Below are 144,179 nucleotides of genomic sequence, written 5' to 3'. Positions count from 1 at the left end.
GTGAGGTTTTGAAGGACACCTATTATTAGGTTGCTCTCAGGATTGCTCTTACATGTAGCATTAAAGAAAGCCGTCATCTGCATGAGGTTAACTTCAGGAAACCCTGGAGGGATCCCCACCTTCTCTCCAAAGCAATCCTCCACCTTTTCATTAATGCCTTCTTTAGTGGAGTCTGCTATTGTAAAGGAAGGCATGGTCTAATGTGGTTTCTGAAAGAGGTCACAGCGTGCCTCGATTGTGTTTCCCACCAAGGTAAAAATGATTGATGGCAAATCCTTTCCTGAGCGAATTGAGGGCCCACCTGAGGGGAAGAGAACATGGAGGGAAGGAAGAAGAGGTTGGGGAGCGTGGAAAATAAGCTCCTCAGATTGATCATCCTGCCCAGCTTTCCAGTTTGAATGGTATAGATCAGGGGTCAGTGAATGTTTTCTGTAAAGGGCAAAACAGTGAATAATTTAGTCTGTGTGGACCATATGGTGTCTGTCACAGCTACTTAACAAGGCCCCTAGTGTGCGAAAGCAGCTATAGACAATACGTAAATGAATGGCCTTGGATGATTTCCAATAGAACTATTTACGAAAAGTCTGTGGGCTGAATTTGGCCTGCCTGCAGTATTTCGTTGACTCTGATCTAGGTTATTCTTGATTAAAAACAATAAAACAAACTTGTATCTCATGGGTTAACACACAAAAGTATTATTAGTATTATTTCTTGCTTGTACCAAATGTCTAGTGTAGGTCAAGGGTGGCTCTGCTCTCCTGGTCACTCAGAGACTTGGGCTGACAGAAGCTCTATCTCAACTGAGTTTACACAATCACCCTGGCAAGAAGACAGATGGCTGAATTACATGTTGCTTTTTGAAGTTGCCATCTCAAAGAGACTTTTCATGGGGCAATGCAAGTCCCGTGGTTACATCTAATTCCAAAGGGATAGGGAGGTACCATCTTATTGCATACACAGAGGGGGCAGGAGGATTCTGGGATAGGTGATTTGCACTAATGAGTACCACAGATGGGGAGACCAAAGTTCACAAGAATGCCCCTATTCTCTTTTTGCTCCAACAAAACAGGGCAATTGCTGCTTCCTGCCCTGTATTCAGCATCTTCAGGTCAGCTGGTCTCCCACAGTCCTGGCCTGAAGTGATAAGGATTTACTCTTTTTTTCCCCCTAGAACTTCTATTTAGGCCTATTCTTGAATTAATATTTGTGTATGGCACGAACAGGGATTAAGGTTAAAGTATTTTTTCCATGTGGATATCTCATTACCTAAACACTATTCATTGTAAAAGTCCAACAATTCCCCCATTAAACTGTAGTTATGTCTTTATTGTAAATCAACTGACTATATATATATATATGTGTGGTCTATTTCTGGACTTTATTTTATTTCATTGGTTCATTTGTCTATTCTTGAAATCATAGCACATTCATATAATCTCATTTAAAGAAGTCTTAAAGTTAGATAGTATAAGTCCTCTAAATTTCTTCTTCAAAATTATTTAGGTTATTTTTTAGGTTTTTTTGCATTTTTCTTCACGTAAATTTTATAATAAGCCTTGTCGATTTTCACACACACAAAAAACCTTGAGATTTTGATTAGAATTAAATCTAAAGATATATTTGAGAACAGATGTCTCAAGTTTCACTCTTACAATTCATGAGAACAGTATATTTTTAAGGAGCAAAATAGAAAAAGCCTAGATTACCTTGAAGAGACTTTTAGTAGAAATATTATGTAGTAATAGACATTGTGAACACTAAGGGCTCAGAACAAAGTGAGAAACATGTTACTGGAAATGAGAGGGAGGGAGATCCCGCTATCTAGTGGCTGAAAGCTTCCTCGAATTGTGTTCTCCAGTTATATGGAAAGCAAAATTATGCATGATGAACTTGGGCATTTAGCTGAGAAGATTTTCTAGCAAAGGGTTAAGGCGCAGTGTGGTTTCTCTTTGCTGCTTCTTAGTAAAATGTGAGCAAAGAGAGATAAATCGAGTGAAGAACTGTTCCACAAAAAGGAACAGGACTTAATAATTGGGAAATTGTCAGCATATCTAGGCAGCGAAAGATGCCATAATTTTGAAATGGCTGCTGAAAGCAGCCTAGAGAAAAGGCTGAAAGTGTAGTTATACAAACTTTTGCTGAAAGCTGGGAAAGATAAAAAGATCAGGATATTCAGCTACACACACACACACAATAATACACACACACACACACACACACACCCTCCTTCAAGAGATTAAACATTCTCAAATCAAACCTGAAGACATTTAAGACACTTAAGAGCAAAAAAGCACACACACACACACACACACACACACACACACACGCACACACACACACACACACACACGCAAGACACCCCCTTCAAGAGATTAAACATCTCCAAATCAAAACCTGAAGATTATTTAAGACACTTAAGAGCAAAAAAGATCAGATATTCAGACACACACACACACACACACACACACACACACACACACACACGCACACCCTTCAAGAGATTAAACATCTCCTAAATCAAACCTGAAGACATTTAAGTCACTTAAGAGCATTTTTCCTCAGGAAAAGCCAAACAGAAAGGAAATCATACCCGTGACTGCCAGCGTTAGCTGTGCTATAGAGTTTTATCCTACTTGTGAACCTGTGAATGTGATAAGCAAGCACTCCTGGGATGGTACAATTTACCTTAAAATGAAAAGATGACTCAGGTGAGCCTAATTTAATCACATGATCCCTTAAAAGGAGAGAAGTATCTCTGGCTGATGGTCAGAGAGTAAAGGAGAAGGAGAAGGCAGAAAGATTAGAAGCCAGGGAAGGACTTGGTGCTCTCTCTGGCTTTGAAAATGAAGTGGGGTTGGGCTCATGAGAAACGTGAGGGCAGCTTTCAGGATCTGAGTGGTTCTCACTGAACAGCCAGCAATAAAATGGGGACCTCATGGTTACATCTACAGAGAACTGGATTCTTCTAAACCTGAATGCACTTGGAGCAGGCGGATACTTCCCGCCCCTCTATCCCAGATCTACCACCCTTCATCTCTAGGTAAGAGCTCAGCCTGGCTGATTCCTTCATTTTGGTCTGGTGAGACCTAGAGACCCAGTCAAATCCACCTGGACTTCTGACGTATAGAATGATGAGATGAAAATTTTGCTGCTAATTTTGTGATATTTGTTACATAGCAAAGAAAACTAATACAATCTTTTAAATTGGAGCCATTTCTAGTGGGTATGTAGTGGTATCACTGTGGTTTTATTTTTAATTTTTCTAATGACTAATTATGTCAAGCCTTTTTTCACGTACCAATTCTCTGTCTGAATATCTTCTTCGGCAAAACGTCTGTTTAAATCTTTGCTCATTTTTTAAAAAATAATTTAAAATTTTTCTATTACATTTGGCATACAATATTATATTCTTTGGTTCATTTTTAATTAGATAGTTTTTCTTATTATCCAGTTGTAAGAGTTTTTTATACATTCTGGGTATAATTGCTCTGTCAGACATGTGGCCTGCCATTTTGCCTTCTTAATGTTGTTTTTCCATGAGCAAAACTTAAAAACTTTTGATAATTTTGTCTTTTATGGTTCATGGTTTTTATGTCTTACTAAGAAATATTTTTCTGTCCCCAAGGTTACAAATATTTTCTCCTTTGTTTTCTTTTTTCTCCCCTTTGTTTTCTTATAGTTTTATAATTTACTTTTCCTGTGCATGATGTCATGTGAGGGACAATATTCATTTTTTTCCCATTTGATATCTGGTTGTTCCAGTTCTATTTGTTAAAAGGTTTTCCTTTTCTCCATTGAATTGCCTTGGTATCTTTGATGAAAGTCAATTGACCCTATATGTTTTAGTCTATTTCTGGACTCTGTTTGCTTCTGTTTATGTATGTACACACAAACACACATACACTCACTCACATGGGTTCATATTTTATTTTGCAAATACCATACTGTCTTGATTACTGTAATTTTACAGAAAGTCTTAAAATCAGGGAATATAAGGCCTCTAACTTTGTTCTTTAAAAAAAATCAGTTTGGTTATTTTAGGACATCATCTTGCCAATTTCTACAAGGAAGCCTGTTAGAATATTGATTTGGATTGCATTGAATCTATAGATCAGTTTAGGGATAATTAATATCTTATGTATTGAGTCATTCAACCCATGAACATATTATATTCTCCATTTATTTAGATATCTATTTTCTCCCTGAATTATTTTTTTAGTTTTCAGTGTATGGGTCTTATACAATGTTTTAAAAATGTCTGTATTTTTAAATATCTATTATTTATAAATAGTTTTTCTTAATTTCATTTAATGATCATTTATTGCTACATATAGAAAGATTAAAAGATATTTTGTATATTGACACTGTATCTGTCATCTTGCTAAACTTACTAGTTCTAGTAACTTTTTTGCCAGCTTTTTAACATTTCTAAATATAATCATGCAAACTTCAAATACAGACAATTTTTCTTCTTCCTTAATTAATTAATTAATTAATTAAGTTTATTGGGGTAACATTGGTTAATACAATTATATAATTTTCAGGTGTACATTATAATTTGACATCTGTATATTCTATTGTGTGTTTACCACCCAAAGTCCAGTTTCCTTCAGCTACCACATATTTGATCCCCTTTACCCACTTCACCGTCCCCCTGCTCCCCTATATGTGACCTCTTTTACCCCATCTACCTCTTACCTCCACCGTCCCCCCCTAACCTATATGTGATCTCATATTTTTACCCCATCTACCTCTTACCATATTACTGGTAATCACTAGTCTATAGTCCATGTCTACGAGTCTCTGTTTGTTTGTCCTACTCATTTGTTGCTTTTAGGTTTATATCCCACATATAAGTGATATCATGTCTGGCTTATTTTGCTTAGCATGATTATCTTGAGGCCCATGCATATTTTTGCAAATGGCAGTATTTCGTCTCTTCTTATGGCTGAGTAATATTCCATTGTATTTACTTCTTCCTTTTATATCTATGCCTTTATAGTCTTTTGATTCACAAGCCAACGTTGAATGAAAATGTAAGAGGAGACACCCTGCCATTCCCTTGATCTTAGACAAAATAATTTAGCTTTTCCCCTTTAATTACAAGGTGTTTTTGTTTGTGATAGATATTAATTATCCGTTTGGAAAATTCCCTTTAAATCTTAGTTGACTGAAAGTTTTATCAGAAATGGTTGTTGAATTTTGTCCAATACTTTTGCTTCATTGGTTGAGACTATCTATTTTTTAATCTATTAATTTTTTAATGTTGATCGATTTTTGAATGTTAAATTAATGTTGCATTCATGAGATAAATTCTTCTTGGTCATTATTCAATTTGCTAAAATTCTGTTAAAGATTTTTGCACCTGTGTTTATGAGGGGTATTGTTCTTTAGTTTTATTTTTTCGTAATACCTTTATTTGGTTTGGTATCAAGGTTATGTTTGCCTCATAAAAGGAGGTATGTGTTCCCTCCTTTTCTATTCTAAGAAAGAATTTTTATTGAATTGATTTTATTTCTTCCTTAAATATCCGGTATAATACTCCATAATGCCAACTGGGACTAGTTTTGGAAAGTTTTAAATTACACATTCAGCTTCTTTAAAAGGTGAAGAACTAATTGTGCTTTTCTTTCTTCTTGAGTGAATTTTCTAGTCTCTGTCATCTTTCTTCCCTCCCACTCCCAATAAATTTGGCTGGATGTTTATCAATTTTATTGATATTTTATGAGAACAATTTTTGGTTTTATTAATTTTCTCTATTTTTTTTAAAATTTCAATTTATCTCTGCTCTTATTTTTATTATTTTCCTTATTCTGTTTTATCAGACTTTAATTTGTTCTACTTTTTCTAGTTTCCTAAGGAGGAAGCTTAGATTATTGACTTGGGAATTTTTTTTAAACATAAGCATTTAATGCTATAAGATTTTCTTTAAGCACTGTTTGAGTTGTATTCTATAAGTTTTGATGTGATGTGTTTTCACTTTCACTCAGTTAAAAATATTTCCTCATTTTCCTTTTGATTTCTTCTTTGACTCATAAGTTAAATAGAAGCATATTGTTAAATTTTCAGCAATTTGGGAATTTTCCAGGTATCTTTTTTTTCCAGTTTAATTTTGTTATGGTTAATCAACATAGAGAACATTTTGCATGACTCAGTTATCTTAAATGTATTAAGCTTTATTTTATGGCCCACATTATTATTGATCTTAGCAAATGTTTCTTATATATTTGGAAACAATGTGTACTCTGCTACAGCTGGGTGAAGTATTCTATGATTGTAAATTAGGTCAAGCTGGTTGATAGTGTTGTTCAAGTCTTCCTTGTACTTACTGACTTTTCTCTTATTGACCTACTAATTACTGAGAGAAGAGTGTTAAAATTTTCTAGTTATGGATTTGTGTATTTCTCCTTTTATTTTTATAAGGTTTTGCTTCATATATTTTAAAGTTCTGTTATTACATGCATACACCTCTAGGATTGTTGCATCTTCGTGATGAACTGAACCCTTTATCATATGCAATGGCCTTTATCTCTGGTATTATTCTTTGTTGTAAAAACTATTTTTCTGATATTAATAAAGCCACTCTGAATGCTTTCCACTTAGTCTAGCCCAAGGAAATTTAAGATATACATAAACTTTATTTTCGAAAATGACTTCATGTATAAATTATCACTTCTGTGTTGATGCTCAAACAAATCAAAACAAATTCAAAAGGAATTTTGGGAAGAAGGGGTATTCTTGTTTAATAACTTTAGGCATAAATATCAACCCATAATAAGCTTGTATATGTGATACATAGACAAATTTTTGGCAGTAATAAAAGCTTCTCTAGTTCTCTAATAATATAGAGATCAGCCTGATGATATGTTTCATATTAAATTTTGATTTTATTTACTGTGAGTGTCACTTTTTGTGTTTGTCAGCATTCCCTCCATGGATTATATTTTACACTGTACTCCAGTGACTTGTGATGTTGTATTTTGCCATTAAATTGGCCAAGATCCTAAATATATACATTCCCTGTGATCTTTGATCTATGAAAACTCAGTATTTCACAGTATTTCTATTGGACAGCAATAAACTAGGATGAGCTAAGCAGTGTAGCAATTTCTGTATCTCTATAGATGACTAATTATAAGCTTGAGGTAGAGGCTGCTTCGCTTGCTTCTTTTAATTCTTTCCTGCTGTGATAAAGCTGGAGCTGGTTGGAACTGATGTGGGGTGGATAGGATCAAGTTTTAGGTTAAATAGATATACTCGCTAATGTTGAGAGGATCATTGGTTGTAGTGAATGGTCCTGTAGTAGATGTCAAATAGCCTTACTATTGCTATTTCCCAAGTATCACCTCCTTAAGAAACGTATTATTATTATTAGTGATTTGCTATTGGCAGTGGGAGAGACTGTAATGGTTGGTTGGATTACCTCTTGAACTTCTCTCCTAATTCTCTTAATTCTTCAGAACTCACCTCTTTTTGCTGGCCTGCCTCTCCTCATTACCTTAGTTAGTTTCCACCAATCTCAAATATTCTCTGATATTAGGGTCATGTCATAATTTGGCACTCATTTATGGATGATGTTTTAATTATGTGCTCCCACAAATATAACAAAAGCTAATTGATTGTTGAGATCGACTCTTAGAGGTAAAAGTGTCCATAATTTTTGTCGAATGAGTGAATGAACTAATATTTGGGATGTTGGATTTGGGAAGAATTTTGTGTTATTGGTATATGTGAGACGCTATCTGCAATATTTGGTTTATACATTTCAATAGATACCAAATGAAAAATTGTATAACTTTTGGTTATTTATGGGACCACAAGGACAAAGTTTAACATAGAAATATTTCATAAAAATCAGTGCCTCAGGGTTTTCTACATTCCTCTCTTGTATTTATTATAGGACAAACTGCTTGGTAATGCTAAAATATTTTAGTTTTCTATTTTTTATTTTTTACTACATTTGATCTCTAACTAGGGGACATGGCAGCTATTAGTTCAACTACCAGCGAACCTTCTTATTGAGGATAGTATAACATCACTATATAGTATAACCAAGACATCACCAAGTCTCAGACTCTGAAATCTTAATACGATGATTTCAAAATCTGGCCAGTCACCAGAATGAAAATTTTCAGGCTTGCAAATATTCTATTCAATAAGTTTAGGTGGAAATCTGAAAAATGAATTTTGAAAGCTTCCCAGATAATTCTGTCAATCAGCCAAGCCCAGGAATCTTCATTTGCAGGCTGACCCTATGATCACAGCCTAGCCAAGGTAAGCTGGGCTGTTGCATAGTCTAGGTTTGTGCTCATTTGAAGGAGAGCAGTAGTGTGGAGATGACCCGATCTCCCTTGTTGGTGGTTGCACAGCTAAGGATGAAGGATTTGGTTAGGTTACAAATTTTACCGAGATGGTCATATGAGAGATTAGTGCTAGGCTTCATTCCTTGTTCCAAGGTTTTGTGGCTCTTAATGTAAGAGTAAAGAAAAAAAAATTCTAATAATTTCTAATGAAAAAGACAACCAAGTGAATATAAAAAAAATTTTCACGAATGTATATGAAAATATGAATAGTAATCATTTACGTATGCTATCCATTTGTGTATACTATTAAAAAAAAGTAGGCATTGGTATTTATGAAAGGACATTTTTGTTGCCCTTTGTCAATTATCTGTGTGAATTTTGACTTTAAACCTTGGAAAGGTCAGTGGCTTTCATATACTTTAGCCCTAGGCACTGGTACCTGAGCACAAGGAGAACTGGGAATTCTCACTGGATGAACTGTGCCTAAATGATCCTTCCTGCCTTATTTCAATTCTTTCAGCTTCCTCAATTGACTGAAACGTCCTTCTGAGGAGTGGCTAATGTAATGTGCTAATCTGATAAAGAGTTTCAGTATTATTGGTGTCTGACTTTTGTGAAGGCTGTAAAAAAAGGATTCTTTGATCGGGACCCAGAAAGATAGATGAACATTGCTTAGAAGGGCAAACATGCAGCGTTGTCATAAGAGATTTTTTTCCTTGCAGCATTGGCATTGTGGTCCAGACAACATCATAGAGAATGTGGCTCCACCTGAAACTGCATCAGAATGGTATTATTCAAAGAGAGTCCTGTGGAATACAAGTCCTACCTACTTTTTTCAGCTAAAATGATGATCAGGGTCTGCAAATAGATAACCCCTAGGTGATCGGCTCCCTGATTGTGTTGCGTCCAACATTCTAATTCCAGAATTTAGCAGTAGAAGCTCGATGTACCAAACTAGTGATGCTAAACTAGGGATGATCTTCCTCCCTAGAGGTCATTTGGCAATGTCTGGAGGAATTTCTGGTTGTCGCAACTGGGGAGTGGAGCAGGGGGAGGCTGCTACTGGCATCTAGTGGGGGAGAGGCAGAGATGCTGCTAAATATCTTAACAATGCCCTTGCAAACCTGGGTGTACTGCACATACCTTTCAGTGTGGTATATTTCCCTAAAATGCCTTTGGTGGATGCTGGTTTCCATGGTGCAGCCAGGGATACATCAGGGAGTCGGAGTTGCCCCAACAAGCTTCTGGCAACCTGGAAATGGCCTCATCAGGACAATATTGCAGCAGAAACCCAGAGGCAGGACACTGGGCTCCAGGAGCTTCTCAGGGATGGGGCCTCTCTGTGAAAAGGTCACACGCTATGCCAGAGTCATCTGTGCCTGGAGGGCTGCCTTTTAGAAACTTTACTCCTTGAACTCTGCTCATCTTTTCATTTCTTCTTTGGTAAAGTTCACTGACTTCTCCTAACATCTCTAATTTCTCTCTGCTCCAGTTCTTGGAAGGACAAAACTATAAAAAATTAGGAGAGAAAGAGGCACTTGACAAATTTGGACAAGTGTCAGATCTTACTTGCATTTACTTTATTAATTTATAAAAATGGCAGCTGTCCATTATAAAAGATTCAAGAAATGCAGACAAATGAAAACAGGCTACAAATCTCTCCAAATCCCACTACTCAGAAATAACCAATGAGCATCATTACAACTATAGTTTTCTGATGCTCTGTGTTCAGAGGGATGTGAGCAAGAGAGAGACAGAATAACAGAGTAACAGAAAGAAGGATAAGCGGATAGGTGGATGAGGACAGAGAAGTGAAGGAACTCCCCTTAGGTGACACATCTGTTTCTGACCCTAGTCACCATGGGATTCAATCTCATGTTAAGGGCTAATTTAAAACAAACAAACAAACAAACATAAATTTATGATGACTCTCATTCAGATATAAAATAAAGTTTATTTAACTCATCACTAATAAGGGAACTAGTAAGATGCGATCAGTAATTTGAAGAAAGACCCAAAGAACAGACACATTGATAGGTCAAGAAAATGGAGTAGGGGAGAGAAGTGGGATTTGTTCCTCCACTGGAAAAAATTCAATTGCAGGTCTATAGAGAAAATTCTTTTGCATCGCTATTAGTTATCTACAGTTTACAAGGCTATAAAATTGCTTAAAGGCAATGAAAGACTAGAATCAGATGATCCTGAGAGTTAGGAGCAAAACATTGTATACTTTTCCTTTGGAGACATCCAGTAATCTATTTTGCATAATCCAAGTTTCCTTATACCCCAATGTTCTTACTTCAAGCCCAGGGCCTTTTTCTTTACATCATGCTATGGTCTTCTGAGGTTTCTACTCCTGATTTTTGTCAGAAGGTTTTTTTGAGCACCGCAGGTATAACTTCAAGAGTGAGATAAGACTAAAAGATATCTTTGTGCTTTGCATGTTTTTCATTCTCTATTTAAAAAAATTATATGCTTTATTCTAAGAAGTGAAAAAACATCCAAAAATATATAAAGAAAATACAATAATTTCTGCCTGATTCCGCCTACTCCTCCCATGTCCCTGCTCCTGGAGATAACTAGTACAGTTTTTAAAAATATATCCATCTGCACTTTTATCATGTTTCAACAATCATACATAAACATTTAAATGCATATACAGGAATTTTGGTTGTGAGAGTTTACATAAGTGAGGACTTACTGTGTATATACCTGCATCTTGCTTTTCTCATTTAAAATAATATGCTAAGGTGATTGCAGGACATGCCATGACATGGTTGCTAGCCTCTGATTCTCAGAACTTGGTGAGAAAGAAATGTAAACAGTTGTGGAATAGCAGAGAAATTGTCCTTCTCTCAATAGGCATGGCGGAGAGTGGGGAAGGAGGGCAGTCTTTGTCATTTGAATTGGGTCATGATGGTGGCACAGTTAGACATTTTTGCTCAGCTAGAATGCATATGGGCACCCTCCACTCGCAAAGGTGGTCCACGGTCAGTCAGAGAAGGTAGCATCGCTCATTCGTTTTAAGGAAATAATTATTTCCTTAGTAATAAAAGCCAAGTAATTTTCAAAGAACATGCTCATATTTACTATTGGGAAAAGGAGTTTTGCTCCCCCACCTTCTAAGAAATATGGAAAATCTAACACAGTGGTCTTAAGACATCAAAGGAGTGCATGCTACACGTAACAAATTAAAAACCCCGAAAGTTGTTTGCGTGTCAGAAATTAGTGATCAGAAAGAAACTTCCTCGTTACTAATAGAGATTTATGTTATCTGGAGCCAAGGAAAGAATGTCTAGTGGTAAAGGAGCTAGGAAAAGTGAAAATACTATGAAATCTACTCATTTTGTAAGACTCTTTCCTAACAGGAAGGGGGCAACCCCTTAAAGCATGGTGATCTTGTTAACTTGGAGGATGTGGAGGCCAGGAAACCTGAGAGCAGAGAAACAGCCAACAAGAAGGGGCCTTATGCCGAAGGACACCTGAACTGCGTATTCCTACCCATCCCCAGGCCTCGGAGCCTGCGGTTTTAAAAAGCCAGCTCCTTTATGCTTTCAGTGATACAGTTCATCTGTACCGGCTTTTTGCTACAATCAATCAACACATGAAAAAAAAATGTAGAAAAAATTTTTTAAAAAAATCCACACATGTTTTATTGATCATTTACTATGTGCCTGGAACTATGGCATTTACAACTCCCAGATATGGTAAGCTCCTTAAAGTCAGAAACCATCTTGTTGGAGACACAGAGCATAAAAATAGAAATAATATACAAGGCAGCATATAAATAATTTTTAATAGTGAGCAAAGGCTTTCCACTTCTTGAAAACTTTGTCAGTTTTCAGCTGAAGGGAATTCTGAGAGGGAGAAACTGTTTTGCATGCAAAAAGAGCTGAATATATGTGTGAGGTTTAGAAAGAGAGATTCCTTTGAACTGGAGTCTCTTACTGGGTGTGGCAGTAAGTTGTCATAGTAATAAAAATAATAGTGATGATGGTCGTGTTGGGAATGATAAGAGGAGCTCGCATATATTAATCACATCATTTCATCAAATTCTTACAACCACCCTGGGAGTGAAATATTTTGATTATTCCCATTGTAGAGATGAGAAATACAGAGGTGTAAGCTGGTTCAGGGTACAAGTGAGAATGTGATAGAGTGACTAGAAACAAACCATAGGAGTTAACCTGTAGTTGAGAAAGTACAGTCTCACTCATTCTAACAGTGGGAGAGCACACATTGCGGGGAACCGTGGGGTGTCTCAATAGGAGGGTATTAGAAAGAACTATTATAGGGTTTGGAATTTAGACAGGTAAATTCGGGAAGTGTCTAAGTAAGTGGAAGTTTTTTACTGATTGAGCAATTCTATGATTGATTAATAAATCTTGTCTAGAAGGAAGGCAGACTAGAGAGGAGAAAGTCGTAATTGGTAAAGAAGTAGCAGTCACTTGTCTAGCTAAAAGAGGAGGGGTGTTTGGTGTTTTCTATGTGCAGTGACCTGTCTGTGACACTGTGACCAAGAGAAAACATGATTTTGCCATAAGCATCAGATCTGTCTGTGACAGCATTAACATAGCTATGAGTTCCCGGATGTTAGAGGCTGCCTTTTCCTTCTCTGACCTGTGATTGGTTTGGGCACATGACAGGTTTACTGTACTTAGTCTGTACAGTAAACCTGTCATGAGGATTTGATGTCACACAGACAAAGGACCTGGAACCCAGCCCACCGAAGGCTCTTCATCACTGCGTTATTCCTGGAGGAGGGTGACCAGAGCTGGCGAGAGGATGGAGGGGATCTCCTATCACTCAGAAGATGAGGTGGGCATCCGATTGTGAAATGACGGGAGCAAAGGCAGGAATATGGAAAAAATATCGTTTTGCCTGGGATTCCCACTAATTGCGAAGACTCACATTTCGACTTCCTTTGGGGCTTAGGAGCTATGTTCAGTATGGGTCTCCCTGGCCTGCCTCAGAAAAAGGCAGACATTCTCATGATTTTCCCAGCAATGTCCCCTTTTATTTGGTCAGAAAGGTCAGCGTTAGACCCTGGAGATGAACTGTTTTTCAAGAAAAGGTGCCTTTTCTTTTTTCTTTCTATGGCACTATTGGTGAAATCAAGCTGAGCTCATCATCTAATTTTTTCCTTTTAGATAGTTACAGACAACATTTATTCCCTGGGATTGTCGAAAGCCCTGATACAGCAAAAACCTTTGCTGTGTAATTAATTTCAATACATCAGGTGATAAGTGAAGCTCAGCTCTAGTTGCAAGAAGATAATTTTTTAAACCTGAAAATAGGAAGAAGTAGAAATAGCTGTTTAATTTTAAAGTGGATCTTATTTGTTTTTAATGAGTGAGTCCAATGAACAGCACTGTTAGAGGATTTGTTTGGACATTTCTGGTTAACGGGGAGTCCATGGTATTAAATATCCTCCAAGGGATTCTTGGGTAGGTAGGGAAGGGTTTACTTCTAGTGCTTGGAGCTGGGCACGTTTCATTAGAGCTGCTGTTAGTGTGTCAGAGAAAATAGGGCATTTGTCATTTTAGAGGCAATTGCTGTTCTTACAAATAATATTTAAAAAAATGACAGCGTTTAGCAACATCGGCAAAATGAGAACTGTAAAAAAAAATGTGGTATGCCTCTGGATGATAATTTTTTTTTTTCCAAAAGAGAGGAGATGACCTCTAAACATGAAAATACCTGCACAGCAGGAAAGAAAACCCTAGAAAAATGTCAGTATTCCCTCAGCACTGAATTTTCACACTCATAAGATGATACCTAGACCAATTCAGACGAGGAAGGAAAGGCGGGAGGGGGTCTTTTCTGGACGTTTCAAGTTCTCTTACATTGTACAACTCAGGAACTGTTTATGCTATGATTTGTGTCTTTCAGACAGACCAACTTGACAAAGAAACTTGCTCAAGGCCAGTTTTCTTATGCAACAAATGGTGATAATAGGTTTCTTACAATGTTCTTACTGTCATCAAGAGAATTTGAGATTTGGGGTCTGTTTGTCTCAAAAAAAAAAAGTTTTCTTTTGCTCATTTTTAGTTGTATCCAACACTTTAATCTTCAAGGATTCATATACATTTCATATCATATAAGCTCAATGATTTATATTACAGCTGTGGAAATTAAAATCTGAAGAGATAACCGACTTAGCCAAAATTGACTGTACAGTAACTGTGTAGGATGCCAAGATTCAACACCTCTAGCTTGCTATTTTTCACTCATATTCATTAATGTTTAATTCTGTCGTACATTTTAAATTAGTTTAACTACAATTTAGAATTAGAACCCAGATCAACCTAGTCAAGACCTACTCGAAACTTGATTTTCTTGGTTGAATTTTTAATGGGTGTCCCTGTGCTAGGTAGGTTCTTAAGAGGAAAAATAGAGTACCATTAAGTGGATTTGCAATCAGGTATGGCTGGATGAATACTTCTCAGTGGCTTTATTATATTAGTTGGTTTCTTTTTGGTTGCAAGTGACAGAAACTTAGCTCTGTCACTTACAGCCATATGTCCCCAACTCTGTGGGTAGCTTCAAGGATTACTGGAGTTCTGTTCTCAGAGCTGCTGGGGAGAGCAGTGGAAAGGCCATGAACTTTGGCGTCAGGCAGCCTGAGCTTCAGATCCTGGATCTGCACTGGGAGAGCTCAGCTTGGTTAAGAAATCTCTCATGTTCATTTCCCTCTACAAAATGGAGATCATAAGTATGTTCTTATAAGGTGGGCATTTGAGAGGAAAAAACAGAGCTCTGGAGTTAAAGAATGGAAGCCTGGGAAGGTCAGGGGAGGCAGGCAATGCCCAATCTTGTTTTCTGCAGCATGTAAACGGCAGTATTGGGGATGAAGGATACAACTCAAGGTTGCACCTTGGCTCACATGCACTTTGTTTTGTTTTCTGATCCAGCTTCTCAAGAGCCAGGTGGTTTTACTTCAATGTTGTAGGGGGAATGAGTTTTTAACCTGGAGGTTCCTGTAAATAGTTGGAGAGGTGAGAAAAGCCATTTTAGTGAAAGAGAACAAGAAACACTATTAGATAAAGCTGGCTGTGTAGGGGAAAATGCACTGACTCCACCAAAGAGCTGGAGAGCCTTGGGGTGTTGGGGCTGTTTCACCCCCGAATGAGAAAAGATATAAATGACTAAAAATACCCTAAGAGAGGTAGGAAACTAAAATACAATAGAATCTGGAGTTGAAAATTAAGAATTATTTTCTTTGCAAATAATTTCAATCTTCAGGGAACAAATTTACCTAGCCTTTTAAACAAAAAGAGGGAACAAAATATTTCTAATTATTTTTATTAAAAAAGCATTAACTCTAATACAAGTGCAAGAAGCACTCAAAAAGATCATGTACATAATAATGTCATATATATAATAGTTATTTTACTTGGGATTTGGGCATTTGTGGTCATCATAACAAAGAGAATCCAGCAATATGTTAAGAAAAAATCATGGCAAGATAAGATTCATTTTCGGACTGCATTAATTATTTAATATTAGGAAATCAATATATTTAATTTATTAACAGTAAAGGAAAAAAACCAGTAACTGATCATCTTGATAGATGCTGAAAAAGCATTTGATAAAAATTAGCAGCCATTCCTGATATAAAAACTCTCAATAAAATGTCAATAAATAGATGTGCTTGCAGCATTAAACGTGTATTTTATAATCCATGCTTAGCCTTATGCTCAGTGGCAAAATTCCCATTGAAGTCAGAATCATGAAAAGAATGTTCATTGTCATAAATATTACCTGGTAGTGTTTTTTGTTTGTTTGTTTTTTTCAGACATGCCAATTCTACCAGAAAAAGAAATAGAGAAAACAGTGTCATGATTTTGCAGACTGTGAAATACTATTACGCCATAAAAAGACAGTAGGATTCTCCATATACTGACTCATAAAGATGTCTACTTTACATAGGGAGAAAAGTAGAGATGAACAAAAGTAGAATATGATGTTGTTTTTATAAAAGCAGAGTATGTGAGTGTATGTAGGGAGTAAAATGCATAGAAAAACTTGTGAATTTAGCAGGATAGCAACTCTTTTACTTGTGGATGATGAGCTTATGGGACATTCATTTCCTTCTCTGTGCCTTTTGGGCATCGCTTGACTTTCTTTTAAAAATAAATAAGTAACTTGCCAAAGGTCAAAGGCAGTTTGACTTTAAATCCTGTGCTCTTAACCACTCCGCTATTACTTTTATTATTAGAAACAAAATACCATTGTCATTTCCAAAACACAAACATATATTTTATATATATGAAGATACATACACAAATACATCTGTTATACATAAGATATTATAGGTATAAAATATAGAGATAGAAATGATATCTATTTATATATGTAAAAAATTCATATATATGTATATGTAAGTATATATTCAGAGATTTAAAATTATAATAGTATGCCTAGTACATGGTCAATAAATTATATTTATTAACCTTTATAAACCTTCCGTGCCTGGAATATGAGCAGGGACTATGCTTATATAGCTTCGTATGCACTGGCAGCAAGCAGGTGTCCTTCACAGAGTATTAATATTAAACAGAAATATTTTATACATGCAAATAGAATAAACAATAGAAAATTGGATTATACTGCATGACCAGCAGCGAACTCCCCTGCTTGCCCCTGTGGCCTTCTCTCTGGTGAGCAGGTGCCCTGGCCTGCAGTCTTCCTGTAGATGAAGTTACGTCACTGCAGGGGCCAAAAGGGTCATGGATTCGCAGGGCCTGGCACTGAGCGGGAGAAGCCTCTAGAGATGCTGACTTTCAGATGTAGGAGGATATGTGTTTCATCTTTGCAAAACTCTGGCCCTTGCAAAAGCCTGAACAAAGATCTCATTCTTTCTGCTCAGTGCTATTCTTCATTGAGGCTGTGAGGAGGAGGATGAGCATATGGAGAGGCTGTGCGATGGGTGAATGTCACGTGTGTGATCCAGCGGGGACCCACAGGCCGGAAGGCCATAGTTGAGTTGTATGGAATATACCATGAAATGTACACTTTTGTTCAGCTAGAATATAGCCTGTGCATTTTCCCACATACTGGTTTCTGAGCTCAGGGAACATGAAGAAGGGTTCATGTTGACATGAGCACTGACCATGGAGGGAACTCGACACATCAACGAATGGCTCCTCTCATGTCGGGCACAGATGGAAGTTGCCAAACTTCCAGGCCACTGCCCTCTCCTGCTTTGGGTGGGAGAAGGCACCACGGAAATACCCACTGCAGGCATGAGTGTGTCCATGTAGCAGTCTGAGAGCTGCTACTCAGAAGCTTCTGCAGATCTGGTACCGCCAGAGTGGTTGTTAGGGGAATAGACAATTGGAAGCGTGTCTTTGCAGTGTGGTGGGCTTCCTCGAGCCTCTCCCTCCTCTTCCTGCTACACCCACCACCCATCTATTATTCCCCATCTCTTCTCAGGACTCTGTGTAGTCCTGGGATCACTATAGGAACCAGATTAATTTATGATTGCCCTTCACTTCCACTGGATCTAGGCTTTGGCCTCTTCTCCTTTCTAAATCTATTCACCTCATTTCTTCCTCTCACCTCCTTGAGGTTTTCCTGACCTCTAGCTTTATGAGGAAGAACTCAGTTACTGAGGACCAAAGATTCCTTCATTCACTCGAGCAGACTGAGAGTAATTCGGTGTGTTCCGTCCCTTCTCACCCATAGGTATTTTCACATTTATACTGAGCTCTGGCTTAACTTGAGGAACTAATTGGTAATGGAGGGATTTCTGGCAGGCTGCTGGAGCAGATGGATGGGTGGGCAGTTTTTATTAGTATTTTTCTAATCAATGAGATTAGTGGCCATGATGAGCATTCTACCACACGGAAGACACAGGCCAATCATATTTGTGCCTTCAAGAAGGCGACAACTCAGTTAGGGACACAGATCATAAACATATGGGTTAAAAATATAGTCACACAAGGATTAAAGAAAATTATAGAAGCATAAGGTATGGCATAAGGCATGCCTATCCAATCAAAGAAAAAGGATGGACTGGAAATGGTACTCTTTGAGCATCTGTTGTGTGCCAGACACTATACCAAGCACTTTGATATATTCTGTTTTCTCTAATCCTTTAAAACTCTTTGTTAGATTTTATTATTTTTATTATGACGTTGAGAAAACTGAGATTCAGAGATGTGAAGTAACTGGTACTGGAAGCTCTTGTGAGATCATGAGCTACTAAGTAGGGAGCAGAGATAAGATCGACTTGTCCATCTTTGAGAAAGAAGACTAGGGAAACAAAGCATGTTCTAAATATTTTGCTAACCATACAGATTTCTGGGCCTCACCACAGAGCTATTAAGTCAGAATTCCTGGGAGTTGGGTATTAAATTTGAATTTTTGAGAAACTTAAAAAATAGAAAAGAGGATAAAAGAGTAATAGACATAGTAGCCTTCCTGTAGCTTATTTTGTATTTTCAATTTCCAATTTTTCATTACTAGAGAATAGAAATAAAATTGATTTTTATATATCGACAAGGTGTCTTGGAATCTTACTAAACTCGTATATTATGTCAAGTAGCCTTTCCTGTAGCTTTTTTTGGATTTTCTGCATCAATAATCATGTTATCTGTGAATAAAGGGAGTTTTCTTTTTTTCTATTCTATATGCCTTTTTGCTTTCATTTTCTTGTCTTGCTTTGATGCACCAGCTAGGATAGTCAGTATAATGTCAAATAGGCATGATGAGAGTAGACCTTCTTGACTTTTTCTGATCTTAGGAGTAAATAATTATAATAATTGTGTTTTTTTACTCTTAAATATGATGTTAACTATAGTTTTTTTTTAAATACCTTTTATTGAGTTAAAGAAGTTTCCTATTATTACTAGTTTGCCCAGGGTTATTATCATGAATACATTTAAAATTTTGTTAGATGTTTCTCTCTGTATCTTTTCAGGTGATCGAATTTTTTTTCTTTTTTTTACACTGTTGGCATGTTAAAGTACATTGATTGACTTATGAATGTTGAACCAAGCTTGCGTTTTCAGGAAAAAGCTTATTTGGCTATGATGTTTTATTATTTTTATAAAGTGCTAGATTTGATTTAGTTTAAGAATTTTTACATCCATGTTCACAAGGAATGTTAATTTGTCATTTTATTTCCTTGTCATGTTTCTGATAGTTATGATAAATGCAGATGATAAAATGATGAAATTTTGTGATAATTGCTCTATTTATTTATTTATTCATTTATTTCTTTTTCAGTAAAACCAGACCTCTTAAGTATTTACAGATAGGCTTCCTTGTACTCTATATTTTGGTTGGTTTTGGCCAACAGGAAATCTTAGCAAAGATGGGAGGGCAAGAGGAAAACGAGATTGGGGGTTTATTCACCTGCCTCTCTCCCTGACAGATCTTTGTATCTCTCTACCTAAGACCACAGCTCCTGTCAGCAGGCCTTCTTATACAGCGCTGTCTCTCTATTGCAGAAACTGTTCCCTTACCTTCTCCCTTCAGGCCTGGGCTAAGAAACAGTTTCTTGCCATTGTTAACCCTGCTACTGCATCTCATGGTCTTCCCTTAACCTGGTGGACACCTTGATAAATCACTCTTTAAAAATTCAGTAGCCCTATCTGTGTGATCCGATTTTTGCTGGGCACCCAGCTGGTGTTCCCTTCACAGCTTTCAGTCTTCATATCCTATTGTTTGGACTTACAGATACCTTTTGGTTTCATAGAAAATTAAATTTCTTTGGTTTGTTTTCTTCATTTGGGGGGATTTTTTTTTAAAGAGAAGGGGTCAGAAATTATTTTACTTGAGACTCTTCAACACTGGAGTGTAAAAAGTATTGCCAATGTTTGGTTTAAAGATGGCAGAGTCACATAATTCCTGACCCATCTCTTTCTCAGGCCCCAGGGAGAATGAATCATTGCCTCTTCCGTGTTCCCAGATAACCTTGAATGTGGATCTATTGTAAGTAGTAAGTATACATGTCTTGAAGGCAAGAATCATGTCCCCTTTGACTTTGTGTCCCCAGAGAATAGGACAGAGATGAGAAATAGAGCTAATTCTCTGATTACAAAGGCCTCTCAGAGTAACTAACAATCTAAAGGGATTATTAAGGTGGTAAACGCTGTGCTTGGATGTGGGATTGTGTATGTATGCACATGTGTATGCATGCATCCCATCACTAAGCTTTTGGCACAAGCCTTGCAGACTTAGCATCAACGTCACGTAGAATTGAGGCTTTGAAACTCTTCCAAGAACTTGTGGACTCACCATGACTGGTGTCTACTGAGTGTAGATGGCCTCCTAATCCTCAAACGAAGAAACCATAGAACACAGAGAAATATCCCACGAGGGTCTTTTAGTGTGGTAGCTAGGTAAGAAATATATTATTTTTATTCTTCCATATTGTATCACATTTTTTTTTCATAAACTTAGATTGGCATGTAATAACAAAAACTCATTGCAGTCTATTTTTAAAATCTTCTCTCTTGCTTTTCTTCCCACTATTTTTCTCCCTTATTTCCACTTAGAGCATTTAAAATTTTTTGGGTCACTAAATAAAAAAAAAATAGAGAAAGCTTATCTGTGTGTGTGTGTGTGTGTGTGTGTGTGTGTGTGTGTAATAAGGTCTCAGTTGTCCCAGAAAAAAGTGGTCAACTTTAGATTACTAGAAAATGTGTTTAACACACATTTAACATGTTTTAAATGATTTGAGTTCTAAGTAATGACATTTTTGATTTTGAGAATAACTTCCTTAGCTTTTTAAAAATGAAATTGCCCATAGGTAAACTTTTGATTTAATTAGCAAGGGCTCATTAGCATTTGTTTGGGTGATAAAGTGCAGGGTCCTTCACAGGATCAGGATGCTGTAAGGAGCTCAGTTACAGTACTGTCTGATAGCGAAGTAGCGTGTATGTATGTGCATATTCTTTCTGTGTTCATGGCTTTCTTTTCTCTTCCTCTTGTTTGTTTTCTCTTGTTCCTAATCCTAATTGCCTGCTCCAATTTTTCTTTTCAAATTTGTACATTTTAATCTTTTGCAGCTGGGAAACTTGTTAACAAACTAGTTAGCACACTGTGCAACACAAGAGTAGTAAGCCTTGGAGACAGAATGAAATATTTGAATCCAAATGGTCTCTGTTCTAGTTGTAATAATTGAAGTGTTCCTAGAATTCCTGTTACTGTGGGATTTTCTAGGGAAAAATCAAGTGTCAACAGTGCTAAAAAGAGAGTGAAGTCTTAGTGACACCAGGGTTCGGGGAACCCGTTGAACAGAAGTGGACACAGCTTGGACGCTTGCAGACTGAGTGTATCTTTAAGGGATTGCCAGATTAACAGACACAGGGCCTAGTTTATTCAGAGGCAACTAAAGCATGACAGGGGGAAAAGTTCTATAAAAATATTTAGAAATACATCCTCCAAACAAGGCTGGACTCAAGCCAAATTGGGATCTAAGCAATACTTCCTTCCTTCCTTCCTTCCTTCCTTCCTTCCTTCCTTCCTTCCTTCCTTCCCTTCCTTCGCTTCCTTCAACTTCCTTCCTTCTTCTTCCTTCCTTCCCTCCTTCCTCCTTCCCTCCTTCCCTCCTTCCTCCTTATCCTTCCCTCCTTCCTCCTTCCCTCCTTCCCTCCTTCCCTCCTTCCCTCCTTCCCTCCTTCATCTGTTGAATGGTTCATTTCCCAAACATTTACTTACCACTTTCTGTGTGCTAAGCACTATGTCAACCCATGCCTCAAAGAGCTCATGGTAGAGTGTAATTGCATACCATGTAATGTGTGTCTCTATTTAAGAAAAGTAGTAGAGATGAAGCTACTTTTACTAAAATCTTAAGACCAACTCTCTCTTTTCAGTCTTTGTCCCCCATACCAATTCATCCTTCCTTCCTCTTGAACACAAGGACCATACCTAAAGAAAAATGGCATGTCCCAGTCTTGCTTGCAGCTTGGTGTCACTGTTTTCTCATTGGAATTTGAGCAAAAATGATGGATGATGGGTATGACTTCTGTGTCCCTCGCTTAAAAGGAAATTCTTTGCTATGAATTTCCATTCTTTCTTTTCATCTATCTGGAAGGCAATGCCACACATCCTTGGAAGGCATCGTTGAGGATAACAGAACTTCCCTGCTTGCCTGCTACCCCAGATGATTTCATGGAGCAGAGCGGCCACCCACCCTGGACTGACCAATGAGAAAGCAATGAACTTCCAAGTACTTTAAGCCACTGAATTTGGGGATCTCTTTACTGTAGCTCCCATTATAACAAATTAAATACTCATGACTTTTCTGAGGTTCTAAGGTAACTCGAAATAATGTGAATGTCATGTGACTAGCAAAAACTTAAAAGATTTTGTTGGCCACATGAGATTCCTGAAGTCATAGGAGTCAGACAAACTCTGGGTCCAAGCTCTACTCTGGAACGCTTCCATATGTAAGAGTTTATACACACCCAAAGTAAAATAACTTCTCAAGTCTTCAGGTACCAAAAATCAGTCTTTCTCCAGGGCCTTACCTCTTTTGTGAGTCTAAGATTTACAAAATCAATGAAGAAGCAAGTGAACAAGCATCTGTATTTTACATATGAGTGAATCAGGTTTCTCTTAGTGGTGTTACAAAGTGGAGGCACTATAATTTGGGGACAACGGTGGTAGCAAGAGGTCAGCCAGTGTATGACTATTTGAAGTCATACTTGAGAAGATAGTGCCAAAAAAGAGAGGGGGGACTCTCTTCAGGGTCATCTTCTTTGCTTAACCCTGGTATCTCAGAAGCTACCACCTTTAGACAAGCAGCCTCATCCTAGTCTCATTCAGCTGAAATCTTGTCTGCACCACAAATCCCCAGAGTCAACCTTTCTATGGCTTTAAAAGAGTCTATGGCCATTGCAATCTACACAAATGGGAGATGACTCTTCCTACTTACTCATCATTCAGTTACTCATTCATTAATCAAATAGTTACTGAGCATCCCCTGTATGCCAGGAAGATGGCAGATGTGTATGTTGGTGGGGTCTTAGCTGAGAAACTCTGCCCCAGAAAGCTAGGACTATAATGTGGAAGAGGTACAAATCAAGTGCAAGGAAAGTAAGAAATAGAGTAGGAACCAACACAGGAGTGCAGAGGCACAGCACAGAGCGGATGCCTCCTGTCACTCAGCAGCTTGTTCTACTGTAATAAAGGCGTGTGATTAATTACACATAGAGACCATATGCATGTTTCCTCACTTACACACTGTAATTAGTTGCGGGAGCACTGAACATATTGCTCTTTGTGAATGTCAAGACATTTCACTGGATTCCCCTTGGTTCTCCAAGAAGCCACAATTAACTTCACAAATTATTCCCTTCACCACATGTGCTTCACTTAATGTAGAACCAGACTAATGAATATTGATCTTTAAAAACTTTTATGTTTTTTTTTCTAAAAGCCATCTTGGCTGCCATCCAATTAACACTAACAATGGCTCCTCAAGAAAATCGAGTCCATCCAATGTTGGTGGGAGAGAGGAAGAAACTTCAGTTTCAAGAATTCTTTCATTTCTTCTTTGTACTGGCAAAATGCCATATGGCACTTTTGGTTGCATATGCTTTGAAAGATCTTGTAACTGGCCAAGCAAGCATCTCTGCAGTGACCCATCGATAGCACCTGGCAGTGGTGGGAGTTGGCAGACCAGAGATGTGTGCCAAAGACTGGGCTGGGAATGCAGACAGCTTAAAATACACCTAGAGTTGAGCCTTCCTGTCCCTTTGATTGAGGCAGCACTAATTTAAACCTCTTCCTCCTTAAACGTCTATGACTTTTCTCAAGATTTCTGAGAGTGTGTGTGTGTGTGTGTGTGTAATGGCTTACAAGCTCGTGGCTTTTTCTTGTCTCTAATCCCACATTGTGTTGATTTAGGTGTGCAACTCACTACCTCATTTGATATTTTTACTCTCTCTCTCTCCTCCATCTCTCTCTCTCTCTCTCTCTCTCTCTCTCTCTCTCTCTCTCTCTCTCTCTCTCTCTCTCTCTCTTTCTCCCGAAGCACTGATGAAAATTTGAGGACAAGATAGTAGGTAGATTCACATTATGTCACCCCAATCAAGCTCAAATGGAAAAATTGGCATCACTGTTTTAAGATGTCCTTTCCAATGGTCCCCAACCTTTTTGGCACCAGGGACCTTTTGGTGCTCCTTTGAGAATCTAATGCCTGATGATCTGAGGTAGAGCTGAGGCCATGATGCTAGTGCTGGGGAGCGGCTGCAAATACAGATGAAGCTTCACTTGCCTGCCGCTCACCTCTTGCTGTGAGGCCCAGTTCATAACAAGCCACAGACTGGTGCTGTTTTAGGCAACCCCACTCAGCAGAGTTCTTCATCCCATATAATTCTAGCTGAGCCCACCTGGTGAGGACCTGCACATTTTACTTTTGGTCTTCTGCAGTACAATTTCACAGTTCTCTAAAACCTTGATGATTCTTCTTCCTTAAGTGTACTCATCAATTGTTTTTTTTTTTTTTTCCCTCCAAAAGGCCAAGAAGATGAGGGAATTCTCTCTTCAACAGTAATCTCCCCTTCAACAGCATTCTCTTTTCAACAGGATCCTCTTCAACAGAATTCTCTCTTTAACAGGAATTCTTGTGTCAGCTGCTAGGAAAATACTTCTTTTTGCTTCATCATTACCACAGTGCATTCTCCTAACTGTCACTTAAAATACCTGGTGGTCCAGTGAACTTTTTAATACATCACCTCTGTTGAGTATCGCAATAATCTTATGATCCAGGCAGGGTAGCCATGACTCATGACCACATTTTGCAGGTAAATAAACCTGAGTCTTCAGAGGATGAATGCCCAGATGTGCATTGTTTTTGGTAAAATGCTCTTTTTGCCTTATCTTGCTCAAGATGGCTGTTTCTTGGAGGTATAGGAGAGAACAGGGAGTGGCGAATCCTCTAACTTGGGCTCTTCTTTCTCTCGTTCTGCTTCAAAATCCATCTTGCTTTGAGGCAATGCTCTGAGGTACATGAAGCAGAATGCGAGAGAAGCCAACCTGCATTGGGTTGTTTGCAATGTTTCTCAACCTCAACACTATGGAAAGTTTGTGCAAGATAATTCTTTGCTGTAGCTAGAGGGAGATGTCTTGTGCATTGTAGGATGTTTAGCAGCATCTCTGACGTCTACCCACTAGCCACCAATAGAACACTCATTCCCAACCTTGTAGTTGTGATAATCAAAGATTTCTCTGTTGCCAAATGTACCCCAGGGAGACAAAACCACACCTGGCCCAGAAACCACTGAGTTATTGTTACATACACATTGTCATGATGGATGCTTATCTTCATGGATAACTGGTCATGTTGAGCGGCTCGGAACGAAGATGCAAACCCTGCAAAGCATATGGTAAAAAAAGAGAGGTTTCAAACCTTGCATTTCCTTTTCACTGGAAGGAAGATACGTGCCTTCACTTTAGTGGGACAAGAAAAGATAAATATGCCAACCCTCTCCATGACATGAGCGCTCCTAATGGAGCATTTGCTGCTGGTAGCTCTGGCTTTGACAACAAATGGCTCAAGCACTGCCAAGAATCACGAGTCAGTCCATTTAGGGAAAAGACGGGGTATTTGAACAGCTTGACACTGCAAAGGCATAAATTGTTGGAAAAGATACATGTGAGCTGGAGAGATTTGTAAATGTGGCAGACGGTAATCCTGGTATTTCATGTTAATTGTTTTTCTCAGGCTGGAGACCTCCTGTGATTTACATTCTGGAGTGGTGGATGACAGGCTGAGCCAGACAGCTTGTCACCTCCAGAGAAGACATGTGGGGGATGTGACAACTGCCTTGGAAGCTCTCATTTGTTCCAGAGCATTGGGGGTGCTGTCACGTGCCCTTGGGGAGGCTAGGCAAGAAGAACAGAGGCCTGTGCCCAGTAGCTGAAGGGAAGAATTGAACTGAAGAATAGGCAAAATCCTACCATCCAAGGGCTCAGGAGTTTTGTGCACACAAGCAGGGGTAGGGCAGCAGACGGATGCTGAGCTTCATTTATCTAGCCCTTCCTACAAGTGGGAACCTACCAGATCTTGCAAGGGTGGGGTTGGGGGGACACTTAGAGACTTCAGAGGGAACAGAGAGTTTTCATGCAAACCAGGAAAACCTTTAATTGGTGCAGAAGTGTAGATTTCATCCTTGCTCACCTGGTGCATTCAAGGAGCTGTTCTGATGAGGAGACAGGAAAAGATCATGCTGTCTCCTCTGAGTCAGTATGTTCTTTAGCTTCAGTCTTTCTGGGGGCACTTTGCCCAGAGTGATTCCTCCTTTTTCTAAATCACAGGGGTGAGCTATGCCCCTCCTGCATTTAGTGGGGCTCAGCCAGACTGGGTTGCCTGTAGACTAGAGCCAAATTGCGGTGGGACAGGGTCACAGGGGGTCTGGAAGCCAGCCACAAGATGTAGGAAAAGATGTTTATTGGTCAATGCGTGGTCATGTCTCTGAGCAGAATATTTTTTCTTGAGCCAGAAAGATCCCAGTACTGCCCAGATCACCACTCTCTAAATTATCAAGAAGAGAAAAGACATCAGCTTTTCCTGTGTAGGTATAAACCATCCAAAGGGATGTCTCCCTCCCTGAGCTGTCCCAGAGTTGGCTTTTTGACTTTATGTTGGCTTTGGTTGCTTTCTCAGTCTGTGACAAAGAGTCTCTGGGGGAAGGAATCTGAAACTAGAGTTTTCTTGCTTCAAGGCACACAACCTAAAGTTTGAGAAGTAAAATGTCATTGTGTGTGTGTGTGTGTGTGTGTGTGTGTTTGATTCAAAAGAAATCTGGAATAGATACATCAAACACCCAGGTGCTTCTTGTTTGTCATAACTCCTATCCAAATGTCAGCAGTTTTAAAAGCTGTCCGAGTGGTGAAGTGTTTTGCTCTATATGCCAATGGTTACATTTGGATGAAGCCAGGCATTCTCAATTTTGTTTGTCTTTCCTTAAGATTTAAAAGAAATACCTGCCTGATGAGTGCTGGATCCTTGGAGAGTTTTCAAGTTGGAAGAAAGCACTCAGGCACGAGGGCAGCTTCATGTTTATTTTGATGGTCACTCAGGTAAACTTTATGACTCAGGGAGAGTGTTATTCCCTTTTGGTGAATTGAAAACATGACAGCAGAGAAGGAGTGATTAACCCGAGTTAGAGCAAGTTGGCAGTTACAGGAGAATAGAGCCTGACTTAGAAGACAAAACAGAAAAGTAGATTTTATCTTAACTATAATTCCTTATGGACATGACAGAACTTTTGCCTGACACCTAATCAATGTTAGGGGACTTCTTCTGTCTTCCTCCAAATTCTTACAGCCAGCTTGATGCCACTGATGCACAGAGACCTCTCCTTGCTACCTAAAAAAATGTAGTCCCTACTCACTGTCCTTTCCTAGCTCCTTGAATCCTGCCCTCTGAACAGTATTGGTCACAGTGGTAGAACCCAATTTGACTTGTTTAACTCAGCAGTTCAGGGATGATTGGATTGAGGATACTAAGTCCAACTACGTTTTAGGATACTTGGATGATATGCACACTCAGAGTAGAACCAATCACTGTGGCCAGATGAGGCTGTATTCTCACTAGCAAAGCTTGGGTTCCCTGTCTACTCTTAGAATGTGAGAGGGGGAGCTCTCCAAATGACAGTGACTTTGAAAGTGGTAAGAGGTGCAGTTATCAGAAGGGAAAATGGATGCCAGGCAGATGAAACCAGTAAGTGTTTACTATGATATTATTTTTCATAATTTGTCATTTTATATTATAAAAATAGACACAAATGTCTGTGACCCCCAACAAGTCTGTCAGCTCCATGAAGGCAAGGGTGTATGTCTACTTTGTTCACCAACACATCGCTGGTGTCTATCATTGTGTGTGGCATGTGGAAGACATTCAACAAATATTAGCTGAATAAGTAGAAGAATGGATGAATGAGTAAATGATTGGGCATTTCGTATCTCTCGTCTGGTCTTAGATGAGCACTGTGATGAACTGAGGACAAAGAAGAAGACAAGAATCAACTGAATTTGTCATTTCTTTCAGTGTTCCTTTGTAATTTTTTTATCCAAATTGACTTTTTGGTTTGCAACCGTAACTGTTTAGAGGACTGGAGTGTTCTTAAAAGCCTCTTTGATACAAGACTGCCTGAAAAGAAGACAACTGCCTGTCTTTATTTCCATCTCTGAGTATCTCTGAATAAGAAGATTACTGGGGTTTCTTACACACAGTGTTCAACCTGCTTTCTCACTTCTTGATAAGTACCTCTACGGATTCTGTCCTTTCAGGCACAAAGACCTGTAGAAGAGTGTAGTTAACATATGAATCTCCTGTGGGCCCTAGAAGGAAGCCCGGAGGCCATTTTCTGACCAATGTAGGGAACAACTGAGGTGTAGCAAAATAATGAACTCGAGACATTCCAGACTCTCTACAATGTTCTCAGGGATGTGGTCTCTAATCTGTATTTTTCAGTTTCTGAGAATATAAGTAGACATTAGTGTGCTCTGAACTCCGGAGTGTCTTCTTCAGGAATGCAAGTAAACTCTTCTTCTCCTTCTAACTCTTCCTCTAAGAGGCTCCTCTTGAAACCTTAATAGAGATGATTCATTGGATGCTTCCTTGCATGACGGGGACATATGCACATCTGAGATCTTTCCATTTGGCTGATATTTTTCCAACTGAGTCTCTTCTCACATCAGAAAAAAGGTTCTGGTTTGAGAGTTACTTCGCAGAAACTCCACATCCTCTCTCATTGCAATTGTCAAAGCCTGTCAATCATCATGGACCTCGAGACCTTCCTGAGGTCCTGCCTAAGCCTTTCCTGCTCTCTGTTGACCTTTTATCCTCCATTCCCACTGGAAATGGAGAGTAACAGATGTTATTACTCCATCAGCTGATACTCAGATTTTAAAACCTTCCCTTGCATCTAGAGCTTCAGGTCAAATAAGTTGGATTCTATAAACCATTTCATAGAACTATAGTTTTTAACAGAGTAGTAAGGGAAACCTTACTCATGAGCAAGTCACATTTTTGCAAGGATTTTAAGAAGGTCTATTAGACAGGAAACAGTTGGCCGGCTCCAAGGAGTATCTTAAGAAAGCTTAATGAAGAGACAGTTTACAAAGATGAGGATACAGGTAAGGGAACCTAAAAAGGATGATGAAGCTCTCATAGATTACGGCCAGCAGGAAATAATTGTGCTCCAAGTCTTGAAGGTGCCTGATGACAGTTATAGCCATGGAAGAGGATTTGCTTGGCATGGGCTATGGCCTCTGATGAGACAACACAGCCACTACCAAACTGTGTCTGGCAAGAAGGGAACTGATGGATGAAATACCCCAACCTTCTTTCTCCCCAAACTCTAATTCTTGCCAGTGCTTCCCACTGATCAACCCAACCAGAAACCAGAGGCGAGGGAGCCTAGGCGATGTCCATGGAGATTAGCCTTCTGAGGCTGAGTGGTGGACAGTAGAGAGTGGATCTGGAAAGACAGAGAACAAACAGTATCCAACACAGGACTTGAACAAGCCAGCTCTATCCAGGTGGAGAAAGCATGCTCACTAGTTTTGATATCTGAGTGTGCCTGGAGAGTTTGAGGAACTGCAAGAAGGCTGATGCAGCTGGAGGGGAGTGAGTGGGAGAGAGATTATTTTTGAAGATTCACAAGATATTCTTGGCTTTAACAGTGCCTTAAATAAAAACTAATGTAGAGCATGATGACTCCAATCATTGCTATGTGGAATGTTACAATGAATAGAGGTCTTGACTTGTTGGAATGGTATATCAACACAATTTTACCACATTACCCTTCATTTTTAAATTGCCTATGGGTGTGTGTGTGTGTGTGTGTGTGTGTGTAGGGTTGGGATGCTCATAACTCTCACTAGGATTATCTCTCTCTGCTCAGTTCTAGCTGATCAGGAGGGCAAAGGACCAGGGAGTGACCTGTGGCCATATAAGCTCACTATAAGTTATTTCCAAACAAGTAGGCTAAGACTCTCATGAAATAAAGAGTGGGAAGAAAACGATGCAGGGAGGCAGGACATGGGAACTAAACTTAATTTATTCCTGGACTCTTAACAGCTCTGTGTCCTGATAAGGCTTGCTTGTTTGCTTCTGGTTCAGGCATGCCAAAAGCAGTCGTTTCTATAAGAGGAAATTGATTCCTTTCCTTTATTCTAACCAGGTATTTCTCCTTCCGCCAAAACATAGAAACTTGGCACAATTCTGTATCAGTGGCTATTTAAGCTTCTTTTCTTCTGTATACACACCAATATCTTCAGCACACCCGTGTTTCTTACCTCCTGGTAGACAGTGAGCATCTCAAGAAAGATGCAATGCCTACTACAGACTAGAATCTAACCACCGTTTTCAGTGCCAGGTTTAGAAGCCATTGGCTTCTTAACAAGAAGTGACATGTTTTGGATGCATTTCCCGGGAAGCCAGTATCAGTAGGCTGAACATGGAGTAATTGGGAAATGATTTGTGATGGAGGTCAGGATTGTACTACACTGTGGAGGCTAAATAGGATTTTGATAGATAAAGGGGAGGAAAAGGGGTGTTTTGTATGGTGCGATAGGATGAGCAAAGACTTGGAATTGGGAAAGATTGTAATTTACTGAAATAAAAGTGCGTGCCTAGAGCATAGGCCATATGCTAATGAGAAGGAGGAGGTAAGGTTGGAGGGGAGTGTTGAGGGTTTTTTATTTCCCTTCCTGGTAAGTGGAGAACTCAGGGTCAAGATCGGAGTCAGTGCTTGCCTAGGGCTAGACCGAGCACCATATAGAAGGGGGAAACCCAGGGTGGGGTCCTGAGCTGAAGTGATCAAATGAGCTTTGCTAATACAGCCTCCATCCACAGGGATAGTACAAAGAGGCCTCTGATCGTAAGGGGGAAGAAGAAAGCTGGTCCCGAAACGAAGAAGAGAAGAATGCGATGAAATGGATAAAGTGGGGAAGTGGAGAATCAGACTGAGCGAGTCAGTCCATTTGGAAGGGCAAACAGGAGGCAGAACCAGGGCATCTGAGGCTTTGGTGTCAGCCCTTGGACTTTCTTACATTGGGGTGGGGGAGCTGTGACTTTTCCTGTGGGGTCGCGAAGGGCTTTTGGCCCCTTATGAGACCTGAATGTCAGGCTAAAGGGTTGGGCTTTGTCTCAGTGACAGGTGTGCCGCGTGTGTAATCCAGATGCAGCTGATCTCCGATCTCCGTGGGCCATTTCTCTTCTCATTCCATTCCTGAATTGAAGCCTAGTCGTGCTATCTCCACATGATGCATGAGAAACGGGGATTTTACTAAGAAGTTTTGGGGGACTCTGGAAGAAGAATCATGTGTCCACCACAGAAAAGAATATTAATTAAAATTCCCTTTAGGCATTCTCTAGCTCCTCCCCACCATAGTTTGTTGCTACCAACCACTACCCGCCCCGCTTTTCTTCCTCCTGCCAGCCTCTACAAATCCCTTCTTTGGCCCCTAACAGACCTTGTTCTCTGTAATCATGATCCACCCAGCTTAACAGAAGTGAAAAAGAATTGACAATTTTTGCCTCAAATACGTTCTTTTGAGGACCTCATTGCCCAAGTCCAAGCTGCTTATAAGGATATTCATTCCTTAAGACAAAGCTGTCCACAAGGAGGAATTCTGTCCTTCACTATTATCACACTGGGTCTCCTGGATGAGGCCACCAGGGGTTGAGCACAGAATGGCATGTGACAGGATGAGTCTGGCAGCCCCAGTGCGGGATGGAGGGTAAAGCCTTTTCAGATAATTGTGGATATTTTTCCATGACATAAATCAAAATCCAATGAATCATAATTTCTTTTTCTTTGTGGTCTATGAAGCTCTAACAATGGATTTTTTTTTCATATTCTTTATGCTAATATCCGTTGAACTGTCTCGCACTTTGAATAGATATTTTAGCCAGGCATGATTTTGTAGCACAATGAAGTGTCATTCAGTGAAAAAACACTGGTTCACTGAGTAGCACAGATCTTGCAGTGTCCGGGAGTGATCAAGTGACAAGGCAAAAGAAGGTTGCTGCCACGGCCCAAGCAGGAAGTGGGGAGGGAAGGTCTGCACAGGACAGTGTCAGAATGGATATGTGAGAACAGAGACAATAACTGCTCATCGAGTTCACTGGGTGCCTGCCACGGGGAGGGCCGTGAGGCTGCAGCAGTGAGTCGAACTGGGCCCTTCCCCCCCAGAAGCTCAGAGAAGAGGAGATGGAGCTGCAGCCAGGGCTGGTCCTCCTCTCACCTGTGCTCAGACATCCTTTAAGGAGGAGGATAGAGCCAGGGGTGGACAGTGTCCCTGCGGTAAACCGATGCATTTCAAGCTATCCGAGAGTGAAACACTGCGTAAGGCCTCCGAGCTTGGAGAGCAGGAGTCCTACAGCAACGCTGCAAAAAAGGGAGAAATACGTAATTTCTGGTGCTAGGATAAAACTGAATAATACCCTGTAGACGTTCTGGAGGCAAAGTCTAAATATGACTAATGGCTTTAAGCAAGATGCGAATTTCTGCCAAGCAGCTCTTCTTTGTGATTTTTGTTTTTTAAACATTTAAAGAGCGCTTTGTCATTCCAGATTGTCATTTCCAAATTGGCAGTGGCAGTGATTATGATAATAGTATTTTGATCAGAGGTGATTTGCAAAGGGCTTCAAAAGTCCTCATTAGTCTCGTTTCTGTCTCCTTTCCGGTGTGTCCTAATGCCAATGAACAAGAGAACCCAGCTGACCTTTTAATCGTGACGGTCTTTGTGGATGTTTATTTCATTGCTTTCAATGAACTCGTTCTTAGGGTTAACACTACTGACGGAGGCCGGTCCTATCAACCCAGTTCTTTTGAACAGAAAACAGGCGAGGGCCTCATGTGGCTCAATCTCTAGAAAGTTTGGCATAAATTTCCACATTGTAATGTCCTGTTGATGGGATGGAACATATGTCTTTGGTGACACTGTGTAAGTGGTCACTATTTCTGATGTCTGACATCCTCAGTATGCACTGTATGTCCACAGTGAATGAATCTAAGTCACTCAGTTATTTTAAGATTATCTGTCAATTCCTGTCCCAATACCATAGAGCTTTGCTTATTACAGCAGTTGACTTTTTTGACATTTCAGACAGAAGCAGAGATGTCCTTCTTCCTTGTCTCTTGTACTCTCCATGCTTCCGAGGATAAGACCTATAACTCAGATGTCAGCTGAAGCCTCGCTCCTTTGAGATCTGGTGAAATCTCACCGCCTGTGAGCATCTGGCACCATCCTGCTTTCTCACGCTTCTCTCTGTCTCCACTTATGGGCTCTTCCGATTTCATCCTCTGTTGCCAGAACCTAGAACTCAACTCCTTCTCTAAGGAATCTGCTCTGATCTAGGGTCTTACCTATCTATATCTTTATTTTACCTTTTGGTAAAACAGGGAAGGGGACTCCTCACAAAGCACCTGGCCATCTATACTTTACAGGCTCTTTCTCTCTCATTCTTCCTCCCTCTTTCTTCTTTCGTGCCAAAGCCTCCTCATTTTCCTGAACCTGAAGTTCTGCACTCACTAAGTTCCTTGGAATCTTACTTCAACAACATGTAGTTTGCCAAGGAATTTCTTCTGGACAAAGGCATTGCCACCCTTCTAAGGAATCCTGGCAAATTTGATTTTCTCAATTTTTCTTTTTTTTACTACTTTTTAGGGTAAAATGATTGAGCATGCAGTAGAAGACTTATCAGAACTCTGATGGAGAGAGGTTAATGCTTACTTATTGATTATTAAACACCCATCACAGTTGATCCCATTTGACTCCCAACCACATCCCTTCCCAAGCGTACCCTGCAACCAAAATAAACTTTTTCACTCTGTCCTTTCATCCCTCCCTGCCTCTCTACATGCTGTTTATGTTCATTCTTCCTCTTCTGGAAAATTCCTATGATTCTTTAAAACTCAATTTAATAGGTCTTATGATCTCTTTTTCTGTGAAACCTTCCCTGGCTTCTCTCATCAGAGTAGGTTATATTTTTCCGACTCTTCTTTTAACCTGTGGTGCACATTCTACCGTAGCATTTACCTTATTAAATTTGTTTTGCTGTTTGCCATATGCTTCTCACAAAACATGAGCTCCTGGAGAAAAGAGATTGTCAATATATATCTTCGTGTCATTATTGCCTAGATCAGGATTAGGCAAACATAGGGGTTTAATAGATGTTTGTTGAATGAATTGAAGCTTGTGTCATGTCTACTGTGGGACAGAGGTATATAATCCATCTGTTTTAACTAGCTCGAGGGACCAAATCTCTTTGAGCTACAATAATTCAAAAAACTTTAAACAGGAAATTGAAAAAAACATGTCATAGTTTTGTGTAATACGCTTGAAAAAAGTATCTCTCTTCTTCCTCACTTCCTCAGATCATTCTCAGCTTTGCAGGTAATTTTCTAGAAGTTCAGCTGGAAGAAAAGATTGCCTGGTGTGAAATTCCTAAAGAACTTGCTAAAAACCTGGAGATGTGGAGACTGGTTGAAGGCATGAGGCCAAGAAATTAAGAAGTAGGGTAGTGTATGGCAGAAGAGTTGCCCTCGTGAATAGATAAGGAGGGAATTGTCTTTCTCAGCATTCTTAAAGGTATCTCAAGGTCTTTTAAGGAACATAATATAGTTAAGATTCCTGCAGGTGACAAATGTATGATATGCTTGGTTCTATCCTCTCCTTCGCTGGCCTGCCTTCCATTGCAGATGTCAATAAATGATCACAAAACTCTTCTCTACTGAGCCATTCAGAGGCTCCAGGATCCTCACGACAGGATTTCAGGCAACCATTGCTAAGTAATCTGATCTGACACATAATCCATGTGCCTAGACTCTGTGTTGGCCACAAAGATGGATGACTCATCTCTCATTTGGTCTCTGGCTGGGGGCTTTGCAGAACCTTTTGCTTTCACTACCTATGACTTGGATACGTGCAGTTTGGAAAAATGTTCACTTGTGCCTTTCCTATTCTTGTGTGGGCATCCACCTTCCAGTGGTTAAAAGAAGGGTGTAGATATGAATTCTGGCCGTTTTCTCTTTCATACCCTTCGGTAAGTTACTTTAACCTTACCACAACCTTGTGAACTAGGTATTATGATTGCGTTGAACACAGTCGGAAAAGGAAAATGTTGAGAGTTAATATAAGCACATGCCTGACACAGGGCCTAAAATATTGATGCTCAATCTATGTTAGGAGAAAGGCAGGTGGGAGGGTAACTAATTGAAGTAGACACTATACTTACATATAAGCAAAAACAAAAGGGGAAAACCCAGCTCTGTCAATCTAAACCAAATTAAGCCAAACCCAAACAAACAACAACAACAAAGCCTCTTCTTGCAGCTGAGTAACTCTGAAGCCATCTATTATGCAGTGAGACTGAAGGGGATTTTCCTTGCTAATATCCTCCTCTGCCTTCTGCCACTCAGAAGACCTTCTGTTCTCTGTAGCTAATCATTAATCAGCACGTACCTACAAGTTTCTTTTCTCTAATTCTCTGTTTCCCAATTATCCAAAGAAATATTTTGGCCAAGCAATGAAGGCGGTAGGCATGTTTGCTAACAAAGGGATACTTCTGCCTCTGTGGAATAGAAATGAATAGGCTGTGAACTATCGTGTAAACAATTACTGTGGCAATTCGCGACCTGGAACCTTCTGGTTCTCAGTGAGTCTTTGGTGTTTAATTACGCGGAGGGTTTCCAAAATCAGCCTCTAGCAGTTTCCTCTGAAAACGCCTTTAACCACTTTATGGAATCAGGGTAATAGCAGCTCAAAGAGCTGATTGGAGCCTGGGATGATGAGCCAACACTGGGTCCAGGACTCAGGGCTCAGTTTAAGTACCGAGAGCCACATAGATTAAATTTCCATTAGCACCATGGAGCATCGGTTGTACTAGAGAGGTCAGCCATCTCAGACCAGAAAATGTGCCCCAGAGCAGTGTTTCAACGCCTCCCGACGCCGGAGCTAGTCGAAGACTGTTCTCTGAAAGGAGAAAGTGAGCCACTCCTAACTGGCCTGAATTGTGTATTGGGTGAGTGGGCACCCGAGTTACCTCTGAAGAGTCCAGTTGTCACTGTCCTTTTTGTGACTCTAAGAAATATCTTTTAGCTCATTAATAATATTAATGATAAAGATGGTGATAATTGCTAACCGTCAGTGGACATGTTTCAGAGCGCATGGCATGACTAAGAACTTTATAAGCATTTTTACCCTAAACCCGTAAGAACACACCATAAGGAGGTACCATTTTTATTCATATGTTACAGATATTTGAGACTTGGACCTACTTGAGCCTGAACCAGGGGTCAGGTAGGATGATAACGTGCCCAGGGCCTTACAGCTGAGAAGGTTAGTTAAAAACCCATGTTTTTAACCACTAGGTTACACATTTTTCTTTTAGACAAAGGGGGATTAGTCATCCACTGACCGTGAGGCCACAGGGAGCAGTGTAACTGGGATCTATGTGGCTAAAAACTTCTTTCCTTGTTAATGAATAATGGAAAACATTCAGATTTACCACGTTGACCTGGTGGGAAAGTTCTGGGGCTTCAAAATGTGTTTTGCATCTTACTGTTCTGTGGCCTGCTTTCATGTCCTTCAGAAATAGGAGAAATTATGATCTGTTTTGATGCCCAATGTGGCTCTCTGTTTTACAACTCCTATAGTCAGAAGTGGCAAATATCTGAGAAACCATTTGCTCAAGTGCTCATTTTCCACAGTTGAGGAAAACGTGGCTCATGCCTTGTCCGGGGTCATGCAACTTAATGCTGGAGATGTTAGAACCAGACCCGGCCTCATCTATCTACATTAGTCCAATACCCTGTTTACAATGTCAGGACACTGCTCTGCTGAAGTGGGACAATAACTCACCATATTATTATTTTACTGTGGCAGCCTTGGAAAAATCATTTAGCATTTAGGAGAACCAGAGGTGTACAGGGAAGGCAATACGATGGTGGAAGGAAACTTGGAATAAGATACTTGCTCATTTTTTCATTTACTCTTTAATTGATTTATTTAACTAACGAGTACTAAGTGGATGTACTGATTCTAAAACCAATTCTAGTGCTAGTTGTGTCATTGATGTTTAGCCTCTGTTTCTTCACCTAATAAATGAGAGTACTGAAATCATCTAATCATTTAAATGTGGAAAAACTTTTGATCTCATTACCGGTCATGGAAATGTAATTGGACACACCGCTGAGTTGCGAGTTTTGTTTTGACCTGTTAAAACAGCAAAAACACATTAAAAGACAATTCCTAATGCTAATGAGGATGTGATGAAGAAAGCAGCCTCAGATAGATATTGATATAAATTTTTGGAAAAGAATGTAATGGGTTAGTAAAGGGCTATTAAAAGATCCATGCTCTTTGACCCAGTAATTCCATTTCTGGGAATCAATTCTAAGTATATTCTAAGAAAGAATCTATGTACACAAAGATGGTTAATAATATTTTTAATATTAGATGAAACATGGAAACAACCTAACTGCTAGATCAAATGAATAATAGTTAAACAAATTATGGTTTATCCTCACAGTGAAATGTTTATGCAGCCAATGAAGAAAAAGACTATCATGAAGTTTCTATAGTAACATGGAAAATATTTGATATAATGCTAATTGAGAAAAAACAATTCATTATTATAGTACAGATGAGGAAAAAGCTTCATAGAAGAAAATAATCAAATTCTCAAAAGTGTGGTGGTTGGATTAATGGGTTGTTTTTATTTCCTATTTTCTGAATATTTGGAAATATGTTTATGTTTATGTTACGGTTTCCTCCTGGAGGCAGAATAGTGTTAAGAGCCAGGCCATGGTGCTAGGGAGACTAGATTTGAATCTCATCGTTGACACATGCAGTGTGATTGCCTGAGTTTCCTGCTCTCTAGAATGGGAGTGATAACTGGATATATTTTACAAGGTAGATGTGAATATTAGATGAGATAGTGGGTGGTAAATGCTCACATAGTGCTTATTGGTTGAAATCTGTTCATACATAGTATTATTATTTTATGAAGAATTGTAATGTTTTGCTGAGCACCAATGACAAAAAAAGAACAAAGAAAAAAGAAAGGTAAATTGAATGATCTCTAAAGGTCTTTTTTGTTCTAAGTTTTAATATTTCTCATTTGAAATGTGTTGTTTAAATAGGTTTTTCATGACAGAGATATATTTGTAGATTAATATGGGGCCCAAATGTCGTGCCAAAATTATAGAGTTTTGAAAATATGGTTCCCTTGGGGAATAAAACGAGATTATTTCTGTCTATTTATAATCTGAACTAGCCTTTTCTTGGAGATGTGAGGGAACATGTAGAGTTTTATATTAAAGGATTTTGGAAGCTGGTTGGTTGAGAATTGGTCAGTTCCCTCACTTTCTTCTAATAGATGCCTTTGGTTCTATATAAGAATAACATGATGGAGTCACTATTTACGCACGGGAATAATGGGAGAATCTGTGATGTTATATGTGTAGAAGAGTCCTGAATCTTGCATTTTTTGAAGGTTTCGAAGTGTGGGGAATTTGAACGGTCATTCCTTTGGTACAAGAAAATTTACAATAGCTCTTAAATATTTCTACTAACAAACGTATAAACATTTTCTGGGAGTGAAATGTTTCTTTCAAAATGACTTTTGGATGATACATGTATAAGTGAATCAGACAGATATCGATTAAATGTCCTTCCAACGGAAAACAAATTGACCAGACGTGCGAAGGGTTTTACCAGCCCCCAGCACTTGATATCCCCCAGTGACATTTGGTTGCTGATTTCCAGCTAAGGCTCGAAAGGTGGAAATTTTGCTTAGAAATGTCTTAGTGGAGCAAGGAGAAGGCAGAAAGGCAAGGAGTCAGCTCTGAGACTAGGAGAAAATTTCAGCCCTTCTATGCATATTGTGTAGATATTAAGCAAAAAAGGAAAACAAAAAGGTGAACTTGGAAAAATTTTGATTCACATGTGCTGATTTCCCTTCATTCTGGTGAGATAGCATGAAGGAGACCCAACTGCTTTAAGATCAAAGGCAGAAGGAGACCAAATCCAATTCTGTTTGGAGGAACTTGAAAGTGAACCCTGAGCCTCTGAAAATGGAGTAAATCCAACAAGGAATTTTATAGTATTTTATAGAATGGGAATCTCTTTCTGTCTGAATCATTACATCATTCTTGTCTGGTTGTACTTACTGTGGGTCTGCCCTTGAACTGATGCTTTGATTCATCCGATGGTGATATTTTTCAAACTCACGTCCTTGTAGCAAGTTGAAGAATTACCAAACAGCGGTGGCAGCTCCCTTGTATTACATCTCTGGAGTTCCGATCCTCTGTATGATATATTTGAGCATCCCATCCAGGCACTCAAAGCCCTCGGTGACCAAGTCTCAGGCTTGATCCAAGAAGGATTGGAGAGAGGCCAAGGGAAGTGTTTCTTGAAAGTGGTGGTGGAGATGACTGGGCAAGCCTCTTTAAAACTGGTCTTAAATGGAGCTGGGATAACACTTGATCCTGGAATGAGTATTTATGAGTGTCTTTGAAGCTTGTGTAATTTTGGGGAGAACATGTTGGAAATGTGAGGCTCAACATAACCTGCTTGGATAAATATTAATCATCACCTTGAGGTTGTATCCATTTCCAGCCACATATTTAAAGCCTATCTTGGCCAGCAGTACCCAGATTGGTAATAGAGGTCTGAGGACTTCAGGGGTGATTCCTGAGATTTCTGCTTTAATCTGCTTTAGCTTGATCAAGGAGTGCTATTTATGCCAATGGTAGGACTTAAAGTGTTGGGAACCCAAATATACAAGGTATTTGTTTTTTCTTCTACTGCCAGACATGGACCATGTCAAAATCTTCTGGAGATAAAACCAGCATTTCTACTGTACCTGACAAAGAGTTGCCAACCTGTCCCTTGACATTGTTAATTCTGATAGACTCCTCTTGAAACATCTGCTCGATATCTTTGGTATTGAGTTGATTTAGGATTCCTTGATTTCTGTCTCTAATACTGGACCAAACATCCTTGATACCTATTAATTTGGTGAATATGAACACCTTGTTATCATGAATTGGCTGCTGTATAATTGACAGCTTCTATTCTACTTTTTCTAGTTCCTGGTAAACATATTTATTGGTTGACCCAATCTGAGCATGGTTGGGAAATAGGTGGCTTTTCCTTTAATGCCTCCAACCAGGAAAACTATTCTCTTCTTAAATTAGTCTATTGATCTCAGATGAAATAGAGAAAAACCCATTGCCTCAGTAGGGATTAGTAGATCTGAGCAGTGGCAGGCCACTCAAACTACTATGCTGTCCTAAATTCTCTCCAGCCCAATCTCACCAGATCACATGGTCACAGGAGAAGGAGAGCACACAGTGGGACAGCGGGAGCACATTGCATATAAGAGATTCTTCTCTCATTCCAAAGATACAACTTTCTTGGGCAAGGTCAATGCCTTACTGTCTACCTTGGCAGAGCTTGTGCTATTCTTTGATGAGGGACCCAAAAGCTAGAACGAGAACCTGTGAAACTTCCTCTCATCTCCGCTGTTATTTTTGAGGGTGACTTTAATCTGTTCGCAATAGAATAATAGGATGGTGCTGAGTTCTGATGCAGGAAGCAGACTGCACTAAGGATTTATAGATAGATCAAAGGGTAGGAGATGAAGTCATGTTGCCCAGGGAACACATTTTCAAAAGGAAGATCCTTCAGTATTTTTCCTTGTTGTCTTCGTTTTAATGATGAGGAAGGTGACCAGGGAAAGCTGATATAGAGCTTTTATTCCTCCAAAAAATAAAGCAGGGCATAGTTTGGTGGTTGAAGGATGGGGGTATTGTAGCAATTCTATTTACTAAACCTCTATAATCAATCTTAATTCTTGTTTCACCCTGTCCTTCTCCAATTGATCTATTTTTTCAGTTTGTAAACTGAACAGCAAACAATCCAAAAGGGCAGAATGACATGAGAGGCACAAGCCCTCATGTGACACATAAATAACAGATCAGAAATGACATTTCAACAACAATGTAATCCTTTATAAAGCTGGTTTCAAAGATCAAAGCTAAAATACATTGTACACAGGCCATGTTACATAGGGCCATCATATCTCATGATTGAAGACAATTTACAAGCAATCTTCCCCAAATATTCAATGTCGGGAATGTCTGATTTTATCAAACTCTAAAATACAATGTGGTATGGAGAATGATGTCCTGGAACCAGAGAGGCTTGGTTTAGAGTGCCGTCTTCACTGCTTACCAGCTCTGATGTGGGCCAACTTACCTCACTTTGCTCTCTGTAAAATGAAGACAATCTTTACAACCATGCAAGGACTAGACATTGTTGATGAGTAAGATAGGGTGGGCAAGCACTTAGTGCTAAGTACTTAGATATCGTGCTTAGCACAGAGTCAGTGTCAATTATTACCAATAACTAGTGAAAGCCTACTGTATATAAGACCTTGCATCAGGCACAAAATTAAACTCTTCAAGGTATCTTGAAAAAATAAGGCTTTCGGTGCTGCTGTTGACCTGCTCAGCTAGTGAAGCAGAAAACCGGATAAAAGCCCTTTAATATTTATAATAAATTCAAGCTAAATTCATGAACAAAAAAAGTTCTGTGTGAACAATTTCTCCAACATCTGCGAAAGTTTTGAGTTCATGAATATTCTTTGGATGCCCTTTTAAATGGCTAATTTTGGTGTCAAAATTACTGTTTATTTCTGGTGGTGTGAAGCTCCACACCTAACTCCCATCCAAAGGTACATCTGTCTCTCTCTTCTTTGTGTCCGTCTGTTCCCTTCTTAGTGATGCTTGCATTAAGATGATGCTTTTTGCAAAATTGGACTTGTAATAGATGATGGAGTGAAAGACTGGGCATGAAACAAAATTAGGCTCATTTTTGGTGCATTCAAGTGCTAGCTACTGCCCCAAATGGTAAATTACAAAAATGATCGTGGTGCCCTGAAGAGTTGATGGATTTCCTTCCTCAAACTGCTAGACAGTTACATGACTGAGGGTGATTTTCCTAGTGTTAAAACTGTTCCCTGGGGGTAATTTTAGGCAGCTTGGGAGACTGCATTAACTACTTTTGGCCACTAGGCAGCCATTGCTAAGTGGGCACTTAAGTGTTCACATGACTATAAAGTGGTGCCACAGTAAGAATAATTAGTAAAGATCTTTGGATTGATGAAGGCCTGGAAGTTTTACTGGAAGAAATGTTCTGACTATATAATTCTCTTGAAAATGAGCCTTTCCAAAGATAAAACTTGTAGGTCAGGAGTAACATGTTGCTTCTGCTGATCTTTATAACCCCTCCTGGAAAATTAGGCTTTATGGATTTCAAAGGTGTTTCATGAGCATTAGCACATTGGTTATTCACAACAATACTGTCAGCTGCAGAGGGGTGGGGGGTGGTAGGATGTTGCTTTACAAGCAGAAGGCTGTAGGACTTCATAGGAAGAATGGTGAATTTAGAATCGAGAAAACCTGAGCTCTGATTGGGCTTAGCTACTTCCTACTCATGTGGCCTTAAGCAGTTCATTTTCTCTCTTTTGGACTCAGTTCTATTGTTTGTAGAAGAATAATGGGAATGAATTCGTTCAGGGATGACACATTCTCAGCACGTATGCTACCTTCACTTCAACCTGTACCCTTAATAGACATTGCTAATTTGTCAGGGCATATTTTCAGGCTGAGCATCAGAGGCTTCAGATCAAGTTCACCTCTCTCCAAAGGTCAACCATAATATCAACCTACCATGTAGGTCACATGTAACGGGATCAAAGAAGGTTATGTGAGACACTGAAATGAGACACAGAATACAGTTGGTTGTGCTCAAGTAATTATGAGTTGAATTTTTCCACCTTGACAACTGAATTCCAATATGCATTATGCCACCAAAGGCATAATGAGTAGTGGTCAAAGGGCGGATCCTGTGTTCAAATCTCTTTACACTTTATTAGCGGGCCACTTAACCTCTCTGTGCTTCTGTTTCTTTCTCATAGGATGGTTGTGAGGTTAGGCTAAGGTAAAGTATGTAAAACATTTAAGACAATGACTGAAATATCTCTAAGAGCCACGTAAATGCTTGCAATTAATATTCAACCCTTGTTTTCTGGTGGAATAGTTAAGAGTTAATGAAGAAAACTTTAGTTCAGATAATTGCAACCCCTTGCAAAGTGCCTGGCACTGCTCATAACCTTGCATCCCAGAAGCCCCATTCTAAAAGTGGCTCTCACAGCACTCTGAGATTTCATTAGTGGCTATGAATTGACAGGATTCTTGGAAATGCTTTTGTTTTATTTTTGGAAAGCAAACTTTGGGTGTAGCCTTATTTGTATAACCCCTTCCTCCATCCTGCACCTTAGTCACATTCAAGGCTGGTATTTGTAGATTTTCATCCTACTCTGAAACATAAAATGGTAAAAGTTTAAAACTACAAGGAGAGTGACTTGCATTTTGGTGGCCTTTGTCTGCTGATACTTCATCGTTCTGAAGTAGTTCTTTCTACTTTTTCTCAGCTTGAGATGGAGCTCAAGAGTGGAACCTCTTTGCTGTGGTTCTAAAAATTCTTATCCTAATTTCTTGCCTGTGAACAAGAGTCTATATCTATGTATCTGACCAAATAGGGCTCCTCGTGAGCTGTTACCATGGACTTTATTGAGTAGATGGATACCCTGAGCACCTCCTAGTGAGTTTGAACATTTTCATTTCAGAGGCAGACACTTCACTTCTTACATAGAAAGACAAAGACCCTGACATGAAGCCAATCGTTAAGACCTGGACATCCCTTTCTGCTCACAGCCAGCTAAACCTTAGGACCTCCAGAGGTTCCCTACTGCCTAGCACAAGCAGATCAGACATACATTTGAAATTACAGAGATGCCACTTGACATCTAGGGGAAGCTAAACTTTTCCAAGACAAAGAGTTTATACTGGGGCTCTATTCATAGATGAGGAAATGCAAGGGAACACGGGGAAGGATGTGTTGCAGAATCCTGGAGCCCACCAACGAAGGATCTTCTCTAGAAAAGCTTGACTGTAGACTGCTGGTGCTTCAGTGGGGACCCCCCAAAGAGCCCCCCAATTTTGACAGAAATTATTTCCAATCAGCAAAGTTCTTGCTCACTGACTCAGCCTTGGTCGCCCTACCCTGCCCAAGCCTCTTGAGTTCCAGTCCTGTTTTATGAAGCATCACTAAGCCGACCCTGAAGAAAACATCCTACGCATAGGGCAATGAGAACGGCTACAGAGCAGCAGGGTGTTTTGCTCTTTGTTTTTATTTTTGTATTTTTTCAAGCAAGAGCCACACTGTGCTCACCGAAATGTGGAGTATTTCCATAGAGACCTACTTGCCTGCTGTTTCACATAATGAGAAGTAAAATTCCTGACATCTTCACCCCAGAACTTGTGCAATTTTTATTCTTTTACCAGATGGCTCTTTTTTTTTTTTTTTATAACTCTAAATAGATTTATTTTATTGTGGATGTAGTTCCACTATAGTTGACACCTCCTATGATACATGCTTAATTTGGAGGTCTTTATTTTTTTGTATTAGAGACATACTGATTTCTACCAACATCCTCCCATCTATCCTTCTACCAATTCAAATTATTTATTTTCTACACTTGCACTTCCCAAATAGTTCTCCATTTATTCAACACATATTTATTGAATAACTATTATGTGCAAGGCATTGTTGTAGATGTTGAGGATGGAACAGAAAACAAAACAGAAAAAATAAAAGCAAAATCACTATCTTTCTGCTGTGGTTAATTGCAGAAGGAGGATGGACTCCCAATTCAAAATTTAATTTGGATGTCAAGACTGATAATGCCATATACACACCAAGAGGTTATGTAAAGGTTGATTATTCATGTAAAGAGACTTTCTGGGAATAGCAGGAAAACTCTCAAGCATGGACAAAAATGGCTAAGAGTGCCAAGAATGGATGCTGGCTTGGGTTTCTTACGGTGGTTAGGGGCTGGAGTCGGGGTAAGGATTCCTATACTTGGTTGGGGACTTGAGTGATTTAAACCTCCCATCAGTACCAGGTAGGGGGCATTCAAGCTTTCTAATCATTTTCCCAGATGTGGGGCGGAAGGGGAAAAAGAATGAAGCTTAAAAGCTGTCAGCAGTCAAATATCAAAAAAATGGAGTCAGTCTCTGGCTTGCAGTCTTTAAATTTTTTTTATTTTAGTACAACACACAGTAAATGCACAAAAGTCAAACATACAGTTTACGAGTTTTTAAACACATCTAGATTCATGTAACCATAATCCACGTGCCCCTTTCTAGTCATCCTTCTCCCCCAAGAAGTAAGCACTATTCTGACTTCTGTCATCAAAGATTAGTTTTTCCTGTTCTTGTAGTTTTAATAAATAGAATTATAGGATGTATATTTATAGTGGTGCCTTGGTCTTAAGTTAGGTGATGATACATGTACAGGTCTGTTTCTGGACTTTATATTCAAGTTCTATCCTTACACCAATATGACACCATCTTAATTGCCACAGCTTTATAGTAGTCTCAATATTTGGTAATGGAACTCCTTCAACTTTTTTCTTCAAGATTGTTTTCTATATCCTTTGCATTTTTATATAAATGTTTTAGCATCAGCTCACTCCATTTACACACATACACACACATATACACACACACACAAAATCTATATTGATGGAGATTGCATTGAATCTACACATCAATATGAAAAATGGCATCCTTCAATCCATATTGACAATTTAAATCCATTAACATGGAATATTTTTCTATGCATTTAGGTTTAAGTTTCAACACTATTTGTTAATTTTTAGTCTAGAGATCTTTCGCTACTATAATTAGGCCTGTTCCTATGTATCTGTTTTTTTTTTTTAATACTATTGCAAAGATACTTTTAAATTTTATTTTCTGATTATTTGAAGCATATATAATATATGTGTGTGATATATAAATATATATCATTAATTTTGTGTATATAACAAAATATATTTATATCATATAAATATAATATTTATATTACATATAAATCCAGAAACCTTGTTAAATCCCCTTATTAATGATAGTAGTTTGCATATCATTTTGAATTTTTGATGTGCAGAATCATAGCATATGGGAGTATGACAGTATTTCTTGTGACTTTCTAATCTTTTATCTTTATTTTTCTTGTTTCATAGTGTTCCTGGGGACCTCTTGTACAGTGTCAAAAGATTTGGTAATAGAGGACATCCTTTTCTTGTTTCTAATTTCAGAGAGAGATACTTTCATATTTCACCATAAAATATAATGTTGGCTATAATTTGTTTGTAGATATCTTTTAACAGATTAAAGAATTTTCTTTGTATTCTTAATTTGCTATAAGCTTTTTTTTCTTAACCCTGAACAGGTGTTGAATTTTATCAAATGCCTTTCTGCCTCTATTGAGATCATATAGTTTTTCTCCTTTATTATGCTAAAATGATGATTGACATTGATTGATTTTCAAATAGTAAAGTAACCTTGCATTCTCTCGATAAACCCACTTTATCATGATGTATTTGTAGGGGATTAGAACATGCCGCCCCAAAATGTGCCATTCTGCATGAGGATCATTTTGAGTTGAAGACAACTAAGTAAAAGCAGACATGGGATGAGCTCTCTGCCCTCCTCCATCTGCCTGAAAATTGGGGTGTAAATTTTCCTTGCGAAGGTCCTCCCCCACCCTTTTCTGTATCAGAACGGGAAAGACAGACTTATCACCTGAGATGAGATGAAATCAAGAAGAGTCTACATAAACATGCCTTACTAAATAACCCTTACCTACCATTAGTGTCCCCCATATATTTGCCTTCCCACAATATACCACCCTAAAAAGTCCAGAAGCCCCTTTCCCTTGTCTTGTCACTTTTCTACAAATTCGTTGTCCTTTGTCAGAATGGTATAGAAGACTCTGAGCCTAATGGCTTCTTTGTGGATTTTCTCTTCTTTCTATGAAGCCCTACTCCCATCTTGTTGTCACATAAAAATTTAACATTACATACAATTTTATGCTTTTCTCTTGTTACTGTGTTTTTTTTGTCAGAAAAAATCTTCCCTTCTACATATTACACTTCTGTAAATTGCTGGATTCAATTTGCTCATATTTCGTTTAGGATTTTTATGCCTGTTTTTATGAGAGATACTTGCCCGTCATTTTTCTTTCTTGTAATGTCATTGCCAGATTCTGTTAGTAGGGTTTTTCTGGGCTTAGAAAACAACTTGGGAAGTTTCTCAATTTTTTTAAAGTTTGTATTTAATTGTTATGTTTTTTTTTTTTAATGTTTAGATTTATATTCTTTATCACCACAAAACTCTAAGTTTCCATGCATTAAGAGATGCCTCTGTTTATCTTATCTCCAGAACATCACTCAGGAGTTGCTTTCTCCTTGCTAATGAGATGCTTAAATATACTGGCTTTGGAACAGGTTCACAAATCTTACTGCTGACCTTTATTGGGAAAGTGTTTACATTTTAATAAGCACCATCATGAATAATGAAAGGATGATCTGCAAATATTTTATTTTGTGTCTACTATAAACTTATGATGCTACAGCCTGAAACCCAAATCCGGGAGATGTGGAGTCATTTGTAAGTTCACATTGTAAGAAAATGTCAATGTTATGAGCATTAAAAAAAGGTCGCTAAGCCAGTATATTAGGATAAAGTTCTGTGGTGGAAGTGGAATAAAAACATTACTTTGAGGAAATAAATCAATGATATAAAATTTCTGTCTATTAAAAAAAGAGACTTAAATGATGCTTATCAGGTCCAGTCCATGTCTCAGTGTAGGGATGGCCTTGAACATAATCATTACTTTCCTCGCCCTTTAGTTATCTCCTTTGTAAGATAATTACTGCAACATCTACCTCATAGGGTTGTTGAGAAGATTAAATAAGATAGTGCGAGCAAAAGGCTAACTTAGCACAATGATTTAGTACGTAGTAAATGCACAGTTAGTCAGTGAATTTCCCCTATAAATGAGTTCTACCAGTCAGATTTTTTATTTGGAAATTTTAGAAATTGAGTTTGGATTGATTTAAGTAGAAAGGCATATATTGAAAGGATACAGGTACCACACAGAATTTCCAGAAGTGGGGAGAAATCAGGCTCGTATGCCGAACAACCATGAACTATGTCCTAGATCACACTTCAGAATGGTTCTTGGGATGGCTGATTCACCACTACTGCCAGCCTTTGCTACTACAGCACGTGATTCAGGATGGTAGCCTTAGAACTCTGCTGAATCTGCATCTAGAAACCACAAGCAGTGGCCGCCACAGCCACTACCTGTCTCCAGGTTGGATTCTGAGAGGTCCCAGATGCATCATGCCACTGGCCTCCACTTCAAAGTTGAAGGTAGCATAATTCAAAGTTGAAGTCATGTATTCATGCCGAAGATGCAAAGGAATCTGGGAAAGTGAATAGTTGACATTTTCAAGTTCACTGTGGGAGGTGTTTCTTTACCCAGGCCTAGACCTCTGTCTTCTTACTAGTCTCTGCCTCTGAGGCCCCAGTCTGCATCTAACCTATGGCTTTGTAGCAGTGACCCTATTGCAGTAGTAGTAGTAAGCACTTAAGAGCAGGCACTGTGCCAAGTATTTTACATGCATTAACCTACTCACCTTATCCTCGCTTTATAGAGGAGAAGACCAAGAGGTTCAGAGAAATTAGGTGAAATTCTGGTTTAAAGATGGCAGCATAAAGTCAGTTTCTTCCCTCCTTTTTTTCTTTGAAAGGATCCAAAAGCAGCAAGGAAAGTGAAAACATAACTTTATTTTTGGTGAAGTTAGAAGGTAGCAAAAATTTTGCATTCCGAGAAATTTCACAGTTGCCTTTCTCTGCTAGTTGTGGAGAAGTTATACCTGCAAATATTTACATATGAACTTAGACACAAAAAAGATGATGCTTAGCCAGGAGCATGGCCCCAGCTCTGCCCTCAGACAACCTTCCAGCCACTAACTGTTTCAGGAAAATCTCCCCTTCTACGGAGACAGGTAATAAAAAAGAAACAATCACACAATCTATGCAAGATAGTATAAGGGAAAAAAGAGGACATATTGGTACAAACTATGATAGAAATGGAAAAATGTTACCATCCACAGAGCTGATAAAAATTGTGACCAAAACTTGAACCATGATTTTAAGAGGTGAGGAGGGCCAGAGACAGAGTCATGTGTTGTCAGTACTCAAGAAAGAAGTATGCATGTGTATGTGAGGGAGAGGAGACATACATCATCATAGAAATAAAGAAGAAATTAGAAAAAAATACAAGGGCCAATAGACTCTGCTGAAAACATGATAAAGGACAGATAGTAGAAATAAGGAAAGTAAACAACATTAAGTTGAAATAGAGAAAGAATTAAAGCAAGTTAGAGAGAAAATGATAGATAGCAGGCAGGCAAATTAAATCCAAAATCTGTACAGTTGTTGTCCCCCACCTCTGAGCCCCGCCCCCACCCAAGGAACAAAAAGAAAATAATTGACAGAACAAATATTTTAAAATGAAATTCAGGAAAACTTCCCAGAAATAAAATTTGAATTTACATAATGATAGGACAGACAGACCCTGAAGGAATATAACTTTGGCAAAATTATAGAAGCAAAAAAAATCATGGCTCAGAGGAAAATACTCGTGTATGTCAGTGTGTGTGTGTGTGTGTGTGTGTGTGTGTGTGAGTGATATGGTGAAAAATTATAAAGTTGAGTGTTGGACAATCTTTAAAGCTTGTCATAATTAATTCTTGGAACTGGTGCTAGATTGGTGACATTTCCAGAGAGCATAATTTGAAATCGATTGGGCATCTCACATCCTTTGAAGGTAGGCTCTTCTCTTAAAATGTTAAAAAATAAAACACAGAGGAATTTACCCGGCAAGAGCAGCAGAACAGTCTGGCTGCTGACACGTCCATCTAGCATCACTCAGGATGAGCAATGTGTCTGTTTGAATTGGTTTTGAGACGCAGACAGTGAGATGGTCAAATTGTCAGCTGGCAAATTGGATAAGTGTGTGATTCTGCCTCCTGGGAGGAATGACATACATTTCAGTACATCTAAGACTTGTGTTTTAAAATCCTCGCTGCATTTAAAATATCAAGCTGGCTGGGTTGCTCAGATTGCTTAAACAGAAAAGATTCATTGAGCAGCCAGCTCACCTCTCTGCCCATCACCCTGTAGGCTATAAGACCCTGTGCTGTGACCCACCAGGCAGGCCCAGACCTTGGCTGCCTAGTTGTCATGGGAGATGATGACACATGCAATCCATGGCTGTTCCAGGTCATGGTCTTCTCTCTTTACTAAAGGGTGACCTGAGAGATGGCCAGGACCATTACAAGGGAAGATGCAGTTTTTATTGTTCTTGGGGCTGGTGGACGAGAACCACTCAATGACCATCTCCTATTCAGAATAATATTCTCAATGCCACAGGCTAGAATCAAATCTCAGCATTCATTTGTCCACTTGAGCAGTTTCATGATGACAACCTTCTGTCACTCTCTGAAGGCTCTTAACCAATTTAATGAGAGGATGAAACTTTATAATGAAACAATATAAAATAAATGATATAAAATAAACTTTTATTTTGGAATAATTTTAGATTTCCAGAAAAGTTGCAAAGAGATCAGAGACTTTCTAAATATCTACCAACCTGATTTTCCTAATATAATCTCTGTATAACTGTGAGCCATTTGCCAAGTCTCAGAGATAATTATTGGTATATTACTATTAACTCTAGACTTTATTTGGACTGCTACTGTTTTTCTACTAATATCTTTTCTTTCTGTTTCAGAATCTCACCCAAGATTCCACATGGCATTTATGTTGGATCTCTTTGTAATCTCTTCTGGTTCTTACCAATTTTTCAGTCTTTCTTTGTTTCTATGAACTTGACATTTTTGAAGAGTAATGGTCAGGTATTTTATAGGATGTACCTCCATTTGGGTTTCTCTGATGTTTTCAGCATGTATATACAAGGATTATGAATTCTGGAGACGAGTACCTCAGAAGTGAAGTGCCCTTCTCATTACATCATGTCAAAGGGCACATGCTAACAATGTGATTTGTTGCAGATAATGGCAACTTTGATTATTGGATAGGATGGTGTTTTCCAAGACTCTTTTGGAAAGTTACTGTTTTTTCCTTTCCTTAGTCTTTTCTCTGGAATCGAGTCACTAAGTCCAGCCAATATTCAAGGTTGGGGAGGAAATTAACCTTTACTTTCTGGATAGGGGAGTATCTACATATATTATTTGGAATTCTGTAAAGAAGATATGTCTCCCCCATTTATTTAGTTAAGTGTTTATTTATATTAGCATGGCCTTATGTATATTTATGTTATACTATAAATTATAATCCAATACTATGTTATTTTGTTGCTTAAATTTTTCCAGCTTCAGCTCTTGTAAGTTTTTCTGAAACTTACATGGTTCCTGTGTCCCTTTGACAAACCCCCATCCTTTTGTATTTTTTCGAACACTTTCTTGCCTCTGGCATTAGAAGATGCTCCAGGCTCATGTTGTATTTTTTCTGTCCCAACTGTAGAATCAGCCATCCTCCAAGGAGACGTCCTTCCTTTTTTCTTTTTTGAAGGAACCAAGGAAACTTATGTATGTATACTGACCAGTGTACACATATATATTGATAATTATTTCTGTATATGTCTATCTCTAAATATTAAACTACACATGAGTGCACACTGATGTCTGACTAATCAAGTACCAGAAGGTTCATGCTCTCCTTTTCCCCTTGCTTATTTATAATGTCTTTTTCTGACAGTTGGAAACTTGACTACACGGATGAAAGGTTTTGATAGTTCTCATATTTTAAATTATTTCTGTATAGAAGAATTTTGATCCTCCTGCCTATATCTAAGTATTAACAAGGAAATTCAAGACAAAGTCATCACTGTTTATCTCAAACTGCTGACCATATAAGAAATGATCATCCATATCCATATTGATCACTGGAGACACTAATGGAACCCAATGTACCCTCTGAAACATCACAGAAAAGTTTATATTTTGCTCAGTGGAATCTTCAGCATATTTTGTTGTTTTCAAATTCTCTGCAAATTAGTAAACTCACAGGTGATGTGTGAAAATCTCAGTCTAGCATGGTAGAAAGCGAGTGAATATATTAAGTAAGACTCCAATTTTCTTTAACAGCTTTATTTACCTACGATAAACTACATATTTCAAGTGTAGAATTGATAAATTTTTACATGTGTATACATCTGTGAAACTATCACCACAATCAAGATAATGAACATATCTTTTATCTCTAAAGTTTCCTCATGACCCTTGGTAAATTTTAGTATGTAGGTGAATTTGCAGATATAAAATCTGTGAAAAATAAGGATTGACAGTATTTGTCCATCTTTACACTAATACCACATTGTCTTTGATTATTATATTTTTATATTAGGTCTGAAAAACAAGGAATGTTGGTTCTCCTATTTTAGTCTTCTTTTTCTAAGTTTTTGGTGACTTTAGGTCCTTTGAATTTACATATGAAGTTTAAAAAAATTAGCTCATAGATCTTTAGAAAAAGTCTGTTGGGACTCTGATTAGGGCGACATTGAATCTATAGATCAATTTGTCTGTTACTTCTATTTTAATTGTTTTCTGTTCTGATCATTAGTATTACCTTTCTTCTATTTACTTTCATTTTAATTCTCTCTCCTTTTTAATAATTTATAAAGAAGAAAGCTGAGATCTTTAATTTGAGAACTTCTAATCTACCCATATAATGCTATGAATTTCCTCCTAAGGATAGTTTTAACAATATCCCATGGATTTTTATATGTTGTGTTTTATTTTCCTCCATTTTAAAATATTTTTTAATTTCCCTTTTGATCCTTTCTTTGGCCTATGGTTTTTTAAAATTTTTTTTAGAAGTGCTATTTAGTTTCTGAATATTTGGAGATTTTTCAGAGATCATTCTGTTATTTATCTCTAACTTAATTTCACTGCATTCAGAGGATATGCTTAATATGACTTAAGTCCTCTACATTTATTGGGGCTTTTTTGGTGGCCCAGAATGTGATCTATATTGGTAAATGTTCCATTTATACTTCACAAGAATATGTATTGTGCTGTTGTTGGTTGGAAGACTCTGTAAGTGTCAATTAAGTGAGGTTAACTGATAGTGTTGTTCAAATGTTCTATATCTTTACTGATTTTATTTGCTTATTCTATCCATTATTAAGAAAAAGATTTTGAACTATATTTCTATATTGAATTATATCAACTAAAATTGTGGATTTGTCCAATTCATTTTACAGTTAGTCTATTAGTTTTTGCTTATGTGTTTTAAATCTCTGTTATTAGGTACATTAATGTTTAGAATGGTTATGTACTCTTGATTAGCTGATGCATTTATCATTATGAAATGACCTTATTTCTCCCTGGTATAGTCTGTGTTCTAAAATCTTTGTCTGATATTAATACAGATATACTGGCTTTCTTTTGATTAGTGCTAACATGGTATACTATGTCATACAAACTATTGTGGATTCAAATTTGAAGTGCACTTCCTATAGGCAGAGTATAGTTGGGTGTTGATTTTTTTTTTTACTTGAATCTGATAATCTCTACCTTTTAAGTGTATAAATTATTAAGTTTAGAATATTTTCATTTAATGTGATTGTTGTTATGGCTAGGTTTAAATCTATCATCTTGTTTTCTATTTATCCACATGTTCTTCATTCCCTTTTTTCTCTTTTTTTCTGACTTCTTTATGAGTAATTAAATATTTTAATATTTTTATAGTTTTTTAAACTTTATTAGCTATAATGTTTTGCTATTGTCATTTCAGTGGTTGCTTTAGGTTTATAGTACATCTCTTTAACTGACCATAGTCTACCTTCGATTGATATTTTACCACTTCATGTTAATAGAGTCGTGGATACCTTACAAATATAATCTAATTGCCCACAAACTCCATGTCTCCATTTTAACAATGAAGAAATTAAAGCATAGTTTTCTCAAGAGCAATCAACTGTTTTGACATACAGCTAGAACTTAAATTTAGGGGATGGGAAATGAGACAGAGTCACTATTTTTCATGTTGATATGTTTGTAGGCTAAAAAGAAGAAAATGGCTATGTGTAGCATCTTAGCTAAGGAGACATTGCTTTGAAGCTCTCTATCTGTTTCATAAATTCCAAATGTTCAAGGACCATCTAGATTAATTAGTGAAATGTGTTTTTATCCATTTTAAAAATTAGAAATAAGGTCTCTTAGCTATCAAGATTCAGCTAGATATGAATGTTTTCAAAAAACAAAAGGATGGACTCCATGCTTCCTATAATATACTTCCCCTCCCAGAAGCTACAATTTTTAATTTGTTATTAATTTTTTATGTTTGATGCTTCTTCATCCAGGAGTTTTCTCCTGTGTTCTGTTCCAATTTGACTGTGATGTGAAACATATTACCTGCAGAGGACATCAGGAAGCTTCCATGGTGTCTAGAAGAGCAGCTGATGTGGCCAGAGGTGACAAATACCAGTGTGTCATGTTTATCAGGGAGAGATAGGGACATTTTCCAATGTGGCCCCATTTATAGGAAGGGGAAGCTTATCTTTAGTTAATTAATATGTGACCCCTTTGGCAAAATTCAATAGCCTAAAAAAATTCAATGAATAGTTTCTATGCGAGCCTTGTAGACCTCAGAATCTGTATTTTATATGTGTACTATTAAGCATCCAGGTTCACTGCTTTTATAAAGGGTTTAACCATTTGGCAATAAAAGGAAATATAAACAAGTATTTATTAACTTGGGGTTCCTGGAGCATATATACATACGTACATTTTCCAGGGACGAAAGTCCACAGTTTTCATCAGCTTCTTAAAGGGGGCTATGGCCCGAGGGAGCCTAAGAACTTTCACAATAAGAAGCCTTCTCTCCAGTAATAGAAAAAATTTTCAAAATAGCTCAATAAATGTGACAAGGTTTAGTCAATAAATGTAATTCAGGAACCATTTCGAACATATGCATTTGGAACTCTAAAATAGATATGAACTCAGACTTGATGGATGGGGTTTTTTGAATTTTGTTAGAACCAGATTCATATAAGCCAGTATAATGGAATGAAAATTGAATTAGAATATTCAAATACTATTTCCTGGCACTCAATTTTTCATGTGTAGGAAGCAAGTGACAAGAAAGAAAATTATTATTGATTAGTCAAAACAATTTCTCTAAAGTGTTTTTGAGGTCAGGTGATTTTTGTGGTTTTGGTTCCTTGCACAGAACTGTAGGTGGTCAGAAGGGTGACCCTCAAGCATAATGTGGTCAGAGTCTTCAAAGATTAAACTTTGTTTCCAAGGCAGTGAGGTAGGCTGATGCATGTTAGAAAGATTTAACAAGGGTGGAAATAAAAAGAGGTTTCTCGTTAACTCTCAAAGAATGAGAAAGTTTCATGTTTCGTTTCCGGAACATTTGCTGGTCAAGGTTTCACAATAAGAGGATCTATTTGTATAGCCCTCTGGATTTCGTAGGACTCTTCATTTACTTTTTCCTGTTCCTGTGCTGGCTCTTTGCGGATAGAAGGCATTAGATGAGGGGGTGATCTTATTTACGAATCTGAGAACATTCCTGGTGACCTCAATGTCAAGAGTGGGGGAGATGGATTCTAGCAGCTGCAACCAACACGACCACTGTTTCTGGAGCACTCACTCCACGCCAGACACCGTGCTATGTGCTTCTCCTTTAGCCCCTAAATGAGATAACTCAGGTAGTGTTCCCTTCTGATAGGGGTGAACAGGTGTCATCCTATACTTCTTAAATGGGGATCACCCCAGTGTGCTGAGCATTTGGGCCTCATCTTTTAATTACAAGTTTCTTCCTCAGATGCCCACATGTAACATAGAGTTTTCTGGGTTTCTTCTTTCGAGTGTTTCAAATTATGCTAGCTGAGCAGGAACAGCATTACTGTGAAATCACTTCGTCCTTGACATTTTCCCTGGTCAACTAATTAGACCTGCTTACCTTTCCTGCTCCCACAATAGTAATGCTATAGCTAACATTTACTGAGCACTTACTGTGTGCATAGCATTGTCTGATACAGTGAGTGTGTTTTCATTATATACAGAGTAGGTTCTCTTTACCAGCTCCATTTTCACATAGAAAAGCCAAGAGTAGGAGAGGTTATTTGACTTGCCCAAGTTAGTAAAGCCAGGATTTCTGATTCCAGGAAATTTGTTCTTTTTCCCCATTCTTTCATACCACTCCTCTCTCTCTTTCCATTCTTTCCTTCCTTTTCTTTTCTTTTCTTTTCTTTTCTTTTCTTTTCTTTTCTTTTCTTTTCTTTTCTTTCTTTCTTTCTTTCTTTCTTTCTTTGTAAATTTCTGTTATGGCAAATATTAAACATTTATAAAAGTACAGCATAGTATAACAAACTCCTATGTACCCTTTACTCAGCTTAAACAATTATGAGTTTCCGGCCACACCATTTTATCTATACCCTCGTGCACCCCCTTCCATATCACCTCAAAGCCAAACCTAAGCAGCCATATGGCATGCCATCTGTAAATATCACCACATGGATCTGTAGTAGAAGCTCTTGGTGCCCTGTGTCACATCTGCTTGTCCACCTCTGATGTCTGCGGCTGTGGCAGAAGTTTCGGTGGCAGCTCAGGCTCTCACGGATAGTAATGATGTCACCCCTCAAGCATGTGCCAAGGACGTTTCTACTTCCTGCCTTGGAGTCATCTCTGAAATTTGGGGAGTTATTAACACTGGAGTTAATAGATCACCTGAGGAGCAATGGGGTGGGAGGTCATGTCCCAGCATCCTGTGTGCAGATGGACAATTCTAGGGGGTGTTCTGCCTAGAGTCAAACCCCGATTGCCCATGGCTGTGACCTTGATAACACGCTTTTTGATTGGGTTTTGCTTTTTCTCTCTCTTACTCTCCCCGATGCTCACTGTTGCTGCCTGAGATCGCCTCTTCCAAAAAACTACCTGAACCCAGGTTTTCACTCTCAGACTCTGCTTTTAGGAGTAGCTCAATATTTCTAGGGCTTCCTAAGTCTTTTTAGAGAACAGAAGTAGGAAACATGTTCTGTTTTGTTTGTTTTAAAATAAAATACTTTTTGAGCTCATACGGATACTTCTTAAAACCAGCACTTTTTAAAAAAGATATTCTATCTCACAACTGTACCCCTTTCTTCCACTTTGAGCAACCCAGTTCTCAAGGACACCTGAGATAATAGAATTAGAATATCACATAATTACTTGTTTGCTTTATCCCACAATGCACATAAGTCTCCAAATAATAATCTCAACATCGTCACTAACAATATAATTACTGTACACAGTTTAAAATTTGGATTTTTGTTTTTAGCGTTTCTTTTTTGTCTTTAAGGTTAATCCTGCAAGAGATGTGCCTTATAAAAAACACCTGAGTTTTTTTTTTGTTTTTGTTTTTTTCTGTGTAAGGGAAGGTGAGGCACAAAGGAGCCTTGCCTAGAAATTGGTCTGTTACACACACTGCCGTGTCCATTTGGAATTTAGGACCTCCTATTGACATAGTAGCAAATTAGAGAAGCTTAATTTGATCTTGACTCAGGATGAGGTCCCAGACTTCAACTAGGGCTAGTTCACATGTGAGCCTAAGGAATTACACTTCAGTGGTGTGGCATCTCTGTCCCTCTCAAATTGAAAACAGAAGCGCAACTCAAAGAATTAAGGAATTAAGGAATTAAGAAATTCTTTGTATCAAAGGGCAAGGGGAGTGTCTCATATTATCTATTTGTTTGGAGCAAATCTGTCCTTGGAGTTAAAGACCCTTTACCAGGAAAACAAGTCCCTGCCTCTTACTCAGCTGGTGACTACCATTATGCCCACTGCCCAGGACCAACTTCTGGGACCAGGGAGTCTAAAAACAGCCTTTTCCATCAAGTATTTATCCTAGTAGTTATTTTTTTTGAAAGAAAATGTATTATGACTGAAAATATTTAAAACCTATTGGTTTAATTTATCTCTCAACCCTATATACATACCTATCTGTCCATTAAGCTGTCATAATTCAAGAAGACCCACAACTAAAAGCAAAAAACAAACAAACAAACAAAAATCCACTTCTATATGGCAGGCTCTAAGCCAAGCTCTGGATACAGAGAAAAGTAGAGCACAATTATCCTTATTGTGATTCTTGTGGATTTTCTCTTCTCATTGCTCCAATTATCCCGAGTTGCACAGGCAGTCAAGAGACAGATGATTATAAACCTGTTAGGTGCAGATCAGTGATCCCATTCTCTATCCCTGGTCTGCAAAATGAAAGCTGCCAGAGCAGGTGAGGAGGGTTGAGGCAAGACTATTTCAAATTATCCAGATGCCCCTGGCTTCCTGTCTTAGCTGTGCATCAATAAGCGGTTTCAGGGGAAGAGATAAATTGACAATTTATCACATCGTGTAGTATCTAGAGGGGGCAGATAATCAATACTCGTTGTATTTGCCATCAGGTGCAAATTCGTGGAGGCTCTGCGTTGTCTCCATGCTGCTCCAACTTTTTGTGTACTCTCCAAACCTTGATGGTGCCTACAATAAAGCTCTGTTTGGTGAATGATGAATTTCTTTTTGATGCTTAGAATTTATGGCAGGTGAAATTGCAGGACATGAGAGAGTCTATCAATTTAATTTCCTCTGGAAAAGTAGTCCTGCTTGGTTGAGTAACAACCAACCTTGAAGAGGATGGACTTAAAATAGAGAAAAGAGTAAGTTACCCCATTGACACATTTTGAACTATAAAACACAGTCTCCGGAAAGAAAATAGAGAGCCTACCTTGGGAACCAGCCATATTAATTCATCGATGTGGTATTAAAAAAGGAAAGGATAAAAGAAAAAGAATGCCTCCATTTTCTCCTTTGTCACATGGTGGTTCCTGTGCCCACACATAGGCAGCGAGCGATTCGGAATTTAGGAAAATGCACAATGAACTTTCCACCGTCACCTTTAATTCTCTCTTTCTCCCTTCTGCTTCTTTCACAGAAACTCAGAAAATGTCCCTTATCTACATGGCTAGGTTTTTCTTCCACTCCTCCTTGCACTGAAGCCCACACTTTAGTCACAATGACTCCCTGAAGTGTGCTCTGAATTATGCCTCAGTCTCTCCTGGAGCATACTTTCCTGCTTCTCGCCTGATAATTCCTCTTCGTCCTTTGGGTTCCTGCTCAGACATCACCCGCTCTGGGAAGATTTTTACCCTGGACTGGATTGGCCACCCTGCCCCTGAGCTTTCTTCACAATATCACAACACAGATAATGATCATTTTTGGAGTTCACTTCCTTCTCAAGACCAAAGGCTTCTTGAGTGCAGGCATGGTCAAGTTCAGTGCTCCATATCCCCAGTGCCAAATCCTGCAGCTGGGTCATGGGAGGAGTTCAGTTCAATTTGTTGAGTGAAAGACGAATTATGAGATGAATGAGTGCCTGTCAGTTGTGAAGAAGGCCCCCCTGGAAACAAACTCTGATAACCATGATTTAGCCATCATGCTTGAACATCTGCCTATTGTCTTTTATACAGCTCATCGAGGAACTCCATCATGTAAGGTCTTTCAGGCTGGGGGTTTTCAATGTTGCCTTATAAAGATGGCCCAGTCAGACCTCATTTCCCTCCCCCGGATTGGTTGGAATCTCCCTGTCTCCAACCGGCAACCATAGTGGTTTTTCCAATGCAATCACCTGGCCATGTCACGCCCCAGCTTAGCATCTTCCTATGGTTCTTCACTGTCAACTCATTCAAGTCTCCATGACTTAGTGAAGCATCCACGTCTCTTTGTAGTTGGAACTCAGATGGTCTTCCCAGCCCAATTTTGTGCCTCTGCCTTTCCATTCTCCCAGAAATACTCCTTCAACTCTAATTAGAGTGCGAAGCTGTTTCCTCTGTCAGGAAACTTTCCTTCTCTGCCTAGAGAATTCCAACTCTTCCTTTATGATCCATGGCAAATGTCACTCTCTCTGAGAAGCCTTTGCAGATTTCTTCAGAGAGCTCTTCAGTCACTTTCTGTGTAGCCATAATAGTTTATTATGTTGACCCCAGTCTATCTGGGGAGATAGAAATTTTAACAGAGAAATCGTACACAGTGTAAAAAGTGATGCGTTTTCACACTTAGTGCTTTAACCATTTGTCTCTCCCTACAAATACTTTATAATAGGTCCTCAATCAGCATTTGTTGCAAAACAGAATGGCAGGCAAACAGAACAGGCTAGAGAGTGTTATTCCGTGGGGTCTATTGTTCCTCCAGGCATGAGGGACGTTGCTGCAAGTCAGTAAGGAAACAAGTGTCCTCATCACTCAGGTTTGTGCTCTGAGAGGCCTTTGGTGACCACTTGTCTAGAGTTACCCATTGCCCTGCCTTCTTTCTTTGTGATACATCACACCATCTGAAATCGCCTTGTACATTTGATTGTTTATGTGGGTGTGCATCGTTTTTCTCCCTGGGATGTTGCTCTATGAGGGCAAGGATTTACTCTCTCTTATCTGTCACTGAATTCCCAGGCATGGGAGCAATGCATGCCATGCGCTCCAATATTTACCAACTGGTATATATTTCTTGAATGACCAGAACAAAAAGTCACGGAGGAACACACTTTAGAAATCGCTGGGGCCAGTGGAGAAGGAACTTTCTTCCATTGGGACTGGTGGGATTGTAGGGGGCTCTACACAGGATTTGAAAGTGACTGTGAATACTTCACCTGGGCTAACTTTTTACCAAACAAGATGTATCAAGAGATGCATCCAACCATCTGACTGCCAAGTACATCTGCCATCTAAAAGAGAAGACCCACTGTAATCTGTAATCTAAAAGAGAAGACCCACTGTAATCGCTGTTGTAGACTTCTGTAACCTGTGATTGTTCCCATTTTGGTCATTTCTGCCCAAAGGTATTAACCCCAAACTCCTTAAAATGAAAAAATAGGAGCATGATGGAAAGGAGAAAGATACGAGAGGGAAGGATAGATATTTAAAACACATCTGGCTCCTTCTTTTATGACTTATAGGCTTTGGATTGCAAGATAGTCATGTTGGGTGCATTTTACCAATGGTGTGTTAGTTTAGAGAGATAAGGAAAAATATATTTTTCTTACTTAGCCACCAAAGTGCAGCTCAAATGTCACCTCCTCCATGGCCATTTCTATTACCCCAGCCTTCATTTTCCTTTTTCTAATCTGAGTTCCCTATGGAATTGGTATCTCTAATTTGAGCCCTTAATTGAAGACTGTATTAAATTAGTGTCGTTTTTTTCATGTCTCTGCAGTGGGCATTTTGCTCACTATGGATTGATGCTGTGCCTTATGGATCAATATATTTCCATAGCAATAGCACCAGGCCGAGCCCTCACCTCAAACATGAGGGTTGACTGCTGCCAAAGTGCACAGATGTCCCTGGTCACAGTACTATATACATGTGGTCTCATTTAATTTTTGAAGTGATTGTCTAGGAGTAGATATTATTTTACAGGCAAAGAAATTGAGGGCTGGAGAGGTTGAATCATCTAGCGAAAGCCACATAGCTCATAACAGGCAGAACTAAGACTCTACCAGGATTTAGCCTGTGCCTTTTCTTCTGTACCTGACTCGGAGAATGTGTTCCTTGAAGAATAATACTAAAAACCAGGCTGAGGTGACATTGATGGTGGACGTGGAATCTTTCTTCTGAAACTGTATTTATTCTCAGATCCATAAATTTTCAAGTGCCAGCAACAGATGGCATTCCTCCTCAGGGCCTATTAGCAGGTCACAAGTGGGGACACTCTGGGTCCCCATAATTGTGCCAAAATTCAATGGTTAGAAACAGGAAAAGGGCCGTTGTGCTCAGATGTGCTCTGTCTTGAACAGCTAGGGAAAGAAATAGGGAGAGGAGGCTGGTAAGGAGTTTGACGTTCCTGCCAGCAGTAGACTCAATGCCTTCCTTTGAGTTCAGCATCCTTGCGGGGGATTGGGGAGTGGGTAAACAGGTGTTCTCTTCATTTTAGAAAGAACTCTTTATTTACATTTAAAAGTTCTCTTTTGGTCAGAAAGAACATGAGGATATTTATTTTTTGGCTATTTACTTTTTTAAACACAGAATTATAAAGAAGGAAAGAAAAGTCACCCATATAGAAAGAGGCCAGATATAACAAATATTACTAGTGATTATCTTTGTTAGATTATTGTTTTTTAAACACTCGGGATCATTCTTTATATAAAAATTTTAATCCTGGTTTATTCATTAAACATATCATAAGCTTTATTCTCAAGTACTTGAGTATTCTTCATGATCACACTTTTTTTGACAGCATCATAATTACTTGATGGGCATACTGTAATTTGCTACCATTTTTTTAGCATTGGACATTTAAACTCTTTTAGTGTACGCTTCACTGAGTCTAGTGGCTGTGGTGGAGGATTTATTGTCATGGTAGTCACTGGGAGGTCACCAACTTATTAATTATCCTAAGGCCATCTTGAATAGTCATTCTAAATTGCCATATGTTTGTCATGTAACGATACCATGTGAGTACACAGGAAACTCTCCCAGGAGGTCATTATGGTTGAACAATGGTCCATGAGGACTTTAAACATAATCTTTGGCATATTTATGCTTTCGAGGAAAGAATTGCTCTCCCATAACTAAGTTTTCTGAATTAATGCAGTTCTCTAGGGAAGCCTAGGGGAAGCAAGATCTCTTATTTAATGATGTGCCACCAGCTCACTTAACGCTGATTTCTACGCCACCCAACAGAGCTTTGGAAATAATATTCTCTTGCTTTTGTGTGTTTTCCTGTGAATTATTTCTGTGGAATAATGATGTTAACACCTCCAGGAGAGTTGACATCCAAGCTTGAAGTAGAGACTGTCCTTATTTTAAACATCATGATTATGTAAATCTAATCAAACTTTCCTCTTTGGCAAAGTTGATTGTCATCCTTTTTCATTCATTTGATGCCTTATTCTTACCACCTCCCCAGTAGAGTTGGCTGGAAAAGGTAGTGCAGTTATTTTTTTAAAAAAATGAAATCGAGAGAATGAAGAGGTGATTTTTAAGGAGATTTTAAAGAGGACAACTATGAAATGGGCCAGATTCAGTTGAGTTGCCTGTCGGCCTGGTTCCTCTGCCTTGCTGGCAGCATGCCTCTGTCCCCTCATGGGACTTTTGGTTTCCTGGGCTTGCCTTCTGTGGAGAAGCACCTCATTCTCTGGGTCTTCTCTATACCTTATAATCCCAGATGGAAACGATGGAGCATTTTGAGATCTTGGAGCCAATGATGAAGCCAAAAGGTGACCTGGCCCCTCCTTCAACCCCAAAATTATCCCCAATAGTAATAACACTATTGGGGAGAAAATAACAGCAACAACATGGACTAATAGCATTTTTTAGTCTTATGTAAAGCATCTTTAGAAAATTCTGCCATTCCTATTGATTTGTATCGTATGGTGTAAGTAAAATGGATGTGCTTGCTGTGCAAACACAGCTTCAAGGCAATTGTTTGCCAGCTAGCGTGCTGCCATCAAGCCCCTCCTGTGTGCAAATTCTGGATCTGCTTAAAGAAGTGGATTTTAATTGACTTTTGGATTATTTATCCATTTGTGACTGTGATGAAAGCTGTGGCTCCCCTGATGAACTTGAAGTGTTTGCAAATTTAGTGCTGAAACTCGGTTCTACTGCTCTAAGCCCAGTGTCATTCATAATATTACTTCTTTTTTGGGCCTTTAAAACAAAATACCATTTTCATAAAGATTTCTTCCTTTAGCAACTTCCTAAAATATATTCTCTTCTATTGCCCTGTATGTTTTATGGTAAAACACATCAATGGGGTGCCATCTCAGCAATGCTGCAGAGACTCATTCCATGGCAAGGACCACAATTTGTCCCGTGACACATGCTACTCTGTGGGATTCCAAAGCATTTTATTGTAGCGTTTTACTGCTTTAACCTTTCCAAAATGGCAAAAGAGACATTTCCTGCACTTTACTGTTTCTCAATGCAAATATTATCTTGCAGTGTTTGATTCTCTTGCCCTCCCAAGAAATCTATTATTAAAACTTTGGAAACACAGGTAAATGAACCTGTCCTGCTATCTGTCTATTGCAATTCCCTTTATTGACAAATTATCCCATTCTGTTTGTCTTTCTAGGATAGTTTTGTGCTCAAGTTGAGGCTGAAATAGGTAAGGTTCTTTGGGTTGTGTCAACAGGATTATCACAAATTCTCTTTCTAATAGCTCTGCATGCATTGGCATACATCAGTGGCGTATATACTAGTTTCAGCCTCCAGAATCTCCAAATTCATGAATATCTGCATATAAAAACTAGAGTTTTATTTGCATATGGATTAAAATATGATATGATGTGGATATTTCTACAGTTTATGTTCCCTAAAGTAGAGAGGTATAAATGAGCTACATTTTCCTTGCACTTTTATTCTTTCTTAGGTTTTAAAACAGTTTATTTTTAATTTATACATTTTTTTGATTATAAAAATAGTATGTGCTTATTGTGAAAATTGGAAAATGCAAAATAATAGTAAGAACAAAAACATCTTTCACAATCTTACTACCCAATTGCGTTTTGATGTGCCTATGTTACTACAAGTCTTTGTTCCCAGAAATTGTCAGCATACTATAATTTTATAGTTTACATTTAATATGATAACATTTGCATTTTATAGTGCTTTAAGATGGTGTTTATACATATTTTTTTTTGAGGCAAGGCATTTGACTTAACATCATTTTTAAGGGCTGTATATTATTCCATCACATAAGTCCATCATAGTTGTCTAGGGGCTTTTTAAAATGTTTCCTTTTATTATTTTTATTTTTGCTGCTGTAGATAATACTGCTTTGAAGATTTTCAAGCATTAAGTATTGGGTAATTGCCCTCAAATCCTTTATCAGAAGTGATATAACTAGTTCAAAGGGTTCTTTGAACTTTTTAAGGATCTTGATATAAGTGACCGGTTTTCTTTCTAAATAGTGAAACCAATTAACATTCTCAATAGCACACTATGAGGATGTTTATTACATCCCCACCTCGCCAGCTGTGATGTACGTATCTTCTCAAAGCTTGTAGAGGAACGAATCTTGTTGTTATGCAAATTTAAACATCTTTGATTACAAGGGAGATCAAACTTTTTACATACGGTTTTTAACTGTATTTCTTTTTCTATGAGCTCTCATCCAGGCATGTCATGGGTTGTAGTTTAAGGTTGAAGCTGAGCTCCAGCAGAATGCTCTTGTATGAGGCTTGTGTGTAATAGAATACAACAGAACTAGAAAGCCTCAACTGCTTTTCTCTGTATCAAGTGGACTCTGCCAGTCCTCTGTAGAGATGCATGAGCATGGAGTGTTTCCTTGTATTTAAGCGGATGTAAGTTTTTTCTACTTTTGACTGTGGGAAATGAGTCTTAAATGAACCCCTACAGAAATACCAAATGTCGGTTGCTGGCAGTGGGGTCTCATTTGCAATGACTGAAATACTGTTCTGTTGTTAGCCTGGGGGTTGTTCTAAGAGGCGGGCAATCACTCGAGATGATGTCTAGCACCGTGGAGGTGGTCCTGAGCAGTCTCCATCTGACATATGCCAGTAATGAGAAGTCTGCGCCTGAGGGTTCAGTTTAATTAGTATCTTCCTCCTTTTTTTCTGCTCCTATCAAAAGGCAAATCAACTTGGGATATTTAAATGGTGCCTTCTCTGAAGTCTCCTGCTCAGTGTTAAATCAGAGAAATAAAAGCTCCTTCTTGCAGGGCTTAAGTAACTGGAAACATTTGACACTTGGCATTTTCCAGCTTCATGGAAAGGAATCAAAGACAGATGAGGGTGAGAAGCGCTGATTTTTACCACATCCATTGTCACCTCAGTGGAGCAGCGCTCTTCCCAATTGTGTGTGTGTGTGTGTGTGTGTGTGTTTTCTTGGTTGAATAAATTAAACTATTTTGTAAAGACCAAAAAAAAAAAAAAGAAATCATTTAATATCAATATCTAGAAAGTTGATGTGATTATTTTATCATCTTATTGCATTCTGACTCATTCTGAGTTAAAAACAAATGTGCCTTCCTCATACTCATGATGCCAACACTTGACTAGCCATTTGCTGTCTATGTGGATTTTAGAAAGCCAAGGCCTGGGAGCAGAACTAATTTGCCCAGCTCTAAAGAGAGTTGGTTTCTAAAGTCTTTTGCAATATATTTTGGTATACTCATAGACTTCATGACCCATCCTCAGACGGAGACATCTTTTGAGTTGATTTTTCATTGTTGGATCTTGTCTGCTTGTAATTTGTTGCCTGGCCTCCTTGTGACCCAGAGCATTGCATATCTGAGATGGATGGCTGGGTTAGGGGTACAGTCTGTGACTTGAGCAGTGTTCTGCTTTATGAACCCAACAGGCCTGGACAGCTCCTAGGATTCCTGTCTCAGTTCCGCATACGAACTGCTGTGCTGTCCCAGATATGGTCACTGTATCTTTTTGACCCCAACCCAGGGCTGCTTATGTGGAGATTCTTTAGAGCTTCCCATCTGATTCTGGTTTAGATTGATACTCCCCATTAAAAGAAGATGAGATGTCCATTTACCAGCAGGAGGTCCTGGGAACTGGAGCCCCATAAAGAGTTCACACCATGGGGCCAGGTCAAAAACAAGAAAATAAATCTATGTGTACTTATAACTAAAAGGCACTACGTGGGTGGGATTTTTTTTTTTTTTTATGTAAGGGAAGGAGATGAAAGCAAACAGCACAACTAAAAACCAAATTACTAAAAACCAAACAAACTCAGGACATTCTTTTAAGCATGGGATGAATTTGGAAAACAAAATTCATTCATTCAACCAACAAATGCTTATTTAGCACCCTCATCTGCCAGCCAGTAATTGTGCCAGTCTAAGAGCAGAAAGGCCAGATCGTGGTGTGTGTTCTGTATGGGCTCAGACAAGGAAATAGATTTAAAAGAAGAGCTAAAAGGAAAGAATACGCAGGAGAAGGGACCTCTGGGGAGTTCGATGGTGGAGAAATAACAGATTCCCAAGTAAAAGGTGCATGTATTGGTTTACTATTGTGTCTCAAATTGCTGCCACATATTACTACGAACTTAGTGGCTTTAAAAAAAAATTAATTTTCTCACAGTTTTGGAAGTCAGAAGTCTTAGAATGGGCCCACAGGGCTACATTCCTTCTGAATGCTCTAGGGAAGAATCAGTTTTCTTGCCTTTTCTAGCTTTTAGAGGTCACCTACATTCCTTGGCTCATGGCCCATCCTCCGTCTCAAAGCCAACAGCGTATCTTCCAATCTCTGTCGTTGTCCTTCTACTTCCCCTGTTGCATTGTTTTCTGTTTTATAAGGACCCTTGTGATTGCATTGAGTCCATCTTGATAATTCAGGAAAATTTCTCAAATTCTTTAACTTAATCATGTCTTCAAAGTCCCTTTTGCCATATAGGGAACATATTCACAGGTTCTGGGGATTAGAGCACAGTCATCTTTGGGGGCCATCACTCAGCCTAGGATAATACAACAGCAAGGAAGTTAGATATTTTGGGACGTGACTGATTATCCTTTACAGTTATTTGTTTTAGGGGTAGGGACAAGGAGAGGCAGAGAGTGATTCCTCTCACACTCCATCTTGGTGTCTCCCCCCACCTTGCCCCACATAATATACAAAGATGGTTATTTCCAGTAATATTGCAGAAAGAAGAACTGCAAGTACAGGAATAAAAGACAGGAAAGACACCTCATTTACAATTCTTCCCATTGGAAATGTCTCTAGCCAACAAACATGCAGTTTCAGGCAGGCCCGCGTTATTTAACTCCAATTTGGTGACCTTGCAGACGAGGGCAGTACGCTGACTGAGGAAGGATGGGCATTTTCTCCATAGGATTGCCTTTCGGTCTTACTCTGCTAGGCTGAGGTACAGCGGTGGGGAATTTAGTCAAGTGGGTCTCCTCTTATCAGATCGATGAGATCCCTTCATCAATGCCATGTGTGTAAATGTGAACGTAGGTATGTGCATACCTGTGTGTGCACATGCCCCGTCTCCATGTGCACACACAGGTACACACATACCTACGTTCACATTTACACACATGGCAATGGTGTTTCTTTCTCTATCATTTTTTAATTAATAAACTATCTTTTGGGTAGTTTAAGGGTTATAGCAAAATTGGGAAGTAGAGAGTGTTCCAATATATTCCTTTACACCCCTTCCTCCAACTTTCCCTATTATTAGCAGAAGCATATGCACGGTATATTTGTTACAATAGATAAACCAATATAGATACATTATTATTTTAACTAAAGTCTGTAATTCATACTGGAGTTCACTCTCTGTGTTGTACAGTCTATGGACTTTTGTCAAAGGTATAATGACATGTATCCACCATTACGGTATTATTCAGAATAGTTTTACTGCTTAAAAAAGCCCTCATATTCTACTCCTATCATTTAAAAATTTTCTTTTCTATAAATTTTAGTAAAATTTTGGGTCCTTTAGCCCTAAGCAAGATGTGACTTCCTCAAAACACTGTAATCTAGTGTTCTTGATCCCATGTGGTATTAGCTCAGAGTAGAAGTTTGTCCTGGAGCCAGAGATGGAAGCTGAAGGTTGGGCATGGCTGAGTCAACTCAGTGGCTTGTACCCATCCTGCAAAGGCCATCCTACAAACCCTGAACTTCTCATCTGTGGACCATTAGGAAAGAGAGATGAATTTGTGTCTTCTTGGGGCTACTATACGGTGGAATCTTTTTGTTATTCTATACTCAATTAATACAACCTCCTAATTTCTTGCTTATTTACTCTTGCTCAACTCTCCCTCACCTGTCCTCACCCCAGATTTACAATAGAATATACAAATAAGATGCATCTATTCTTATTCTCTATAATTCATTTTCCTACTAAAAGCCAGAGTGATCTTTTAACGGACATGTCATTCTCACTTGAAACCTTCCAATGGCTTCTCATTGCACTTGGAATAAAACTCAGACTCTGTACTATGGTCTGTCCCCTTTCTACGCCACTAGTCTCCACTTACATCTCTCTCTCTAACTCCCCCTGTTCGAGTTATGCTGGTCTGCCTTCTAGAAACAAGCCAAGATTGCCCACCTATGGCATTTTATACACACCATTCCCTCTGTTAGGAATGATGGCTGACTCTTTATCATTAGTTCTCAGCTATTGAAAATCTTCTCTTTTTTTAAAATTTTATCACTGTTTTATTTCTTTATGGCACATTATAGAATTCGTCACCACCTAAAAGGATCTTGTTTATTAGTTGAGTTGCTTGTTTATGATCTGTCTCTCCCTAGATATAAGCTAGATATAAGATCCATGAAGGTAAGCATCCATCTGTTTTATTCACTTTTGGGGACCATATGCTACTGTATAACCACTGTGGACACTCTATAAATATTTATCAAGTGAAAACATATTTATACAGCAGAGCAGTTATCGGTCTTGCCTCTGTCCTCAAAGAGCTTATAATCAATCTGCTGGTGGCATTTAAGCCAGGCTGCCAGTAAGCTTAGAACAGTTTCACATAGCACATTCTGGGGATACAGTCTGCAGGGACAGCCTCTAAATTATAAACTGAGAATTAATTACAATACCAAAGCAATCCAATGCATTTATGTAAATTAATTGAGCCTAACTTAATTTCCGATTAGACTATAGTCCCCTCTTTTTTTTTCTTCTTTGAGAATTCCCACTTCAGGAGAAGGTGAAACAGAAAAATTGTTCAGATCTTCATCCAGAAGTTCGTTAGAAACCAGAGACAATTCTGCAGCTGTTGATGTGACAGTAGGAAAGGAGAGAGAAAGACGATGACTTTTCTGAGCCAGTATTAAGTGGGACTCTGTTGACTTTTTCCACGTGTTTTTCTTGGTGATGCTGAAAAGGTCTTTTTGCTTTCATCAGCTAGAAAAGGTAGCTGATCAGCCAGAATGTAGAGCTGCTGACAGGCGTTTTACAGAAAACCCATCTCACAGTCCTTACATCTAAGACTTCCACTGAAAACCTACAGGGCCAGGCTTTGAAAGGAGTGAAATGTCTTTGCATTGTCTTTATACAGAGTCACTGTCAGTCTCCGGCACCCCAGGCTCCAGTGCACAGAGGAAGCTCCCTCTCCCCTGAATCAGTGGTGCCTTTTTCATTACAGTGCAGAACCCCACAAAATGTGCAAAGAAGTGTGGACTCCTCTCCAGAAAGGGAGAATATCCCCAGCCCTCTCTCAAGCTGCCACTGTGAACAGTGCTAGAAGGGTGGATTTGCCAAATGGCTGTCAGAGCTGACACGGGGCAGAGTGGCTGCGTCGGCGGGGAGCCTGAGCTGCCTTTGGTGACCTGACCATTCCTTTGTACATGTCCTTGGATGCCCTCTACTGTTGTGAACCAAACACACAGACCTCCTGGGCCTGGAAACAGGTGAGTTACTCCCCAGCTGATTCTTCTAGCAAATGGTGTGAATGAGCAAGATCTTCCTTTTTAGCACCTGCCTGAACCCACTTATGGAAATAGGGGGTGGGCGTAGAGAGCTTGCTCCAAGGCAGTCTTACTCAGGGAGGAGTTTGCCATGAATGACATTGAGATTTAGGTTTCTCTCCTTTATTATCAGACAGCTCCTCAACATAGACCTGTTTCTTTCACTGCCAGCTCTGTCGAAAGGACTCTCCTGATAAGGAAACATAGAGTAGGAGAGTCCACTGATTAGAAACTTTGACAAAAATACTCTAACTTAAGTATTTGTATTTATAATTTATGTTGCTGTTTGCAGTGGGAAACAGTAATTGAAAAGAATAATGCAATAGAGTTTTATAGCTATTTCAACATTTTAGACAGAAATCTACCCTGCCCCCATTATTAAGTTGAGGATGACAAGCATCTGGTACATGGTGTCACTTCTTCTACCTCTGCCACAGCAGACATTGCTGAATGATCACAGCACTCTTTCTTGTTGAGCTGAAATGCAGCAGGAGAATCCTTCTGAACACAGTGTTCCCAACAGCCACCATAATCTATCAGAAACGTCATGCTAAATGAAACCTATTTGCCATTCCTGTTCTAAGTTAATGAGGTCTACTGTATGAGTGTGAGCCCAGGTGCCACCCGGGATGGCCTCAGCTGCAATGCTCCCATGTTTTCAATTTCGATTCCAGACTCACCTTTTTGGGGACACAGTTTCCTGCCAAAGTGAATCAGCCCTCTTGTTTCCTCTTACCAATGTTTCTCTCTGGGTTCACTTGTGTGTGGATCAGAGGGCTACTGTGAAACCTTGTTGGGAGCTTCTCTTCCTGGAGCCTTTAAAAGTTGAGTCCCGATAAGAAACAAGTCCTTCCCAAAACAAGTGTGTTGGAGGCTGGGCCTGGCCCGAGCTTCCTTAATGAATCTGTGGTGCACAGATATGGCCGGAAGCCATTTTCTATGTTCTCACTGCAGCATCCTATGGCTGATCTTCTTATAGCAGAGAATTGTATGAGTTTTGTAGTAAATTACAAGGAAGGTCTGGTTTCTCAAATCAGCCGAAGGCCAATTAAGATTTCTTGGGGCCCTTTCCCTCGGCTGCAATGTCATCATGAATGACTCTTTACAGCAGTGGAGGGCTGACATTTTGTAAGCCAATACTATATTTTGTGAGTGATTAAAATCTTCATCTCAGTCACTTGCCTAACCAACTGCCAGTAGCCACGAAACAAAAAGATTACAGTCAATTCATATGCATTAAGAAAATGGCTTGAAACGCTATCAGTTTAGGCTCAATGGGGCTTAATCTGATTTCAGGGAGAAAGAAGAGATGTGCAATTAATGGAGAGAGGAAAGGCAGAAAGGAAATTCAAATAAGAATTTTCCCCAAAGCCCAAGGCCTTTTTGGTTCGTTCCTTTCCCAAAGGATTTATTAAGTACCTGTCCAGTTCTTCCTACTGTGGCGGACTTTGAAAAGGTACAGAGGAAGGGGAAAGCATGAGCGATGGCTGTCCTTGGAGTCTACAGTTCAGCGATGGAGAAATAACTACATACCGAGGAGGCTGCCAGAGAATTCGTGGATTCATGTTAGCAGGAATTTTGTTTAGTATCTTCTAGGTGCCGGGCACTGTCAAAGAAAGAAGAGAAATGAAAAGTGATAGTTGACATTTACATGGCTCTTATCACGTGCTTTCCATTAAGTGTTTTATACACATTAACTCAGTCTTTGCAACAACCCTATGATGTCCATTCCGTTGTTATCTCCATTTTACAGACGAGGAAACTGAGGCCCAAAGTAGTGAAGAAATTTGCCTGAGACCACGCAATCAGCGAGTCGAAGAACTGGGATTGGCACACATAGTCTGGCCCTAGAATCTGAAGTTTGAACCGTAACTCTATGTTACTTCCCAAGGTGATGGGGTGTTCCCCACCCCTGAGGATTTACATTCTCCCTGGGGTATCGGTCCTGCATGTGTAGAATAGTTAAGCTATAGGTAGAAGATGGAATAATGGAGTCAAGGAAAACAGAATGATGACTGCTGAAAGTCTGAACTGAACTCTGGACATGGATGTCTATATGTGTGGAGAGGCTCTGCACAGAGAGGTAGAGAAGGTTCTATACCAAGAGAGGGCAGGAGCAGAGCTGACTGAGAGCATGGCTGTAGTTAGTGGCTCAAGGGTTTGCATCTGCCCAAGCAAGAGGACTCATTAAATCAAAGGCCGTCTTCTCACGAGGACAGGGGTTATAGCACTGGGGACAGAGCTAGGACTTGGAACCTGACAGGCTAGGCTTCAGGTGTGGTCGTGCCACAGCTTCCTCTAGTGACCTCGAGCACATTACCCAACCTCGATTAGCCAGTTTCCCCAAATGCAAGGTGGGAAGCATGGAAGAATCGGGAAAATCTCGCACCTTGGAAAGCATTCATTTACTTATTTCTTTACAATTGTTCGGTTAAGTAGCAATCGTGTGCCACGTGCTGTGCTAGACGTTGGAACAACGAACAAGGGAAAAATGAGTGCTGCCTCCTTGAGTTTACATCCTAATTAGAGAGGCAAAATAATAAAGTGGACGAAATCATTTTAGATGATGAGAGGGGTTTCGAAGAAAACTCAGGGTTGGGGCCAAGTGGAACTTATGCCTGTCCAGTGTTGGGGGCTGTTTGGCAGGTAGGAAGCAGTCAGCACAGGGAGCTTCCGTTTTATAAAATATCGGGTAGCACCATCTTGGAATTCAACATTCGGGAGAAAGCCATGGTATCACTCTTCTGCCAGCAGGCATTTCTCCTTTGTTCCTTACTTTCAGACCTTAGATATGATCCAAGATTTATCTTCCAACATAGGGAAATATCCTGCTCCTTTTGCCAGGGACTGGTTTAAGAGAAATCACGTGACTTGGTTCTGGCTGAGATGTGAAAGAACTTCTGCGGAAGGTTCCTTGCTCTAAAAACAACAACAACAACAACAACAACAACAACAACAAAACCCCAAATAAACAAAAGATATGTAGAAAAAACAAGCCATGCTCTCTCCTCCTGATACTTGCATGTGACAGCTGAAAATGCAGTAACCTTCTTGGGGCCATAAAGGAGCTGGCCTCGAAGGCAAGCTGAGTGTGGCAGAGAAGGAAGGGTGAATGGATATGGGTTCATGATGCTTGCTGGGACACTAAATTATTCACCTTGGAACCATCCCATCACACATCTCTACACATAGGTGGGGTAGTAAATGTCATACTTACTAGGCAAGACAATTGGGGCCAGATGTCCCATTACTGCAGCCAGAGCCTCATGACCAATAGAAGCACAGCATGGAAACAGTGAGAGATCACAGGATCAGGATTCTGGTTCTCCATAGGGTCGTCAATAGGAGGAGAGAGTTAGACTCTCTTATTGACGTGTAGCTTTGGAAGATCCGTCCCCATATTTGGCAGAACAGTTTTTAAAGTAAAGCAGGAAAGTCCTTCCTGTTCCCATGGCTTGTCAGTGTCTCTCCTGAGAACACTGCTCCTCAAATGTGGGCATGCATACCCTGGGGAGCCCTCGCAGGCAATATACCGATGCCACACATCAAAGAACTGCCACTTCCTACCAAAATGTGGGAAGAAACTCTGGAATGCAACTTTATGAGAACAGAGACCACAGTATGTTCACTGCTTTCCCCTCTGTGCCCAGAACAGTTCCCAACACAGAGGAGGGGCTCAAAAAACTCCCTGAAATTAATAAGTGAATTGAAACGAACATGGATGCATTTTATAGAATTACACAAGCAAGACATGAATTTTTAAAATCCAAACAGATAAACATACTGGGAGTGTGTCTTTCTTTATATTTTCTACCACTAATGGCATTTGCTGAAAATGTTTAAGGAGCTGTCACTTAGGAATATCCAACTTGACTTTAATTCAAGCTTTACCACATATATGTGAAAACTTCTCTCAGTCCTCTTGCCTAGAACATGTGTCTATGCAGACAGCCCCCAGTTCTCCAGGCAGCTGCAGCTCTGAATGTGAGAGAATACGCCGGCATTTACTTCTCAATTCCTTATCCATGAGTCAAATCAGCCTCCTTAGTCCAGGGTAACTGGGAAGAAATGGGATCTCCAATGGCACAGTTGGGTGGCCTCTGCTAGTGTTATTTTTCTCACCTGCTCTGGTCTCCTCTTGCTTAGAGCCTCCCCGTCTATCCTGCAAATCTTGGCGAGAAGCCTGTTCAGCTTCCTCCCTTCCCTAGGCCACGGTGAGCTGACTCTCCTATCTCATAACTTGCACAGTATATTATCTATCATAGGCATTAAAATATCAAGTGGCAGCCGAGGAAAAAAGCCAGGCAGAGCCCACAAACTGTTTCCCCAATGGGATATGCACTTTACGAGGCAGAGGCCAAGACTTCTGCTCTTTCGTATCCCTTACTGTACTTTATAATATGTCTGGGTCAAGTCCTGGGGATGTCACTTACCAGTGTATTCTTAAAGCTTGGTGAGCCTTGGTTTCTCCAATATGTGTACCGTGCTCCTTCATAAGGATATTTTAAATATTAAAGAGCTAAAAAGCGTAAGGCTGCTGCTGCAATACCTATTACTAGTTTGTACTCAAAGGTTACTCTACTGCTATTAGTATGTGGCAGGTGTACAGGCTCCTGTTTGAGGATTTATCGAATGATTTATTCTCTGATAGCTGAATACAGACTCAACTCTCTCATCTTATCTAGACAGTAGTGCACCTAGACAGTATTCGATACACGAAGTTTCTCAAACCCTGCTCTGAAATTGTCCTGGAGGAGAAGCCCGTGGTTTCAGGGAATGGAAACCCAGGGGGAGCTGGACCAGCCTCCATTCTCCACGGGTGGTCACCAGTGCCTGGACTGACGAGGGCCACAGGACAAGGAGACAAAGTGTAGAGCTGCCAGAGGCTGTTGGGGATGGCAAGGCCTGTACCATGAGCCGTGTCTTCCAGAAGGTGAGATTATAAGAGCCTGAGAACTCGAGAGGCCCCTGGAGGGTCATGCAAGGAAAAGAGAGGTCTGAGAGCCACTAGCCCTCTGGAGGGAACGTGACCGATCCCCAGAAGCCAGTGGCTTCCCTTTGGTTGGTCTTCGCTATCAGGCTCACTGGGAGAGCATTACAGTGAGGGTCAGGCAGGAGACTCATCTTTGTTGTGATTCTGTCTCCCCGAGACACAAACTACACTACTGAGATGCCTGTAACCAAACAAGTCATGGACTCATTGCTCACCTCTCCAGCCTGAGTCTTGGGCCAGGCATGACCCCCAAGGTATTGCTCGCTGTTGAAGTCTGGTTGCCATGTCAAATCTATGTAGAGGACCAGGGTGGTGAATGGACTATTGATGCTGGGTGATTTTTAGAGAGTATCGATGCCACCTCCTCATCGTACAGATGGGGAAACTGAGGCCCACAGTGGATAAGGGACTTGTACAAATCATGTGGCCAAATGATGTTAAATTTGGCCCTCTTCTGGCATCTTATGCTCTTTCCAATCTAAAATGTAGTTAGAAGCCCACTTCTGCTCTGGAGGACAGAAAATGGCCTCTGACCATAAAAGCTGGTTTTATGCAACCAGCTCAAGAAGAATCGATTGCTTCAGCATGTGTTTGGCCTGGATCCAGAAAGCTCCTAAACTATGAAAGAATGGATGGATTAACCTTTACTACCTTCTTATCCGGAGCCCTTTGCAGCTTTTTTGTAACCTGTGATGTTTGCAAACCTGCACATTTGATCCTCTCGTGCAATGTGGTTTTCACACGAATGTGGGCCAGAAAGAGGTTCACATGGAGGGTTTAATTACTATTACAGATAATGCTGATGATATGATAGTTAACACATCATGCTCACTGTGCCACACACCGTTCCAAATCCTTTGAATGTATTAATTCATTTAATTCTCTCAAAAATTTTATGGGATCAGTTTATAAATGAGGAAACTGAGGTATGGGTTGCAGCAAGTCTAAAATCACTCATCTTGTAATTGTGGCGCTGGGATTTGAATTGAGTGAGTCTGACTCCAGAGCTGGTGTCTCTACCATGATGCCCTACTGCCTCAGGCTCTGCAAGTGGCTTCTCGGAACAGGGCTGCACTGCAATTTTTTAAAAAAATCTTCGATTACAGATTCTGTCTCCCTGTCCCTAGGGACTAGAGGTGGAATGGGCTGAGTGACTTCTCTAACTTTTCCCACTGTGCTGTGGTCTTTAACACCCCACCTTCCCTCATCTCCCCGCGAGCTTCAGCACTGCACTCTTAGATGCTTGTCTCTAAAAGCAGAGGAGGTCAACACCGATTGAATTTTCGTATTCCCTTGGGGTAAAACTTGCAGATTCTCCATTGTGCAGTGAAAAAAAAGGCCATTGATCTATTTCAACTCTGTATGAATCTTATGAACTTGTCTCCAGAAAGCACTCACATGACAGAAAATAAATTAAAGAGAGTCCATTCCATCTGTCCATTGGAAGAGTTAGAAGGCTGGAATAATTCATCGAGGTCCCCCAAGCTTTGTACACATGTGCGTGCGTGCGCACACGCCCTAGCGCTCCACTCTGCCAGAGGGGCATTCGGGTTGCCTCTGAATTATATGCCTTTGATTGATTTCTAAGGAAAAAGATCAGCTTTGCCAGAGCCTATGTTGTGTTTTCTCTAAATCAGGGCAAATAGCATTACTTCTGCAAATGTTGCTATTAGAATGAGATTTATATTTACCTAGAGAGGCTGCTCCTGAGAGAGATGCAGCGAGAAGTTTATTCTACAGACAGAATCATCTGCCCTGCTGAAATGTGATTTGCTGCAGAGGGCGGTTTGAGGTTTGGATAAATGAGAAAGATAAACATGATGACTGCTGGTGGTTTTCAGTAACATGATTACCTCCGGGGAATACATCCCTTTTCCTCTCTCTGTGTCTCTCAAACTCTCAGCTTGTGAATGAGCCAAAGCCGATAATTTCCCCCAATAGAGGATCGAGTCGGTAAGGCCATAATACACACCCCTGTCCACACCCACCACCATTGCCCATGTCCACTGTCACACATGCACTCGTTTGCACACATATGTGAACACGTATCCAGGCACATGCACACAGTGGCATTTGGACCTCAGCTTGGGCAGGCAGGCTGGTAGACACAGGAGCAAGACTTTTTTTTTTTGCCATAGTCCTCTTCCTTCTACCTCCAGGTGGAGCACGTTGGGTCCTAGAGGAACTACCAATATACTGGCAGGAAACAATTTAATTAACTGGTCCCACAAGATAAAGTTGTAACATTCAAATAAAGTAAAAGGAGAGTCAGCTATATTCCCCCCTCGCCCCAGGTACTCAGAGTTTTACTAGCGTGGTTTCAGGCTATGGAAAAAAAAAAAGTATTTTATGGATGTAGCTAGCTTTGCATTACTCCTGTGTATTTTGTAGTTCAGAGTCAGAACTGGAAAGGGGCCCAGGGTGTCCTAAACACAGGCTCTGTTTTCTGTTTAATGTTTGTGGAGCCCTCACTTGTGCTAGGCTGGTTTAGGTCTCAGAGAGGGGACCCTGCCTCAAGGAGCACCACAGCATGACCCCAGGCAGACTGAACATAAGCTCAGAAAGTAAGAAGTATCAAGTCAGAGGCACAGAGGGAAGTTGCTGGCTGGGAAAGGAGGGGTGAGTACTGTGCATAGCCCGAGTTGCATCATGGAAGAGATGTAAGATTTGGACAGACAGGAGTTGATGGAGGCGGGAGGGCATTTCTGGCAGAGGTGACACTGGAATAAAATATAGAGAGAGAGGAAAGTGGGGGATGGGGTGTTTAGGGGATAATGACAGGGAATGCATGCAGAAGAGAGGAAAGTGTGTGGAAAATAAAATATCTTTTCTGTGTTCCCTTTCTTACCTGCTTCAACCACTTCTGCTTCAGGCCAGCGTGGCCATGCCCCAGACTGTTTCTCTGAAACATTTTCCCAGGTAGTGATCACTGTCACCAGGCAAGGATCATAAGGATCTGTAAGGGCTCTGTGCTCAGGACAGGGCACCAGAATGGAGGGTTCTGGAGGGTGGCTAGGGGGAGGAAACATGTCTTCTACCTACCTACCTACCTTTGCTCGAGTTATTTACTTTGTCTGAATTCTTCTTCCTTTTCCATCTCTTTTGTCTAAATCATACTCTCCCACGAAGCAATTCAAATGCAAGTTTCACAGGCAATTCTTCCTTAATTTCCTCAGCCAGAAGCTACGACTTCTTCTCTGGGACCTCGAATTCCTGTATTCCTCTGGAATGTCAATGGGATTCTCTTGTAAACAATGGAAAACCCTAAATGATGAGCTGCGCCCAGTTCCCAATGATGTGTGGGTGGTCTCTGTGTGTTTATTTCTGTAAAAAGTTCTTATGATGGATCTTCTTATGTTTCTACTGTTTCACTTAGAATCAACGCCATCCACAGAGCTGTGAAATTCAGAAAACTAGAAGGCATCCTTGGCCCTTTATCTTTCTCACCCTCCATTCTTAATCTACTGTCGAATCTTGTGATTTTATGTACATCAATCAAATCCATCCCCTACTTTCTATCCTTTCCTCCAGCGCCCTAACCAAGCCATTATCATCCGCTCCCTAGATAATCACAGTAGTTCCTAACTCTTCGTCCCCATGCGTTCTGGACCCCCTCGCGTCCACTGCCACAGTCGGCTAGTTTGGTATCACATCTACAGCTCATTCTTTCCGTCACTGTTCCAAGCCAGCCGGGGTCTTCCTGTCGCTTTCAGGTGAGGTCCAGTCATGCAGCCTGGTAGGTCACGGCAAGGAATTTGAAACTATTTGACCTCTGCAATTTCATCCTAGGTTCCTGGCACCTAGTAGTATCTAATGCGCATTTATTATGAATGAATAAATTGGTTGATAAATTAATAAGCAAATGAACCACATAGCTATAAGTAAGGACCAAAGTCCCTGGGAGAAAACTTCTTTGTAAATCTGGTAGTTGGCTTGCTCGCTCATGCTCTCTCTCCCTCTCGTTAGCTCCTGGCCAGCAGAATGTGACTACTGCAAAAAACAAACACATATCAAGCCTTGGACAAGAAACTTGCTCCAATTTAGGGAGTGGGGTCATCCTTTGGGTATAAATCCTTTCTTGGATATTGGGACCTGGGCTTCCTGTGGCCTGCCTCAGACTAATCTCTTCCCTCAAAATTTCTTCCCATCTTTATATGAGTAAAGTCTGAGAGAGTTAGGTCCAGCATTCCATATCATGAGCTTTCTAGATTTTGCCTTAGAAATGGCCTCCTAACTTGTCTTCCTGGCTTCAGTTTCTCCAAATACCAACCACCCTGACATTATTGCCATTTGCATCTCCTAAAGCAGAACCTTCAATCTGTCATTCTCCTGCACAAAACTCAATAGTGTCCACTCTGTTTACAGGAGGGAGCCCAAGTGGTATGATTAAGGACAATTTAATTTTCATCTCAATGTATCCTTTCCCTCAAATATAAAATGATCTTTAAAGCAACCTCATCATGGTATAATTCTAACCCCTGGATATGGCGTTAAGTGCTCTTTCTGGCATCATCTCATTGTCCCAATCCAATTGTAGCCAACCCTGCTTCCTAGCAGACACCCAGTGTTCTGGGTAGTGGGTGGGTCTGTTCTCTATTCTCTCTTCTGGCTGACCAACATCCCATGTTGTCTCTCCCTGGCAGAATTTAAATAATAGTAAAGCATATAATACATTAGGCCTTTGAGTAAGGCATAATTCGTTCCAACCTTTCATTATGTGTTCTCCTTTTAAATGATATCAGTCCTCTGTGTTAGTTAGGACAGGCTATGTTATGCTGCGGTAACAAATTTACCTCAAATCGCAGTAAAGATTTATTTCTCCTCCATGATCCACCTTCCAGTGCAGTTCAGCAAGAAGTTTTTCTCCTTAAATAAACTTAGAAACCCCAGCTGACAAAGACTCCATAACATGGAATGTTTCTGGGAAAAAAAAAGAGAAAATAGAAAGTTCATGTACTCTTCTTGCTTTGCAGCCTATTGTCCAAATTAAATTACCTGGCTCTGCTTAAATACACAGGAGGAGCAAGGAGGTGTGGGCAGCATCTAGCTATCCCACAAGCACTAAATGCCTCTGCCAAGGCAAGTAAAACAGTAGTGCATACTAAATTCTCAATAAAAGTCTGCTCATAGTGAGATGCAGGGTCAATTGATTTTCTCTCTATTCTAAATACAGATAATATTTTATGCCTGGAGATCTTATTAATTGACTGAAGGCCAGACTTTGGCCTTGCCTTGATATTAGCTCTGTATTATGTTTGTCTTGTTTCTCTTATGACAAATGCCTTTAAAACAGGGACACTTTCCAATATTAATAAATAACTTTCTGAAGCAGCAGGGATAGAAAAAAGTACTCTGGGTATGAGTGGAGCTTTATCTCTGGCAAATTGCATGATCTTGGGCTAATTATTTAACTGACTACAAAATAGCCTTCGATTCTGGAGCAAAGATACAGGACTTCCTTAGCTTAAATATCAGCTCTGTCACTGTATGGGCAACTTTGGGAAACTTCACAGATCCAACTCATTTTTCACTTAAAGGTGGAGCAGAGTGAATTGTATTTCTCTCTGAAGTCTTTATTTTCCTGTCATTAAAAATCTTGTTAATTGCCTGGCTGGGCTGGGCTTAACACTAGCATGCCCATTTGGTCAATTCAGTTTCAATTTTTTATTAACTCTGGTTTGGTGTTGCACAGTTCAAGTGCTGGCTCCTTCAAGATCAGAGCTAATAGATACAGTCATTAATTTGGCTTGGAGTCTTGTCCTCTCATTTATCTGACAAACATTCACTATTTGTCCTACAAGGAACTGTGAGGGACAAAGAGAAGCATTAGAGGTGGCTGGGGATGGCAAAAATGGGCAGGGATGTGGGTAAGAATGTGTTCTCTGGAGTCAGATTGCTTAGGTATGAAGTGTGGCTTTATCAATTTAGGATATTTCTGTACCTATTTATGTTCATAATGTTGAAAAAATGACTATAAAGTACTTGGCATGGTGCCTGGAAGGAAGTAAGTAGGCAGTAAATTCTGGCATGGATAATGATTATTCAATGTTCCCTGAGGATTCAAAAGCACCTATTATATGCCAGTGGCTGTTTTGAATGCTTGAAGTACATCACCAAACAAAATAGAAATCCTTGTCCTCATGGAGATTACATGATGAAGATGAAGAAGATGATAATGATGATGATAATTATACTGAAGACGGTTCCTGCCCTCTGGGGCTTAAAATCTCTGGGAGGAAATAAAGTAAGTCCCCATGTTGCCATGGCCTCACCCTGGGATACTTGCAGCTCGATAAATGTCCCCTGCTGCACTGTGACATCATTGAGTCCAAAGAACACTCTACTTATCTCTCAACCTCCAATGCCTATTTTTCTGAGTATATTAATAAGTCTCCTTTATTAACTTTTCAACCTCATCATAGGATATGACCTATTATGGATGAAAAGGATGGCTCACGGAGGCCCCATTAAACCAGAGGAGATATGCCGGGGTGCTGTAGGACAGAGTTCATTCATTTATTCATCTGTTCATTCGGAAATATTTCCCGAGCACATAGGATGTGGCAGGAAATGTGCCAAACACTGTGGGGGGCACAGAGATGGGCGATGAGTCACATTTCACCAGAGCCAATGACACACAGCAGTGTGTGCCACACAATGACCTTATTTCCCTAAGGTCATTGTGTGGCACCTTGTGCCTCCATTTCTAGCTTTCATCTCCTTCCTCTGCAATGGGGTCCCTTCCTTAGGGAGAAGAGGAAGGGCTGCTACTGATGGAAGTGTGTTTGAGCAGAGAGCCACCCAGTGGAACGACGACCCAGGAAAACCAAGGGGAACTGTTCTGTCCTCTGCCATCTGACTGGGAACAGTATTAGCAATGTCAAAGTCTCCAGAGAATAAAATCAATTACATGAATAACTCACCTGTAATTCAGTGAGAAAGGTTCCAACCCCAAGTCAATACCTTCTACGGTCAATGTTTTGAGAATTTACTGGGAATGCAAGAGAATGTTGATGTTGCAGCTATTCGAGGGCTAGCTGGTCACCCTTAGATTGTGTATTTGTATCACAACCAACTCCTGGTGTCATCTTGTCAAGGTCCCTGGGGTGGAAATGACCTCCTGTGTGATGAGCATGTGAGGGAGGAGGAGAAAGAGGAGGGAGGGGAGTGGAGGTGGGGGGAGGAGGAGAGATGCTGGTGCTACTTCTAGCGTACTGTCTATTCTGTAGGCAGTTGTAAGTGGTCCTCCAAACAACCCTGGCGAGTGGACAGTCTCCTAGTTTCAGTGTTCTCAGTTGCAAAATGGGGCAAGAAACTTTCCCAAGGCCTCAAAACTAGCAAGCACCAGAGAGCAGTCTAAAACCCTGGTCTCGAGATTCCAAATTTAATGCCTTTCCCATCATTCCAGCCAGCTAACTGCTTGTGACAGAGACTTGAGTGAAATAACTTCTGGATGAATATAGACGGTTTCTCTAGGACCCTAGTTCCTCAAAAATGTTAAAAGTATTACATACATACACACATATACACACAACTTCTGTCCAATGAGTCAGGAAGCTGGTAGAATGAGGAAAGTTAAATGAGCTTCTTTACTGCAAGACTTCACAGTGCCTTTCTAGGCTCACAAAAGTGACTCCTCGAGATTATCAAGGCAGAGAGAAAGGATTCAGTGACTTCTTGGACCACAGAATTCTTTCTTGATGGATTACTTTGTAAAGGACTTTTTTTCCCCCCTGAGAAAATGCTCTCAGAAACTACTTTATTTTGCAATTTTCTTCTTTAGTTCTCTCTAAAATTATAGAGACACATCTCTATGACCCAAGGAAGACTTTGGTGGAATGATAGCCCAATGATTAGCAGCAAATGTGTTTCTGGCTTGGTCAACCATCCCTCTCTTCTTACGCAGATCTGCTCTTCTAAGGCCTAATATCCCCACAGAAGAAGGCTGACCTGGGGGCCAGGAGGCTCTGCCACCACCCTACAGTGTGGCATCCAGCAAGTCCATTTCCCACTTTAGTCATTAGATTCCGCTCTTGTAAAGAGTACATCAGACAGATAAGGGCACTTTGCTAAGACTCAGAATCTTGGGCTCCATCCCAGAGATTGCAATTCAATAGGCTTGGGGTAAGGCCCTGGTCTCTGTGTTTGTAATCATCACTCCAGGCGATTGTGGTGTGAAAGCTTCTTGACACTAGGGCCCAGGAGAGATTTATTCAGATGAGTGAGGACCACAGAGAGACCTGTGAACGTATGACAGAGATGCGATAGTCAGCCAGGTGCTGTTAGGTGTGTGCGTCTAGCCTACCACCTGACTCTGTGAGAAGCTGGCCAACCCCTAGCCCACAACGTCTCTTTAACTATCTTTATTATTCTGTTTTTATTCACCTCTAGATGGTAATCATTCACTAACAGCCCTCTTGAGAGAGAGGAGAAACATCCCTTTGTTTATCTTTAATTCACTACCTATCGCAAGGCATTAAGAAAACCCATAAATTGTATCACATTTTCAAATGTGTATGCTGGAAATAGCACCATGGTAGTAAAGTCCATTTACAATCTGCTTAAAAACAGCTTTGAAATGATGGTTTCTAGAAGAGAAGTTGGCCCTTTTAGAAAAGTTTTTCTGCTAGAGTTACATAATTCTAAGCTCTGCTTGGAGGCAAGCCGCCAACAGTTTGGCTGCAGAAAAAACAATCATTTTCCAATTTCGCTTCAAACCAGACATGGTTAATAAACTTTTGAATTAGGGAGATTTTCAAGTGAACACATATTATTTTGGTCATCAAATCTGTTATTTAAAAAAAGTTCAGAGAAATGAAGTAGGACTAGGAATATGAGGGTATTGAAATCTTTTCCCCACAGGGCAAATTGGCGGATAAAGTTCTAACTATGAGAAGTTCTTGGTGGAGAAGTTCCCACTCCTGAAACCAAGATGGCCCCCGCCACCAGTTTTCACAGCTGGCAGAGGGAGAAGCAACAGAAATAAACAAAGGCTATACAGCTACACTTCTTAGTTTCTTGCTGCTCATATTGGATACATGCTTTTTACCTTGCTTTTTCACATAACATCATAACACAAGTGCTTCCCCAAGTTGCTACAAAGCCTTGCAACATAATATATAATGGCTGCATTGTTTTCTGTCACACAAATACATTTTGATTCATGTAACTATTGCCCTCTTGTTGGACATTTTGGTTGTTTCCATTTTTTTCCTTCTGTAGAAAAATATATTGTGATGAACTCTCAGTGCATAAAGTTTTCTGTATTTAAAATTATTCTCGTGGGAGAGATTCTAATATAGGTTGAGTTCTAGTTCTACAGCACTGTAAATTGCCCTCTTTACTTTCTCAATATGCCAGGAAGAGTTTTTGAAGACGAGCTGGTCTGAAGTCACAGCATGGGAGGGGTCTGACTTCAAAGTAAAGATTTATGAAAAGAAAAAAAAATCTGAGGAGCTCTAAATATAAAATCAGGTTGCTACTGACTACTAATTGATAATATTTATGGTTTAATAAGAAAACTATAGACTGAGTTTGTATGTTTAATTCTTTAAACCTTCTGCCATGTATCACCTTTTTACTCATTTATTCCAAAGTATCTGAGATGAAAAGAGTCACCTGAACGTTTAGCCAGAAAGTCTAATTCACAGTAGTAACATATTTCATTCTATTCAACTTATACGCTAGGCATGAACATACTCTGAAACAAATAATTTCTCATGTGGCCATTACTACCAATTAGGAGAGCTGTTTAATTATTACTGATCATCGTTCAGACTGAAGAACCAAACACAGCTTTGAGGAGCGACTTGTTTAAGTTCACAAGGCCAAGTAGAGGCCACACTGATGTCTGGGGCTGTGTTTACTGATTCCCAGACCTGTGGTTAAGGAGGGTGCTTCATCACACTAATGGATACCAGTTTCTATCCTTCCATTTATGTCCGCGTGCGAAAAATGGCACAGTGGTTGTACCTCAGAGGGGCTCAATATCTAGATGCTGAGAAAAAATAATTCTCAGAAGCTACCTTTATGATGAGAGAAGCATAAATGCCAATGAATGAGCCGCAATTTGATTATGCATAACTCTGTTGCAGCAGTAAAGAGTTAAAGAGGGAGGACACACAGAAAGGACATGACTAACAAGCAGGGAAAGCAAGGAAGGCTTTGCCAAGGCAGAGACATCTGAGACTATCCTTAAAGGAAAAATGTGTTTACGATCCAGGGAATTGGCATGTATTGGGGAAACATACTTAAAGTGAAGGGCACAGGAGGGGCATAAACGGAGAAGTATTAAAGGGCACAGACTCCGCTGGGTGATATAAATGCAGCGCCATCGGGTCCTAAGGCTTGGAGGGTGGATGAATGGGAGACAAGGCAGGAGGGACCGGACACTAGAGGGCTTGCAGGTCATTCTAAGAAGTTTGGACTCATAGCACTGGGTGAAGAGAGTCAAGTGTGCCTTGCAAGTTATGTGGGATGCACGTGTATGCAAATGTGGGTGAGAGAGAGAGAGAGAGAGAGAGAGAAAGAGACAGATTTTTGTAAATGACCTTAACCGTGGACGAAGGTCAACACACTGAAGGGGTTGACACTTGTACTAGAAGATCATTTATGATGCCATTGCGAGGAGGCAGATGAAAGATGAGGATCTGGCCTAAGGCAGCAATGGCCAGGATGGAGAGAAGAGGCCGGATGTAAGAGACACGGACAGAACTGAGTGTCTCTTAAATGTGGGGAGTAAGAAAGATTTGGCAACTGAGATGCCTTTAAGGTTTTTAGTTAGGAAAACTGCGTGGCTAAACTAGAGATGGAGAGTTTAAGAAAGAGAAGCAGTCTGAGGGGAGGAGGATAAGAACGTGATTTGCCTTTGCGATGTTCAGAGAGAATCCGAGTGGGCATGCGATGCGGCAGCTGCAGATGTGAGCCAGGAACTCAGGCCAGGAGATGGGGACTTGGGAGTTAGTGCAAATGCTGTCTGCGTAGTTGAAGGCCTCGAGCGGGTGGGCGCATCCAGAGAGGACAGGCAGAAGGCAGGAAGGGAAAAGGAAGGACCCATCGCTGGGAAATGCTAACCTTTAAAAGAACCTGGTGAAAGAACCTGAGAAGGAATGGGAGGAGAGGCGAGGAAAAGCAGCGATTTGGAAAGAAAGGGAGAAGAATTCGTGATGTCTCTGCCTAAACATTTTCTGTGAGAAAGAGAGTGGCTGGGTAAGTATCAGTCATCTGGGACTCTTTTGTCAAGCGAATGCTCCACTGGGGAAGACACAGGGACCACAGCCGCAAGCTCAGCCTGCACTGGGGATCCTGGGTGTGTGGCCGTCCTCGGTGCCGTGGCAGCAGACTGAGGCACGTGGTGTGGTCCGGAGGCAGATGTCTCAGCGGAGCTGCCACAGAACTTGGCCTTTCTCGTTTTCTAAAGCAGGCTGGAAGGGGGGAAAGAAGGAAGGAAAGAAAACAATCCCATGGACCCTGGCTCTCTGATTAATGCTCCATTTACTTGATCTCATTGGATTATTTCACCTACTACAAGGAGAGGTGGCGGTGGTATTTGATTGGGGAACCCCTTCCTTTGTCCTCCTGTTTTCCGGCTTCCGTCACAGACCTTTCCAGGCTCTGTCACACTGCGTCCCCAGGAGTAGCTGCTTTCTCTCTCAGATGGATGAGGTGCCAAGCGTTTGCACACCCATTGGCCTACTGTTCTTTTCCCAGGTGATTTGAGGCTATAGAGGTTCTGTTTCCTCTTCTTGTTTTGGAAGTGATCTCATCCTCTGTCTCATCTCCATTATTCTCTTCTTTGTTTCCAAGAGTGACCTTTGGGTAAGGTACACAGTATGACTGTCCAGCTATTTTGCCTGAATTTGGTTCGGTTTTTGGGAAGGGTAAAATATTAGAAGTGTTATAGATGGCGTACTGGCTCTAGATCCAGGGTGCGTGACCATAATTAGATGTACCAGTTGTTAAGCTGATGTTGACGCCCCAATTTGACTCTTGTCTATTTTAATTTTATTCAGATTCTTATTTGGATGAGGAGAAAAGCATTGAAAGCATGATTTATCAACCCATTCAAATCCCAAGATAAGCCCATTCTACATATGAGGAAGTTGAATTCATTCAGTTTGTAAATGACAGAGCAGGGAATAAATCGGAATTTAAACCCAGAGATTCAACCCAGATTCCTCCTCGTTCTAGTTCTGTTCCTCCATGCTGCCTCTTCAGGTTAAAATTATATTGAACGAAGGGAAAAAAAAGATCTCATAGTCAAATTATGTAATTTCACTTACCCCGAGTTATGGATTCACGTAAGCCAGCTTTGGACATCCTGCTGGTTCAGGAAGACTCTGATCTATTCCCACGAGGTATATTTCACAATGATCTTCTCATGGGACCTGCTGGGAAAGAATTGAGTATTAACAGGGCAAACACATTTTCTTTCCCCAACAGATTCCACTTCTATTGATAACACCAACTTTCCTAGTGGGGAAGAGGGAAAGGGTCTAATTTCTCTGCAGGATCAGTCAAGTACTTTCCCAAGGCAGGATGTTCCTCAGGAAAGTTTTGAGAATTTCCCTGCAGGTTCTAGCATGTTCTCAGCTATAGAGAATTCTTGACTGTTTTTCCCTCATCCTAATCACCCCTGCAGCGACCTCTCTCTGTCCCCAGCCCCATGCATGGGCATGCATGTGAGAATGCCTTGCATTTATTCCCACAGTGAGATTGTATTGCTTTGTTTGCTCCTCACAATAGCTCTGCTAGTTCTTTTTCCTTAATGAGGAAACTGAGTCATAGAGAGGCAATAAGCAGTGCCCCAGGCTAACCAGACAGATGGTGACTAGGCTAGTGTATATGTGGGTCTGGGTCTCCTGAATCCTGGCACTCTTTGCACTCTTAGAGTTGGTGCATTTAAAAACAAATGGCGTCTCAACATATAAAACAGAAAAAAAAAGTAGAGGTAACTTGGAAAGAGTGGGAACTGGGTGATCCCCATATTCAGCTTCCCCTTTACCTCCTGTGGTGTCCCCATAAAACCACCCATATTGCATGCACTGACCCAGATTAGATTTTGAATGTACATTTATTTTGTTTTAAAATCTGAATGTTTAGGCCAAGAAAAAATGTCTTAAGACGGAGAATGGTGACATAATAGAAATGTATTCAGACCAGTTTCATCAATTCTAGGTTCAAAATCATCTTCCAGCCTTACTTGAGGCAAAGTAGTGTAGCTTGAAAAGCATGAGGTTTGGAATTAAAAGACCCAAGTGCAAATCATGGCTCTGCGATTTATTGGCTGGTGGGCTTGACGAATCGTTATTCTCTGAGTCTCAACATTCTCATTGATCAGAGGGGCTTATTCCCCTTCGACATTACGGAACCACAGTGAGATCATTTGAGATGATGTTTGTGAAAGCTTTGTAAAATGTTAATTATTTATACATATGTGTTGTTACTGCTATGGCCACTTCTGTCTGAAGTAACAGAGCTGAAGATATTTACAGATGTCACTTTTTATTCATCTACCTACTTAATCAATTTATTAAGTATGTCTGTGTGCTAGGTACGGATCTAGTTGGCATTCTAGTTTACATTAACCAAAGAAAATTTATAAAATGGTTAAAAGCAACCAAAAGCAGGTGGAGGAGGATAACAGGTGTAAAGAGCCTGTCATTAACCAAAGGCAAGAATCTGTTGAATTTCCTCGTTATTTCTTTTGGATATTCTGAAGTCAGAAGTACCCTCAGCATTCTTGAGGTAGCAAGGAGGGTCACAACTGAAGTGAGACGAGAAAACTGTGATCATTCCAAGTTCACTAAGTATAGATATTTAAAAATATCCAAATTCACCCTGTGAGTTGTCTGAAATATATGTGCTTTGAGAGCTGTGAGACACACTGAGTTGGGGACTGATATGACTCATAGCTGGTAGTTGTTGATGGGAGAATTCTGAGCTGGGTTTGGCTGCTGCAGAGACCCAGTCAGTGGGTCCCCAAGGCCTCCTGGGCACAGATGCTACCTTCCTACATAGACCAGCCTGAGGGCTCTAAGGATGAGGGTGGAGTAGGGTACAGAGGGAGCCTGGGACCAGGTGCTTAAGAGATAACAAGCCAGGGCAGCTCCTACTCATTCTGATACATTTTTGCACTTTGATGACTCTTTGAAAAAATAAACAAAAGCCAACCCCCTCCAGCCAATATGATGTTATATTTGTATATCTTGATAAGATAACTTGATTACACATATACCAAAGACTAGTGAATAACCCCACATACCGTGCACTACTTTGAATATAGATCCATGTCACATCCAAAATATTTTTATTATTTTAAAATGTTAATAAAATTTAAATAAAAGCTTAAAATGTAAAAATAATAAATCTTAAAATAATAAAAATAAAACAAATTGTAGGTGAGATCCCCATGTTTGTGTCAAACTGGAATTTTATGTGAGATGAACAATATAACTTTTTAATTTTATTTTTAATGACTACATTTTTCTTTGCTCAATTCCTATTTGGAAATGTTTGAAACAAGATATTGACATGGAGGGAAGAGGTAAGGCTTTTGTCTGGTTTGGAATCTAAATTATAGATTCCTCAGCACTGGCACTTGTTCAAATCAAAAAGTATGATGGAACATATTGTTTGTTGTTTTCCAAACTATGCTTTTGAAGGAACAGAGACCTGAAATGTGAATTATCTCGTAGAGAATAAATGGTTTAACAACACTGCAAACTAATAAAATAAATTTGTTTCCTAATTAAGGGTTCCTCATGAAGATGATTTAAAAATAAGGAAAAGGAAAACGAAATCTCTAATCATCTAAAGATGTGTAGGCAGACAGGTAAACTCTCCAAACCTATTTTAGTATCTTATTATTCAAAGCATGATGTGAGCACCAGCCTCAAAGAATCACATGGGAGTTTCCTGGACATCTGAGTCCCACCCAGACCTGAAGTAGAACCTGTGTTGACAGGATACCTCCGTGACTCCTGTGCACATTATGGTTTCCATGGCTTTGGTATTTTGAGCTCTCAGGGCTGAAATTTGGGAGCAATCCTAAACGAGATGCCACACAAGACCTCCGGAGTCACAGGAGAGACTGCTGATGTTTGAATAATGGTTCATTTCCCAAAAACGAGAGACATAGTTCTGTGAATGACCAACTGTCCTTTGGTATAAGTGGCTGCCTCTGGCCCTGGGCTGTGGGTGAATCAGAACATGTGATTTATCGGACAAGGGATACAGATTTAGAAAGAAATGATTGCCAAAGGAAAGGAGGGTATGAAGAAATAATATCACTTATATCTGGTTCTCATTATAAAACAATATAACTGTTTTTGCATGCTTTGTAGACTCCTTAGGGTATTCTATTGCCACTCTGAGTTTTTTTTCTTTTTACATATTTAGAAACTATTTAATAGAAATGTGGCGGCATGGGAACAAAAATATTTTCTCACAAAATGTTCCCATTCAATAAGTTGCCACATGTTTTTGTTCCATATGGTGCTTCATAAACTAACAGTGTCTGTAGGCAATGCAACTGACAGCAGCAGAGGGGGAAATTTATGTGCTTAAAGTGGCTGTGTAAACCCTTGTCCGACAATTTTTTGCTTTAGACAAAAGATAATTGGTGTTTAATTAAAAAAAAGAAGTAACGTTAATGAGGATTTCAAGCTAAATTCCTAAGGAAGGCTGCAGAGAAAGTAAATTCGTTTATTTCATTCATTCATCAAACATTTACTGATCTTTTATCGGGAATACAAAGATGAATAAAGTGTCCATGGCACTGAAGCACTCACCCTCTGGTGGAAGAGAAAGAAAGAAGACACTGCAGGGTGACGAGAGCTCTCAGAGAGTCACTGTGAGCATCCTGGCGGCGCACAGTAGGAGTTCTTAAGGCACCTGAGGTGGGGCAGGAGCTAAGGGAAGTCTTCCTGGAAAAGGACTTTAAAAAAAGCAAGCCACAAAGCTGTGCCCTCACCTCCTCCAGGTCTCTGCTTTGCATTAGTGAAGTCCTCTCAGACCATCTGCATCAAGAGCAGTGCTAATCCCTAACCCACACCCTCCCTATCATTTCACTCGGCTTTTTTTCCTCCGTAGAGCTTATGACCATCCACGGTAGCCAGCCTCCCAGAGAGCTCTGAACATCCCCGCGTCCTGGTGTTCATGCCCTTCGGCAGTCCCCTCCCACATTTTATTAGGCTTAGGAACAACAGAATATGGCAGAAGCAGTGGTATGTCACTTCTGAGGTTTGGTTATAAAGGATACCATGGCATCTATCTTGATCGCTCTCTCTTTCTCTTAGATCACTCACTCTGGGGCAGGGAGCACCTGCCAAGATGTGAGCAGCTCTCTGGAGAAACCACATGGTAGGAGCAAAGCCTCATTATAATGCCACCTGAGCGAACTTGGAAGCAGATTCGCCAAAGCCAGACAAATCTTCAGGTGAGACCACAACCCTTCTGACAACTGGACGACAACCTCATGAAAGACCCTAAGCCAGAACCACCCAACTACTCTACTCCCAGGCTCTTCTTAAAAAAGACTCTCAAAAACTGTGAGATAACAAATCTTTGTTGTTTTAAGGTGCTGAATCTGAGGTAGTTTGTTACACAGTGATACATAACTAATATGCCACCTGGTACATTATAAGTTTACTTATTTATTTACTTATTGTCTCTCTTTCCCAAGTAGGATGTGACCTCCGTGAAGACAATAACTTGCTTTAGTCACTGCTGTACCTTTAGTGCCTACAACACTACCTAGATCATAGCAGGAGCCTAATATACATTTGTTAAATGAGTGAGTGACTGATGCCTGCTGACACTCATTCTAATGACTTGAGTGGGGACTTATAGTGTTTCCATGGACACAGGAAGTCCTCACGATGGGAAGGATCATTACTGCTCTTCTGATTTTGCTTGCTGGGCGTTTGGTAAGCGAGCAACCCCACAACAATAGAAAGAACCCAACTGGGCTTTCCAGAGAACAAAAGGAGAGACATGAATGGTCATGTTTTCATTCAATCACACCTCACAGGATGACAGATTTTTCCTGTTTAGATTCTGACCAAAGTCAATGGCGGTGGACCGCTACTGGGACCGGCCGGCAGAGTGACCACTCAACGCAGAGTGGTCATGAACCACCCAAACTGGCTGCTGCCATAGAAATATGGTCCTTGAAATTATGAATCAAAACCAACTCCGTGGACATCATAATCCGATCCCTCTCTTCTAATTGCCTAGTCAGTCTTAGGTTCTTGTAGGGCCAGTGAAGGCCATTGTTCTTCACAGCTGGGAGAACCCATGGGCCAAATCTAAGCCCTAACTGTGGGGACCCAAAGGTCAAGAGTCCAAAGGTAAGAATGGAGACCAAAGGAGCAGGCTAATGATCATGGGCAGGTTGAACCGACTGGGGAAAAACAAAAGCAAACCAGGAACGCTCAAGGAGAGCCCTAAATCGTAGCTTTCAAGAGTTACTGGTTCTCAACCCTGCCTGCCCACCCCTGCCTTGGGGAACAGTGCTGGTTATTCATTATTTCCTACTTTAAACCTACCCTCCTATGCATTGCTTTGAAATGATAACAGCTGGGGTTCTGCCAATAGCATTTCTCCTTTATCAGCTCTGCCAACAGGGGGCACTAGAGGAGATTGACAGGATAGAAAACCGAGAAGGGATTTTGCTCTAGCCCGTTAGCTTTCTCTTGCTGTCACCCTGGCCACAGCGGTTAGTTTCAGTAGAAACAGCTGGCTTTAGTTCCCAGTTTTGCCACAATCCCAGAACCATTCGTATCTGAGATACAAGCTCTAACAAGCCACTTCCTCTGAAGACGGGGTCGCATCCAGCTCCAGGAGATCCTTCTTCTGAGGTCAGACACCCGCAACAGCTGGTACACCCTCCACCCCCACTCCCTGAGGTCAGGGTCTCTGCTCTGCAGGGCCCCTCCTCTATGCTCTAAATTTTAATAGCCCTGACTTCATTCCTTTGTTTTTCCTTAGAGGTAGCTGCTGCTTTCTGCATTCCTCAATGACTGGTTAACTTGTTAACAATTATTTTAATCAGGTTCTTTGTTTTTGGTTTCTGCATCCTGACAGGACCCTGTCTGTTGGCATATAAAAAATATACAATGTCTGGATTCTCTCATAATCTCATGTTGATTTAATTGGTCTGCCGTGATTAGACACAGCATATTTAAAAAGTCCACCAGTGATTTAAATACACAGCCAGGGTAGAAGACCACTGTACTAGAGTGTTCTTGTTTACCTCTCTGTAACGGTCCAGCTGACTTAAAAGACAGAGGGTGAGATGTACTCAAAGCAGGACCCTGAACCGTCCCCATTTTAAACAACTCCTTCAGCCGCCTGTACTCCTGTTTAGCAGAAACCACCTTCTTTATAATTTGGTCGAGTCCGCTCATCCATTGAAGAATAAGGGTTCTTTTGGCCATCCACATTTCCAGTTCCTTAGCAGATGGTGCTAGTCATTTCGGCTGGTTCTACTCTTCTACTTCCATATTCAGAATGTCCCTGAACTTCTAAAATATCTCTGGATATTCCATTCTTGGTGGGATCAACTGAGGCAGGAAATTACTGAATGAGTATTCCCCTGTCACTTAAAGCAAAACAAAGGGTAGCTCTTGGGTATTTGCAAAGCAAAATATTTCTATTGTTTAGGAAAAAAACAAGCAACTTGCATTTGCATTCAGAGAAGAACATCTGTCTTACACAGGTTCTTTGTGTGCAAACTCAACTCCCTGGCTCCTGATTTTTATTAAATATTTTATGCGTGTGGGGAAATTGTCAACATTAATAATGGGGTTTCTGTTTAATTTCTTGATATAATTTATCATGAAATAAACTCCCGGAAAGAGTTCTGACCAACTGGATGGGACCTCGCAGAGAAGGATGGATTGTTTCTGCAAAGGAAATGGTTTCAATTTTGAATAACCAGGAGCTCGCAAATCTAAGGACCTGGTGACTTGGCAGGAAGCATTATAGAATGCAGTTAGATGGATGTTACCAGCATAAAGGCTTGCTGTTGCAGGTTTCTGCATAACGTATCTCTTTGAATCAGATAGGGAGAGGCATCTCGTGAAAATGCCACCTTCCCTCTGAATGGACTTTACTCTGCCTAGCTGCCTTGCACTAGATCATGGAATTATTTATGCCGGTCTCAGATGACACACATCTCAACAGGTAGCATGTGAACATCCCCGCCTCACCCCTCCTCAAATAAACCACATAATAGTTCAGAATAAAAGGCAATAAAAGGGAATGAGCAGACTCACAGGAAATTGGTAAAATGACAAAAGATGTGCACACACACAGCCTCTAAATCAAGACACACACACACACACACACACACACACACACACACACACACACATTTATTTACCCTGCTTCTGCTCGCATCTCTCAGAAAGAAGTCTGGACCCAGCACCTCTTCTACTGGTTATTTCTTTAAGTAAATGAGATTTGAGACCTGATCGACTATAAAAGAAGTGCATTTAAGCAAAGCTGTTTACAACATTTCAAGAGCTTCCAGTTTTTGCTATAGAGAGAAACATGGGGAAAATATTAACAAGTAAAGGGAAAAAAAATCTTGAAATGAGTTGGGAACAGGATACATTTCTTTGATCTTTGAAATGCTTTCTTTGCTTTGTTTAGGGTTTGGGAGAAATAGCCTTAGGGGGTGAGATGTAGGTTTCTAGTGTTTGGAAGAGTGGTCCGGATGAATGTTTATTTGAACTAGTTGCTTTGGTGCCATCAATATCAAATTGACCGGGAAAGCTTCTGCCATGTTCTACTACTCAGAAACCTTCTGTGACTCTCCAGCACCCACAGGAAGAGTCCTGGAATTTGGATTCCACAATTTTGTACCAACTTCCTTTTTTTTTTTTTTTGGTCACTCGGAACTGTGCCATGCAAATGCCCCAGGGTAGCCTAAGGATTTATGTCTTGCACTAGTAGTTAAGAGTACTCCGTTTCATATTTAGCTCCCCACGTATTAGCGACGATGAAATCTTGGATTTGTTCCCCTGCCTCCTGGCCTTCCACTCCCTCATCCGAAAACTGAGGATGCCAGTGGGACAGATCTCATAAAGTCGTTGTAAAGAATGCAAGTAAGGTGACCAACAGCACCCAGTTTGCCCAGAATTCAGAGGCATCCTGGTAAGCAGGACTTCAGTGCTGAAACAGGAAAACCCCCACAAACCGGAATGAGGTGTGACTCTACATGACATACTGCAAATAAAACATTTAGCACTGTGCATGCCCGTAATAAATATGATGATAACTATCAGCGTGTTCATTTTACTTCCTTTTAGCTCCACATGCCTTGCATTTCCTCCCTCCAAGCCTTTGTCCTCTCTCTCCCCCTGCCGCTCTACTGCCTATCGGTGGAATCTCTTACCCTTTCTCCTTTGCTTATCAAAATCCAGTTCATCTTATTTTCCTGACCAAACTGGACACCAGTGAGAGTCGGCACCATTTGCTTAGACTTGTGTTTCCTGGTTAGCAGATGCCCCATGCATGTTTGCTGGTATCTTAACTAAAATCTATTTTTCACTTGAGGAAAAAATTTACATCTGTAACTATATTAAATGTGCAAACGCATGCCACAGCAGCAGATTCTAATGCCTAAGTATCAAGTAATACACTAATGGTTGCTGCATATTCACTTCACAATTGCGACTGAATTGTTTCCCTATTTCCTCAACTATCATATGTAAAAGGAACAGATATATCATTCAGAGGAATCAGACTTTCTTTCTAAGCTTCTTGTGAAATAGTTCAAGGAGTTTTTGTTGGCATCACTAGAAGAAATTTTAACACTGCAGGGTCATGCTTTGCAGTCAGTAGAATGTTTTAGAATGTTCTTTTGGGAAGAGATTGTATTTCACTATTTCCTTTGGGTAAATATAACACTTAATTATCAACACAAAGAAACCATTCTCTGAGAACTAAATCGCTTATTAACAAAAGATTTGAAATGGATGAGTTTAAAAGGGAGCAGAAGAAATTGAAGACATGTATCTTTAAACAATAATTACACAGCTGAAAATTATATACTGAACATAATGTTGCAGATTTAATTTTCTTGTTATTGATGGAAAGACAGAAGATTAAGCCTATAAATTTAAAAGTGTCTGGATTTGTTTTGCAAGCTCTGACTTAAAATGTGATACATCCAATTTGAAAGTTGTGTTTCTTATTCCACGGTTCAACGGGCAATAGTTTAGAGAGATCGGTCTACTTTTACGGTGAGTCTCAGAAAAGTTTGTGAGCGAACCATTCCTTTATTTCGCTTATGTCTTTCCATCCGTTACAATTGGAACCACATGGAAGGCTGATTATTCAGTTTTCAGAATCATGCTTATATTGTCCATCTCATTCCAGAGTTCATCGAATCTGAGACTCGATCATAATATGTGAATGCAACTGTTATTGTTTTCTCTTGCTAATACAAGCCTAAGTTATTTCCCAATGTTCCAATGCATAGGATAAAAATTGCATCAATAGGTTTTTTAAAACCAGAATCCAGAATGACTGACAGGCTCAGAATGTATTTTGGAAGAATGGTGATTCTCTCTAACAGGACTAGAGGAAGAAGAGTTTAAGGTCAAGAGCAGTCTCTGACCCACCAGCGCAAGACAGTTGGGTCAAACAGGACTTGAGGATTCTTTAATACCAAAACCCTTCTCAAGAGAAATTCATAGTCACAGCCTCCCTGAGCCTTTGAATCTTGAGTCTACAGGACCCATCGAGGTGATCACTTTGTAAGTTATATAATCACCTAATCACTACGTTGTACCTAAAACTGATATAATACTGTATGCCAACTGCAACTGGAAAAAAAAAAAAGTCTGCAGCCACAGAAAGTCTAAATAACCAGGGCTCTCTGTGACCAGAACGATGCCTCACCCCCTCCAATCCCCTCCTCTGCCCAGCCACACACACATGCATCCATGCTCTGTTTCAGGATAAAGAGGTAACGCAGAAGCAAATCAAATAAGATGAAACAAAAACCAAAAAATAAAACCACATTAAAAAAAGGAACAGATTCGTTTGTTATATACCCTCAGTTCAATAGACAGTAAGAGTGACCATTTTTCCTGTAATGTATGGCAGAATTGATTCTTTGACTGACAGCAAAAAGGTGCTAGAAAATAGTGGTTAAGAATATGAGCTTTACAGTTGGACAAATCTGATTTTAAATGAAGTTCTGCCCCTGATGGGTTTAGTGGTTGTGGGCAAGTCCCTTCAATACTCTGGCCCACTAATCTCAGTCTCATCTCTTATGTGGACGGTCACTGTCCTCTTGCACAGCAGTAATGAGGCTGACTTGAGCTGCCAAAGGTTCCCATGACCCAAGACTTCGTGGCCATGTCATGGTGGTAGGACGTACCACACCGTGACAACATGGCTTGGCATTGCACAACTTACACTTGACTAAGCAGATTCAGCTCTTAAACATATTGGATGGCCACAACTGTTAAGGGTGGTGGTGGAGTCAGGACTTTCCATTTTCTAGACAAGGACATTTCGGATAAATAAATAGCTAACTTAGCAAATGCTCACTGTATGCCAGGCCCTGTCTTACATGTTTTACATATACTCTTTTACCAGATTCTCAGATAACCCGGCAAGGTGGCTACCATTATTATCCCCATTTTTTACAGATAAGAAAACTGAGGTTTGAAGGCTAAGTAACTCGTCCAAGTGATGGAGCAGGTAGATAACAGTGTTGCCTCTTCCTGCTTAGGCTGCGATTACAAGCTTTCAGTTAAGCTGAAGCTCCATTTTCCATAGGTTCCGGTTGAGCAGCCTCCTTGTGCTCAGGGGCTGAGGAACACAAAGCACAAGTCATGTCAGAAAGGACATTTTAACCCAGAACTTGGCTTAAAGGCACATGGGGACCTACAGCGGATCTTCTCAACTCTGAGGTTCTAGGCCTTGACTTGGAACCAGGTGCCAGCAGTGACATCAAGGATGTCACGGAGAAAAGCATAGCTTCTTGAATCGGGACCACCACTCTGTCGTCTGGGCTGTGCTCATGGAAGATCCAGTGTGGCCAGTGGGGCTTGTATTTTAGAATGTCCTAATGGTAAAGAGTGGTTGTCCCCAAGTGAAGTTCCTGTCCATTCTTCCTAGGGGCCTAGAGCTGTGAGGACAGCACTTGGTCAAACAAGAGATAATGCTTTCTAGGAACTGAGCGGATGGTGCTGATTTCTGGGAGTCAGCAGTGGGTCAAGAGCAGAACAGAGGGAAGGCTGACAGATAGGCAACCTGGCCTTGAACAGAGTTGAGAAAGGACCACTCCACACACATAGAAAGGGCAAGAGAACATTGTCCAGTCTCATCCTTTTTGGGTAGGCAGCTGAGAGCACAGCTGTGTAGTTAGTGCATTTGCTGGCTGGGGTGGGGATCTGGCAGTGGGCTATATGAACCTTGCCTGGATCTGGCAGTGGGCTATATGAACCTTGTCATAATCCCCCCACCAGAGGAATTCTCTGTGACTCACACACTAGGTCTGTCACACACCAAGGACTGCCCTGTCTAGTCCTAGTCTGAGGAACTGATCTTGGGTGATGTCTGAGAGGTTCTCAAAGTCTCTCTGAATACTTTCCACTTCATCCTTCCAAGTTGTATTTAGAGAATTTAAATGAATCTACAAGTCGGAAGTTACCTTATTCATGAGCTCCTGGGTGAACTAAGTGGTAGACTCTAGATTCAAAGATTTTAATTGATTGCACATTTCTGCCATTGCTTTTTAAAATAAACAGTTATTTTAAAAAGAATTTTTAGCTTTTCGAAATGATTTTAAATAATAGTATTTCATTACCTTTAATCCAACTAATTCTTTACAACTTCTATTTCCATGTTGGCCTCCTCTTTCAGTTTTAATCCATCCACCTAGTTATATGGATATAGCTGCAATCACAGTGTCCATATAATTGGGCAATTTTTCTCTCATTTGATATTTTAGCTTAAACAGTTTCCATGTATCCAAGTCTTTCTAATTATCCTTTCAACGACTGCATTATCTTTCATCAAAGTCCATGCACCGCAATTTACTGAACAATTTCCAGGATGCTGCACGTAGAGCTTGCTTCCTATTTCTTCTTGCTGATATTGATAATGTTGTTAATTAATATCTTTATGCGCACAGCTCTTTTTCCTGAAGAGTTATTGATTCTTAAAGGTGGGGGAAAAAGCCCTCATGTATTTCGAAAGTAACTGGTAACATCTGCGAAGCACCATTTACATCCTCAAAATATGGTTGTGTGTAATCTGCAGAATTCCCTCTTATTTCCAGTGAGAGAGGAAGGTTTGGGACACAGTTTTTATCAGCTGTCCCTTTTGAAGAGACCTATGAAGACTGTCCCGTGGCATTTGGGCAAGTCCACTTATTTTATTGTTCCTCTTTTCCCTTTCCTTCTTTTAAATATTATGTTACAGAAGCTTGAGGGCAAAATGGTTCACTTTGATGTACATAATTAGGTCTACGTAAGGCCAAGTCCAGGATGCAAGACAGAGTGGTCCTCCTCGGTCCCTTGCGAACCAGTGTTTTCATATAATAGTGCCTTTTGAAGAACTACCCATTCGATTTAAAACCAAATTCCAATGCAGTGCTTCCGACACAGGAAATATGACACTCCAAATCAGAAAGGGCTATGAACAATTTTAAACACACTTAGAAACATCTTTTTAACACTGTGGAAAATGTTGCCAATTTCAGGCATTGGGTTGATATTCTAGGTCCCAAATCCCTAAAGTCTGTATTATTTTAAGTTAAAAATAAAAAAGAATGGAATGATTCTCATTTTATGGGAAACCAGCACTATTACCAAAGAAAAATATTCAAATAAAGCTAAATTAAAGCCACACCTGCAGTAATGCTTTAAAAGAGACGACATGAATCTAATGCTGTTTTCCAAAGGCATCGCCAGACTTGGGTGGCTGAGCAAGTGTAGCCTGAAAATGTCTCACAAAGCGAAATTTAGGTCATTTTTATTCATTGTGCTACGCAGAATCATAGACTTCAGAAAAACACGCTAATAAAATATCACGCTCAGCTTAATGTTCTCCCTTCATTTGGCGCCATAATGACAAATGCAATGCCATTATCATAAGGCAAGCCCATCGCTCGTTGGCTGTGGAGCCCAGAATTGTGACAGAATTAGAATGCGGAGAATTGATTGTTCACAGTTCAAAGGAAAAATATACCATGTTTCCTAACCCCATGGGGAAGCCTAGACTGAAGTCCAAGCTCTGAGAAGGGGTGGGGTCCCCAGATCTAGTGACATGGAACTGGAATAATGTTTAGAAAGATTCTTTAAAGCAGCTTTTAAGGAAGACCAGGAAAGTAGGAAGTTTGATGCTTCCAAGGGCCTCTCCCTTGCTCTGTAAGGATTCCCTTATAAAAACAACGTTGTGTTAAGTGCCTGGTCTAGGTCCTCTGCTGAGCTCTGGGAAGACAGCGAGAAATAATATAGACAAGATCCTGCTCTCATGGAGCTTACATCCTAGTGAAGGAGACGTTATGATAAACAACTCGAAAAATGATCCTTTATTAGCACTTTTCACTGCCTAGAATTGTTTAAAAGGATAACGTGTCGATAGGATTATTATACAACACCCAGTTAAATTTGACTTTCAGAAAATAAAAACTTTTTAGGATAAGTATGCCCCAAATATTGCACGAGATATATTTGTACTAAAAATAATTCATTATTTTTCTGAAATTCACATTGAACTAGGATTCTTGTATTTTATCTGACAACCCAAGGGGTGGGTAGTGGGTGAGAGCAACATAAAATAGGAGGTTCAGGGACCTTTTCAGGTAGGAAGCAACCTGCCTTTGAAATGTCTACGTGACAATAACCAATAGCAAACATACACAAAACTTGCTTGTGTTCAGCATGGTTCTAGGTTCTTTACATATATTGACTTACTTAATCTTCACAACATCATTTGACAGGTAAGCAAACTGAGGCACAGACAAGGTAAGTAACTCGCCCAAGGTCGCCCAGTAAGTAAGTGGTGAAGCAGTCGGTCAGTCTGGCTCCTGAGCTTGTGATCGTAACCACTATTGCTTCTCACGTAAGTCCACTATATGGAAGTGTTTGATTTTTTCAAAATCAAGACAGTTTCTTAAGCCATGCTGTCATTCCAGCCAGCTGAGGAAGACATCGTCTTCTTGCCTCTCAGTACACACTTCCTGTTCCCACTGCTGACATCTATGGGGTTATTTAATAACTTAATAGCACTTTTTATTTACAATCACTTTTGCACGCATTTTTATTGGAACATCATCCAACACCTATGAATTAAACTTTATCATGTTCCTCATTTTACAGATAAAGAAATTGAGGCTTGTAGAAGTTAAGTCACATATGTGACGGTAACCCAACAGTAGCAAACGACAGAATCAGAACTTTGGATCCTGTAAGAATATTCTGGTCTCTGGCCTACATCTAGCAGGTGCTCAAAAAATACATGTTGAGTTGAACTAAATGCAGTGTGCTGGAAGCATTAGCATCTGTCAATTAGCTTTTTTGATTGCAATGTAAGCTCCTGACATTAAGCTTTTGATTGCTGTGCATCCACTTCAAAGACAACCATCTTGAATAAATACACTGCCAACTATTCAACAAAATAAAGAGCCAGGTTTCCCTACCCCTGACATTTCCTTTTTAAATGCCCTGATTGACTTAGATGACTGACCATTTGACAGACGAGTTTCTTTTCCCTTCCAGTGCTTTAATTCCTGCTCTTACATTTTAAATTCACCAAGAAAGAGTGAACCAGCAAAACACAAGGCATCCCATTCTTGACCCTAATACAGGCAGAACCCTAGGTCCTCTCCCTCCCTTCTCTCCTTCCCACCCATCTTTCCCTCCCCTCCTCTCTCTCTGTGTGACCCCTTGACCTTGCTGTGTGCCTGGGTGTGCTGTGTATACCCCGGGACTTGTGAGTAATAAACCTTGTCTTTTCAAAGCTCCCCGATGGTTGTTGCTGGGGTGCCATCATAGTAAGAGCCACGAGGGCAGGTCCAGCCACATTCACTTTATTTGGGAAATCGTCTGTGGGTTCTTACCGCAAATAGGTATCAGGTTTTAGATTAGCCGAGACTTAGGTTTGAACTGAGGTTCTGTGGCATTCCACCTGACCTCTCTTAGGTGGGTTTATCCTCATTTTGTAGATAATTGTTATGAAGATTCATTCACTCAACAAATATATCCAGTATCTACTATGTGCCAGGATCTGCCAGGGAGTGGAATCCATATAAAGAGAAAGACCCTCCTTTAGGTAGGAGAGAGACAGACTAAAGGAATAAGCAGGAAATTATCAGACATTTATGGGATGTAAAATTTAAAAGGCTGAAATGATAGAGAATGGCTGAAAGGAGGCTGGGTTAGGTTAGGTGAGGAAAGGCTATTCTGAGATGACTACATTCAAGAGGCTTCTATCCTCGCCTGTATGTAAAGCAGTCCTGAGAGTGTCTAATGTAGTAGGTGCCTTAGTCAATATCTCTGAGGATGCGCTGAGTGAGCAGGCTGCACATTAGGGCAGAAAGCTGATCGGACACTCTTGGGAGGAAAATGCTGCCCGGGGCCATGAGATTATGCGTTGAGTTACTTACTCAGCCTAGCTGAATGTGCCCATTTATTACTACAGCCAGGGTCCATATCTTTATGCATAGGACACTAGGAAAAATTTTCTGAGGAACTGGGAGATGCCTGATGTAGAGGAGGGGAGGGGTCTTCAGGAGCTAAGGGTCCAGCAGGAAATAGCCATGCACATACATGTTAGGCAGATATATTCCCAGGACAAAGCAAACAAATTCTTGCACATGTGTGGCTAATTCCACACCATTTCAGTGGCTACAGAAAAACTCTCAAGCTCCAAATGGAAAGAGAACAGTCACATGACCCTGGCCCACAGTTCCAGGTCCTCCTCTCATCAGGACCCTGTTTTGAGGTACAACAGAATAGCCAGTCAGGCCAGATTAGAATCAGAGGGCTGGATGCATCTGGAGAGACTGATGTTCTAGTTCAGCTCTACTCTGTGCTGGACAAAATGCCAGTTGTTTACATCTTTTCTCCGGTTCCACCTTCATCACACACCACTGTGGGATGAATGCTAGTATTGCCATTTTATTGATAAGCAAGCAGCCTCAGAGAAGTCAACTTATTTACTCAAGGTCACACCGCTTGAGTGCAGGGCTTCACCCTCCTGGAGCTTCCAGCAGATCAGCCTGTCTTATTGCTTATTGAATCACCACCGTTCTGCACATAGCAGGGACTCAGTAAACATTGAATGGATCAAAAAATCCCTGCAGCTTGTATTTAATCACGAAGCCACACTATTCCCTTTGAAGTGTAGATCCAAGAAGCCACCTTCACCCCAAGTTTCTCTATGTGGTGAAGAGATAAATCTGCTCCCTGGAAGTCTAACTCTCAAGGCTTAGAAGTGTTTGGAAAGACAGACTGGCTTGGGGCTCACTCTCGTGGGTCCCAGCAAGTCTGCCTCACCAGGTGAGTCACTTGGGGGTAATGAGGTCTTATGAGAAAAGCAGGCTGGGCTCACTAGCTCCCAGAACTCTCCAGGGTATTGGCACCTGCAGCCCTGGTGTTTATATTCAGATTACATTTGATGGCACGCTAAATTGGTAGCTAATTACAGCATGCCCAAATAAGGTACTTTAATTACAGCTTCTTTAATTCCAATGACAGCTCTGCTTGGAAAATAGAGGGGTGAGTCGGATACAGATCTGCTTGCTCTGATTCCTAAGCTTGACTTGGTAAATGAATTACCAGAAAAGTCAGTGGCTTCTTACTCTGTCGTGTGCAGGGCTTCACCCTCCTGGAGCTTCAGGGATCTTTTTCATCCATTCAATGTTTACTGAGTCCCTGCTATGTGCAGGACGGTGGTGATTCAATAAGCAATAAGACAGGCTGATCAGGCTGTCCTAGCTCCTGATAGGACATCGCTTTGTAACCGCTAGGAAAGCTTCCCAAGGAAGGGGCTGCTTGCAGCCTTCTCAGCCTGATTATTAAAGCTGGTGGCCTGGCCAGTCCTGGGGACACATATGGATGTGCTGAGAGGCTGACCCTGCTCCTTCGTGCTGGGAACAGTTATTCAGCTGTCATGGCCTTGCTCAGTTGGCTTGAAAGACAGACTGGCCGATTGTGCTGTCTTGTGCTGAAAATCACTTACTGACTATTGCCATCTCTTGAGCTGTACAAATTTGACGCAGAGCTTTTTGAATGGAGCCTTCCTGGTTTGTAGAGATCCTTAAATTTTTCTGTCTTTATGTAATAGAACTCTTCCCGTCCCCCGGCTACTAAGCTAGAAATGTTGTCAGGAAAACTGAGTCCATTTGGGGGGTAAAGTTTGAATGTTGATAAGTATCTTATTTAAATCACTTAATACTTTCTGCAAGATGAACTTGGGAAGGCCATGAATTTTAGCCATTCTACCTGCCACCCCTAAACAGGTGCCTTAAGACTGAGAATCAGTTACTTTTTGATTTCCATTGAGGACATTCCTTCCTGTCCTTTATCTCTTTAAATGTAACATTTCCTCCAAAGCAGAATTGTTTTGGCGTTCTCTTGGGACTTTCCTATGTGTCACCATGATTGTAATACCAATGATGAGAAAACCTTACCTACGATGTTAGACAATTTCATACAAATGATCTCATTCACTCCTTACAGCAAGCTCTGAGAGAGATGAGGCAGCTACGGATACTCTCACATGACAGCTGAGCTCAGAGGTGAAATCATGACCACTTCATCATCCAGTCAAGGGTCTGTGTTATCTGATGCCACCCCCAGGCTCTTTTCTATGATGCCTGTCAACAAGCCTTTTTTTGACACCAGCACATGTTTCTCAGCAGCCCAAACTTCCAGAGAAGGCCTCCACCTGATTCTTGGTGTTTGTTTCATTCCTAAATATGCATATCAGGTTAGAAGCTAGACCAATTTAAATGAACCCCTATCTATTAAGTGCCTATGTGTGCATGGCTCTACTGTGCCATTCAGGGCATAGAGAGGTGACTGAGAGAGCGAAAAGCATACTGGTTATGGGTTTAGCTTCTAGACACACCTAATTCAAATTATTTTTTTTTTTTCCCCTGGGACTTTGAATAAGCTACACAAACATTCAAAAGCTCAAGATTAAATGAGATAATGTAAAGTGGCCTGCACTTTGAAGATGCTAAATGAATGGTTGCGATGCTTTATGTGTATCGTCTCTTTAATCCTGATAGCATCTATGATGAGGTAGGTACTGTTCTTATCTGTATTTTATAGATTGGTAAACTGAGATGATTGTCCAATGGTTACATATGACCGTACTTTACACCCAGGTGTGTCAGACTTCAAACACAGCTGTTGCTCTTAATCTCTGTCATGAACCGCTTCTTGTGATTAAAACAGGGACGGGACTCCAGCTGCTTGTTGTGGCATATAATACTGTGGCATGAGCTTTGTATCAGGGGTAGGGATCTCTGCCATTGAGACTCAGCCCTGCAGCATAGGGGTCAGGATTAGAGGAAGGAGGGGAAAAAAGCCGTATTTGCCACATTCACTTCCTCCTATTTACCATGTGTGTGCAGATGCTGGTATAATTATTAAAATTCGAATTCACTTGAGAGCAGGCCTGACTTTAGAGCTCCTTTTGTCGCTCTGTGTTTTCTCAAGTCATAGATTCTGAACTCCCAACTATCTCTTGAGGGGTTGTTTGAAAATCTGACATGAAAAACCAGGCCCTCTCACAAAGACAGACAGAATCATGGCCCAAGGCACTTCTTTTCAGCTGTACAATCTAACCAGGGGGCTGTTGCCTGTTGGGAGAATCACATATGTCTTTGAGAATCTAATGAAATATAGTTACTGTTACATGCACATCCACACACAGCTCTGTATAGAATTTCAGGTAGTTCACAGATATTCCTCCCTCACCTCCAACAATCTATTTCCAGACTAGAGTTTGGAGTCCACAGCCCTGGGGTTGAATCTGAGTTTCAGCATCCTTATCTATCCTTCTGGGTAGGAGTGAGGATGAAATGCGATGACTCCAAGGAAGAGCCTGACACCACTTACCTGCGTAACACGCACCAGCCCAGCACCTGGACAGCTAGAGACAGGAAAGCAAATAACTAAGCAAAAGGCCACGACCAAGGCGAGAGAGACTCCCCTCCTCACATGGGCTAGCACTCCGAGAGTAAGTGCAATTAGCTGCACGTTTTATGGATTTTTCATTAGCCTTCATAGGGAGCACTTAGTGGTGCCTTCCAGGAGTGTGGGGAGGGCTACTGGAGCCACTTGTAAATGATCACGGCTCCACAGACCAGCTTCCCTCTGGCTAATTGCTGGCGGGAATTGATGAGTCAACAGGTTTCTCCCCTGCGTCTTCCACTTGGAGCTGAGGCTGCTGTGCTGTGCTTCCAGGCCTACCTAGTGCCCTCCACCTCCCACCCCACCATTTCCCACCAAGGCAAGAAGGCTGCTCATCCTGCCACAATGGCTATACCTTGATTTAGAGCTTAGTAAGGGACTTTCCATGAGAAGGTGGGGAAGAGACGTCCACCCTGGGTTCCCAGGGCTTGAATGTCTTGCTATTCAAACTGTGGTCTGTGAACCAGCAGCAGGGACCATAGGGGCTGATTAGAAATGCAGAATCTCAGAACTCGCTCTACACTTAGAATCTACATTTTAATAAGTTCCCCCGGAGTGATTCCTGTTTGCATGAAAGCTTGGGAAGCATTGGGGGGCATTGCTCTAATAATGGAATTCCCCTACAGGCTTTCACAAGCACTGGGAGAACTTCGAATGCCCCATGGGGAAGATTCAACTCTAAAAATAATCCAAAAATAAAGCAGTAGGAATAATGAGCATCAGCAACTTCCCCCCTTAGTGCCTCACAATCCACAAAGTACTTGGGTGGATTCAGGGCCAACTTCGTTAAGTGCTTTTATTGCAGCTCCATTCTCCTTGCTAAAATCCATCCAACCTCTGTTTTCCCGGATAACACCTGTTTTAAGAGGAAAACAGCTGTGAGTTTGAGTCCTGCCTCTGTCATACACTTGATTCCATAAGCTTATGTCAATTCCTCAGCCTTTTAAAGCTCCAGATTCTCATCTATAAAATGGGAATGATGCTAACTATCTTCTTCACAGAACTGTTGTTAGGATGAAATGGGGTAACTCATGGGATGACACTGAGCTCAACACCTAATCTCTGGTGAATCCTTGACACATGGCAGTTCCATGGTTTTGTTTCTCTTTTGGCAGCTCTTAATGAAAATGCCCACTAGAACCAGTGCTACAAGGCAAAAGCTGAGGCTGCCTTCTGGCTGCCCAGTCCATGGTGGTTTCTTAAATATTTGTAGAACGAATGCTTGATCTTTACAACAGGTAGCAAAGTAAGCCAGGTGCTCTTTTCCCCATGATATGACTTCATAATCACACACACACAAACCTGGCAGGTAGGTTTTCTTTCTTCCCGTTTGTAGACGATAATCTTGAGGCGCTGGGTTGGTAGGAAATTCACCCAGGTTCACACAGCTAGTCACCCGTCTAAGGCCACTTCTCCCCCTGCCTGAGCCAACGCCCTCTCTTTCACTTTACTCAGGTTCATTTCGTCCTAAATTTGTAGCTTCTCAGGGCTCAGGGACACTTTAACATGAGTCCTGGGTGGGAAAGAGGAGATTCTTATCGTTGTCTTTGTCAATGACCACTGAGTAGCAATCAACAAGAGGAAAATAATTTCTTACCATCTCCCCTAAGTCCAGCTTGCTGTCCTGCAAACCCATCTCTTCAGAATGTTGTTTTTCAACTTCTAGCCTTTGATCAACCACTTCATTTGGGGTCTGTCTGAATGCCACCCATGCTATTTATTTTCTATTTTACCATATCAGTTCCTTTTTCCCCCCACTTAAATGTGTTTTAAAATGAGACTATGTTGCTGCCATAAATGGAAATCTAGCACCAATTTCCAATAAGAGAAAGCAACGATAACAATAACTACAATGTAAACAAAATGTTCTTGAATTCTAGGCAGACAATGATGGCTGCAGAAGGCCCCATGCCTGAGGCCTTCCTTCTCTTCCTCCAAAGTGAGAGTAACGAGTGATGGTTAGTAACAGTATGTTCTTGACATCTAAGCTTTGTTTTTGACATAATCAGAAGAATTGGGAAACAAAGAGGAAAAAGCAATGAAAAGGAAATGTACTTATCATCATGCGATTCAGTTATCTAATGCTCTTAAGGAATCAATAAAATCATCTCGTAAGCCCCAGGAGTTCCATTCCCTGCAAAACAATGCTCTAGTACACGCTATGCCATTAGATGCTATTATTACTCAATAGCATCTATTGTTATCCAATAGCATCAAGACAGGTGTGTTCTGATTCCTCTGGAGCAAATGGGCTGTACTTTACCTTTTGCCTCAGTTTTCTCATCTTTAAAAAAGAAGGTACTAATAGTAACCATCCCAAATAGCTGTTGTGAGGATAGAATACATAGTGAAATACTTAAGACCGTGCTGGCACATAGTAAGCGCCATACAGATACTACATACTAGTGCTGCTGCTGCTGTTGTGATGTGCTCAGGGCAGGCTATGACAAGTCCTTGCCTGCCATCCACGTAGTAACTCTTCACTCGTTTGAGGAGTGCTGCCCAGTCTCTTTCCCTTCCGAGTCCCCAGGCTTAACTATCTCTGATGGTAGAGTCTCCTCCGAAAGAAAGAACAGAGGAGCTGGGAAGGAAGTGCTCCAAAGGAGGCAGACATTTCTCTGGAGAGGCTGGTGTGTGGTTGGCTCCTGCTGTATACCAGGCACTTCGACATGCCATCTGTGTACTCTCTTTCGACTACTAAACCTGTAGTTGGTGCTAGTCTCCAAATACTTCTTGTTCTCTGCCTTCCATAACCATGGTAGGACTTCCCTTCCCATAAAAAATTAGGCCTATCCATGTGAATGTGGCTTTCTGTGGCCAATGAAATGTGAGTAGAAGTAATGACTATCACGGTAGGCAGAAACTTTCAGAGGTAGTGGGAGATTCAGAATATTCCTTTGTCCTACTTCAATAACCATGGAAACAAAGAGTTCCCCAGTATGACATGAGCAAAGGTTCCCAGCCAACACGTGACGGAGAGTGTGGCGGAGACGAACATAAAACTTGGTTGCTTTGAGCTACTGATATTTTAATACTGCAGCCAAACCTACCTATCTTGTTTGAGATGAAGCCCTGACATACCTGAGTTCTTGCATCTATCAAGAATTTGCTGCCCTTGGCATCCACACTAGAGCCAGGGTGCAGGTTTTGGTTGAGGTGGGCATGTAGCATCTGTAACCACACTTACTGTTTCCCCTTCATCTCACTTCTTTCCCTCTGATCTAGCAGAAGTGCCATCTTCCTGCAGAAACTTGAGAAACTATCTCCACTCTGGATTTATTTCCCGCCTAATCTCTGATTCTTGCTGAATTTCAGGGAAAGAAGGAACTCCACAGAGACATTGTCTTAGGTCCCTATTTTCTGCCTGAATCTCCTTTATCTAGTCTTTGCCTGGATAACTCCAGAGACAGGAAACCTACCAGACTCATCATTAATGGATAAAGGTCTGGGCTATGATTGTGAGACTTCCCAAGCTCCTTGACTGAGTGCTTGACTTGCCTGAAAGGTGAACGATTTTGAAGATACTGACTTTATACAATGGCCATGTAACTTATCCTAACCATTGCATGTTTAAGAATAAAAAGGGGGTACTAATAATAATTATATTGGAATACTAGCTATAAGATGGGATTGTCTTGGGCAAATCAGGATATATAGTCACTTGGCTTCTATGAATCTATGGTCACCAATAAATGGTACGCATTAAATTCCATAGGTAGGACTGGGTCCCATCTTTCTTAACTGACCTTTACTTTTGATTTACCCTCCCCCAAACTCTTGACAGCCATTCTTCTTTGAGTAGCCTACCATTCTCTAACCAATTCTCTTATGAGAATTTTAGTCCCAAAGCCATTTCAGAGGGAAAGCATGTACATATGGCTATAATTTCATGCAAATTTTCCCCATAGGTGCTTCACATTCTTAACTACTATCTTGATCAGATGCATATTTAATGCCTTTTGATTGAGTCACAGATGCAAACTGCTCAGTCCTTCTTGAAGCTTTAAAATGCCGCCAGGTCCCAGGAGAGTTGCTATGAGAGCTATTGGAATGCCTGGAGCTACTACACTCCCTCAGCATTCCCGCAAGACCTGAACTCTCAGGAAATTTGGTCACAAGGTAATAGAAGGAGAGGCAGGGCTTATTAAGTTTTCTTCTGCAGGCTGTTTGATTGCATTTCTGCTCTGAGCAAGGCTCATTTGCATAGTTGATTTACAGCTTTAATTTGAATATTACAGTTACTTCACAGAAACCACTACCCTAGTCCCTCTTTGCATTTTTCTTTTAACAATCCACTCAATACCACATGGAATCCGATGAGGCCAGGAGCCTCTGAAATGAGAAGAATTGCATTCCCTTTCCACTGGCATAGAGGATTACGAACAGTGGAGAATGAAAAATGAACAAACGGTTAAGTTTTAGAAATGCTCGATTCCTACTCCAGGGCAGTCAGTCAGGTTTAAGACTCTTTGGTATTGTGGTTTGTTTGTATATTACTCCTCCTCTAAGTGGCACTGTCTCGTAGTGGTGCCTCTTCTCTTTCCTTTGTCTTTTCCAAAAGATAACTAAAATTTACTGAATGCATACTACATGCTACACACTAGGCTAATTAGTTAGATTACAGTAGTGTAAAAGGCAAGTTTGTCCTGGCCCTCAGGGAGATTATACTCTTGCTGCACAAGACAGATATCAAGAAAGAACTACACATTCTATTAATTAAGTATTCCAAGCATCTGTTTTTCCCATTTCTTCAGAGGTCAGCAGCCTCTGTCTCTGTGTGTGTATGCATGATACGGTAATAAAATAAATTCATTGAGTTGTGTACTTAAGTATACATGTTCTGGCATTTATATTATATTTCCAATAAAATGTGTACTTTTAGAAAAGGGCGGACAACTTAGGAAAAGAAACAAGGTTACATGCTGAATACGTTTCCAAAACTCGATGGAAAATTAGGGTTTAAGGTAACCCCTTCCTCTAGGTACTCAGGTTCTCCCCTTGGTTCCTCTGCCCACGGATTCATACTCTTCCACTATCTTTTCCTGCAGGGAGCTCCACCCCTCTTCTTGTGAGATAATCAGCAACCCAGTCCCCCCTCTGTTATTCTCAGCATGCAATTTCCTAACAGCGCGTCCTTGAGTCAGGACTGGTTTCCCAGAAAGTTAGCAAGACAGTGGAGACACCGACTGACATTCCAGCATGGGGAAGGGGACTTGGGGCTCCAGCTGTCACGGGCCTGGGTGGGACAACATTATGGTTTTTCTGACAGGATGCTTTGCAAATAGACCTTTCTAACTAACTTGATACTTGTTGACCCATGCACATATTCACATTGCTGAGGACGTTAGTAAGTTCTCAAGGACAGTACATTCTCAAGCCATGGGAAAAAAAAAGAAAAAAATTTACTCAGTTCCTGTAAGCTGCAGAGAGCTCTTTTCCTCAAAGCTAGTAAATCCAATTATTATTCTTTCCTTCTTCCAGATTGAAACCTTTGGGGACTGCTGGAATAAAAAGAGAGACCTGTGCTCCTTCTCTAAGGGTTCTCTTAGTTACACAAAGAAAAATTGTGAAATATCTAGAGAGAGGTGCTTTTCTCCCTCAGTCTTAATTTGGGAAAAAGGGTGAAATTTAGTTACAATTGTGGTATATGCAGCACAGGAGAGCTATGAAGTGCCATGAAAGTAAATGGCAAGGGGAACGTTAGTGGGAGACTGTCGAGTTGGGCCCATTTGTGGCCTCTGTCTCTGTCCCCATGGCTCATCTGTTCGTGTGCCAGTCTAGTTCTGGGATGGCTGAACTGGAAGGCTGGATAACATCGACAGCAGAGTTGCTTTGCCTGCTGGGTTGTTTGGAGCCTCTTCTGTGGTGCACGCTTTCTCGTTGGCTTTATTGTGAGATATAGAAATTTGAGGTCCACATTGATATGTCCATTCACATGTCTCTACCATAGACATCTTTATCAACAATCCTTCTATGTTTTCCTTCTATGCTTCTGAGCCATCAGTCAAGGAGTATATTCTCCCCCTGAACCACTTATCTTTCTACGCAAAGGAGATGACCAGGTACACTGTTCACAGTCCCACCCAGTAAGAAGATTGTCACTCTCCACTGTCTCCTTTCAAGGCCACTCTATAATGCAGTCATTTCCCATTATTGGCATGCACCCACATCCCAGGCCGACCCACCTGCAAGCCAAGATTGGATATTTTCCTTCTCCTTTGGCTGGTCGTAGGTCCCTCTTTATGGCTATATGTGCAGCCAAAGGGACTACTAATTCAACTGTAATGGGTAACACAGGGCTTTGAACGACTGCCTGTGCATTTCATTTGCGCCCCTTTTCCTGTGCTGATACTCAGTCCCAGACGTACCATTTTAATTTTATGGATGGACGGCTGCCGCACGTGTCTGATTCTATTACTTGTAGGTCTAGCTGAATTTAGTTCAGAGTGTGCGGTTATGGACACATGGTTACTTGGTGCCCCCCAGTCAAGCATTTCATCTCCACCAGCAGGTGCAATATGCCTCGGTGTGGAATATGTTGCCTCCAGAACTCAAAGCAGTGGTAGGGAATGCAAACTATAGTCATTTGTCTTTTACTTTTGGGAAATATCCGAATATATCCCTAATCACTAGATCCCTGGAAAACAATTCTGAAATGAATGATCCCTGAAATACGTAGGGTTTATCTCTCACCATCCTTAGTCATGTGTCTGACCAAGGCCTTTAGCACAGGTGCCACATCTTGCTTGTACTGCTCGATCAACATGATGACATCAATGTAATGAACCAATGTGCCATTCTCTGGAATATCCACAAGGCCCATGTCTATTATTCTAGAGGGGAAGAGAGTTAATACAGCTCTAGCAAAAAATTGCAAGGGAATATTTTTGTCTATTCTTCTTTTGCAACAGGTAAGAACCTCCTTCAAGCTACCAAATAGGTTCCCTGGCTCTCACGCTCAGCCTTTGGCTACTTTTGACCAATCTTAGTTTCTCTTCATCCCTCTGCAGGGCATCAAAGCGACTTACGCATGTCCAGCTGACTCCGCTGTCCTCGTTATCATTTGATCCCCCATATTTTGGAAGGGCCTCGATTATCACACTGGAAAGGGCATGCCCCTCCATCAGGGTGTTTTCTAAGGTTGCCTCAGTGAATCATCTACCGGGGCACTATCTCATGCCAGGGACTATTCATGTCTCTTGTCCCACCCAGGATGAGGTCCTCATTACCATCTGAGTCGTGAGTACACCCATGCCCAGCTTTCTCAGACCCACTCCCAGTGTCTACTTGGGTCAATTCAGATCTTCCGAGAAGCAGATACAAGATGAGGTTAGATGTGCAAGAGATTCCTTGGAAGAAACAACTGAGAAGAATGAAGGGGGAAGAAGCAGCAGAGGGCAGGGAAAACCGTTAGCTCATGATGTAGAGCTGACATCTGAGAAAGAAGAGGGAAGAAAGGAGGGTTAAGGCAAAAGAGTTCAGACAATGTGGTTATGAGGAAGTTTTGCCAAACCAAAGAGGAGTCCCTGAGATTGCCCATTAAAAGTGTCCTTGCCAAAGGCCACTCAGCCAGTAATTTTGGTGGGTCTCCAAAGTCCACGCTGTTTTCATGTCACCAGAGCTGCTATAAGTTCTCATCCACTAGTCAGATTCGGCAGTCCCCTGCCATTTGTGGCTCTCTCTAATAATAACTGCCCCCTAAAAGAGAAGCTGACCTCCCCAAGGATCGGACTCAAGTTTGTATCTTTTCTCAAGTTCACTAGTGTTCACCGAATCCTGGATCCCGTGGTTTACCAGGCTCTCAGCCATTTAGTCAGCTCTCCTGGTCTCCTGCAGTTGAGGAGACGTTACAAAATTTGGACAAAGAAGGTCGAGAAACATAAAAGGAGGGCTAAACTCCAGGATAATGAATAAGGATTCAGTTGATTCTGAGGAAGGGAAATAATATGGAACTTAAGTTTTATACCTACTATCCTCACACACACACATCATCAATACCATCATCACACACACACACACACACACATGCTTTCCTATATTCATTCTCACTGATTCTGCATTCAGTGAAGTCAAGCTCTGGCAGCAAACTAAACAAGGATAGGTAGTATATAGGTTCTAAACTTCTCAGTATTCCTATAGGATGGAAATGATATTTTTGAAATTACAAAATGGTTACAGATGTGGAAATTGAGGTGGAAATCAGACAGGTTAAGTAACTTGTCATAGTCACTTAGCTACTAAGTGGTGGTTCTAAAACCTAGGACAAGTGAGATAATCATCAATAAAGTGAGACCCTGGCCCCCAGTGCCCTACATCTACCTCCTGTCACATCCACTGCGTACTTCATAGAAGGTGGTTTCATGGAGAGGAAAGAGCAGAAGCTTTGAGGAAAGAGCAGAAGCTTTGGAGTCAGGCAGGCTTGAGTTCTAAATGGCTATCAATTCCCAAACATGAGTCTTTGGGCGACTAAAGTTCTCAGCCTTCAATTTCTTCATCAGTACAATAGACTTAAATATACCTAATTTATAAGATTGATAAGTTACTTAAATTTGTACATGCAAAAGCAGCTAGTACAGCCTGAGCACGTGGTAGGGGCTTAATAAATATTCATTCCCATCTTAGAATATATTGTTATGATGGATAGAGCCACCTTCTCTGTGTCCCAAGGCAGCAAGCAGTCTGGGAACAGAGGCCTCCCTTTTCTCCACTGAGAAACTGAGTATTGACCTTGAGGTTGTCATTTAGAAGGCAGTTGTACCAATAGCAATTCATTTCCTCATTCCTGGCTTTCTTATTAATTATTCTGAAAGCATACTTAGATTCAACGAGCTTATTCTCAAAAGTGTAGCCATTTTTCATTCTTAATAAAATCTCCTTTGTGTCTCCTCCTTCTTTCTGTTTCATGATGGCAAATAACTTAATCCTAGAAAAATTTAAGAATATGGAAAAATAAGGATAGAGCTCCTTTCTCCACTCTCTCTAATAATAACCGCCCCCTAAAAGAGAAGCTGACCTCTCCTTTATCCACTGGGTGCAGAGACGTCACATTCTCTGCCTTGCTGTCTTCACACCAAGGCTCCACATCAGCAATGGGTAAGTTGTCATTCCCTCTTCAAACATAGAGAGAATGATGCTGAGAGAGGTTACCTACTTTAGCCAAGAACACACAGTAGGTGTTGTTAAAGTCAATATTTGAGCCCGATATGTCTGGTTTCAAAATCCATGTGTATGTTAGATATGTGCCAGTTATGCCTAAAATCACACACATGCACACACACATGTGCACACACATACACGCATGCATGCACACACACTCTCACACACTCCCATTTCTGGTCTATCATAGAGAGAAGGAAGTACCTCCCTCTCTATCAGCTTCTGACCTCCATGTTTTAAGCCATTGTCTCTCTGATCCCAGTAAATGGCCAGGAAATGGTAGTCGTGAATTAAGCTTATCTCTCTGTATACAAGACAGGTGTTTTTTTCAACCCCTCTGTATACAACCTAAAGAGTTCTCTTCAGGTCAGCAGACTAGCTCAAAAACAGTAATTCTGTTATTTTAGGATGATTAGAAGAATCACAAGCTCTTTATAAGTGGGTACAATGTCATTTACTTCCTGTGGATCTCAATACAGAGCTGAGCTCTTATGAATTAATGAAATAAAAGACAACACATCAAGGAGCATCACGGTGCTGAAGAAAGTTCTTTGCAGAAGATTAAGTTATCTTGGAGACTCATCTTGGCATTACTACTTACTGGCTATGGGCCTTGGGAAAGTTGCTTGCCTTGGCTGAGCCCAATGAGAGGTTGAGCAGGACAACCCTCCAGGTCTCTTAGTCTCTGTGTCTATGGCATTGAGTCATGCCTTTGGGACTGTCTTCTAGTCACATCTCCATACTTGGGGACAGGCTATCGCATTTGTATGCATCTCTGTCACCTGTCATACCCACTGAAGGACAAAAACACGTTTTCTTTTTCCCTCTTCTGAGAGTACGAATTTTAAAGGCTGGGAGAACCTTTTTCCTCATTTACATTATTTGCAAACAAATAGGTTCTTCTATGCAAAGAAGATGAAGTCCACTCATTTTGAAATATCTTCCCCAAAGATAACAATATAGAATTATTTTCCTAAATATTTCAGAGTCCCATTTCAATGTCAAGTGAACCTTCCTTTAAAGAACTTTGATGGGCAAGGTTGAGTCAACACTATTTCAATCCGAGTGAAGTCTATCTTTGGATTAAACTGTAGAGAAAAATGATATGAGAAATGACCCTTAGTTTTCCTTGTGGTTTTAGTTTAAAGGTGAAAGATGGCATTGCTGGGGTCTTGAGGCCATCTTTGCTGCAATTGAAAATCACCTCCCTGGCCAGTCAAATGAGTTTTAATTACTAGGAAAGTATGCAGATGTCTCTTAAATGCATCAAACTGTTTCAAGTGCCTTTGGCTCAGATTTGGAGCCAAACTCTGAAAAAGAATTCAATATATCAAAACGCCTCCTCTTTCTGAAGGTGAAAATAAGTGATGATTCCCAGTATACATTGTGAAGGCTGTTCTCTAAATGGTAATGAAGCATCACTAGGTAAATGTTGGCTGCAAATATTGGGAAACTAAACATTTCCATGCGGTCCAACCAAAGGGCATGGATTACTTCAGGTAAAAGAGGCTAATCTGAAGACAGGGGTACCAAATGTACCCGGAGGATAAAGTGTTGGGGAAGGAATTCCAGATTTGGTTAGGTCTGATGAGCCTCAACCTGGGCAGAGGCTGAGGCTATTATGCAACATCTCTGAACAAAGAAACAGAAAGATGCTTCTACTTAAGCTCTGGTTTATTGTTCTTGTCCCAATCTTTTGTCAACATACTATGAAGAAGAGTAACAGCAGAAGAAACTGGCATGACATTGCTGTCAAGATAGGTGCCCAACACAGGAGACTCACTGTCTGAAAGGAAAGCCCAGGCCCCAAAATGGCTCTTGGCTCCTTCACCCAATGCCCTGGTGCAGGACACGACCTACACAACCGTGCATGGCAGCCCTGGACCTCACAGTCCCGCAGAGGTGCCAGGCTTTCTCTTGAATTAGGAACTTATACCAGCCTGGAGCATTCTCTACCCCTCCTCCAGCCCTTTGCTGGTCTGCGGCATATTTACTTCTTAGGTGTCAGCTTAGCCATCACGTCCTTGAACTGCAGCCTGGGTTCGATGCCTGTTTTAGGTGTCCCTACCTGACCACTTGTAACTGAATTGCAACTGCCTATTCTTTGGAACTTCCCTGTGAGTTGGGAGCTTCTAGAGGCCACCGATGGTGTGTTTCTTTTACCTCAGTGCTATCCATAGGGCTGGGCACAGAGTGGACACCTGGTAAATGTTTGTTGCAAAATGGAGGGGAAGGTGAGGAGAGGACAGAAGGAAAAAATGAAAAGGCAGACAAGAAGAGACAGAGAGAAAAAGAGAGAGGAAGAGAAAAAGAGAGAGAATACGGGAGGGGAAGAGAGACGCAAAAACGTAAATAAGAAGAGAGTGAAAGGAAAAGGAGAAAAAGAGGAGAGAGAAATGTGGACAGAGAAAGAAAAAGAAGAAAAAAGGAAAAAGAGAGAACGCAGAGGCCCAGGTGGTGGCATGTGGCTTGTGGTTTCCTCGCAGGCCCTGCCTGTTTCCGTGGCTTCTCACCGTCATCATCACACCCCATCTAATTAACGTCTGTGTCTCCAGCGCAACCAACTTCTGCAACACAGTTTTCCTTATGAGAAATGCAGCAAGCCTGGGGCTTGCATCTCTCCTCTCCCAGAATTCTGTTCAAGGGTTTCCATCAACAATATCTAGGCCCAAATCTGGGGAGTGGGCTCAAGCCAGCTAAGACTGCTGGTCATCAGGCCACCTCATTCGAGTTTAAGAAGATCCTTCTAAGCCATGGAGAGCTAAGAGGCTGCTGCAGGCTGTGCAGGCTGCAGAGTAAATTGTTTTCCAAGCTTATTAAAAGTGCTTCCTTAGGGAAATGTCCCCTTTCTGCCAGAGTTGGGACTCACAGTCTTGTTCTGGGGCCTCTCGTGTAGTGATATGTTCTGCAGAGGGTTTGGGGTCTGAGATTTCCCAACAGACTTATGAGAGATTCGCTTGGTTGCTGGGGAGTTGGGAAGTGCATTAAGTTTCTATTTAAACTTGTGATTTTAAACTTCCAACAGCATTATCTAGGGAGCTTGTTTAAAATGAGCAATCTGAGGTCCCAACCCCATAGATTCTGATTCATCCATTTGGCGAGGGCCCTGGGAGTCTGCCTATTCAGAAGGCATCCTTTTCCAGCTTAATTCTGATGATGATGCAGGACTCAGGGCTCTTAGGGAGGGGCCAGGCCAGGGAGGCTGTGGGCTGGCAGCTCTCAGTGCAGTGACAACTCTCTTGCTGACTTTGGGTCCCACCGTGAGCAGGAAAGAGGCTGGTAGAATCTCTAGCCATGTCGTTTCTGAGGAGGGGACACTGACCATTTTTCACTCAGTGGCCAGCTTTTGGTGGGTTTGGAGTTCGGTGTTTGGGCCTTAGTTTTCTCTTCTCCAGTACTATTCCTTCTTGCCTGAGGCACCATCACTGGGAATTGGGCCACACCACATTCTCATTACCTTCTAAGATGGCTCCATGAGGGGCCGGATGCTGCTGTCCCCAGTGAGGACACAGATGGTGGTGTGTGATGTAACACTGTACTGAGCTGGCTTTTTCCAGGGAAGCTGCGACCTAGGCAGTAAGTTAAACATTTTGCAGGGCAGGGGTAGAAGGGTGGGGAATAGGAGAAAGTAAAATGATGAAGACCCCTCTGGCCGTTCACGAATGTGCACCGACAAGGACACACTGAGCAGGGAGAAGGGGTGACAAGGAAGGGTGGAAGGAGGAGAGATAAGTGAGTGAAGTGGGAGCTGGAACCCCCACATCCTTATCCTCTCTCAGCTACTGATTAGCTGTGGGACATGGTACCAGCCTTTGGCTCTAAGGCTTCCTTTTGCACCCTCAAAACGGAGAGCCCCCTACTGGTGAACTCTCAGCCTTGAGTTCTTTTTTTCCCTTCACTTGACTTCTCTGAAGTGATGCTTTTTGTTATTCGTTGTCTCCTATTCCACATTCTCCTCCCCTCCAGCTTTGTTTCCCCTTTCCTAGAGACTGCTGTTGAATAATGAATTCTTTTAAAAAAGAACTTTTTAAAAGGTGTACACCCTTCCACAGTCGGCGTATTCAGTCAGTTCTTTACTGCTTCACCTCTTTATAAAAAAATCAAGCGAGCGACTGATCAAAGTGTAAGGTCTTGCATCCAGGAAAGTGAGTAGCACATCCCTCCAAGGTGCTGACCGCTTGGTTGTACCAATCAGAGATTGTAGATTATTTGCCCAAGGTGATATGAACTGTAATCCAGGTATTCAGCGGGCAGAACCTAAACTCTCAACCACCTCACTCTCCTGCCTCTTGGGCATGACAATGCCGTAAAAGGGTCAGGAAATACCTGGAGAAGTGTCAAGAGACAGCAGGTTGGTACTGCCCACCACTGTGGGGATTCTGGATATGGGTCTAGTCGGGCGTCTTTGGGCTGCTTCACCGGGATCTAGCTCTCTGCCTTCATCCTCTCCACCTGTTCCATGTGCTTCCAAGACCTCAAGAAAATGTGTCTGACAGGTCATTGGATTAGCAGGGACCAGCCTTAAGGCTGCGCCTCTCCTTGTGAGATTAACAAGGATGTGGGTTAAATCCGCCCCCTCCTCCCCGCCCCCAGCTCATCGTTTCCCTTTTGCGTTAAGTTGAACCTCAGACACATTTTCATCTTCATTTCACCTTGAGCTTCTCTTGGCTGTGGTTCCTACTGCCTTAGATTTCAGTATCTCTCTTCTTTCCTCCAATATCACTCTAACTCCTATAAGACTTGAGCAGGGACTTAATGCTTTGAAACAGATACGCAAGACACCCAGGAGAGTTTGCAACTCTAAAAGAGCTTTTTAAAATTTAGAACAAGACATAGAAGCAAATCAACACTTCCTGATTTTATCCTATTTGTAAGTTCTTTTTTTTTTTTTTTTTAAAAAAATCAGGACTCCTTTCTAAATCAGACTGCATTTGAGTTACGAGGAAAATATGATTGGAAAAAGAAACCCTATACATAGAGTAAAAGGATATTCAAGGCTTATAATGCAAACATCCTAGCTCCTCTTTTGACTATAACTTTTAAACCTGGAATGTTTAATTCCATTAAATTGCTTCCGATTTATACATCGAAAACAGAGCCCAGACAGACTCGATTATAACCTTTTCAAATTAGAATTCAGCTAGTCCCCACCCTGGGCTCAGACCTAGCTGGGTCACTTAGCCCTGTCTCCTCATGCGACAACAATCATGCCCTTTCTCTGGTGGATTTCACAGATGTGGGTGGCGGGTACGAGGCATGGACAGCTGCCCTGATCCCAACGATTATCTCCATGTGCCTTGTCATTGCCGGAATGTGGAACACAGGTGAATAAAAAATAGATCGGATTGCCCTCATCCTGCCTTCCCCCTCCACCATAGAGGGCTTGCAAAGATGTTTTTGGTATCACGTGGCAAGAAAATTGCCAGGGAGAGTCCTTCAGAAGAGTCTCTGAGAGACCTAACACTGTGCTCAGCCGGAAAGCTATAAAAATGGAAGAAAAAAAATCAAAAGAGAAGGTCAGACAATACAAGCTGAGTCTCAAGATAGTATTAGATGAAGATTTAAAATACTTGAAGATGGATGTTCCAAAAAAGATCATTTTAAGAAAAAAAAAAACCAAAAACCTGAAAATATGTACCATGAGCTGCAAGACAAAGAGAAGAGAATTCTCCTAATATCTAAATGCTGGTAATACTCAGTATCTGTTTGACAGGAAAAGTATTTCATAATGAGTTTTTACCTCTCCCTGGAAGCCACTCCCTCACACACATATGAAACGACACTAATATTTGTCCCTTCCCTTTGCTGTCTCTAGAGTTTCTGTTTTAGTCTGTTGATTCTCAGATACTCAGCAATGTACAATCAGCAGTTAGATGATATTTTTATTGCTACTGCTACTACCAACAATAACAGCTAAGGTTACAGAGTGCTCACTGTGCCCCGGGCACTGTTCTAAGCATTTTGTAAGCATGAACTCATTGATCCTCATAGTATCTTCCTCACAGGATTAAATGCCCACCTTATATGAAAGAAAGTGGAGATATAAACAGTCTATATTAGATGCCCAAGGTTATACAGCTCATAAATGAAAGCGTGGTAGAGAAGCTGGAGGAAAAATCAGAAGACTGAAGCAACTAGGCTCAGTCAGTCCACATAATATGGGCCTGGAAGAAGAGAGAAAAGCCAACTGGGCTGGGCATTGAGACAGACTTTGGGGATACCAGGGCAAGAAAGAGCCCATGGGAAAGGAATTAAGGAGAGAAAAGATGCTTTACAGAAACACTGTGATAGATTATGATTTGGATCAAATTTAATGTTCTTCAAGGGACATAAGTAAACACTGGGCTTCTTTTTATAGTACTGTATGAATTGGACTGGGTTCTCAGATCATAGCTCTACAGACACTGGGACATCAAAGGACCTTGCTTTTATGAGGGTTACATATCTAAAGTGCTTTATGGTTTCCTACATGTGATCTCACCAGTTAAGCACAATAATCTTGTGAAGATAAAATGTAGTAATGATGTGTATTTGCAAGGAGAGAGCGGGGAGGAATGAGGGACCATTCCAAATAGCTTAGAAACAAGATAGCTTCTTTGATAATTAAACTATGAAATCAACAAACAGTGGGCTCATTCACTTAACAAATATTTACGGAGTACCTACGATATGGCAGGAACTGTTCCATGCAACGAGATAAAGCAGTGAACAAAATAAACATTGTCTGGGGGTGGGGCTTACATTCTAGTAAGGAAAGAAAACAGGTAAATAAATGAGTCCATATTTACCATAATGACAGTTAGTAGGTGACACAGGGGTTCTGAGCAAAGACTTGCAAAGACATCCTAAGAAGATTGGATACCTACCAGCTCAGCAAGCTCCCGCTTGCACCTTTGGGAGTGAACATGCCACTCACCAGGAGGGGAGGAGGTTGAAGAGCTACAGAGGAATAGAAAAGGGAGTTACAAGAGCCCATTATCAGCAGAGCCTACAAAAAACTATAGAAAAGACATGTTTCAGATCAAGCTCTCCCCACTCCTAGCTGTGTGACTTTGGGCCACTTACTTATTCTCCTTAGTAATAGTGCCTCCATCTTACATTCTGGGTGTGCATTAAACAAAGTAACATCTATAAAGGGTTTACCACAGTGAGTCCAATAATTCTTGCTGCTCTCAATACTATCGAAGTGTCTCTCCTGATGAAGCTGCTGGCTCAAGGAGAATAGGTGACACTCATTAAGTTGACTATGAAGACTGGCTAACATTTATGATCAGAATCCAACTTGGTGACAGTGGTCCCTACTGTTGATCACAAATCCTATACACTTGTATTAAGGAGTAGTACAAAGCTAAGCATAGATAGAAAATGTTTTACAGAGAAACCAGAATCAGATTGCCTGTACATTTCTCTATGTTCAAAAGTCTTCTTGTTTAGTTTTCTTCTTAACAAAAAGAAGCATCAGCCATCGTTAGCAAGCACTAACTGGGTGATATCATGAAACCCAGATTCTGGAGTATACAAGGACAACAGTAACAAAGGGCCAGACCTAGTTCCCTGCCTCAAGGAGCTCACAGCCTGGCTGGGAAGTGAGATCTACGTGAACTCCTGGATCAAAAATCCCAAAACAGCAAAGATGAGGGCAAGCCATGGGGTGCCCCCTAAGTGCCACAGAGGAGAATAAGACAAATGTTTCTTCGAGAGAAGGCTGAGTCATCAGAGGAGGAAGAGAGCACGCTTTCGTGGAGCAACTCCTGTGGGCCAGCCAGCAATCTTAAACCCATTTTAGAGATGAAAAAACTAAGTTTCAGAGACGTCGTGTGACTTGTTCAAAATAAGTCATTCGGCTCTTCAGAGACTGCCCCTGGATACAAATTCACGTCTGACCTCAGATCCTTTGTTATTTTCCCTTTTACAGGGAGACAATCTAGGGTGACAGTTCGGTGTGGCGGGATCTGGGGACAGAGCTGGGATTTCAATTCATCTTAACTATAATTTAGGCAAATTATTTGTTCTCCTTGTGCCTATTCTCTCAGATACAAAATATATTTCAGGACAATATCTCTCACGACGAGGCTGAGGATTAAATGATAAAATCCTTGTCTAGCCCTGTCCTCAGTGCTGCCGCCTTATGACGATTCCAAAGTTCTGAAGACTAGAACCCTTAGGCAGAAGAGGTGCCTTGTGAAGGGAGGGAAAGCAGGGGAGACTGGGGCCAATGCCTGGACGAAGGCTTTCCAGGGTCTGGCAGATCCCACCCACCAGCTACCTGATTTCCTTCGGGAGCTGTGTTGATCAGGATGGGCTCTTGCAGAACCGATTGGTCTTTACAGCAGAAGCTGTCTTTGCCTCATTTATGTGCCCTCTGTACTCACCATCTTTCAACCCTGTTGTGCTCTGCCTAAGGGCTCACTCTGGCCCTGAGGAAGTGCACAGCAAGAAGGTCTGATGTAGGTGGACGTATCACGCAGCTTCCTGGCTTCCTGGGGCGGGATCGTCTGAAGCGTGTTCTCTATCATGTGCCAGAGCCTCTCGTTGTCCCCATGGTCACCTGCTCATGACCACATCCTCTATTGGTTTCATTCCTTTTCCTTTCTCACTTCTCCGCTTTCCTACTTGTGTTTCCCGAGACCACCCAAATCCTAGTCTCAGGATCTGCTTCAGAGGGAACCCAGCTCACTAGCTCGGGGCATAATTCTCGGTCGGGTCACTCCATCGTCCCTCTCTTAGTTCTTCTTTCCACCAGGACTTATAATGACAGCCTTTCGGCTTCTGAATAGAGCTTATTATAAAATGCCAACTCTGCTTATTACGGGGACCGGAACTACATTGATATCACCAGCCAATTTAAAATTTTTTCACAAACACTTTATTCCCCACCACCCCCAGTTCTACCAGCACCCTGACCCCTGCTCTGTATGGGGTCCTCACATCCTTGCTTACCTTGATATTCTTCTCAGGGGAGAACAGGAGGAAGCAGTCAATTTTGTCATATCTCTGAACTAAGGAGTGTTTAAGCTGAGCATTTAGGAAAAAACATTTCCTGAATCAGCAAAGGCTTATGCTAAATAATCCTTTTTATAAAATGACCCACTGAGAAAGGAGAGCTTCACTGTAGCAGTTTAAGAGATTTCTTGGGAGAAGAGAAGAATCATATCCTGTCTCATTAGCTGTCTCTAAGCACTTAGGGAAGTCTCTTATGCTGCCAACTGAACTTTAAGCAAAGTGCAAAATAGGTCTTTGTAAAGTCCTATCAGATATTATCGATCCATTTAGAAAATATTTATTGAGCACCTACTATGTACTTTGATAGGCACTGATCTAGGCAATGGGAATAGAGTAGTGAAAATAAACAAACCACATCAAAAAAACCCACAAGGTCCCTGCCCTCATGAAGCTCAGTTATTTATTAGTTATCTGTATTAGTTATCTATTGCTCCATAACAAGCGGCACCAAGGTTTAATGGCTTAAAGCAATAATCATTTGCGCTAAATTCTGTAGGTTAGCAATTTGGCCTAGGCTCAGCTGGGCTGTTCTTCTATGTGTCCCATCTGGGATCATTTACGCTACTGTAATCATTTGGTGCCTGGACTGGGACAGCATGGTCGAAGATGGCCTGACTTCCACCTGGCAGGTGGTGTTAGCTATTGGCTAGTAGGTCTAGCAGACCTCCACTGGGACAGCTTATGTCTGCTCCACATGGCCTTTTTTCCTCCAATAGGCTAGCCTCAGAAGTTCTACAATGTCACATCTACAACATTCTATTGGTCGAAACCCATCACAAGTCCAGCCCAGATGTAAACGGTACACCATCTATCTCATTTGGAGATGCTTCAAAGACACATTGCAAATGGCATGGATACAGTTTGGGGAGGAATTTGTGGTCATTTAAAGAAATCTACTATATATGTGAATAGTTGAGACAAATAGCAAATGAATAATGAGGCTTAGGCAGAAGTTCCCAGTCCTGTTTTCATATAAAAATTACCCGGAGACCTTTTTAAAAAAAATATCAGATCCTCAGCTGAAGACCAATTAAATCAGGGGTTGGAACTTGGGAATCTACATGAAAGGCCAGCTCCCCAAGTGGTTCTAATTTGCAGCTAACTTTGAGAATCACTGGTTAAAGTGAATTGGAGGAAAAATTAAGGGGGTCAGGGAATCTAGAGCAATGAGAGGGTTGTGTAAGACGTGGGAGTCAAGGAAAGACTCTCTGAAGAGGAAGCATTTGAGCTCAAGTCCAGATGAAACCAGAGAGCCCGAGAGCCTTGGTGCCATTGGAAGAGGATGGGGAAGAGCAGGTGAAAATATTCTGAAGGCAGAGGTGGCGAAGAGGCCAGGGCAGCCGGAGCAAAGGTGGTAGGAGACACCTTGGAACGAAGGTCCAGGCCACGGAGTCGACACCTTGGAGGAACACGTCGCTCACTTTCCTGGGGACAAGTTGTTTCACTTGTTTTTGTAAAGAGGAGAAGCAGTAAGAACTGACTGAACAGACCGTCTGTGGAAGGGTGCACAACTTTTAAAAAGTTCTTTTTTAGAAGAATTCATTATTCAACAGCAGTCTCTAGGAAAGGGGAAACAAAGCTGGAGGGGAGGAGAATGTGGAATAGGAGACAACAAATAACAAAAAGCATCACTTCAGAGAAGTCAAGTGAAGGGAAAAAAAGAACTCAAGGCTGAGAGTTCACCAGTAGGGGGCTCTCCGTTTTGAGGGTGCAAAGGGAAGCCTTAGAGCCAAAGGCTGGTACCATGTCCCACAGCTAATTAGTAGCTGAGAGAGGATAAGGATGTGGGGGTTCCAGCTCCCGCTTCACTCACTTATCTCTCCTCCTTCCACCCTTCCTTGTCACCCCTTCTCCCTGCTCAGTGTGTCCTTGTCAGTGCACATTCATGAACTGCCAGAGGGGTCTTCATTATTTTCTAAATAAGGAAACTTTCAGAAGAAGGAGATGTGAAAGAAGCAGGTCTTTGAAATGGGCGGAAGAAACACAAATCAGTTCGGTATCGTGAAAAAGCTTAAGACTACATTCCTCTTAAAGGCGAGGACCATGTGTTCTCATAACATACATAATGTAAGCGGCATCAATAACAAGGGGGAACAGTGTTCATCTCAAGTGCAAGTTAGGAATTGAAGGGAATGTGTATGGAGTATCTAGTCCGTGTTGATAACCATCTCGAGTCAGTGCTGGCTCCAGACTTATTTCCTCTTCTGCCACTGACTAGCTCAGTGACCTTGAAGGGGTTACTTCAACTCCTTATATCTCGGTTTCTTTATCCGTGAAATCCACCCATGGAAGCAATTCAAATAGCCAGATACCGAAGTTTCAAGAGGAAATGAAGTTCCCAGATATGTCAAAGTCACTATCATTGGTAGGAAGCTGTGGGAATCAGCAAACTAGCTGAAGGAAAACATATTGCTGACATGTCAGCATAGGCTATCAGGCCAAATCAGGAGCAGGTTTACATTCTCCGTCAACTGATTTCTTGCTGTTGGGCTACTCAGAAAGGTCATATTTCTCCAGGTCAAGAAGAGCAAGTCCAAGTGTCTCTTCCCATCCTGGTATCCAGAGGGAGAGCCTCAGATTCCCTCATGCCTTGCGTACTAGACTGGGGTTTCTGGCACCAGCAGTGGAAGCAGACTGCAGGTTTCAGGCAGCTCAGAGGCAACTTGAGCCATTCGTGCAGCCAGGCAATAAGGAAGGGATTATAAGGATTGATGGGGTGTGCAGAGAAGGCCTCTGGCAGAACAAAATGGAATCTAGAGGCCTCGCCAGGCCATGCAGAGCATTTCACATCAGTGATCCAGGTCAAGCAGGGCTGCCAAGGTTTGCTGTTGCTATGGCTGTGCCAGCACAGAGGAAATTAGCCTGGCTCGTGGGCTGCTTGCACCCAGCCGAGTGCAGGATTGATGAACTCTGAAGTCCCCACTGCCCTTGCAGAGAGGCCAGCAACCTCTTTCCTTCCTGGAATGGGATTTCCTCAGAGAAATTGGGTCGCTGGTGTCTCACTGTATGTGACATTTAACAAGAAGGCTTCGTGTTGGCTCAGAGGGATTTCTTCCACTTTGGAGCTCAAAGGATAGGTCAGAAAAGCCCTTCTTGGTCTCAGAGTCCCTTGTGAGCTTCCCAGGTGGGATATCTTGGCCTCACTGTTGCTCTTTAGGCATTTTCCCTGTTTGGAATAAGCATCAGAGAAGCTTGCCTTTCAAAAGGCACTCAGGGCCTGGTGCAGAGGCTCTTGCAGATGGCAGAGCAGCCAGCAGCAATCTTAGTATGGTGCTCTGGTGGCTCAAGCAGCTTAGATGTACTGAATTACAGAGCACCAGGAATCTCAACCTTCCATTGCCTCTTTGGAAAGTCTGGATTGGTTCTCCTTTTAGGATGGAGGAGCTTCTCCTCAGGAGCCTTCTGAGGCTGCGATAGGGGTAATAAGGTAATATTTCCTTCATCAGATGGTTCGACAAAATTTACAGGGTAGCAGGCAAAACCACCTTCAAGGAGAGAGGAGCACTCTTGCTCAGCTTCAAGGCCTCCTTGACGTCAGGTCTGCTCTGTGGGGTATCTCCCACACCCCCAGGACTCAGCCCAGCAGGACTTGACTCCCTCAGTCCAGAAGTTTTCTTCCCTAACCTCTCCCACATTTGGAGCCACCAGTCAACAACTTCCCAAACCTTAACCTTCTCCCTCCCACATTTCCCTGAGGCCTGTCCTGCAGGAGCAGCTAATGCATGTTTGGCATCCTCAGACTTTTGTGTCTGACCTAGGGGTTGAGGCCACATGGGGGTGGGGAGAAATGATCTTCACAGAGGGTGGAGAGGATCCTGGTCTTGCCACTTCCTAACCATGTGTCTTGAGCAAGTTACTCAATGATCAAATAGAAAAAGACTCGTGACCTTCTCAGGTTGTTGTGAAGATTCATTGAGATGTTCTAGAGAGTGAATGCAAGAGAGACAGAGACAGAGACAGAGACAGACAGAGAGAGAGAGAGAGAGAGAGAGAGAGAGAGAGAGAGAACAAGCCAAGCACAGTGATAGTGTTTGGTAGTGATGGATCAATCAATTGGTAGTGTTTGATAAGATGGATCAATCATTATTCTGATGGAAAATTCTCAGGTACACAAACACAAGACTTTCAAAGGTTTTAAATAAATTCAAGAGGACTGTATGTTAAGAATCCTGACCATAGACTATCAGATCCAATAATATTATTTTTTTTTCAGATTAGGAAAATGGCGCTAATTCCCAAGTGAAGTGACTTCCCTGTGGTTGCTTAGCCACTTAGGAGCAGAACCAGAGCTAAGAACTAGGACCCCTGTCTCCAGTGCTCTCTTCCTGGCCATTTGCCTTTGAGGGAGCCAGACAGGCCACACAGTATCACCTACCATCTGCTAAATGAGAGTGGTTGTCAAGAGATTCTCCTTACACTGCAGGGAACAGAAAATTGCTCGATCCATTTCCTTGTAGACAGTGGTGAAAATCTCATTCAGGAGAAAAATGAGAGAGTGTGGGTGATCTATCTGATGCCACCCTGATGTACCTAAAACCCGTACAGAGGATGGCTTCCGTATAATGAGCTTTTAGTTCTTTTGGGCTCCATTTGTGCTGGACATTTTCTGCTTGTCCCTCTGGATCTGCTCTCCAATGTCTCCATCCTGCTCTCTGCCTCTGGGGGCTGACTTGTGTGGACCATACCAACAGGAAATCATAGGGAGGAAGAAAAGTAAAGATAGCGAATTACATTCCTTCAGCCATGTCACTCAACACAAGGTCGCTGCTTGTCACATGGTGACTTGTTCTAGATGACTCTCTTCTTCAGGATTCATATAGCTTTTCCTCTCCTTGACCCTTTCGGCTTAAGGATGGTGACTATCTTCTCTTATTAACCTTGGGGTGTTGTACCATCCTTTGCGGTTTTCCTATACCCTTTCCATACTTTTGTAAATAATCCCTTCATAAATTAACCATCTTTGAGTTATCCTGAGTGTGACATCTACTTGTCATCACCTTGTCTCAAACCAAGATCCAGCTACAGTTCCCCAGGAGATGACTTGTGCTAGCTAGGGAGAAAATTCCATGTTAAATAACACTTGTCTTTCTGAATGTGCCTCCATTTTTGCTACATCCCCTCTATTTTGTCCTTATTAGGAGCCCATCTAGAGCTTTGCCGCTGGTAGGAATGAGGTTCGATTTATCTTCCAGGCCATGGGAGAAGGGTATGGTGTCAGATGAGACAGGTGGAAGTAAAAATATAGGAGGAGTTGATCATCTGGCCAACTTCAGTCTCTTTTACCTTGTGAATTTCCTGGGGCTCTTTGGTTTTCTGACATGAGCTGAACTTTACAAAAGCAATTAAGTACAGTGCCTTTATAACTTAACCCTAACCCTAAACCCAATCTTAATGGTTAGGAAAACCAAGTCCTCAAAATATGGAGATGTGATCAGTTAAAATATAAACCCTCCACCTAGGGAAAAAAGACCTGGTGCTATAGGCAAAAAAAAAAAAAAAAAAAAATATATATATATATGGGTTATATATAAATATCTATCTTATTCATAGAGATTCTCTTCTCTTACATTCTTTATATTCATATTCCATATCTAGTTTCATATTCAGTATCTATAATTCATATCTAAGGATACCCATATATTCCCTTGGTTATATTCATATGTATTCTATATCTATATATCTATCTATATCTATAGAGTCTATATATTATTCATATCTACATTCATACATATCTACATATCTTATGGATTTTATAATCTTTTTACACTTGGTTATACCTACATTCATATCTACTCCCATAATCTTGGCCTCCTCATCTCTCTCATCTCTATCTCTATCTCTATCTCTATCTCTATCTCTATCTCTATCTCTATCTATATCTATATCTATATCTATATCTATCCCCTAATGAGAGTTGGTAGGGAGAGTTGATGTTGAGTAAAGAAGTTAACTTTGAATCCACAATCCTTGAACCTCTTGTTCTTACTATACATATTTCTATTTTATTTTTCATGGAAAACTAGATGATAAGCTCTTTGAGGATGAAAAACATGTTTTTTGAAAATTAATTAATTATTGTATTTATAAGACTTTATTTGGCACCTAATATGTGTCAGATATGAATCTGGACATTGGCGATGCAATGGTTACTAAGAAAGATATTATGACTGTAGTTAAAAAACATATAGTCTAACCTAGGACAAACTATGGCTGCAGGCTGGCTGTTTTGTTAGTAAAGTTTTATTGGACTACAAACGTGCGCGTTTGCTTAGGTAGTGTCAATAGCTGCTTTCTAGCTGTAAGGCAGTGTTGAGTAGTTGCAACAAAGATTATATATCTTGCTAAATTTGTGATATTTACTGCCTAGCCTTTTACAGAAAGTTTGCTGATTCTTGCCTCACCATGTACCTTCTCGGTACCTGACACAGAGGTAGGCATAATTTTTTGTCAACAAACACTTCATGATTAGATCAAGAGGTTATTCACAGTTAAAAGCATCACCTTGTCTCAATAGTAGAAAGTAATTCTTAGCGGATTATTTTTAATCTTTGCATCTTAAAGAATTTGCTGAAATTTCTAGATTCTGTTGACACATGAACAATTTTCTTGCTTTTTTTTTTTTTTTGGTGGATCAGTGTGAATTCAATACACCTGTGCAACTGTGCAAGACGTTTCAAAGGGGAAAATATTCTGATGCACTGGGTAGGGGGAACGGATTGAATAGAACCTTGATTGCTCCCATTCCAGAATGTGTCATCTAGTTTTCTGCGGCTTTTAGTCGTCTCTAAATGCACTTATGCTGTGAATTTCTTTCCAGCTTTTTGTTCATAAATACTTGAAGAAAAGCAATAAACTCAGAAATCCCTTTTAACCATTTCCCTCTTGTTGGCATTTAACAGCACAAATCTGTGGCTGTGAGGTTCTCTGGGATTGAGGCACATTTAGAATAAAGAGGGCAAAAGCCATGTAATGGACTGGCAGTGTCCATCCTGTGAAGCATCTCTGATTAACATCCAAAACAACATTTAAATAGGTACAAGCTGCTCCCTCTGACCTCTTGTAGATTTAGGATGTTTATCTTGTTTTAAGAACTTATTCTGAGTATTATTAAATCTGAGAGGAAAAGAAATGCAACTGATTCTCCAAATGAACAGTTTTATACGAAAAATTAAAATTAGAATACTAATGCAAGAATCTGTGGCATTCCATGAAGACAAGAGGAGGGTAATATAGATACTCCAGGAAAGGAAAAAAAATAAGCAAGGATAGGTTTAGGCATATCTGTATCAAAAGCTGACAATTCTTACTTCTATTTGCTCAGTGCCTAAACATGGCTTATACTCTTGTGGACTCTGAATGCAAGATATTATGAATGGAAATTACCCCAATCTAAGGTGGACCTATAACATCTGATCATCTCAGCATGATCAATTCAATGCAAAAGGAATTGACAAAGGCTCTTCTGTGTTCTAGGCACTGTATCATCCTAAGAAATACAGTAGATAACGATGCCTTCCTATGGGAGTTTATGATTTAGGGGAGAAGGATAAGAGACATGACTACATATAAATAAAACTCAGCAATATCATTTAATTGCCATATATAGTTTAAATGGTTTTTAAAATCCAGTGGAAGGCAGAATTAATGAAAGATAGAACAATGCAGAATTTTTTTTTTTTTTTTTTTTTGGTATTGAGATGAGGCATTGAAATAGTGAGAAGAGAGGAAGATATTCCAGCAGACATAACAGTGTGAGCAAAGGTAAGGACAGTTGAACAGTTATACATGGTTAGATTATAGAAAACCAACTCTTGGTAAAGAGATAGGAAAGGCCACTCAGTATTTTAAATGTCGGTGTGAAAAGTTTGGGCTTATTTGTAGAGAGTGGGGAGCATTAAGGTCCTGAGGAGTGGACTGGCATGCTTGAAGCTTCTCTTTAAGATTGAGGTGGTAGCTGCGTATATGATGGATTGCAGAGATGAGAAATTGGAGGTCGGGAGACCACTTAGATGGGGATTATGATACTCTAGGTGGGGACAAATGTGATTATAGAAGTGGACTTTCTATGAAGATGTCCTAGGCAAGCTTGGCACCTGTCAGATTATGAGTGAGAAGGAGATAAGGGCATGTGATTAAGTGTCTAATTATGTGGAAGTGATTTATAGAGAGGGCTTCACTATGGAGAGTCATGTAATAATGTGTGTCCTGATCCAGACTGCAGCTAAGACAGACACATTGATGAAGATGAATTAGTTAGAACATAAACACATCTCCAGACCTTTTATACTGATCTATGTCTCTTAGGCTCTTTAGGACCTAATTCAAGAATGCCCCTTCTCCGAGAAGAATTTTCTAGCCACAGAAATAAGTCTTGCTTGTATTCGTTAAGCAACTAGAATACAAGCAATTTTTGAAAAACTGTAGAAAAAAGGTAAAGATTTTTATGCCTTTGTTATCACTAAATATTCTATTATAGTGCCAAGCATACAATAAACTTGGATGTAGAATAAATTGCCCTGATAGACAACTTATAAAACAGCATTTCGTACACACATCAAAGCTGGATACCTAAAATGGTGAGATACGGAGAAAAGGGGTTCTCTGGGGTCAGGGAGATAACCATCAGGTCTATCTGGACATAGCCGGGAGAGTTTTTGGAAAGAGTCAGTATGATGGTGGAAGAGGGGTTCTTAGAAGATTGGGAATAGTGCCCGGAGGGACTCATGCAATGATGACATCAGGGCATATAACACTGCATAGAGTTGAAGTAGTGACAGAATTGAAGCATAGAAGGAAATGATACAAATGAGGTCAATTCTAGTGATTTTAATCACATAGGAATGGTTTATTTATCTTGTGGGTTAATTGGAAAACAATTTGGGACATTAAGGAGCAGTAGAATATGTTAATTAGGGCTCTTTTCACTAGTGTTCTTGGAGATTTCTTTAAGGATGTGTCCGAAGATTGGGATACTTTACAAAATGAATTATTTTCCATTACTACCTGTGAGACTAAAGCTGCCCCACCCCCGACACACAATAAACACATTTGCTTTTATTTGTAGGCTACGAACGATACAAAAATTTATGTACCTGTAGTACACATATCACTTAATATTGAAATCTTAGAAGCACTTTTAGTAAATTAGGAATAAGAGGACTATGACTATTATGATTGCTGCTATTAATGTTATAACAGAGGTTCTAGACAATGCAATAAGATGTGGAAAACAAGTAATAACTACTAGCAAGAAAGACATACAGCTAATGCTATTTGATACTGTCTGTCTGTCTATCTATCTATCTATCTATCTATCTATCTATCATCTATCTATCTCATCTATCTATCACTGTACACTAAGGATAGTTACAAAAAATAATTTTCTAATATGACCACAAAGTAAACTACAAAAGTTACTGAGGGACAGAAAAGAAGACTTGATAAAATAGAAATATGCCATCTTTGTGTTTAGGAAGACTCACAGACTCTTCATTAATTCATCTAAGAATTTAGTGTATTTCCAATTGAATTTCTATGAAACTTGACAAATGAATTCTAAAATGCTTGCAGAATAGAACATGTATGAGTAAATACATTTTTTCAAAAAAAAAAGAAAACGATGATAAAGATAAATCTTGTTAGACATCGAAATATGCTATAAAGCTATAGTAATGAATAAGATATGGTATTGGAATGGAAATAGATAAAAAAAAAATCAGCAGAACTCAAAAGGCTCCAGATAAACAGGAGACATATATAGTTTAGAGACAGCATTTCATATAACTTAAGAAAGAACTTAGGGCAATAAGCTAGCCATTTGAGGAAAAAAAATAGATTCATATCTAAAATAATATACACAATAATTCCAGATAAATTAAAGATAAAAATGTAAAAAGCATCATAATAAAAGAAAAAATATAGGAAAGAATCAAAAATAATTATTGAGGCAGGGATGATTTTAAATTAGACACAAAAGTTGATTAATTTGACTATACACAAATGTCTAACGAAAGATGTGAACTAAGTTAAAATACAATAACGTATATATTGCAAATATTTTCTTTCTGCCTAGCAGATAAATACTTAAAATATATAAAGAGTTTCTATTAATCAATAAGAAAAAATATAAAGAGGCAAAAAATACATGCAGGTACTTCACAGGAAAAAAAATGCAAATGGCCAGAAATATATGCAAATATATAAAATTTCATTTATAATGAGAACAATACAAATTAAATAACATTGAAATATGTCTTTTTGCTTCATGAACAAGGGTTTAGGAACAAGGATGAAGAAGTAGTAGGAGGATAAGAGAAGGAAGAAGGTAATGAAGATGTCTGTACACTGTACTTGGTGCTGACATTGATACAGCCTCTTCTGAAGAAAAATTTCATGTTTATCAAAATTTAATGTATATATCTTCTTCTTTAGCAATTTTAATGTGAGTATTTTTCTAGGAAAATATTTCCATGTGTACATAATGCAACATACACATCGCCAAGTTGTTTAATATAGTGACTAACTAAATATGACTAAATTTTCACAGCAGAGTAAGTTAAATAAAGTATCTCATATCCATTCTATGGAATATTATGCAGCAGTGACAAAGAATAGGGTAGAACTATATGTACAATCATAGAAAGATCTCTAAGACATACTGTCACTTGTAAAAAAGCAATTTATAAAACAATACACAAAAAATCCTTTCTATTTAAAAATAAGTAAACAAAATAAAAATATATAATTCTAAATTTAAACATATGTACAGATAAATGTATAGAATAAGATTGGGACATATATATATATGCCAAACTGCATAAAATTATGTTCGGAGAAGGCTGTGAGATTGGTGTGACAAAGGAATCTTTTTGTGGAATTATTTGTTTGAATTTTTATAAGAATGTATATCTTAATTGAGTAACAATAATAAATTAATTAAAAGCTAAAACAAGAATCTAAGCACACATGTACAAAAGATTATTGCTTATGACTATGGAGAGCTCGATCTAAGTACTTCTCTTACATTGTATAATTGCACATTCCTCCTTTCCAGCAAACTTTTTATTTCCCTTTTAGGATTTATGCTTGGAAATGTCTATGCAAGAGATGGATCCGTTAGCTAATTAGGAATGTATTTGAGTATACGATTACCTTAAGGAATAACAGATGTTGCATTTTACCTTTAGACCTCGCCTAATGTGTAGATTATTAACTAACTCAGGTCTGACTCATATTAAATTTTATGAAAATATAGGAGAGCCTTTCTTACCTTTTTAAAATAAAGTGCTAAAAATTTCAGCTCTTCAGTGAGGTGAATTTAATGACCTACACTAGCTTTTCATCAGATTTTTACATTATCTTGAGTTCTCTATGTAATATTGATCACATTGCTGACTAGAATAAAGCCTTTAGCTATAAACAATGGAAAATAATTGGACTTTTACTTATATAATTGAACAAATAAGCCAAAGTGGACACCCTCAAAGAATTATTTTTGCTCAGCATTACATTTTCTCTGCAAAACAAAATTTGTGAAAAATCAATCATGGTGAAACTTAGTGGAGGGAAAAGGTATTTTTACATGGATGTCTATTCTAAAACATCTTGGTGAGTTATCTCTGAACTCCTTTTCTGTGGGCTTCACCAGAGCTAGCAAACCAGGTACAAACTGTCTCTAGGATGTGGCTTTTGTAGTCTGTCTTTGGAAAATCTAGGTTTTAAAATGTAAAACAAAAGGGAAAGAAGGTAGACTCAACTGCCTAAGTTTGCTTCTGTGGCATTCCTGTGCTTGTCACTCGTTCTCACAAATTTAGTTTGGTTCAGCAACATCACTGAGCTCCTCACTCGCCCAGTACAGCAAGAGACCCTGGACTCTTCTGGATGTCCCCATTTCGATTCTTAATGTTTTGCTCCTCCTCCCTCACCCTATCACCATCCAAATGACAGCAAAATATCTGACATCACTTTGTGTTTTGGTAATCCCTTTTCCAGCTGCCATATTTTATGTACAGAACCATCCCTTGTAAAAATACCAGTGATTCTCTTGCCCAAGCTGCTCTGGGATGCTAAATCATCCTAATAGTCCATTTACTGTCCTTGGAAAACCCTCCCCCCAGAAATCTCTTGTTTTCTCCTAATAGATACTTTCCAGTTTGCAATTGAATTTGGCATAATCTGCACTTTTTAAAGGCTACATTTTACTAGGGAAAGCTTCTGAGCTTATTCTAATAACCTCCTACAGTGAATAGTGTGTATTACACTAAGGAGTTTTCCAGAATCTCTACTTACATGATGAGCAGACCTCCCAACCACTCTTCTTACCCTCACCCCCTCCCAATTAAGAAAATACATACCGGTGTTATGTGCGTGCATGCGTGCGTGCGTGTGTGCGTGCGTGCGTGTGTGTGTGTGTGTGTATTTATGCTGGAATAAGGCATCTGCTTCATAATTATTCAGCAACATGACTCAGAGGGTTGAAAGGGAATTGGAGGAAGGGAGAAAACTTGCCCTGTCAGAAGGACAGAAGAGAGAGGAGAGAGTTGGAAGCCTCTATCTCTCCCTCCACTGAACACTAGGAATTCATTGGGCAATTATTTTATCAGTTTTCTTCCAATGTGTTAACTAAACATTAAGCTCTTCCAAACTGGTGGTTGCAACTGTCCCCAAATATCATCAAACATAAAGTCTTGCAAATAGTGAAGGATATTTGTTCATGATGATGAGAAAAGTAAAGAGAAAAATCTTAAGTAAAAGAGACAAAAGAGTATGTGGGAGGAAAATCAAGGGCAGATGCTGGCAACTTCCAAAATGTATCAGAACATTTTCCTTTAGAATAAATAGCTAATACCCAGAAGTGGATTGCTGGATCATATGGTAGTTCTTTCTACTTCTAGTTTTTTGAGAAATTCCCATACTGTTTTTCATAGTGGTTGCACCAGCTTATATTCCTACCAATGGTGTATAAAGGTTCCATTTTCTCTACAACCTTGCTAGTGCTTAACTTTTTTTTGATAATTGTGATAAGATTCAGGACACACTGCCCCCAAATATGGTATCTTGGCATATTGAATATTGCAAGCTGCAAGTATTTGAAAAATAAGACGTGTCAGAAGGAGCTTCTCAACTTCCCCTGAAGCAAGTCATGAAAGCCTCATGTGAGAGGGGCCCTCTGTAAACATGGAGAAAGAAGGGACATCTTTGTCTCCAAAGACAAAGGGATTGAGAGGGGAATCTGAATGAACAAGCCTTGGTAAGTTTCCCCGCCGTTTGTTACAGTTAGCTCACTTCTATCCTAGCGTATCTTTCAACAGCTCTTCATCAAATCTAGAATAGAAACTCAGATTTAACCATTTCTTATGGTCTTTCTTTCCTTATAAAGATTCCTATGTCATGTAAAACATATATTTAATAGCTTTGTATGTTTTACTCTTATTCATCTGTCTTTTGCTACAGGGGTCTGAACTGAGAACTTAGAAAGGAAGAAGAAAAACACATTTTTCCTCACCTACAATAGCCATCTTAACAGATATAAGGTGATATCTCACTGTGCTTTTGATTTGCATTTTCCCTGATAATAAGTAATGTTGAGCACACTGTCATAAATCTATTGACCATTTGTATGTTTTCTTTGGAGAATTTCTACTCCAGCCCTTTGTCAATTTTTAATTAGGTTATTTGATTTTTTGTTATTGATTTGTAAGAATTCCTCATATATTTTGAAAATTAACTTATCAGATATCTGGTTTGAAAATATTTTCTCCCATTCCGTAATCTGCTCTTTCACTCTGTTGACTGTTTTTTTTTTGTTTTTTTTGTTTTTTTTTTTTTGCTCTGCAAGAGGTTTTTAGTTTGATAAAGTCCCACTTATCTATTTTTGCTTTTGTTCCCCGTGCTTTTGGTGTCATATCCATGAAATCATTACCAAAGAACAATGTCATGAATCTTTTCCCTATGTTTTCTTCTAGGAATTTTACAGTTTGGGGTCTTATTTCTTTAATTCCTTTTGAGTTCATTTTTGTGTATGATATATGATGGGAGTCTAATTTCTTCTTTTTGCATGTGCTTATTTTTTTCTGAGTATATATCCAAAAGTATCAAAAGGAAGATCTCAAAGAAATATCTGTACTCTAAGGTTTATTGCATTGTTCACAATAGCCAAGATATGGAAACAATCCAAAAGTCCACTGTCAGATGAATGGATAAATAAAGTGTGTTCTATATGTACAATAGGTTATTATCCAGCCTTAAAAAAAGGAAATATCATGCTAAGTGAAATAAGCCAGTCACAGAAAGACAAAAAACGCCAAAAGATTCCACTTATATGAGGTATGTAAATATAAGGCAGTCAAATGAAGAGAGCAGAAAATAAAATGGTGGCTATACAGGGATGGAGGAAATGGGAAAAGGGGAATTTTTATTCAATGAGTGTAGAGTTATAGTTACACGAGGTAAATAAGTTCAAGGTATCTGCTGTACAACAGAGTGGCTATGGTTAACCATATGGTGTTGTGTACTTAAATTTTGTCAAGAGCAGATCTCGTGGGAAGTGCTTTTACCACACACCTACGAAAAGCAAAGGTACAGAAGGGAAATTTTGGAGGTGATAGATATGTTTACTACTTTGATTGTGGTGATGATATCAATATATATGCATACATTCAAACTCATCAAATTATATACATTAAATATGTGCATTTTCTCATATCAATCATACTTTAATAATAACTATAAAAATTAGTTAATATTTTTACCTGTAATTTAATACAGGGGAAAACTTAAGGAAATAATAACCTAAACTTTGATGAAAACAAAAGCACTGTGACCATTCTGAATCCCAGCAGGGAGTATAAGTGGGTTTAATTTTCTCTTGTAAGAAAATGCTTTGGTGAGGGGTGGAGAATGACTATTAAATCACATTAAAGTGTTCATGTTCTTTGACCTAGGAATTCCATGTTTATAATTTGTCCTAAGCAAATATTTGGTTCCTAGTAATATTGAGAAAGTATTACTGGTCCTAAAATATTTATCTCAGTATTATTTGTAATGGGCAATATTAGAAACAATCAAAATGTTCAACTCTATGGAAATTTTTTAATAAACCAGAGGAGATCCACTTGATTATAAATTATAACAGAATGAGGTTAATAGTCCCCTGGGGAATGAATTCCATGATTATTCCTAGTTTATATGGCCTGCAGAGAGGTAGCTCTGCTGTTTATGTTCCTTAATCTGTAAAATGGTTATAAAAACTCTTGCCTAATCAAGTCACTGTGGTAACTAAGACTGTAGCATGGTGCCTGGAATATGGCGGACATTTTATAAATGAGAGCTCTTATTATAGAGCCAGTAAGTATTCATGAAGTCTATGCAAAAGCAAGGAGAAATGCTAATGCTATCTTAAAGTAAAAACATTAAAATATAATAATTGTAAACAGAAAAACTAATACTGGAGAGATACAAAAAATATTAACAGTGAAAATGTATTATTAATAGAAATATAGTACTTTGTGTTTAAGTCTTCTGTATTTTCTAAACTTTAAAAACTATACACAATTTTTAAAATAAAGAAAAATCTTTTAGGTTATTGTAAATAATCCATTCCTACATTTTTAAATTTTTTTGACAGTTGACCTTTCTGATTATTCATTAAATAAGGACTACCAGTAGAAGAATGACATAAACTTGTAGGAATCTATTATGGGTGATAGACAAAGCATAGAACTAAGAGTTGGGGGTTTGGGGTCTCGTCCTGCTCTGTGACCTTGGAAAAGTTACTCAAATTCTCTGACATCTATTTCTTCCTGGAAGTGGGAATAACAATACTTGATGGATCATCTCATTAACTAACAAGAATATCATGCAAGATTGAATAAAGACTTTGAAGAATGTGCTTTACAATGTCTAATCTCTCTCTCTCTCTCTCTCTCTCTCTCTCTCTCTCATGAAGCCAAATGAATTGGAAACCAAGATATATTATGAACCACGTCCACTTTCATCCTCATTTCTCTTCTTCTCTCCACCCTCTACAAAGAATAAATATCTTACATGGCATTTATTTTCTCTTTTTTTTCTTCTTTCTAAACAAATTTCAACCAGAAACATCTGCTGTCATATTAGGAATGACTAATCTTGATGTGACTTTCTCAATTTAGATATTAAGATGATCAGCTCTTGCTTTTTGTATCATTTGCTGTCAGCTGGTCTTATACACCAAGACGAAGGGGCAAGAAAGGAGGAGAATGTGAAATACCCTAATGGCCAAAGGAAGACATTACCCGTGAACTCAGACTGGTCTAGACAGGACATTGCCTTTATGTCATGGGTAAAGAAGTAAATAACACACTTGGTGATTGGCCAATCATTTGCAGATGTTAGTCTCTTTTTCCATTGCCCAAAGCTACCAAATAAGTAATCTTAAAGTGCTGATCATCTCTAGAAGCCAAATACATAGCTTTTTTCATGAAAAAAACATTTGTCTTTATTTTTTTAAAGGAATTCTCCTTGCCGCCACAGACACCACATTTTGGGAACTTTGAGAATTACATGTTCATTTCCTTTGCCTGGTATACCTGCCTCCCCTTAATATCTCTGCTCATATGAATCCTCACTCTACCCAGGTAAATCTGTAGATGTCCATGTCTGACTAAAGTCATGCCTGGATCTCTCTCATTTTTGAATCCTCAAGTGAGACAGATTGTTTGACTTTTTCTAAATTTTATTTAATGAGCAAGTATAACTTTTAAAATAGGGAAAAATCTATCATATTAAAAAAGTAGCTCCTCTGTGTGTGTATATATATTATACATATATGACTATATAAATGACATATTTCTTTCAACTAACCACTTAGAAATGAAACAATTATTTCATATTTGAGTTCTTAGGAAGTCTCTTATGTTAAGATGTCAGTCCTCTCAGTTATTTTATTCTGAGTAATAAAGGATTATTTGGGGAAGATAGCAGATCTCATTCTTGGCAGCCCATTCAAGTTACCTAGAGAACTTTAAAAAATTCCAATGTCCTGGCTGTGTCTCAGACCTGGATCGGAATCGGAATCTCTGTAAGTGGATCCAGGCATCAGCGTTTTTTCAATGTCCTCCAGGTGGTTCGATGCACACGTAGGTCTGAGAATCCCTGATAACCCAAAACAACCCTGGTGCTGGTGTTTGATGTTTATAAAGGTCATCTGACAGAAGGCGAGATTCCACACAGGTTTAGTGTGTGTTTGTGGGGGAAAGTCTCACAATTGTGAATGGTGGTTATCATTATAAAAAGCATTTAAAAATTCATTTTAAAAAGATACATTATCATTATAGGTTACAGGAATCTCAAGCATATATCTACAGGATAAATGAAAAGCTTATTTTTACATTAGTGAATTCTAGTGGCAAAAGATTAAATTTCCCATGACAGAATTATGCGTGGCATCAAAAAATACTGTAGTTGAAACAGCTTAGCCAGCAGTGAATACAATGTGCAGGAAAACTTTGTTAGACGATTCGAAAGGAACTCTAGTGATGATTAAGACACTGACGTTAAAGACGCATGTGAAAAGTTTGAATGAAATTGTTCTATAAGTATATAAAAGGTGATATTTCTGGATCACTATATTAGGTAACATGAATTTAAATACCTGCTGTCAGTAAATTAAGAAATGAAATGTTCATTTCAACCACATTTCTGAGCACTTATAGATTAAAATTCACCAAAATATGTCAGTGAGAAAAATGGAAGGGTTCTCTTGTACTTGGGGTCCCCTTATTTTGTTATACTCATGCCATTTTAAAAAATTTGCTTAAGTTAAGCTCCTTAAAGAAAGAGACTATCTCTTATTGATTTGTTTTTAAACATACCCAAACATAGACACAGGTTTTGTGGGAACAGAAGCATCCCAATTTGGGTACCTTCTTTACAGAGAAAAATAGAGTGACTTTGCTAGGACTCCTTCAAAGACTATGAGAGTGATGGCCCCTGAGGCTTAAGTCTCATAAGCTTCATGGCAAATTCATTTTTGCATCTGTTCCAGCACCTAGTATGATGTCTGGCTAACCAGACACTGCACAGGTATCGCTTAAGTTGCGTTGCTTTCCATAGTCAAACAGCCTAGGAAATCCTAAGATGACACAGAACATCCCTTGTTGGTGTCTATCTTCATAGAAAGTAGAGGAAATTTCTTGCCCTGGAGTAGAGTGGTCAGTTAGCACAATGCCAGGAAAGCCCTAGATGGCAAAGTCAGGTGGAATTTCACTGCTGAAAGTTGAGCTAGAATAAATGAAGACTCCACATCTGAGGGAAAGATGAGGTAAGTAAGGTAAATCATGTATAGGCCTTGGGGCTCCTGGAATGGATATAGGGAGACATGAAGCATCTGTCAGTATAAAAATAATGTGGTTCAGCAGAGGGCTTTCCTGTCTAAAGTGTCCTATTTCTTGTAAAGTCAAAAGGACTCATTAAAACCAGTTTTAGAACTTGTATCGTTTTGACCACGGGATTCTGTGTGGACTCCTTGCAGGCAAGGGCATCGGCTCATTCATCTTGGTGTCCCTAGCAAGTGTCTCATGCTGCCTGGCTGGCATGAGAATGCTTATTGATTCTGCACCAGAAAATTGAATGTGGTCAGTAAAGGCGGCATCAGTATGAATAATCAAGTTCTGCTTAATCTGTTTTAACATGGCACATGCAATTAATAGTCAGCCATTTGTTTCCTTATTCTCCCTTCAACCTGGAATTCCACTGATGAGGACGAGGTAGTAAGAAAAATAGCCCCTGAGAATGGGGTGTGCAGGAAGGAGTCTAATGAGACTCCAAACTCAGGCATACTGAGCCCAGTGACATTTTATGGGCAGAAAAATAGCCTGAGATTTCAGAAAACTTTCTTCATTTCACTGTTCAACACTTGGAGGCTCTTGGTCTTTGGGTAGAACTTTCATTTCCAACTCAATAAACTGGGAGTGTAAAAAAAGAAAACGGTCCTTCTTGCACATTAGAAGTTCACGTAATGTTAGTATCTGAAGCCACCTAATGGTGACTAAAGATTCACGCTGAAGATGAAGGTGACTAAAAAGACAAGATAGTGAGGACCCACATGGTCCCAGACAGAGGAAAAGGGCAGCTGAGAAGC

Source organism: Pteropus medius, unplaced genomic scaffold, assembly GCF_902729225.1.
Source record: "Pteropus medius unplaced genomic scaffold, Ma_sr-lr_union100, whole genome shotgun sequence".
In the NCBI taxonomy this organism is placed as follows: Eukaryota; Metazoa; Chordata; class Mammalia; order Chiroptera; family Pteropodidae; genus Pteropus; species Pteropus medius.
This window is presented reverse-complemented; position numbering follows the sequence as displayed.